The sequence below is a fragment of the Odocoileus virginianus genome, chromosome 20 (genome assembly GCF_023699985.2).
Source record: "Odocoileus virginianus isolate 20LAN1187 ecotype Illinois chromosome 20, Ovbor_1.2, whole genome shotgun sequence".
Lineage (NCBI taxonomy): Eukaryota > Metazoa > Chordata > Mammalia > Artiodactyla > Cervidae > Odocoileus > Odocoileus virginianus.
In genome coordinates, this window is record NC_069693.1 from 49,207,667 (window position 1) to 49,346,396 (window position 138,730).

General features: G+C 50.0%; 3 protein-coding genes and 1 pseudogene across 8 annotated transcripts; 2 read left to right on the forward strand and 2 right to left on the reverse strand.

Annotated features, from left to right (window-relative positions):
- Window positions 1–9,488: 9,488 nt before the first annotated feature.
- LOC139029943 (large ribosomal subunit protein uL11) lies at window positions 9,489–10,099 on the reverse strand. Its single transcript, XM_070451454.1, has one exon. The coding sequence runs from the start codon at window positions 10,011–10,013 to the stop codon at window positions 9,516–9,518; it is 498 nt and encodes a 165-aa protein (XP_070307555.1). The 5' UTR covers window positions 10,014–10,099; the 3' UTR covers window positions 9,489–9,515.
- Window positions 10,100–15,987: 5,888 nt separating this feature from the next.
- MEAK7 (MTOR associated protein, eak-7 homolog) lies at window positions 15,988–36,910 on the forward strand. 6 transcript variants are annotated; one of them, XM_070451455.1, is made up of 9 exons: window positions 17,492–21,451; window positions 21,550–21,584; window positions 24,535–24,710; window positions 26,166–26,396; window positions 26,751–26,895; window positions 30,230–30,658; window positions 33,155–33,273; window positions 34,754–34,933; window positions 35,418–36,910. In XM_070451455.1, the coding sequence occupies exons 1-9, from the start codon at window positions 21,339–21,341 to the stop codon at window positions 35,529–35,531; spliced, it is 1,542 nt and encodes a 513-aa protein (XP_070307556.1). In that variant the 5' UTR covers window positions 17,492–21,338; the 3' UTR covers window positions 35,532–36,910. The 6 variants fall into 6 exon arrangements, with proteins under 6 accessions (XP_020752430.2, XP_020752436.2, XP_070307556.1 ...); XM_020896782.2 differs by having other exon boundaries at window positions 17,504–17,518; XM_070451456.1 differs by having other exon boundaries at window positions 17,506–17,549.
- A 5,593-nt stretch (window positions 36,911–42,503) lies between these two features.
- On the reverse strand, window positions 42,504–118,053 carry ATP2C2 (ATPase secretory pathway Ca2+ transporting 2). Its single transcript, XM_070451457.1, has 27 exons — window positions 117,938–118,053; window positions 97,844–97,954; window positions 95,601–95,717; window positions 91,926–92,015; window positions 90,600–90,635; window positions 90,421–90,482; window positions 86,834–86,942; window positions 76,553–76,702; window positions 76,410–76,478; window positions 75,555–75,630; window positions 70,424–70,490; window positions 60,751–60,875; window positions 60,505–60,602; window positions 59,793–59,894; window positions 58,896–58,985; window positions 56,617–56,718; window positions 54,664–54,820; window positions 53,108–53,278; window positions 51,720–51,817; window positions 51,570–51,620; window positions 50,092–50,258; window positions 49,603–49,671; window positions 49,404–49,520; window positions 48,191–48,338; window positions 44,759–44,857; window positions 44,531–44,672; window positions 42,504–42,899 (listed from the first exon to the last, which is right to left on the reverse strand). Exons 1-27 carry the CDS (start codon window positions 118,034–118,036, stop codon window positions 42,781–42,783), a joined length of 2,841 nt encoding a protein of 946 aa, XP_070307558.1. The 5' UTR covers window positions 118,037–118,053; the 3' UTR covers window positions 42,504–42,780.
- Window positions 72,945–73,837, forward strand: LOC110139128 (ras-related protein R-Ras pseudogene; annotated as a pseudogene).
- Window positions 118,054–138,730: the final 20,677 nt, after the last annotated feature.

Sequence of the window (138,730 nt, forward strand, 5' to 3'; positions counted from 1 at the left end):
AGCCTCAGTTTTCCTCTCTGTAAAGTGGGACTAATGGTGGTCCTTATGCTGCTCAGCTGTGGTGAGCATTGAGAGCTGCGTGTCGGGCACCCGGTTCAGGCCTGGCCCATCGTTCAAGGGGAGCTGACATGTGCTCGAAGTGTCACCGTCAAGAGCTCAAGCTGCAGCTTCATGTGCTTGTTCTAATGTTCTAGCACCCTCCTTCCTGGCCGCCTGCTTCTCCTGGTGACGAATGCCCGAGCGTCTCTTCTGGTTTTAACTGCCAGGCAGGAGGAAGGCCTGTGTTTCCACGCGTCTTTGGCATTTAACTCCTGCTTGTTAGCAGATACCCTGACACCCTGTAGTGAGCTGGCTGTGGGCTTGTAGGCCAGACGTGCAGAAACCCCTGCAAAGTTTCTGCGAAACTGAGGACTTCCTCTTTGAACCCTGGGCTGAACCCGCAGCCGCCGTCGCCTGCTTTTCACCTTATAAGGCAACCCCTGGAGGCACAGGTGAGCGGGCTGAGGGGCCTGCCTGGCCCAGCCCCCACGGCACTCCCAGCGGAGCCTGTGCAGCGGGGGATGTGACACCTTTTATGGTTTTCGAGAAGAAAAAGACCGAACACCACAAAAGCAGAATCCCAGAGCGTTATGGTGATGAGAAGGGCTGGGTTGACCTCTCAGACATTTATTGCAAAACCTGGATGTAACTAACCCCGCAGAGAGCCTGGCTCACAAAATACCACGAAGGTGGCCACTGTGTGTGCCCGCGGGAGGCAAGAGGCGGCCACAGGAATCAGTGCAGAACTTAAGCCTTGGGGGACGGGTGTGTGTGTGTGTGTGTGTTTGTGTGTGCAGAACTTAAGCCTTGGGGGACGGTGTGTGCGTGTGTGTGTGTGTGTGTGTGTGTGTGTGTGGCAGTCATGGGGTGGGGCTAAACCCCTGAGCCCCAGGGCTCATCCTTGGGGTCTTCCCTGCAGGCTAGCTTAGGATTTCCCACACAGCCCTGGAACCCTCTTGAGTCTTCAAGGGACACCACCCTCTCAGCTTCCACTTCACCGTGGCATCTGGGGCGGGGGGCAGGAAGGCCTCTGGGAGGTGGACTGTGACCTGAGGCCTGAAGGTGAGGGGATGGAGGAAGTGGGACCCTCGTCCTGGCGATGGAAGGGCCCATGTGAGCTGGGGAGTCGGTGTGCTCCAGGCCTGAGGGCGCAGAGGTGGCTTGGCCCTGCTGTGGGGCCACAGGGTCTGCCTTGGTTGGTGGGAAGTTGCTGGAGTGTTTTTTAAGTGCTTTAAGAGAGGTGTGATCTGGCTTAACTGGTGGAACCTCACTGAGCTACAAGGAGGCCAGCCTGGATGGAGTGGGGTGGGGGGCAACCAGCCCCCATTCTGCGCGCCTCCTGTGGGGCCGGGTGTGGGGGCGCATGCTTGATGCCAGGCTCTCTGGACCCCACACGCCTGATGCTGCTCCCCCGGCAGGGTCGTACAGTCTGCTGTCTCACCGTTCTCCCTGGCTGCCCCCTCCTGGATTTTTCCTTCCTGTGACCCCTTCAAGGACACTGATGGTGTTTAACTTGGATCAATGGTGGGGCTGGAAGAAGCAAGAACCCCAGGTAACTGTCTTGGGGTCCAACCTTTGTCAACCTTGGGCTGTATGTCTCCACTTTGTTCTCACACCATGTGACAGGCAGCCCCGGCCCCCTACTTTTTACCCAACCCCCAGTCTCCTAACTGAACCAGGAGAGACAGGAAATGGTTTAAAAAAGTAAAACCTTTGAGAGTTCCCTGGTGGCCTACTGGTTAGGATTCCGGGCTTTCATTGCTGGGGCCTGGGTTCAATCGCTGGTTGGGGAACTGAGATCTTGCAAGCCACTCAGCGCAACCCTCCCCCCACCGCAAAAAAAAAGGAAACCTTAAAACACACACACATGATCCAAGGAGCTTATTATGGAAAAGGGGAGCAAGTGTACAGAGTATAGACTGGACAGGGCTGACCTTGGCTGGGTGATCAAGGTCAACCCCAGCAGTGAGGATTCTCGGGGATGGCGTGAACCCTTGACATGCTGTGTTGTGAAGGGCACTGTACCTCTGGGGTCTTCATCCCCCAAAGTCCAACCCCAGTCTAACCATGAGAAAAAGCTCCGACGAATCCCGTTAGGCACCTTACCAAACACCTCTCCCAGTTATCAGTAACCAGGAAAGTCTGAGAAACTGTTACAGCCCAGAGATGCCTAAAGAGATGTGATGATTAAGGAGAATGTAACGAGGGATCAGTATTGGTTCATCAGTGGTGATGGATGTTCTTTACTAATGTATGATGTTAGTCACAGGGGAAACTCAGTCTGGGACTGAGACATACACAGGAACTCTCAGTATCCTCTTCTCAACAAGCTTGTAAATCTAAAAACTGTCCAGCAATGTTCATTGTGAAAACTGACCAGAGCACATAGTTTTGTGGTGATTATGAGCGCCACCTTGTGGGCACCTGGCTACATTAGCTGTGCTGTGTCTGGGCTTGGGAAATGGAAAAGTCCTGCTTCTAGCCCCTCGGTGGTTCCATATTCTGTGGGAAGAGCAAGCACAGGGTTCCTTCCTTGTGGCAGCCAGCATCTGTTTGCACCTTGACCTTGGGTTGGAGACCGAGCTGATCCATCCTGTTATCACTGGTCCAAGCTAGCAGGAGCCATCACAAAGCCAGCTTTACTTCCTGCTGTCTCTCTTACCTTCTCAGTGTGATGGAGGCAGAGAGCCACCTTTCTGTCCTTAGATGAAAAGCCCAGATTTCCCTGGGTTGTTTTCCTCTCCATTCTTAGGAAATTAAGTCCCAGGGTCACTTTAGATGGAAAGTGGTCCCAGGTCATTCATTAAAACTGTGCCATACCTAGCTAACAGGTGTGGAGCTGGATTTAACATGAAATCTCTTGTTCCCTTGGAGTGCATGCCCTAGATCTTGGAGGGTGGTTTTCTTCTTCTCTGCTCCATTCTTCAGCTGCTGTTTCTGGCTAGGGTGGCCCGGTAAAACCAGGATGTCCAGTTAAATTTGTCTTTCAGATGAAGAATGAATCCTTTCTTTTTATTTAAGTATGTTCCAGGCAATATTTGCTTCCCTGATGGCTCAGATGGTAAAGAAATCTGCCTGCAATGCGAGAGACCCAGCTTCGATCCCTGGGTTGGGAAGATCCCCTGGAGAAGGGAGTGGCAACCCACTCCAGTATTCTTGCCTGGAGAATTTCATGGACAGAGGAGCCTGGTGGGCTATAATCTGTGGAATCACAAAGAGTTGGACACGACTGAGTGACTAACCCTTTCACTTTCAGGCAATATTTGGGATTATTCATACTAATAAGTATTCATTGTCTGAAATTAAAACTCTACAGGGTGTTTTGTATCTTTATTTGCTACATCTGGTGACTCTGTTCTGCCCTCTGCAGGCTTGTGGGGGAGGGAGGAGAGGTGGTGACAGGCAGAAAGTTTTTATTTGACCGATGAGAGTTTATTGGTTTCCCATTGCTGCTGGAGCGAAGGACCACGCATTTAGTGGCTTAAGATGTTCATTTATTCTGTTATAGTTCAGGAAGTCAGAAGTCTGAAACCAAGGTGTCTGCAGGGCTGTGTTCTCTCTGAAGGTTCTGGAGGAGAATTCGTTCCCTGCCTTTTCCAGATTCTAGAAATCCTTCATCTTCAAACTAGTAGGCTTAGCCTCTTCCAGTCCCTCCCTCCTACCAGTCCTCTCCCCCTCCCCACCTCTTCTATCATCACATCTCCTTGTCTGATTCTGACCAGCACACTCTCTCAGGAGGACCTGTGATGACATCAGGCCCACCTGCATAATCCAGGATGATCTCCCATCTCAAGATCCTTAACTTAATCAGGTCTGCAAAGTCCCCTTTGCCATGTCAGCTCACACACCTGCAGGTCCTGGGAATTAAGACATGAATGTCACTGGGGGCTGCTAATCGACCTCCTGGGGGGCAGGCTGGCTTCAGGCCATCTGGGTCTGGCCCGTGATTTGAGCTGACTTTGATCCCTTCTGTGCTTCCTTGGGGGGCCTCCCCTGCCCGGGCAGTGTCTGTCCCCACACTGGCAGCTCCCAGTCTGCCCTGGGCTGGCTGAGCCCCTGCAGCCTGTCACCGTGGGGCCCTGGGGAGAGTCACCATGATTCTAGGTGGCTGTGCCCAGTGTGTGTCCTGTGTCCTGTCCCAGATCCCGTACCTCTGACTGCTGGGTGGCAGGATGGTCACCGCCAAGAGCAGACCCCGCTCCACCACCGCCACACCTTGGCTGTGGCATGTGCGATGTGGCCACTGGCTGGAGCCCTTGGAGGGACACTGTGGCCCCCACCCCACAGCCCTGAGGTCAGAGGCCAGCTCCCCGCCTGCCTCCTGGGGACGGACTCAGCCCTCCAACACGTCTCTCCTCAGATCCCCCCTCAGATCCGTGACCTTGACCCTCTGACACCTTCTTCCTTGGAGGTGTTCACCCTCCCTTCCATGGAGATGTGAGCTCATGGAGAGATGATAGAAGGTGTCCAGGCAGTTGAAAGAACTGTGCCCAGTGGGGCTGGCAGATATGGGGACAGTGCAGAAGGTCCAGAAGCTATATATGACAAACCCACAGCAAGCATCACCCTCAATGGTGAAAAATTGAAAGCATTTCCCCTGAAATCAGGAACAAGACAAGGGTGCCCACTCTCACCACTACTGTTCAACATAGTTTTGGAAGTTTTGGCCACAGCAATCAGGGCAGAAAAAGAAGTAAAAGGAATCCAGATAGGAAAAGAAGAAGTGAAACTCTCGCTGTTTGCAGATGACATGATCCTCTACATAGAAAACCCTAAAGACTCTACCAGAAAATTACTAGAGCTAATCAACGAATACAGTCAAGTTGCAGGATATAAAATTAACACACAGAAATCTCTTGCATTCCTATACACTAACAATGAGAAAACAGAAAGAGAAATTAAGGAAACAATACCATTCACCATTGCAACAAAAAGAATAAAATACTTAGGAGTATATCTACCTAAAGAAACAAAAGACCTATACATAGAAAACTATAAAACACTGATGAAAGAAATCAAAGAGGACACAAATAGATGGAGAAATATACCATGTTCATGGATTGGAAGAATCAATATTGTCAAAATGGCTATACTACCCAAAGTAATCTATAGATTCAATGCAATCCCTATCAAACTACCAACAGTATTTTTCACAGAACTAGAACAAATAATTTCACAATTTGTATGGAAATACAAAAAACCTCGAATAGCCAAAGTAATCCTGAGAAAGAAGAATGGAACTGGAGGAATCAATCTGCCTGACTTCAGACTCTACTACAAAGCCACAGTCATCAAGACAGTATGGTACTGGCACAAAGACAGAAATATAGATCAATGGAACAGAATAGAAAGCCCAGAGATAAGTCCACGAACCTATGGTCACCTTATCTTCGACAAAGGAGGCAAGGATATACAATGGAAAAAAGATAACCTCTTTAACAAGTGGTGCTGGGAAAACTGGTCAACCACCTGTAAAAGAATGAAACTAGAACACTTTCTAACACCATACACAAAAATAAACTCAAAATGGATTAAAGATCTAAATGTAAGACCAGAAACTATCAAACTCCTAGAGGAGAACATAGGCAAAACACTCTCCGACATAATTCACAGCAGGATCCTCTATGACCCACATCCCAGAATTTCAGAAATAAAAGCAAAAATAAACAAATGGGACCTAATGAAACTTAAAAGCTTTTGCACAACAAAGGAAACTATAAGCAAGGTGAAAAGACAGCCCTCAGATTGGGAGAAAATAATAGCAAATGAAGCAACAGACAAAGGATTAATCTCAAAAATATACAAGCAACTCCTCCAGCTCAACTCCAGAAAAATAAATGACCCAATCAAAAAATGGGCCAAAGAACTAAACAGACATTTCTCCAAGGAAGACATACAGATGGCTAACAAACACATGAAAAGATGCTCAACATCACTCATTATCAGAGAAATGCAAATCAAAACCACAATGAGGTACCATTATACGCCAGTCAGGATGGCTGCTATCCAAAAGTCTACAAGCAATAAATGCTGGAGAGGGTGTGGAGAAAAGGGAACCCTCTTACACTGTTGGTGGGAATGCAAATTAGTACAGCCACTATGGAAAACAGTGTGGAGATTTCTTAAAAAGCTGGAAATAGAACTGCCATATGACCCAGCAATCCCACTTCTGGGCATACACACCAAGGAAACCAGATCTGAAAGAGACACGTGCACCCCAATGTTCATCGCAGCACTGTTTATAATAGCCAGGACATGGAAGCAACCCAGATGCCCATCAGCAGACGAATGGATGAGGAAGCTGTGGTACATATACACCATGGAATATTACTCAGCCATTAAAAAGAATTCATTTGAATCACTTCTAATGAGATGGATGAAACTGGAGCCCATTATACAGAGCGAAGTAAGCCAGAAAGATAAAGACCATTACAGTATACTAACACATATATATGGACTTTAGAAAGATGGTAACGATAACCCTATATGCAAAACAGAAAAAGAGACTCAGATGTATGGAACAGACTTGTGGACTCTGGGAGAAGGCGAGGGTGGGATGTTTCAGGAGAACAGCATTGAAACATGTGTATTATCTAGGGTGAAACGGATAACCAGCTCATGTTGGGTACATGAGACTAGTGCTCGGGCCTGGTGCACTGGGAAGACCCAGAGGGATCAGGTGGAGAGGGAGGTGGGAGGGGGGACTGGGATGGGGAATACATGTAAATCCATGGCTAATTCATATCAATGTATAACAAAAACTACTGTAATGATGTAAAGTAATTAGCCTCCAACTAATAAAAATTTAAAAAAAAAAAAAAAAAAAAAAAAAAAAAAAAAAAAAAAAAAAAAAAAAAAAAAAAAAAAAAAAAAAAGAACCACAGACGAGCCCAGGGGTCAAGGGTCCTGCGCCTGCAGGCCAGCTTGCAAAGTGCAGAAGCTGCCTTTGCTGGGTCCGTGATGGACTGAGGGTGCCCCAGACCAGGGTCACAGAGGGGCCCTCTGGTTAAAGGGGCCTCTTCTGTTCACACAGTTTATCACTGCCTTTTTTTTTTTTTTTTTAAACTAATTAATTTGGCTGCACTGGGTCTTAGTTGCAGCATTGCAGCATGCAGGATATATATATATATATGTCTATATATATATCTATATATATATTTTAAGTTGTGACATGTGACATCTTTAGTTATGGCTTGCAAACTCTTTAGTTGTGGCATGTGAGATCTAGTTCCCTGACCAGGGATTGATCCCAGGCCTCCTGCATTGGGAGCAAGGAGTCTTAGTCACTGGATCACTAGGGAAGTCCCAGCCTATCACTGTTGATGTCGGTCACTGCCTGCAGTGGCCTGGTCAATCTCGTCGTCCATACAGTTCATTCCTGTCCTGTCCTCTTTGGAAGGAGGCTACTGCGTGCAGCCCAGACCTAAGGAGGGGGAGCCGTGGTCCACCTCCTCCCCTTGGGAGCAGCTCTGCAAATTACTGGGTTTCTTTGAGAGGGAGATTTGTCTTCTCTTGCACATTTATTTTGTCCATCATGTGTATATGAACATGTTTTATGAGCTTTGCCTTCCAGAAGCAACAGCTATATGAATAGAGAAAGCCTCAGGCTACATTTGACAGAGATTCACACAAATTTCATTTCATGGTACAGCCCAGAAATGGAAAAACCATTTATACTTTAGTTGCTTTGGGATTTATTCTAAAAGCTTTTTAGATTGTTCTGCAGTTGAGACTTCTTAACACAAAAAGTCCAAATGGTCGTGTAGAATGATGGCACTGAAGTAGCCTATGGCCTGTTTCTTAGTCTTCCCCATCACTGTGTTTCTGAGGCTTATTTCAAATCTGTTCTTTCAACCTGGGAATACATACTACAGGAGGGGCTGGAAACCCAAACTGTGCTGTAAGTGAGCTTGGAAAGTTCTGGGTATTTCCAAACTTACTATTGAGATGTTGGAACAAGATCTGTAACTGGGCATTCTCCAAATAAACACAGTTTTCTTGTTTAAAAAAATTTCTTTTTACTGATGTATAGGTGATTTACAAATATCATGTTAGTTTTAAGTATACAGCCCAGGGATTCAGTTATTTGTATGTTTGTGTGTGTGTGTGCTCAGTCGTGTCCAACTCTGCCACCTCATGAACTGCAGCCCACCAGGCTCCTTCTGTCTATGGAATTCTCCAGGCAAGAATACTGGAGGGGGTTGCCATGCCCTCCTCCAGGGGATCTTCCCAACTCAGGAATCAAACCCGCATCTCTTGCTTTGGCATGTGGATTCTTTACCAGTAGCGCCACTTGGGAAGCTATATATATATGGCTGGGAAGCCGTATATATATACATATACCCACGCACATACACATATATGTATATATGGCTTCTCTGGTGGATCAGACAGTAAAGAATCTGCCTGCAATGCAAGGGATCTGGGTTTGATCCCTGGGTCAGGAAGAGCCCCTGGAAAAAGGAATGGCTACCCATGTCAGTACTCCTGGGGCTTCCTTGGTGGCTCAGATGGTAAAAGAATCTGCCTGCAATGCAGGAGACCTGGCTTTGATCCCTGGGTCAGAAAGATGCACTGGAGAAGGGAATGGCTAACCACTCCAGTATTTTTGCCTGGAGAAGTCCATGGACTGACAGGCTACAGTCCACGGTGTTGCAAAGAGTCAGACACGACTGAGCAACGAACACTTTCATTTTTTCAGTTTCATAATCTTTTATCATATTCCTTTTTAAAAAAAGATATTTATTTATTTGACTGTGCTGGGTCTTAGTCAGGGTGCATGGGATCTTTAGTTGTGGCCTGGGACGTCTTAGTTACAGCATGTGGGATCTAGTTCCCTGACCAGGGATTGAACCCAGGTCCCCTGCATTGGGAGCATGGAGTCTTAGTCACTAGACCATCAGGGAAGTCCCCAGATTCTTTTTCATGATAGGTTATTACAAGATATTGAATATAGTTCCCTGTATTATATAGTAGATCTTTGTTGTTTATCTGTTTTACTTATAGTTGTGCGTGTCTGTTAATCCCATGTTTTCCCATTTCCCTGCTGGTAACTGTAAAATTTGTTTTCTGTTTATGGTTTGTATTTATGAGTCTGTTTTTTAAATGTTTGTATTATTTTTTTAGATTCCACATGTAAGTGATAGCATATAGTATTTGTCTTTGGCTTACTTCACTTAGTATGATCACCTCTAGGTCCATCTATGTTGCTGCAAATGACATTATTTCATTCTTTTTTATGGCCGAGTAATATTCCATTGTAAGTATGTACTCATCTTTTTTTTTGCATTCTTGTATTATTTCTTAAAATTTTATTTATTTTTTAATTGAAGGATAATTGTTTTACAGAATTTTGTTGTTTTCTGTCAAGCCTCAACATGAATCAGCCATAGGTGTATATATATCCCCTCCCTTTATTTATTTATTTTTTTTTGGTTGTCAAATGATCCTTTATTTTTCTTTTTCCTTTGCAGTTCTTAACTAGCTGGGCACTCCACTGCACCACTGTTGATATCATCTATGATGTCATGAGGGTGGCGGCCATCAACATTGCAGCCCACAGACTGGGCAGTCCCCAGGATCTCTTTAATGGTTCCAGAAAGTTCTCTAGCTAGAGACCGATGCCGCATCTGCCGGGCAATGTTGACGATCTCATCAAAAGTAATGTTTCCACTGTGCTTAATGTTTTTCTGCTTCTTTCTGTCCCTTGGTGGTTCCTTGAGGGCTTTGATGATCAGGGCAGAAGCAGAAGGTACCACTTCAATCTGGGCTTGTCTGTTCTGAATGGTCAGTTTCACTGTAATCCTCAGACCCTTCCAATCACCAGTTGCCTTGGCTATGTCATCACCAACCTTTTTTGGAGACAGGCCCAAGGGGCCGATCTTGGGGGCCAGGGCAGACGTGGCACCAACTTCCCCACCGGTGCACCTCAGGTACACGACTTTGATCTCGTTGGGGTCGAACTTAGGCGGCATGGTGGAGGCGGCTGGTGTCGGATGAACCCGGATTCGGGACGACCGAAGAAAGTTGCACCTTCGCCTCCTCCTAGCCGAAAGCCGAAAGGTATCCCCTCCCTTTAAACCTCCCTCCCATCTCCCTCCCCATCCTCTAGTATCATAATGATATTATACATTAGCCATTCATCTGTTATGAACATTTAGGTTGCTTCCATGTCCTGACTGTTGTTAACAGTGCTTCAGTGAACATTGGGGTGCATGTATCTTTTTGAATTATGGTCTTCTCTGGATATATGCCCAAGAGTGGGACTGCTGGGTCATATGGTAACTCTGTTTTCAGTTTTTAAAGGAACCTCTGAACTGGTTTCCATAGTGGCTGCACCGATTTACATTCCCACCAACAGCGTAGGCACGTTCTCTTTTCGCCACACCCTTTGCAGCACTCATTGTAGACTTTTTGATGATGGCCATTCTGACTTGGGCTTCCCTTGTGGCTCAGCTGGTAAAGAATCCACCTGCAATGTGGGAGACCTGAGTTCGATTCCTGGGTTGGGAAGATCCTCTGGAAAAGGGAAAGGCTACCCACTTCAGTATTCTCACCTAGAGAATTACATGGACTGTATAGTCCATGGGGACACAAAGAGTCCGACTCGACTGAGCAACTTTCCCTTTTGCTTTCATTCTGACCAGTGTGAAGTGGTAGCTTGTAACATTGATGCATTTCTCTAGTAATTAGCGATGTTGAGTATCAACTGCCTTTTGTCTGTCTTTGGAAATGTGTCTATGTAGGTCTTCTGCCCTGTTTCTGATTGGGTTTTTCTTTTTTCAATTTTTATTTTGCATTGGATTATAGTTGATTAACAATGTTGGTTAGTTTCAAGTGTATAGCAAGGTGATTCAGTTTTATATATACATGTATCTATTCTTTTTCAAATTCTGTTTTGTTTTTTATTGAGTTGTATGAACTGTATGTATATTTTGGAAATTAAAACCTTGTTGGTGGCATCATTTGCAAATATTTTCTCCCAGACTGTAGGTTGTCTTTTCATTCTGTTTATGGTTTCCACTGCTGTGCAAAAGCTTATGAGTTTAATTAGGTCCCATTTGTTTACCTTTGCTTTTATTTCTTTTGCTTTAGGATTGAACTAAGAAAATATCGGTATGATTTATATCAGAGAATGTTTTGCCTGTGTTCTCTTGTAGGAGTTTCAGGGTGTCATGTTTTATATTTCAGTCTTTAAGCCATGTTGAGTTTATTTTTGTGTATGGTGTGAAGGAGTGTGCTAACTGTCCTGATTTCCATGCATCTATCTAGCTTTCTCAGCACTGCTTGCTGAAGAGACTGTCTTTCCCACTGTATATTCTTCCCTCTTTTGTCAAAGATTAATTGACCATAAGTGTGTGGGTTTATTTCTGGGCTCTTTATTCTGTTAATTGATCCAAGTGCCTGTTTGTGTGCCAATACCACGTTGTATTATTCAGTTATTTAGGCTGCCCTGGGTCTTCACTGTGCTGTGTGGGCACTTCGTTGCAGCATGCAGGCTTTCTCTAGTTGCAGAGTGTGTGGTCTCTGTAATTGTGGCGTGTGGGTTTAGTTGCCCTGCAGCATGTGGGATCTTAGTTCCCTGACCAGGGATTGAACCTGCAACCCCAGCACTGCAAGGTGGATTCCCTGGGCCACCAGGGATGTCCTGGTGCCGTGTCGTTTTGATTCCTATAGCTTTGTAGTGTTGTCTACAGTCCGGGAGGGTTATACCTCTTGCTGGATTCTTTCTCCTCAGGATTGCTTTGGCACTTGTGGTTCATGTCAATTTTAGGATTATTCTAATTCTGTGAAAAAATGTCATGGGTAATTTGATGGAGATCACGTTAAATCTGTAGAGTACTTTGGGTAGTATGCCATTTTAACAATATTAATTCTTTCAATTCAAGAACATGGTATATCTCTCCATTTCTTTGAATCATCTTCAACTTCCTTTATCAATGTTTTACACTTCTCAGCATATAGGTCTCTCAACTCACTGGTTAGATTTTTTCCTAGGTATTTTATTATTTTGTGGTGTAATTTTAAGCAGGATTGGTAAGCCCAGGTTTTCGTTTTATTTGTTAATTTTTGGCTGTGCTGGTGCTGGGGCTCTGTCGCTATGCAGCCTCTTTTCCAGTCACCCTGTGAGTGGGGGCTACTCTCTAGCTGTGGTGCAGGCGTCTCGTCGTGGTGGCTTCTCCTGTTGTGGAGTACTGGTTCTAGGGCATGTGGGCTTCAGTAGTGACAGCATGTGGGCTAAGTAGTTGCCGCTTCCGGGTCTAGAGCACAGGTTCAGTAGTTGTGACATAGGGGCTTAGTTGCTCTGTAGCATGCGGGATCCTCCCAGACCAAAGACTGAACCCGTGTCTCCTGCACTGGCGGGCAGATTCTTTACCATTGAGCCACCAGTTTTTAAAAGGAAATGGAACAAACCCAGGTTTTAAAGGAAATGGAGCAAAAGTGCACAATCTGGGGACTTCCCTGGTGGTCCTGTAGTTAAGATTCTGTACTCCCAATAGAGGGGGCAGAAGTTTAATCCTTGGTTGTTGAACTAAGATCCCACATGCTGCATGTTATGGCAAAAAAAAAAAAAGTACAATTTGAAACTTATATAAATATCAATTAAAAAATACATAGATTAAAAAATATAAATATTAAAACATGACAGTAAACTGCAGTTTGGCCACTGTCTGCTTTTATAAAGCCAGTGAGCTAAGAATGATTTTCTTACTTTAAACAGTTGGACACAAAATCAGAAGAATAATATTTTCTGATGTGTGAAAATTCTGTGAAATTCACATTTCAGTGTCCTTAAAGAAAGTCAGAGAGGAACACAGCTATGTCCAACTGTTTTTCTATTGCCTGTGGCTATTTTGGTGTCAACAGCAGCTTTGAGTAGCTGTGACAGAGATGGTATGGCTTGAAAAATCAACAATATTTACTATCTGGCCCTTTACAGAAAAAGTCTGCCAACTTCTGGTTTAGTGCATAGCCCAATAAAAGGCTTTTTCAGGGAAGCAAATGATATCACTTGATGATGCTTAGAATTGCTGGCGCTTGGTGATAAAAATCAGACTGATTTTTAGTTGTTTTTTTCTGTTGTGATCTCTACAACTGGGGTGCCCCCAGTGGCCCCCACCCCCAATGCCTGCCTCTGGGACCACCATGGCCCCCTGCCCTCAGTCGGCTACAGGAAATTGCCTTTTGGCATAGAATGCAGCCACCTTGGATATTCCTGAAGTCATGAGTTTTGTACTCATAAGTTCAGTGGATCTAATCCTCTCATTCCACTGGCTGCAGGTGGCAGAAACCTGAGTGAGCAGAGATGGAGAGCTGGGGTTACTGCCTCATGTCCCCTTCCGCAGGAGGCTGGGGGCTTCTGGGCTTCGGGACACTTTGCTCTTATGGGACAGCCTCTGTGCTCAGACTCATCTCTCCATGAGGGACCAGGCATCACCAGCTAACAGCAACCAGGCAGCCCCCAGGCAGCAGGCAGGAAGGGGCTCTGGCCAGGAAGCGTCTAATGGGCAGGAAGATGGGGATGAAGATGGACAGACAGAGCTTGGAAGACAGTAGACCCTTGATGCAGAAGAGGAAAATGTCCAGATGGCCTTGAGTTCTTTTTTTTTAAATTGAAGTACAGTTGATTTATATGCAATGTGTTAGTTTCAGGCATACAGCAAAGTGATTCATATTATATGTGTGTGTGTGTGTGTGTGTGTGTGTGTGTGTGTGTGTGTGTATTGTTTTTCAGGTTCTTTTCCCTTATAGGTTATTACAACATATTGAGTATAGTTCTCTGTGATATACAGGAAGTTCCTGTTGGCTATTTGTTTTATATATAGTAGTATGTATCTGTTCATTCCAAACTCCTAATTTATCCCTTTCCCCTTTCCCCTTTGATAACTGTTCATTTATTTTCTGTGTCTGTGGGTCTATTTATGTTTTGTAAATAAGTTCATTTGTATTATTATTTTTAAGATTCCACATATAAGTAATATCATATTTGCCTTTGACTTACTTAGTCTGATAATCTCTATGTCTGTTCTTGTGCTACAGATGGCTTCATCTCATTCTTTTTTATGGCTGAGTAATACCCGTTTGTGTACATGTACCACATCTTCTTTATCCCTTCCTCTGCCGATGGACACTTAGGTTGTTTCTGTGTCTTGGTAGTAGTGTTAGCTTCTTAGTCATGTCCGACTCTTTTCGACCCCATGGACTGTAGCCTGCCAGGCTCCTCTGTCCCTGGGATTTTCCAGGCAAGAATACTGGAGTGGGTTGCCATTCCCTTCTCCAGAGGATCTTCCCAATCCAGGGATTGAACCCTGGTCTCCTGCATTGCAGGAGAACTCTTTACCATTTGAGCTACAGAAAAGACCTTTTGAGCTACAGGGAAGACCTATGTCTTCCATGTCTTGGCTATTGTAAACAGTGCTTCTGGGAACATAGGGATGCGTGTGTCTTTTCAAATGATATTTTTCTCCAGATATATGCCCAGAAGTGGCATTGCTGGATTGTATGGCAACTCTATAGTTTTTTAAGGAACCTCCATACTGTTCTCTAGCTCTGAGCTCTTTGTAAGCCTGAAAGTCTCTGTGTACCTTATAATAGCCCATCTGTTTTCCCACCATAGCCCCTCATTGTCCTGGTCTTTCTCCCCCTTATCTTCCCAAGCCTCTCCTCCACAACCACACTCCCCCGTCACGACTATCCCCTCCCTTCAATTTAATCCTCCTCCTCCCCACTCATTCAGCAGGTGGAACTGAGCGATAACGGACCCACGGCTGAGGGTGTGGACTGTGATGCTCACTGTCGTGTCACCACGCCTGGCCTGCAGTAGGTGGTCAGTACTATCTGGGCACCTTTGACCAGCAGGGCTCAGCCCCACAGGTCCCTGAGCACCAAGGTCAGCGCTGCAGTCGGACAGATCAGGCCTGTGCACAGTGCATTGGGAAGCCCGGACAGCTGAAACTGACAAAGGCAAAGAGAGTTTTCATAGGATATTGTACAAAGGTGGAATTTGGATGAAACTTTAAAAAAGCAGTGTTTCAACAGGCTTAGGGCCAAACAGGGCCAGGTGGGAAGGGGCCAGCATCCCATCTGGGCTGTAATGTGGACCCGGCGCCTGTTCCCATGGGAACCACGGAGTTAGGAGGGCTGTGGACCATCATGGTCAGAAACCACTTACCTGGATCTGCACTTTGGTTGAAAATCCAGGCTGCTCCTGTGTCAAAGTTAAAATTCTCCCGGGTCGGAAAGTTTCATTCTGAATGGCAGAATTGCAAACAGCAAAGTTTCTGCTCATCTATAATTTTAGAGTTCAAAGTTTCTTTTTGAGTAAAACAGTCACAACACAAGAAAAGGGTTGTTAGGATGCTTTACAGTGGCAGCTGTGTTTCCTTGAGAAGTGCGGTTCCCTGTGAACTTGAGGACAGTGAAATCCAGCAGCTGGTTTCTCTGTGTCTGTTACCCTGCCTGATCCTGTGATGTCATCTCTTGGAGTCAGGATAAGGACTTCTGTGCTGACTGTTCTATTGGCTCTGGCTGGAGGAGGGAAGGATGCTGTTATTGGGCTCTGGCCCAGACCAGGGGGCTCTGGGGATGCAGAGTGAAGTGGGTGGATGCGGGCCAAACCTTGGAGGCAAAACAGATTCAGGAAGTAATGGAACATGGGGAGAGAAACAGCAGGAGGGGCCTGGGGTGGTTTCAGGTCTCTGACTTGGGCCTGGAAGGTGGTGGCCAGCCCTCAGGAGGGAGGAGCTTGGGTTTGGCTGGGCTGAGTTTGAGGTACAGCTTTGTGGATGTATGGGGTCAGGGTGCAGGCTAGACTATCAGTTGGACATGCAGGTTTGGGGGTCTGCAGCACAGAGAGGTGGGAAGTGAAGTCACCAGGAAGGCAGTCAGTGGAAGGAAGTGACCTCACAGAGGATGTGTGAAGTATAAATTATCGGGTGGGGGTGGGGGAGGAGAAAAGCCAGGGCTGGTGACCTAGATCTCTAGGAAGGAGAGTTTTTATAAGGCAGGAATGCTGACTGTGAACTCCTGCACGTAAGGACTGGAAGTGCCCTGTTCAGGTCAGTTCGGTCACTCAGTTGTGTCTGACTCTTTGTGACTCCATGAACCACAGCACGCCAGGCCTCCCTGTCCATCTCCAACTTCTGGAGTTTACCCAAACTCATGTCCATTGAGTTGGTGATGCCATCCAACCATCTCATTCTCTGTTGTCCCCTTCTCCTCCTGCCTTCAATCTTTCCCAACATCAGGGTCTTTTCAAATGAGTCAGCTCTTCGCATCAGGTGGCCAAAATATTGGAGCTTCAGCTTCAACATCAGTCCTTCCAATGAACACCCAGGACTGATCTCCTTTAGGATGGACTGATTGGATCTCCTTGCTGTCCAAGGGACTCTCAAGAGTCTTCTCCAACACCACAGTTCAAAATCATCAATTCTTCGGCGCTCAACTTTCTTTATAGTCCAACTCTCATATCCATACATGACTACTAGAAAAACCTTGACTAGACGGACCTTTGTTGACAAATAATGTCTCTGCTTTTTAATGTGCTGTCTAGGTTGGTCATAACTTCCCTTCCAAGGAGTAAGTGTCTTTTAATTTCATGGTTGCAATCACCATTTGCAGTGCCCTGTAGATTTAGTGAAAGGGCCCCGGAGACCGGGTTTCAGTGGTTTGGGGAATGAATGGAAGGTTAATAAATCTAGACAGCAGTCCTTAGACATTATGGAGTGAAGCTGGGGAGGAGGGCATGGGGGAGGGCTGGGGTGGCAGAAGCTGGAGAAAGACTGAGGGTCAAGGAGAATTAATTTATCAGGACTGGACAGACTTAATCACATCAAAATGCTCCTGGAAAGGACTGGTAGAGAACGTAGGCCGTAGGCCGAAGTGAGGGTTCCCAGGAAGGGGTAGGATCTGGGCTGTGGGGGAGCAGAAGTGGGGGGGGACGGGGAAGCGGGAACCCAGGCTCGGGGATGGGAGGCTACGCCCAGGTTAGTTGAGGGGAGCGGAGGGGTGCCAGAGTGAGTGGAGGGTCCCATTGCTGGGTGACCTGCCTCTCACTGGGTCTCCCTGGAGCCCGCTCTCGTCTCTCTCAGCTCCACCCTCATCCCAGCCACACCCCTGCTGCTCCCACAGCTGGTTTCTTCGCTCCAACCCGGAAAACCCCGCCCTCCCCACGTGCTCCTCCCTGGCTCCTCCCCTCAGCCCTCAGCCACTCTCTTCCCGAGTCCCGCCTCCAGCTCCCTTCCCAGCTCCTCCCCCGGCGCGGCACTTCGGGAGTCCCACCTCCTTTCTTCCTGCATCTGGCCCCGCCCACTGCCCCGCCCTCTCCAAGCCTGTGCATATCCATTGGCTGGATTTTTATCACGCCCCGCCCCCTAGACTTCCACTCCTGCGAATGGGGGAGAGAGCTGTCTGTCGGCGCCGTCGCAGTTGGGCCGCTCCAGAGGTAAATCTGTGGGCTGCAATCGGAAAGGCAGATCCGGTAGGCTCTGGGGAGGAGGGCTAGGACCTCGGTGAGCGGAGCGATAGACTTGAGGCTGGGAGTAAGGGAAGATCACCGGCCTGGGGCCGCAGAGGGAGCAGCCTGATCAGCGAAGCGATGGGGATGATGACCTTCGTCCCGGGAGCAGTTAATGCCGGGGTGGACCTGGGCCCTGACCTTCCTGGCATCCGGTGCTTCTGCCTTGGGGTGGAGTGGGGACTGATAGGGGGACAGCTGCGAGGGAGGGTCTCCTAGCTAGGTCAGCTGGAGCACAGAATCACTCCTCTCCTACTTTTCACGTCGTTGAGGTCAGAGGGTTCTAGGCCGGTGCTTGCCGGGAGGTCCCCAGGGTGGAGGCCAGCTGTCAGGAGGGAGAGCGAGAAAGAGGTGTGTAGATGCGGGAAGAACCTGCGGAGCATCTTCAGGAGGAGGCGAGGCAGGGGGTTGTGCTGGAGTGTGTGCTGGGTTGGACATAACCTGCTCACTTTGTCCCAGGAGGGTGGAGCTGACGGCTAAATTCAGAGCAGAGGAGAGGGGAGAAGTGCCCCCCTGCAGATCAGTCACCGTGGCTCCCTGGAGGGAGGGAGGCCAGCATGGGGGCAGGAGCAGGACAGGTCACCTTCTGGCTAGCAGGGACTCTGTGCAGCCGGTGGCTGGCCCAGGCTCAAGCTGACCCCTCCCAGAGGGCTGCTGGTTCTGGGATGTAAACAAAGCTTGATGCAGATGAGGTGGTTGGAGTCTTCCCAGAAAGGGCGTACTGAGGGACAGGGGGACCGTGCTTCCTTGGAGGAGGTGGGGAGTCCAGGGTGTCTCCTGAGGATGGGAACCTCCAGAAAGGCTCTGAAAAGAGTCGTCTGAGCCATCCTTGGATGCCAGCCAGTTTACTGTGGCCCATTCTGCAGGAAAAACAGCTCCTGGCTCCCTCCCCAGCACTGAGGGGTTTGTTTTTTCCAAGCTGGGCTGTTCCCCTTGTTGCAAGGCAGATGTATAGATCTGAGTTCAAGGTCTCAGATCTTGTTGCTTTGAGCTCATGTGTCTCCTCTGGCCTCCAGAAACCTGAGTTAAATGCCCTATGTTACCTCATTTAATCCCTCCCCCCAGCTCGTTACAGGACTGGAGGCACTTTCCCTGTTTTACGAGGGCTGGAAATGCCTTAATAACTTGCCCACAGTCACACCAGCCGATGTCAGAACTTGAACTCAGATCTATGCATCTTTGCGTCCCCTGTCCAGAGAGGCAAACACTGTGGAGATCAGCGCACTCCAGTGCCGACCGTCCTGCTCTGCCCCTCAGCTCCACCAGTTTCTCATCCCCAGCCCTCCTGACATTTGGGGCGGGGTCCTCTTTGTTGCGGGGGCTGTCCTGTGCATTGTAGGGTATTTCGTAGGACCGCTGGTTTCTAACCAGTAGGTGGCAGCAGTGGCTAGAACCACAACCTCCCTGGCTGTGACAAGCAGACATCACTGCCAGCTGTCCCCTGGCAGACAAAACCACCCCCAGTTGAGAACCACTGGGCTTAGCAACCTTAAAGAAACATTTAGGTGTGTCCCCTTGACAGAGAATGTGATATACTAAACCTGCAGGAGACCCAGGCCCCTCTGGGTGGTTTTATGCATGGCTTGCCAGGAAAAAATTCTGTTGCACGTATCAAGGTGCACCCAGGACCATCCTATGAGAAAACCATTTCAGGGAATGAAAGTTCAGAAATGTGCCTTTGGGGAAAAGTAAGGGCATGTCTAAGGCCTTCAGTTCCTCCCCAAAGTTAATTGAAAAGGTTTCAGGCCTGATTCAGGTGATGGCGTCCAGGCAGGATGAACTCAGGAACGTTGTACCACTGCCATCACTTCATCCTGCCTTTTGGGGGGCCTTTTTAGCAGGAGGTGGGGCATCCTTAGAGCTGTTTTTTCTTTTTAAATTGCATTCACTTATTCAATCATTCAGCCAGTTTTTCTGATTTTTTTTTTTTTTTAGCTGTGCTGGGTCCTCATCGCTGGGTGGGCTTTTCTGTAGTTTTGGTGAGCAGGGGCTGTTCTCTAGTTCTGGTGCTCGGGTTTCTCACATCAGTGGCTTCTCCTGTTGTGGAGCACGGGCTCTAGAGCATGCCGGCTTCAGTAGTTGCGGCATGTATGCTCAGTAGTTGAGGTGCACAGGCTTAGTTGCTCCGTGGCACGTGGGGTCTTCCAAGATCAGGGATCGAACTCATGTCTCCTGCATTGGCAGGCCGACTCCTTACCACGGAGCCACGAGAGAAGCCTCCTAGAGCTGTCCTGAGATGCGTCCTCTCACCGGTGCCCTGTGGACACCCAGACTGGTGGGTGGGGCCAGGGGGCGTGACCTCAGAGGCTGTCTGGCTCGAGGCTGCCACACCCCATTCTCCCTCCTCCTGGAAGGAAATCCAGTGTTGCCGGCTGCCCCGCTTCTGGGCCTTTCCTGGCATCTCTCCCAGGCGCCTCCCTGAGCTCCCCACATGCCATGGGCTGCACGTCTCCTTGCATTCTCCCCTCTGGTCCTCCCTGCAGGCGTCTCGCCCAGCCTTGGTCCTTTCCTGTGGGTGTTCGGGGCCCCTGGAGGCCAGGCTGCTGTCTCCCGACAGCAGTGGAGGAGCCTGTTTCTGGTGGGTCAGAGGAGGGGGCTGGGTGGGCTGAAGGTGAGGGGTTGGATAGAGGCAGAGGAGGGCCGGCCTTGCTCTGTAGCCGCGTCAGGCGCCCTCCTCACACCAGACCTCGCCTGGACCATCTTGGATTCACCCTGTGCCTTTGTGCACTGTGCTGGCTTCCTGGCTGAGCCACCTCTGAGTGCTGGAACACCCAGCCGGATGGTGTCCTTCGGGACACGTTCTCGCTGTCCCCTGTTCTGCTCACCCCCTCCCCGCCGATCTCCACACTGTTTGCTGGACGGGACGCTCCTGCAGGCCCTGTCTGAGGTTTCTGTCTGCCCGCCCCCTGACAGGGCCTGGCCCAGGAGACGCCGTCATCTGTGGAAGGACTTAGATGCCTGAGCCTGTGTCAGGAAAGCCAATGTCCTGGAGGCGGCGGGCCCGTGACCTGGTGGGACAGCCCCTGGCTGCACTGGGTCCTCAGCTGTGGAACACTTGGGGACGTCTGAGGAGAGGCGTTTACGGGCCGGCAGCCTTTCAGCCCCAGACGTCCCCCTTAAAGAGGCTGGTAGCCCCTGGGAGAGTGATTCCTCAGTCCTGAGAAGGAAGGCCGCTCTCCCAGGATGTGGGGAATCTGAGGTGCAGCATTTAGAGGCATCACTGTTAAAGGGGCTGGAGGTGGTGTTGGCTGGATCCTCTGCCTGCTTCCTGGGGACCCAGGTGCTGTGGGCCGTGGGGTGCAGAGGTGGGCAGCGACCGGTCACGAGTGGTAAAACTGAGGGCATTGATCCAAGGGGCCCCTGAGTGCCTGGGGCCTAGGAGTGTGTCCTGTGGGGGCCAAATGTGGGGGGCCTGGTTTTCTCAGGACCGGGGCCAGGCCGGCCTCCTGGAGTTTGCACCTAGGATCTCATGAGGTGGTGGGGAACAGGCTGTCCACGTGAGGGGCGGGCGAGGAACAACAGGCCTTGGACCAGCGTGTCCACATGTCCGCATGCACCAGGCTGGCTCAGGTGCCGGCCACCAGGTGGCCGTGGGGCAGAGTCTCCTTTATGATTTTCAGATTCTACGGGTGTGTGAGTCGGGCATGAACCTGGGGGTGGGTGGGAGGTGGAGGTGGGGTCCAAACAGAGTGAGCAAGGAGGGGTCTGTGTCCCTCAGGGCAGCAGTCAGTTCTCTGAAAGTCAGGAGCGCTGGGTAGTCTTGGAACCCGAGGCTGAGTAGCTGATGAGGTGTGCAGAGGTGGACAGGAGGGCCCTCCGAGCCAGATGGGGGGCCCAAGGGAACTGCTCACGGGGACTGGCATCTGACGTTCCAAGTGGACCACACGCATCTGCCAGGTCGGCCTTGGAAGCCTACCGGGGTGGGCACGGCTGTCAGCCGGCCCGGAGGGTCCAGCTCTGACACGAGCTGTGTTAACATCTCAAAAACCCCCCAGGTGTTCAGAAGGCAGTCATCTCTCCCAGCGTTTAGGTGAGTCATGGGCCTTCTAGTGTCACAAACTTTAAAGTTTTCTAGAGGATGTGAAAAGTTGTGATGACCTTTGGTATGAAGACCCTGAGAACAAACTGGAATTCCTAGGGTGTAATTTTATACACTTGCATTTTCAGGATTTCAGCAGGATAACAAGATAGGGATGCAGAAAAGGTTGAGGGATAAGTTTTCGGTGATTTGATAAATTAGCAGAGATCTTTAGAGAAATCTTGAATTGCCCTGCTTGGGGAGGGTATGAATCTGAAAATATTTTTGACTAAAGCTGTTGTGATTTACCAGTAATGTAAGCAAAGTGGGGGTAGCAACAAGCAGAAGCAAAACCACAGGCAGATCAGGTCACCATGCGGGGTCCCAAAATAACCCGCAGCCCCCTTCCCAGTCAGAACAGTGCAGATGGCTCATCTCCTCAGCATGTCCTACTGATCAGATGGTTTCTTGGGCTCTTAGAAGAGTTGACAAAGGGGACGGGTCTGCCTTGGCAAGGCCGCTTGGGTTGTGCCCCCTGAAGGGGACCAGGCACCAGCGGGTGCCGCCCCCTGTATCTCAGAGACAAGGAAGCCTCTCGCAGACTGGAATCCAAGCTGGGGGCTGGAAGCTTTCCTTCTCGTCTCTTAAGCTGCTGAGAAAGCTGAGAAATGGAAGCATTTAGATCAAATGGCCCGTGAGTGACAGTTCCAAACTGGGCTGCATAAGCCCCCGTTTCGAGCAGCCTTTGGGAGTGTGCTGGAGCCCCTCCTAGGAGCCCTGTGCTGGAGGCGTCCTCTTCAGGGCAGATGCCCCCCCCTTGCCCCACAACGGTGGGATTAAAAAGACGGAAAAAAAACAAGAATGTTGGAGAGCATTTGGAGAAATGGGAACCCTCATGCTTTGCTGCTGGGAATATAAAACGGAAAACAGTTTGGTAATTCCTCAAAAAACAGACATTAGATTACACGATCCCACAATTCCATTCCTAGGTATATCCATCCCCCTCCCAATTTGAAAATAGGAACTCGAACAAGTACATGTACACATATGTTCACAGCACCCTCAAGATATAAAATAGCTCAAATGTCCATCAACAGCTGAATGGATAAGCCAAACACAGTATCTTCACACCCTGGAATATTACTCACCCAAGAAGAATGGAGTCCTAATCATGCTACAATATGGATGAATGCTTAAAATGTTATACTGAGTGGAGAAAGCCAAACCCCAAAGACCACGTGTTGAATGATTTCATTTACACGAGGTGTCCAGAACAGGCAAATCCACAGGGACAGTGTGTTAGTGGTTGCCAGGGCCTGGGGAGCCCGGAATGGAGTGTGACCACTAATGGGTGTGGAGTTTCTTTTCGGGTCATGGAAATGTTCTGGGTCTAGATGGAGGTGGTGGTCTCACCACATTGTGCATGTACCAAATGCCACTGAATCACTCGCTTTGAAATGGGTCATTTTGTGGTGTTATGTGAATCTCACTTCAGTAAGAATAAAGGCCCCACATTACCCTGCTTCCTCTTGAGGTCTGTGATCCATGCTCCACCTGGATTGTGGACAGCCTGCCCCCTCCATGTGATCTGTGGGGAGCCTGTGGGCTGTTGCTTTGAGTTTGACCATGGTGGGACCCAGATGAAGTCTAAAGACAGGAGTTAGGAAGTTGTGGCACTCTGCCTCCTACGTGGTTGTTTCATCTCGGATGTGCTTTTCTGTATGAATCTGTGGATCGGATGGTGCTGGATCGGATGGTGCTGGACCCCTTTCTGTGATGAGGTCTGGGACCCAAATGCAGCCCCTGGGCCAGCTGCTTTTGGGTGCCAGCTTCTCTTAGTATCCCTCCCAGAGATGAGGCCTGGGCTGGGTTCTCACAGCTTTGGCCAGTGTGCGCCAAGATCCCATCCATCTGAGGTTGGGCTGTGATTATTCCCACTTTACAAACGAGAAACCTGGGGCACAGAGAGTTTTGGTCACTTGCCTGAGGCTGCCCAGCCGCCACGAGAAGCCTGGATCACAAAGGAAGAACGTGTCCCACGGCACTTCTGCTCTGTAGGTGATATGTGCAAGGTGTTGATTTTATTTAAATACGTGTTATCATCTACCCTTACAGATTATTTTTTCAACTCAGGTTTTTTTTAAAAAATGAATATTTAGATTAAAATCCTGATTTTTCTACCTTTTAGTTACATTAGCTTAGAAAGCATTTTGGAACAAAGAAATCCAGACAGTTGATTGGCAGTTATGAAGTCTGAGAAGTCAGAGGAATCTGATTGAGTTTTTGCATTTTATTTGTGTCAACTAATTTGTCCCCTGGAGAAGGAAGTGGCATCCCACTCCAGTATTCTTGCCTGGAGAATCCCCATGGACAGAGGAGCCTGTTGAGCTACAGTCCATGGGGTCACAAAGAGTCAGACATGACTGAACAACTAAAATAATAATAATAATAATTTCTACCACATTGAAACACTACATAGGTCTGCATTTTTGCTGCATTTTGCAAGTAGATCAGTGTTGCTTACCTTGACCATATAATTACTGACATTTATTTTCTATGCTTGACATATTTTGGGGCTTCCCTGGTGGCCCAGTGGTTAAGATGCCACACTTTCAATGCAGAGGGCATGGGTTCAATCCCTGGTGAGGGAACTAAGATCCCACATGGCATGCGGCAATAAAATAAGATAAAAGAGAAAATAGTTAAAATATATATGTGGTTTAGTCGCTAAGTCATGTCCGACTCTTGCAACCCCATGGACTGTAGCCCACCAGGCTCCTCCTGTCCGTAGGATTCGCCAGGTAAGGATACTGGAGTGGGTTGCCATTTCCTTTTCCAGGGACCTTTCTGATTCAGAGATCGAACCTGGGTCTCCTGCACTGCAGGCGGACTCTTTACCGACAGAGCCACCTATACATATTTGATTTCTCTCTCTAACTGGGTGTGAATTTCTCTCCTGCAGAGTCCCGCCAGCCACAGGGACAGATGGGGAACAGCAAGAGTCACCCCGGACAGGAGTTCTCCTCACGGTTTCTCCCCGGGGAGCAGGCTGAGGTCAACAGGCTGTTCGATGCTCTGTCGTCGGAGAATCTTGGCTCAAGTACCTCTCACAGATCCTTCTCTCTGCAGGCACTGAAGGCAAGGGTAACAGTCGGGAGTTCATGTTTAGTTTGGAGCAGGGGTCAGGCTGCTGCTGACCCTCGGTTCCTGTAAGGCACGTGTGGGAACACGGAGAGATGTGTTTTCTGTGAAGGAACAGATAGTACCTACTTTTAGCCTTGTGGGCTCTGTGGCCAGTGTGGCAGCTGCTCCGCTCTGCCTTCACACTGTTCGGGGACTTTTCCCACTTGAGGTTGACCAGAGGGGCTGACTGCTTCCCGTCTCTTGTACCACCATACCCTGATTTCTCCCCGCAAGGGGTGATGGGCTGCCCAACCTGTCCTTGTGGGTCTGATAACTGCCAAGTTTCAAGTCCACCTTGGCCTTCAGGATTCGTAAGTGTTTGATGTCCTAGGAATTTTGTTGTTTCCCCAACAAAATAACGAAGTTTCAGGGTCAGGGTGCTCCTGACAAGGAGTGAGGACTGCCCGCTTCCCCATCTTTTGGCTCCGTTCCTTGGGGCTCTTAACCGCGTACATTCAGGTGCTCAGAGTGCGGCGACATCACAGACATCTTTGGCCCCTCTGGGGACTTTACAATCTTGTGTTAGTTTTAGGTGAACAACAAAGTGAGTCAGTTATACAAATACATGCACCCACTCCTTTTTAGATCCTTTCCTCATAGAAGTCATTCAGAGGATTGAGTAGAGCTCCCTGTTCTATGCAGCGGCTCCTTGTTAGTTACCTGTTTTATATGCGTGTGTGTGTTAGTCGCTCAGTCGTGTCTGACTCACTGAGACCCCATGGGCTGTAACCCACCAGGCTCCTCTGTCCATGGAATTCTCCAGGCAAGAATACTGGAGTGGGTAGCCATTCCCTTCTCCAGGGAATCTTCCAACCCAGGGATCGAACACAGGTCTCCTGCATTGCAGATGGATTCTTTACTGTCTGAGCCGCCAGGGAAGGCTGATTTTATATATAGTAGGGGGTATATGTCAATCCCAATCTCCCAGTTTCCAATGCATATTGAGCACAAAGAAGTTGGATAGATAGTTAATATATCTGGGAATCCCTGATACAGAGGAGATCAGTGTAGCACTACACAGACCGTGTGTTCCATAAGGAGATACATTCAGACATGCACATGACAGCTGCTCAAACTAGAATGGAGAAGACACTAGCAGAGTGAAAAGCAGCCGATGGCCAGAGGCAGGAAGGACATGGCCAGTCTGGGGAGACTGGGAAGTCTGGAGGGCGGTATGGGAACCGATGACAGAAGAGTTTGATGGCCAAGATGAGCCAGGGGCCGGACACATCAGGTCTGTGGGTCCTGGGGTGGTGTGATGCCCTTAGTGGGCAGAGATGGTGCACTGGGGGCCTGGGAAGGTTCTTTGCTGGTAGCAGCGGTTGGTCTTGGTCCCTTACCTGTTTTCCCGTCATCCTACAGCGTCTGACTTGCACCCTGTCTGGGCTTTTCACCCGCTTGTCCCCTCAGGGCCATGTGGGGGACGCTCTTCCCCCAGAGATGGTCACCAGACTGTTCGAGGGCATGCAGAGGGTGGACGGCAGCAGGAAGGCGAAGGGGCCCAGCGAGCACATCTCCCAGAAGCAGTTCACAGTGTCCATGTCCCACCTGTTGAAAGGAACTGCCGAGGAGAAGAGTCTCATGATCCTGAACATGATTTCTGCCTCAGGAGGTCCTGTGAAAGCAAGAGATGTCTACAAGGTGAGAGGCCAGCAGGTGCTTTGCAGCCACTCCAGGCAGTGTTGGTGTGCCTTGCTGTGGGGCTCAGGATGATGCAGCAGCTGATGGAGGCCTTGTGCAGAGGTCCCCCCTGGGGGGATCCTGGACCACATAACCGATTGAGGTCAGAACTCCTGGACAAAGAGGCATCAGCCAACTAGACCAGCCAAGGGCATCGTTGGAAAACTGAATAACTACCCAAATCACGTGGTTCTTCCCACCCTGGGGTCCTCCACGTTGGCCTTAGTGAGACAAGACACCCTTCCCCATGTTGATCTGATGTGGGTCAGAGGTACAACGGCGGTGCGATTAACGGTGAAATTGTGATCTTCCAAGTTTACAGAGGACCTGATTGGCTCTGTGGTGCACGTGCTAAACTACAGACAGCAGCTGCGAGGCTGGAGTCAGAAGCCACCCCCAGGCTCCCCGTCCAGGGTGCAGGTGCTGGCCGCCCAGCTGTGCTCCGAGATGAAGCTTCAAGGCAAGTGCCCCGCCCTAGTCCCTAGACCTTGGTGTCGGAGAGTGGTTCCACGCCATTTTGTATTAAAGTTTGAAATCAGCAAGTGTGTATCTTTCAAATTCGGAGGACCGTTGAGATTATCTCTTCCTTGGCACACAGTTGTTTGTAATATTTCCTCATAATCTTTATTTCCGCCAGGTCCGTAGTGACGTCTCCACCTTCATTTCTGATGCTAGTCATTTGAGCCTTCTCTTTTTTTCTGGGTCAGTCTAGCAAAAGGTTTGTTCACTTCTTGTTATTTTCGAAGAGCCAGCTTTTGATTTTGTGGACTTTCTCTGTTGTCTAACCTCTATTTCATTTATCTTCAAGTCTTTTATTTCCTTTCTTCTGCTTCCTTTAGATTCCTTTAGATTTAGTTTGGTACCCCGCCTTTTTAAAAAAAAAAAATGGAAGTACTGTGGATTGTGTTGTGTTGATTTCTGCTGTAAAACGCAGTGACTCATTTAGACTTAAATATATTCTTTTCCATTATAATTTGTAATAGGATATTGAATATAGTTCTTTGCACTCTACAGTGGGACATTATTGCTTATCCCATTCCATATATAATAGTCTGCATCTGCTAACCCTGACCTCAGGCTTCCAGATGGCTCAGTAATAAAGAACCCACCTGCTAATGCAGGAGACACGAGATGCGGTTGGGAAGATCCCCTGGAATTGGAAATGGCAACCTGCTCCAGTATTCTTGCCTGGGAAATCCCATGGACAGAGGAGCCTTGTGGGTTATAGTCCACGGATTTGCAAAGTGTCGAACATGATCGAGTGCGCATGCATGCATGCACAACCCCAACCTCCCAATCTGTCCTTCCCCCATACTCCTCCCCATCGGCAACCACACATCTGTTCGCTGTGTGTGTGAGTCTGTTTTTGTTTCACAGATGTGTTGGTTTGTGTCGTATTTCAGATTGCACATATAAGTAATATCATACTTTCTCTTTCTGACTTCCTTCACTTAGTATGAGCATCTCTGGGTCCATCCATGTTACTGCAAATGGCATTACTTTGTTCTTTTTTATGGCTGAGTAATATTCTATCGTACATATGTACCATATCTTATTTATCCATTCCTCTGTCAGTGGACATTTAGGTTGGTTCCATGTCTTGGCTGTTGTGCTGCTATGAACCTTGGGGTTCATGGATCTTTTTGAATTACAGTTTTGTCTGGGTGTGTGCCCAGGTGTGGGATTACTGGATCATGTGGTAGCTCTGTTTTTAGTTTTCTGAGGAACCTCCATATTGTTCTCTGTCGTGTCTGTAAACCAGTTTACATTCTCACCAACAGGGTAGGAGGGTTCCCTTACCTCCACACCCTCTCATGCATTTATGTTTTGTAGGTTTTTTTGATGACGGCCAGCAGATGTATTCTTGTTTTAATTACTTAATTCTGGCTGCACTGGGTCTCTGTTGCAGTGCGCAGGCTTTCTCTAACTGTGAGTGGGGCTGCTCTCTAGTTGTGGCGTGTGGGCTTCTCATTGTGTTGGTTTCTCCTTGCAGAGTGTGGGCTGTAGGCATGCGGGCTTCAGTAGTTTGGCCCTCGAGCTCAGTAGTTGTGTCATGCGGGCCCTAGAGCACATGCGGGCTGTGGTGTGTGGGCTTCGTTGCTCTGGGTCATGTAGGATCTTCCCAGACCAGGAATCATACCCATGTCTCCTGCATTGGCAGGCGGATTCTTAACCACCCGACCACCAGGGAAGTCTTGTAGATGTACTGTTGATGTATTTGTGGGAAGAGGTGAGTTCCATGTCCTGTTACTCTGGCAGCTTGATTCTGATGTCTAGTTTGGTTTTCTTTGTCTAGTTTCTCAAGGTGGAAGGTTAGGCTGTTGATTTGAGGTCTCTCTTCTTTTTCATATAGGCATTTATGGCTATACATTTCCCTCTGAGCACTGCTTTAGCTGAATCGCATTTGGTATGTTGTGTTTCTGTTTTCATTCAGCTCAGTGTTTTCTGACTCCCCTCGTGATTTCTTCTTTGGCCTATTGGTTGTGCAGAGGTATACTCTTTAATTTCTATGTATTTGTGAATTTCCCAAATTGCCTTCTGATTTGTAATTTTATTACATTGTGATTGAAGAACATACATTACATGACTTCATTTCTTCTCAGTTTATCAAGGCATGCTTTATGGCCTAACATATGGTCTGCTCTGAGGAATATTCCGGACCTGCTTGAGAAAAATGTGTTCTGCTATTGTTGGCAGAGAAACAGTACTTATTTCAATCTACTTGGAATTTAAAAATACCTTGAGGTGAATCTTGTAGACTTGTCAACATATAAAACAAAGTTGACTTATTTTATAAAAGCGTTACTGATTTATTATAAAGCTGGATTTATAAACACAGGTCGTTGGAACTTGGAAAGAATAATAACATAATATACTGTTAATATATAACACAGTAATATATGTGTGAAGTCCCAATAGTTTGTCTTCTGGTGCCATTGCCACATCACCTCTGTTCCTGGTAGGTAAGAGACAGAAATCAGAACCATAGGTGTTGGTCGGAAACAATGAAGCATAATTTGTAGTTAATGAAACCTGTTCTCCCCAGATAAATTGAGGGGTGCCCAGGAAATTACCAACCACTACCCTGATGTAGGGCTTCCCAGGTAGCTCAGTCAGTAAAGAACCTATCTGCCAATGAAGGTGACCAGGGTTCTATCCCTGGGTTGGGAAGATCCCCTGGAGAAGGAAATGACAACCCACTGCAGTACTCTTGCCGGGAAATTTCCAGGGACCGAGGAGCCTGGTGGGCTACAGTCCATGGGGTTGCAAAGAGTCGGGCATGAATGAGCGACACAGCCAAAGTCAAAGTTGGTGTAGCCAGCCCTCTCAGGAAGGGGTGCTGGGGAGTTTCAGGGACCCAGGTGGGGGTATAACTGTCTTCTGGGCCTCTGAAATACAGCTGGGACTACAGAGAAAAGATAAGAGCATTGATGTCGAGTTGTTTAGATGAGCACATCCAACAGGGGTAGGATGTGAACTGCAAAGCAAACCACATGTGAAATTTTAAATATTCTAGTAACACGTGAAAATAGCAAAAAGAAACAAGTGAGATTAATTTTAAGAAAATTTCCAAAATATACTTTAACCTTGGCGATGTTAAAAAAAAATGAGTTATTTTACACTCTTTTTTCACACCAAGTCTTTGAAACGGGTGTGCATTTTACACTCACCACGCATCTCGATGCAGATGAACTGCACGTGTGGCTCCCCTGTTGGACAGAGCAGATTCAGGAAAGCAGAGATGATGTCATTGCCCCCCCTCCACCCCCCAGCGCTGTTTTCTCCTCCCCTAGGTGGCGGGAAGCTTCTGGGGCCTCAGTGGCTGGACTGTGACTGTGACGAGGCCGTGCTCGAGGACTGGGTGTTCCGGGCCCACCACGTGGCCACGTTTCTGAGCCTGGTCATCCACCAGGGCTTCCTCCTCCTGTGCTCGACCCTCGAGCTGGCCACCCTGGTCCCCGAGCGCCAGGTGGACCCGCAGCGGGAGTTTGCCAGCCTTCTGGACATCCTGTCCGTCATCTACATCAACTCACACCTGCCCCAGGAGCGGCGGCTACGCTGGCGCCTGCTCTTCGCAACTGAGCTCCACGGGAACAGCTTCGCCCAGCTCTGTGGGCACATCACACACAGGGGGCCCTGCCTGGTGTTGCTCAAGGACTGTGACGGCCACGTGTTTGGGGGCTTTGCCTCCTGTTCCTGGGAAGCCAAGCCTCAGTTTCAAGGTGAGACTTGGCCGCCCGAGCCCCACGTGGTAGCGCAGCGCCCCTGGCAAGTTCTGGTCCCTCGGCCGCCACATGGACACCTCTGAGCCCGCCAGAGCGTGTGCGCTGTTTGTTCCATCTCCTCCCCCAAGCATTTTTTTCTAGACGTGTTTGGGAGGATGGGGAAGCATGGTGTTTATGGAGGTATAACTTCACGGATTTCTGTACAGACTCTGGCTGCTGGGTCAGGTAAGCCGGACAGGTGTCCTCACCCCTGGATTTCAGGTGAGGAGACAGTGGCTCAGCATCATTAAATGGTGCAGTGCTGTCCAGCAGGGCTATGTTAGAGCATCAGTGCCCAGGGTTTGTTTTTTTTTTACTGGGGAGCCAGCCATACCAGCACCCTCTGCCAACAGCCACCCATGCCCCAAACGTGGAGGAGGACCGCAGGAGCCCAGCTCTGGCTCCTCTGTCTGTACACACGGTTTAGGACAGAGAGCTGCTTGCCCACCTTGTCACAGCATCACGGGGAGGGGGCCCTGGGGGTGATGAGCTGGGTCTCTGTGTGATTGGAGGCTCTGCTCAAGGACGTGGAAGAACAGCCCTGAGAGTCATTATTATCTCGATGAAACTTGCACTTCTCCCAGCTCCTCTCGTATTAACCCAAAGGTCAGCTCCGCTGCGTCTCCAGCTTACATTTACGAGAGCAGCATTCATTCAAGAACCATGGGAAAATGCAGTTACCAGGTTTTCAGAGGGGAGCTCTTTCTGTAGTGAAGTGTGAGGCCAGGATTCCAGCAGGGGGCAGCCCAGCCTCGCAGATGCCTTTCACGTCCTGGGCGTTTCTCATCTATTGGTCCCCCAGTCACCTTGTGCCTTTGTGCCTTGGAGAGACGTGACACCCACAGGGTCACTTCATTTCCGCTTCTGCCAGCCGAGGGGCAGCCAAAGGCCCACAGCACTGGGTGGAGTCTGGCTCTGTCCTGGGCGGGGTGCTTTACCCTCTCTGAGCCTGGGGTTCCCAGAACCATGGGGATGGTAGCCTATAAACCCTGGGGTGATGGGGGGTGGTATGGTGGCGAGAGTCGGGCGAGGAGCCCCCGCCCCCCGTGGGACTGATGCCTTTGCAGGTCATGTGACTCCTCGGTGCTTGCCCTGCTCCCTGGAGTGGAGGGTCGTCTTCCCCAGGTGGCCCGTCCCTCTGGGCACGGATCCCAGGATGGACTAGCGTGAGGTCCATGCTCTGTGGCCCAGACACCTCACTCAGCACCCAGGAGCCAGGAAACACTGGCCGACAGGCAGCCTTAGGACTGGCAGGTGAAGTGACGGTCCCGGGGCTGGGTGGGACCAGGACGTTACTGGAGGCGAGACCCGCCCTTCTGGGGCTCATGGACTCAAGCCTGAGTCTTTAGCCTGGAGGGCAGTCCTGTGTCCCAGTCCCTGTGGCCTCCCCAGGCTCACTTCCCTTCCTCCCCGACTCCCCTGGCTCTACGGCCGAGGGGTCCTGCTGTTCCCTCGTGCCCTCCTCGTCCCCTCGGGGGTCCCTCCTCCGCGGAGGGGCCCTCACCCGGCTGTCTCCATCTTCCTGGCTTCAGAGGAGCTGAGTCCCTGCGGAGGCCCCCGGGTCCATCTGGAGGGGAGGCCTGGGCATCGCGGGTCCTGACTCTGCCTGTCCAGGCCGGCCTGCCGCCCAGGGCCGTCCTCCACAAGGCCTCCTGGGGCTCAGAGCCCACTTTGTGTCATCCTCCGTACTGGGGCCGCCCGCCTGCTTCCTGGGGCTTCCTCCCCCAGTGCCTGAGATGGGTCCAGTGTCAGGTGCCCTCACACTGTCCCCGCGGAGGGCGGCGAAGATCCCATGGCTGTGGGGCACGGCCCTGGCTCCCACCTGGCTGGGAGGTCCCCGGGCGGGGTGCGTGTGCCCTCCGTCTCCACCCTGCAGTGAGTGCATGAGGGTGGGGAAGGAGTCTGAGGTGGAGGGCTCCTCATTTCTGGAGCTCTGATCGCACCTCCGCTGAGTGGAGCGTGCCCACGCCTGTGCCCAGGTGAAGGTGCAGGCTCACCTCTCCCAGGGTGCGCCCCCCCTTCCCAGCCAGCTGTGTCTGCAGGCGTCTTCCGTCCCCTGGGTGACGTGCCTGAGGCCGTGCGGGCGCTCAGCCGGGGCCTGCAGTGACCGCCTGCCCTTTGCTCCCACGCGGAGACGAGGCTGCCCTTTCTGACTCTGGGTGGCGGGGCAGCATCCCCAGCAGGCAGACGCCACGTTCCTTTCTGGCGGTCACCCTCGCCTCCCAGCCACAGCTCATCCTATGGGCCCTGGGAAGCCGTGGGCCTGGGATCTGCCCACTGGTCTGAGGGCTCCGCTCCCACACGTGGGAGCCCCCCCGCCCCTGCCCCACACACCGAGGACCCCAAGAAGCTCCTCCAGCTCAGCCTCTGAGTGGGCCTGTTTGCGTTTCCTGCTCCTCCGCGTGCTCGGCTGCGGTGGGTGATCCGTCTTCTTTGCACTCTGCTCACTTTCAGGGGACAGCAGGTGCTTCTTGTTCTCCGTCTCCCCCAGCATGGCCGTGTACACCTGCACCGGCTACAACGACCACTACATGTACCTGAATCAAGGGCGGCAGACTATCCCCAACGGCCTGGTAAGGACCAGGGTTGGGGGTGGCTGGGCACGGGGCCCGTGGTGCCGTCCATCCCTCGGTGACAGCCCCAGCCCCGACGTGTCCCGGGGCACTTGCCCCCTCGTCAGGCAGCGTGTGGTGTCCAGTACATCCTGCCTGGATCTCGGGGTGGTGATGCCAGGAGTAACAGCCATGACCAAACTTCTCCCTCGGAAAAAACAGGGCCTCTGTTGGAGCATTTTTGGGCTTTGTGTGCGAATGACGGGTTCCACCAGGCTCCCGGTCATCAGGTGGTCGGTCCGTGGCCTTTGTGACTGGAGACGCTGCCCTGGCACTTGTGCTGGGGGCAGGGCTGGGCTCTCTGGACCAGTCAGGCTGGACTCAGCCACAGGAAGAAGCGGGCAGGGGTGAAGGCCACAGGTAACGGTGAGGGACGTGGGGACAGGACTAGGCGAGGAGCTGGGATGGGCACCCGCACAGATGCTTAGCTTGGGTGCGAGAGGTGTCTCCTAGCTGCACCAGCCTACTTCTCTTCCCTGCTGCTTAACGAAAAGCATCCGGGAAATTCCCAGTCCCGAGTCTGCAGCACCGAGGGGCGGGGAAGGTGGGTCAACCTCATCAGTGTGGAGCAGGCCCCGAGCTCCTCCCTGGTTCTCTCTGGGGCTCCCTTGGGCCCCCCGATGGCCTGAGACGCCTTCTGAAAGGGCAGTTTGGTGTCAACAGGGGCAAGGGTCTCGGCCTCAGCGGGTCAGTAGCCGGCCGGCGGGGAGAGGCAGCCCTGGTCCGCGCTGGTCTCTTGCTCAGTGTTAACTCCGGCCCCCAGGGTGGAGGCGGCCCCCGGAGAAGGGGACCAGAGAGGTTGAACAGCAGTTCTGTTCCCGCCGGCCACTCACCTAGAGCCGGAAAGCTTCCTCCTTTGCCCCCCTGCCCCCTGCCGTCACCGCCCCAAGTGAGTGACACGTCTGCTCCAGCACAGGGGCCTGGGGCCTGGGGCCCGGACACAGGTTTCCCAGCCTCGAGCGCTGGGAGGACCTCTGCCCTCGTTTTACAGACTGCGGTCTCTGGGTCTGATCGTCTGGATTCTTCTGTTCTCAGTTGTCACTTGCGTTTCCTTTTAAGATATTTTATTTGTTTGGCTGCGCTGGGTCTTTACTTGTGGCAGGTGAACTGAGCGAGGCGTGTGGGATTTAGCTCCCTGACCAGGGATGGGGCCCGCCCCGCCCCCCACCCCGCACTGGGAGCGTGGAGCCTTAGCCTCTGGACCACCAGGGAGGTCCTGACTTGTGTTTCCTGCCAGTGCCGCCCCGTGAGAAAGAGCCACTGGGTGGGACTCAGAACACCTGGATGCAGTGTCCCACCTGCAGTGGGATCCTTCAGTTGTACCAATCTATATTATTTCACAGTTTTTTAAAAAAAGAAGAAAGTGGCATTCGCTTCCCGCACGCCCTTGTGGCCTGAGGGCTGGGGTGGGCTTTGGGGTGTGACGTGCCTCCCTCCGCAGGGCATGGGAGGACAGCACGGTTACTTTGGGCTGTGGATCGATGTCGATTTCGGGAAAGGACACAGCAAGGCCAAGCCCATGTGCACCACCTACGGCAGCCCTCAGCTGTCGGCCCAGGAGGACTTCCAGTTCCAGAAGTTGGAGGTGTGGGCGGTGGGAGATGCCCCGAAGGCAGAGCCGGTGAGCGTGGGGGTGCTTCTCCCCTCTCAGCTTGATCCGTTGCGCACCTTTCACACCTCCACCTGGAGATGGTTTTCCCCAGACTTGTTTCCAGCAGCTGTCGCTGGCCAGAGGAATGCCCATGGGTGCACAGCCGGGCAGGGAGTCCTGTCTGGGATCTGTGGGGGGTCTCCTAAAAGAACCACCCCAGGGAGGTGGGGTCCCAGATGGATGGGGGCTCCTTTGCAAGCTGAGGAGGGTCTGGGGTCCCTTCGGGATCCAGGGTTCAACGATGAGTTGTTGGCCTCCTTGCACCGCATCACCCCCCAGCAATGGCCTCCCAGGGTGTGGGGGACACAGTGGGGGCAGGGCCAGAGCCCCCACCCCCCACATTTCCCTTGTGGCATCAGTAGGGCCCCAAGTCCGCTCTGAGAAACGTGCCAGCGGCAGGACACCACCGGCTGGTTTTGGTCACTGAACACACCCCTCCTTCCTTCTTCCCAAGGCCAGGAAAACTAGGAGCATTCTGGACGTCGACCCCGAGGCCCGGGCCCTGCTGAAAGTCAGTGGGCGGGGCTGCCACAGCGAAGGGCTCCGGGAGGTCCCCGATGAGCACTGAGGACGGGCTGGTGTGCCGGCGCGGGCCACCCTGGAGCCGGAGCGCAGCCTGCCCACCTCCCCACATCCCGCGGAGGCCTGACTTTGGTCCAGAGCGTGCGGTTCATGTCCTGGCGGTGCCCAGTCCGCACAGGGTACAGTTCCTCTGTTGCCATATGTCCATCGGAGGGGGTGTCTCCCCCCGGAATCCCGAGCATACAGCTAGCAACCTGATCCTTAGACTTGGCTCATTCCCTAGGGATGAAATCCAAAGAGGACGCTGAGCTGTTGAGACTGGCCAGAACTGGCATCTTTGGGGACTGGAGTTCTTGTAGTGGTGGTGGGAGGGGCGTGTTTCCACTCACTGGGGGTCACTGGGCCTCTGCTCAGGCCCCCCAGTTAAGAGCCTTGAGGCACCGTTTCTTCTGGTCAAGGGAATCCCCGTGCTTTGGGGAGTAGCTTCCTCTGATATGGAATTTCTGTATTTCTTAAAAAAAAAAAGTGTTAGCAGTGTACTAACAGTGTATAGCTGGAGATTTTGAAGGTGACAGTGACCTGGGTCTTCAGTGAGGTTGGATGTCGGCCTTTGTCAGCTGTTCTAAGTGGGTCTGTGCTCTAGAGCACATGGGAAACCAGGAGGTGAGCAGAGAAGCAGAGTGGCGGTCCTGTTTCTGATGTAGACGCGGGGACACTCAGGGCTGAGAGTCCTGCTGATACAGGCCTGTCGCAGGAGCTGGGGGCGAGTGCCTTGACAGGACCAGCCTGGGCTCCTGGCCTCCCAGCATCACCTCGTGCTACCCCCCCGGGGATGGTGTGTATCTTGGCCTTGCTAGCGGAGATGTGGGTGGGCTGGGCCCTGTCCAGTCCAGCCCCGTCCCTCGGGGGTGGCCCAGAGAACCTCCTGACATGCTGAGCATTGAGCTCAGGGCTGTTGCAGGCCCGGCCCTAAGACTCCTGCCCCTGTTCTCCCTGCTCCACACTGTCCTGCTGCAGATCTGACAATAAATGCTGCCTTATTCTCGAGTCTGCCCCGATTTTAAGCCATAGTGACTGAGCTGTGTGCACTTGCGGGCTCTGCGTTTTCTACAGGAGGCTCATGAGACCTGCTGCTGAGCCCCGAGCAGGCCTTGCAAACGGGCCTTCACAAGGAAATGCACACTCACAACAGTGACACGCACACTCCATCTTGACTGACTTTCCTTATAAAAGGGCCAGTTTTAATAGCTTCTCAGGTGCTTCTGTGGCTGCCTAACTGATGGGAGGCAGACACAGGACGTTGCGATCCTCAGATATCTGTACCATAATCTGAAGAATTAGGCCCCGAGTCTTCAGTCTGTTACAGACTTTTTATAAAAATGCAGTGGAATAATACCTCGCTAATAAAAGGTCCCTTCAATACCATTTACTGTCTGTGGCTGTCAGAGAGGCTGGAGGTGTTTCTGCGGCCTGTTTTCTGCTTCGTGTCTCTTCTCACAAGAGTGCAGGTCATGCCCAGGGTCCTGATGGTTTCCCAGGACAGCTCAGCTACAGGATGGAAGCAGGTGCCTGGCCCAGGCGCTTGGTAACCCGGGGGATGTGTGCCCCTCGTGGAGGGCACGTGGGCGTGGGGCATCCATGGGACCCTCATGAGCTGAGGACCTGACCGGTGACTGGAGGAACCACGCTTCTCCTGGGCCTGGGAAACCTGCAGTGCTAGTTTTAACACATGAGGAATTTGCTCTTTGATAAAAAGGGGGATAAAAGCTCCGGTCTGTAAGGGAGGCAGTCTCCCTCCCTTATCAGGAGACAGATCAGGGTCCGTGAAGGTGCTGGAAGCAAGGGCTGAAAAGTGCTGTGTGTTAACTTTTTAACACATGGCTTTTAAACAGCATAACTTTAAAAACAACTTTTCAAAGCATGGCTGTTGTTAACTTTTTTCCCACCACAGTTATTTTTTGGAAATTTTTTTCTTTCTGTTGAAGGAAGCTTTCTTTAAATTCTCTACTGCTTTACAATTTTCAAAAGTCTCTCACACGTGATTTTGTAACCCATAATTTTCCCCCACCCCCCTCCATCGCCCCTCTCCACTGGTAACCCCTAGTTTTTTCTCTGTATTTGTGAGTCTGCTGCTTTTTTGTTTGATTCAGTAGTTTACTTCTTAAATTTCATGTATAAGTGATACCAGACCATGTTTATCTTTCTCTGACTTCACTCAGCACAATGCCCTGTAAGTCCATCCATGGTGCTGCAAATGGCAGAACTTCATGGTTTTTTTTTATGGCTGAGTAGTATTCCATTATACACACACACACACACACACACACACACACATCACATCACATCACATCACATTTCTTTATCCATTCATCTGTTGATGGACCCACTATATTTTTTAATTAAAAGATTAGCTTATGCATACATGGCAAAAAAGGTCAAAATACAAAAGGGTGTAACTTGAAAGCTAAGTCTAACTCCTGTGCCCCTCCAGCCTTTTCTTCTCTAGAGGTAAAGTGTTACACACCCTGGTCTGTCCCTTACCTTTTTTTGGGTAGAAATAGCTCTGTATCTACCCCTTTGTTCTCCCTGACTGTGTGACGTCCTGTGAGATGGATGCCCCATTCTTTCTGGGGTTCAACTATCCCCGGCTGGGGAACGGTCTGTCTGTAACTATTCACCGCTGGAGTCAACATCATTTATGCTCATCTTTCTCTGGTTCCGTCTAGAGGATGCACCTTTAGAAGCCAAGTTACTGGATCAAAAGGTACATGCTTTTTTATTTAGATATTAACAAACTAACACACCTCTTTCAAGCTCAGTTTATACTTTTGAGACCTGAAGTGCCCATTGGCCATGTTGTCACCAACAACTGTATTAAAATTTAGTTTTTGTGTACCTGCTACTCAAAAACCATTTTTTTTCTGCTGTGCTTTCTAGTCCTCCTAAATCTTTGCTCCATTTAAAAAGGTGTTTCCTTTTTTCAAATTTTGGATTCTCTTTAACATTTTTTAAATTTTATATTGAACTATAGTTGATTTAGTGTTACATTAGTTTTAGACATACAGCGAAGTGATTCAGTTTTATGATAGAAAGACATAAGAGCTATTTCTGTTACTACCTTTTTTTTTTTTCCCTTCAAATGCTTGATTCTGTCTGATCTTTGGTAGCACTTTGACTACTTCTAAAATGTTTGATAGGGGACTTTCCTGGACGTCTAGTGGTTAAGACTCCGTGGTTCCCCTGCAGGAACATAGGTTTGATCCCTGGTCGGGGAAGTGAGATCCCACATGCCAGGAGGCGCAGCCAGAATACTACCATTTTGATAGTATTTTCAGGATGGCACTAAATACTGATGCACATAGGCAGAACTGACACTGGCTGACGCTGCTGCTTCCTCGAAGAACAGGAACATCCAAGTTTGCTACATAAATTTGTTGTCATTGCTGGCTCTGTGAGTGGGCTCTCCCCCACCCCCACAAACCAATGACTGCATTCTGGGAGGCTCTCAACATAGTTTTGTACCCTGTTACCTTGCTGAGTTCTTTTATTCAGTGGTTCTCGACCTTGAGCCCACATCAGAATCACCTAGAGTCCCCCCTGCCTTTTTTTTTTTTTTTACAGAATAGTCCAAATTTTAGTTTTTTTAAAAAAGACATATTTACGTAGATAGTAAAATGTCTGGAAGGTATATAAATGTATACCCAGATCTTAATGTGTTACTTCTTCATGATGGAACGAAGTGACAGTTTTCTTCTCTATGTGTGTGCTTAGTCGCTCAGTTGTGTCCAACTCTTTTATGACCAATTGGACTGTAGCCTGCGAGGCTCTGTCCGTGGAATTCTCCCAGGCAAGAATACTGGAATGGGTTGCCATTTCCTTCTCCAGGGGATCTTCCCAACCCAGGGATGGAACCGGAGTTTCCTGTGTCTCCTGCATCGCAGGCGGATTCTTCACCCGCCGAGCCATCGGGGGTTTATCTTCTCTATAATAGTCAGCATCTCCAGAAACCATATTGCCTTTCCTTCTGCCCCCACACCCCAACCCTGATGCCTGGAGAACAGGTCGGATATATACAGTTCTTTGTTTCTTTGTACCACTTGATATAATTCTAGGCATACAATCAGACACAATAAATTTTATCATTATCATTTTATCAGTTTCTAAGTCACTAAGAGTTAAGGTACTGTAATGAAGTGACTTAGCCAGGATCACACAACTAATTAAGGGGTGTGTGTGTGTGTGTGTGTGTGTGTGTGTGTGTGTGTGTTGTGTGTTAGTTGCTCAGTTGTGTCCGACTCTGCGACCCCATGGACTCCTCTGTCCACAGGGTTAATCAGAATGAAATCTAGGGTTCATACTCCTAGTCTTCTTTCTTTTGAAAAAACTTTCATTTATATTTGAATACTTTTCTAATAAAAAGGGAGAAGGCAATAGCACCCCACTCCAGTGCTCTTGCCTGGAAAATCCCATGGACAGAAGAGCCTGGTAGGCTGCAGTCCATGGGGTCGCTAAGAGTCAGACATGACTGCGCGACTTCACTTTCACTTTTCACTTTCATGCATTGGAGAAGAAAATGGCAACCCACTCCAGTATTCTTTTTTTTTTTGATGTAATTGTTTAATGACACAGGAAAATAACATTATGAAACAAGACGGTTACAAATATTGGGTAGAGGATCACTTACTTCACTTTTGATAAAAAAAAAATTTAAAAGTATGTATACAAAACACTGGAAGATTAAGTATCAAAATATTAACAGTATTTACTTCTGTTCCAGTGATTAAATAGTCTTCTCTGCTTTTGTGTACTTTTTGAAACATGATTATTTCTGAAACAAAGAAGAGTCACTGTAAAGAGAAACAGTTATTAGATGCCAGGAGTCCAGCAATCAAGGTCTGCAGCCCAGCACATGTCCAGCGAGGGGGACAGTGGTCAAGCCCAGATGTGGGACAGCATCCTTCTTTTCCTACTGGAATGCTGTTTACCAGACTATTTCTTCAACATTTAATATTCTTGGCACATTTAATAGGAATCTATGAATATTAACTAGCAAAATGATGCTAGCAACTTTGGTTTTAAATTACTACAAAATGTAACAACCATTTTGTAGTTATAAAACACACTAGAAATAAAACATCAAACACATCAGAAATCAAAAATTACTACAACAAAAAACCCCATCTGACTAAACCACTGACTTTGCTATTCTGTTGTGTGCTCATTTTCAATTTTCACCATAAATCTATTTTTGTTTCATGGATCTGGAAGAGGCAGTTTTTCTCAAAAAGATGCTTTTGCCTTCTAAGTATTGTTGGAAGTATTTCGAGTTGGAAGGACTCACCGAAATTGAAACCACTTCAAAGAAACAAATTTGACTGAGGCCACTCCAGTATTCTTGCCTGGAGAATCCCAGGGACGGGGGAGCCTGGTGAGCTGCCGTCTATGGGGTCGTACAGAGTCGGACACGACTGAAGTGACTTTGCAGCAGCAGCTAATAAAAAGAGGGAATGTAATCCACCCCCAGAGTTTAGTTTAGTAGTTTTGGGTAGGGATCTGAGAGTTGACATCACTAATAAATTCCGAAGTGATGCTGCCATGGCTGGTGTAGGGAACCTCGCATCGAGAACCACTGCTGGTCGCTGTTTCTGATTATCCATGAATTCTCTGCAGGCCTGCAGCTATTAGGATCTTTTTTTTTGTTGTTGTTGTCTGAAAAAAATATTTTGCCTTAATTTTCAAAGGGTTGTTTTTGCTCTGTTTTTTTAAAAGATATGTTGACATTTTCCCCCAGCACTGTAAAGCATCTTTCTATTATGTTTTGGCTGTGTGACTTCTCTTTTTTCCCTCCAGCTTTACTGAGATATAATTGACACACAAGGTTGTCCAGTTTAAAGGGTATACTGTGTTGATTGCACCTAGTATGATGGGAAACCTGGAAATAAGGATAATTTCCCTACCTTTCTGATTTCTAGACCTTTCTTTTTGTCTCTTGTTGTCAGAAAATTCTTTCTGAATTTTATCAATAATGATGCATCCTTCTCATTCTTGACTTGAAATGACCTCAGGTGACCTCAGCCTGCAGCAGCTTGAAGCAGGATTTCGGTACCCAGCCAGCGATGGAGGGCAGGTTGTGGCAGTAAGAGAGTGGAATCCTAGCCCCCAGACTGGTGGTCAGGGATAGGGTAGTGCCAACTCCTGCCCAAGCCTCCGGCCTGTCCTGGAGACGTCAGTCTCGCCAGCCCCAACAATGAGGTGAGCTAATTACTTAACATAAGTGTCCTTCCCTCTTTCTCTGCTCTCCTTCTATGGTGTGATTTCTCTGGAAAGCCCTGAGGGAGTGGGAGGTTATAGCTGTGGCCGCATTGCATGGCAGGTGGAGCTCCGTTTCTGGTTCCCCGTGGTTGGTTCTGCCTGGCTGCAGACCTCTCTGCCATCTTTCAGCTGCAAGGGTGGACGTGTGTTGAGAGCAGTCTTAGGGACTTGCCTGGTAGTCCAGTGGTTGGGACTTCACTTCCACTGCAGTGGGTGTGGGTTCCATCCCTTTCAGGGAACTAAGATCCAGCGTGCCGCACAGTGTGGCCAAAAAAAAAAAAAAAAAGAAAAAAAACCCACCACCAACAAAACCAGTCTTGGGGCTCAGGCTGTGGGAAGTCCTGGTTCTGGAAGGGGAGAGGCCACACCCTGCTCAGCTTCAGAAGCCTAGGTCCTCTTTGCTGAGGCCACTCAGGCCATGACTGGATCTCGCCACGTGCTCCCGGGTCACGAACACGAGGCTGTGTGTTCCCCACTTGGCCACTTGTAGGCAAGCCCAGATTAAAGCCAACAGAATGATCGTTGGGCCCCCTGGCATCACCCTTAAAGATACCCAAAGCCCCCATTTTGTGGATGAGATGGGCAGAGTGACCAGAAGGCCAGATCCTGCCCCCTGCTCCTCCGTCCCCGCCCCCGACCCGGTGTCCCCCTCCTACCAGGGGCTGTGCGGCACCCAGCTATGGCACAAATACGCAGCCATACATGGTTAATAAAAATCACTGTGCTTTAATAAATAGTGCTGTGTTTCTTGGCAGGCTCCTCACGGTTCACCCCAGGGCCTGGCAGTACGGAACAGTGGATGCACACAGGGACCGAGGACTCAGGGCTGGGCCTGCGCTCCCCACTGGCCCCCCAGGAACAGCCAGGTGAGCGGACTCGATGCTGTCGTGTCCTTAGACACCTCTCGGACGGGACGGGGCAGGCAGAGGGCCACAGTCACATAAAAATAGAGATTTAGGGACCTTTCCATGGGTCAGGGTCCACTATACATCTTCCTGGGGGGTCTGGGCTTTCTGGGCTTTGCAGCAGAACTTTTCACATAGTTTGAAGAACTCTGACAAAATGAACACGGATGAGGCCAATCCGGTTAAAAGCAATAAATCTGCCAACAGACAAAAAAGAGAAAAAGGTCAGAGAGTGCACGGCATACCCTCTGGTCCCTAGCCCCTCGATGCCCAGCACTGGCACAGTGCTCGGCGTGGCCACAGAGCTCTGTCCTCCGCCCCTGTCGTTTGGGGCAGTTGCAGACAGAGGTGAGGGGCCAGGACCCAGAAGCTGAGGGCCAGACTGTCCACGCCCCCTGAGCGGGCAGAGATCTCCTCAGTCCGGGATGCAGAACACTGCAGAGCCAGCTCCACCAGGACCTACTGGTCTGTGCAGGCAATTCAGAGCCAGACTTGCCTGGTGGCTCAGCGGTAAAGAATCTGCCTGCAATGCAGGAGATGTGGGTTTGCTTCCTGGGCTGGGAAGATCCCCTGGAGAAGGAAATAGCAACCCACTGCCATATTCCTGCCTGGAAAAATCCCACAGACAGAGGAGCTTGGTGGGCTACAGTCCACAGGGTTGCAAAGAGTTGGACATGACTGAGCAACTGAACAACGGAGCTGGGGAGCAGGCCGGCCAACTTCGGCTGTAAAGAGAGCCTTCCTGGGGCAGACACCCCGACCGTGGCTCCCAGACCAGCCCCACCCTGACTCATCCGGGTGGCCTGGCCCCTAAACTACCCCCCGAGCCTCTCCTTGGCTCCCTGTTGTAGAGGATTCGTGACAGCTGTGGTGCCTGGCACGGACCTTGCACTTCTTTAGACGGGGTGAGCTGATGGAATTCCCAGTGGATGGAAACAGCTGTAAAAACATTGTTGTTTTTTTTTTTCTTTCTTTTGTCTGCACTGTCAGAAACCCTGCTTTTTAGATTTTGGGGAAGAAAAAGCTGAGAGTCTCTAGGTGTTTAGCATCCTTGTCTCCACCACTTCAGACACAACTGATGGTTTTGGGGTCCTCGGATCCTGGGAAGGGCCGGCAGTCTCACCAGCTCCCTTGCCCACTGGGATCTGAGGTCCCCAGTGGAAAGCTGGGCTGGTGGTCACCCCGGAGCCCTCCCTGCACAGGCTCTGCTCACTGCCTCTCTCCAGGCCACTTTCTCCCTCTCTGTTCCCTCCTGTCAGTGTTTCAGGCACAGCTTTCACAGAAAGATGGTGGGGCTGCCGGAAGCCTGGGGAGGACGCTGGGGAGCAAGCCTGGGGCTCCGCCCAGGGCGGGTGTGCTTGGGACCCGGAGGGCCGCAGTGGTCCCTACGTGTGGCCTTCTCAGCAGGAACTGCCGGCCCGCCCACTCTGGTCTCCAGGTAAGCAGGGTCCCTGTCACACAGGCCCCGTTACAGCCCCTGGCGGGCTTACACACTCCTAGACCCAGGCAGCATGTCAGAGGCTGAGCCAGCACGGACGTGGTCCATCCAGCTGCCCCGGGGCCTCACCGCACCCACCTGGGGCCTCCTGTCCCGGGATGGAAGGGGGGTGGCCAGGGTGTTGCGACCCCTCTGCCCTCCCCTGACTCCCAGCAGGGGCTCCAGCCCCTGAGTCTCGCGCCTTCTCCACACCGGCACTGCATCCCCCCTCCCGCCCAGTGCTCATATTCAGGCACAAGCCCAGTCCCCTGGGGACAGAATGGCCCCTCGAGGGGACTCCACGCCCCGGGCAGGCAGTGAGGACGGCCCCCGGTGAGCCCTCCCACTCACCGAGCGCCCCCAGGCTCTCCGTCTGGAAGACCCTCTGCAGTGGTGGCGTGTAGATGACGGCCAGCTGGCCCAGGATGGAGCCGAGCACGGAGTAAAGGAACGTGCGGTTCCGGAGGAAGCCGATCTCGAAGATCAGCTTGGTCTGCGGGAGAGAAGAGCAATCAGCGCACATGAGCCGCTGGAGCACTCGGGCCGGGAGGCCGCGATCCCGTCCTGCCGGGGGCTCACCTGGGAGCGGCAGGTCAAGGCGTTGAAGAGGTCGAAGAGCACGAAGCAGGTGAAGGCCATGGTCGTGGTGCGTGGGGTGCTTGCCCTGTCCTCAGGCATCTGGAACATGAGTGCGCGGGGTGAGGAGGTGCGGGGGAGACGGGGGACCCTGCTCTCGGGACTGTGTTAGAATCTGTGTCTGGCTGCGTGCCTGGACTGGACAAAGGTGGGGCCTCTCCACTTTCCGGAGGTCAGGATGCGGGAAGGAGCCAAGCCGCGCCTCTTAGGGTAGGATGAGGGCATGCTCAAGAAAAGCTGAGAAATGGGGGTGATCCATTGCCGCGGCCAGCCCCTCTCCTGTACACAGGCGATCGGGTGCTCACACGCCGGCCTCATTCTCTCCCTAGGTCACTGGCTCTCTCAGCACAGGGGTGCCTGAACCTGCAGGGCCACAGAAAGGTGACCCATGGAAAGACCCCCTGCCTACAGAGGAGAAAAGAGTCTCTTCAGATTGGACTGCTACAGGTAAAAGAGTGAAATCAGAACATTCTCTAACACCACACACAGAGATAAACTCAAAATGGATTAAAGACCTAAATGTAAGACTGGGTACTGTAAAACTCAGAGGAGAACAGGAAAAACACTGGCATAAACCACAGCAACACTTTCTTTGATCCTCCTCCTCAAGTAATGAAAGTAACAATGAAAAGAAACATGTGGGACCTTGTTAAACTTACTTCAGAGTGCGAAATGTAACATGGCAGGGGTTTCTGTGTGCTTGACATCATGTCCGGGAAGGAAGGGCCTGAACCTGGAAGCTTTGGGACCTGCTGGTCCAGGCCTCACAGGGCTGGCTGACCCTCCCTCAAAGGCCCAGTGGACCTTGGTCCAAAAGGTAAGTTTGTTGCTTTGTAAAGCCATTTTAGTGTCCTTGACCAAGAGGACGATGTAAGAGGCATCATTGCCTGGATGAACAGAGGGTATGCTTTCAAGCCCTGAGACCCTGGGTCTAAGAGCTTGAATTTTTTCCCCATGTATTTTTAATTGGAGGATAACTGTGTACAGTGTCATGTTGATTTCTGCTGCACACGCCGTGAATCGGCCGGAAGTATGCATATGCTGCCTCCCTCCTGAGCCAGCATCCTGCCCATCTTTGTCATCACAGAGCTCCGAGCTGAGCTCCCCACGCGGTGCCGCAGCGTCCCATTAGATGTCTCTCTTACACCCGGGAAAGTGGATGTTTCAGTGCTGCTTCCAGGAGCTGGATCCTCACGGAACATTTCTCTGAGGACTTTTCCGGTTGTCCTTGATATTTCTAAGTCAATGAGGAGTATCCAGTTTTCAAGCCTTTACAGCTACTTCTGGGGACTTGGCCCCCATCTCTGGGATCTGAATGGGAGGGAGTCACGGCCCACCTTCCTGTCTTAGAAGCTTACAGTGATCATGTTTCTCTGCTCCCCTCGGGACTCCTCTCTTTCTCGCCGCACACTTTGCCGCTTACAGTGGAGGCTCAGTGGGCAGGGTGACAGTGCTGCCAGTTCTTTCTGGACCTCTGGCAAAAGGGCGTCAGCAGGGAAGACCACCGCTCCCCCAAGGCTGGGTGTTCTTGGTACGTGCTGTCCACAGCCCTTCACTGTTCTCGGAACCCTTTGCCAGTGCAATAATCTCTTTGGAGATAGACGTGTTAATTTTCTTTTGCACAATACTTAGTACAATGTCTGAATTAATTATTAACATTTAAAATATGTTCTTTCTTAACTCCCCCATTTGCTTTGCTCACAGCCTATTCTGTTCCTTCGTTTGGCAGAATTCTGCAACCTCACCCACTACTGAGATTGCTCGGTTCCTGATGTATTGGTATTGACTTGTTTCTAGTGGCAGCTTGTCCTAAAATGTGGGTAACAAGCAGCTGTTTCATGATAAAGTTGTTGTGTAGTACATGCTCTGTGTGGAATGCAGAGAAAGATCCAGACTCCGCGTAACAGTGCCAAAAAATATAAGTAGCCATTGTTCAATTCACAGCAGTGCTATTTCTCTTTCGTGGCCTCTTAGACTTTTGTTGCCCTAAAATTTCATTTTGTTGGGAGCCCGCATTTTCTACCTGGTATTTCTTGACAGGATTTTTTTTTCTACTTTAGTTTCTAAATAAAATTCTGTATTTCAAGAAAGAAAACACTTTTGCACAGCAAAGGAAGTCATAAGCAAATGAAAAGACAACCCTCAGAATGGGAGAAAATATTTGCAACTAAAGCAACCAATGAGGGATCAATCTCCAAAATATACAAACAACCAAATAAAAAAATGGACATAAGAACAAAATAGACATTTTTCCAACGACGACGTACAGATAGATGGCCAAGAGGCACATGAAAATATGTTCAACATTGCTAATTATTAGAGAAATGTAAATCGAAACTACAATCAGATACCAGCTCCCACCAGTCAGAATGCCCATCATCAAGAAGTCCATAAATGCTGGAGGAGGTATGGAGGAGGGCAGCCCTCTTACACTGTTGATGGGAATGTAAATTAGCGCAGCCACTATGGAGAACAGTATGGAAGTTCCTTAAAAAACTAAAAATAGAATTACCTTCAGATCCAGCAGTCCATTCCTGGGCATATATCTAGAGAAAATCACAATTTGAAAAGATACACGCACCCTGATGTTTGTAGCAGCACTAGTCACAATAGCCAAGCCATGGAAGCAGCCTAAGTCTCCATCGGCAGAGGAATGGAGAAAGACGTGTGTGTGTGTGTGTGTATTATATATAATGGAATATTACTCAGCCATAAAGAATGAAACAATGCCATTTGCAGAAACGTGGATGGACCTGGAGATTATCACACTAAGTCAGACAGAGAAAGACAAATATGATATTGCTGGATGTGTAATCTAAAAAAAAATGATTCAAATGAACTTATTTACAGAACGGAAACAGCCTCACAGACTTCAAAAACAAACTTCATGGTTACCAAAGGGGAAACGTGGAGGGGAGGGATAAATTGGGACTCCGGGATGAATTTATATACAAGGACTTACTGTATATAGCACAGGGACCTCTACTCAATATCCTGTAATAAACTGTAAGTGATAATCTGAAAAAAGATGAATGTATGTATCACTGGATCACTTTGCTGTACAGCTGAAACTAACACAACATGGTAAATCAGCTATCCTCCAAGATAAAATAGAAGTTCTTAAAAAAGGTAAGGTCTCCCAAATAGCCACCTCCTGGGACTAAAACAGGACTTTCTCTCAGAGCTGAGGTGGTTTCCCGGGGGTAACAGCAAGCAGGAGAGGCACCGGGTCCCATCCTGTCTCTGGCGGTGCGACCTCGTGGCCTGTCCGCCTCCGCCCACCGCCTGCTGCCCCTCCATCACACCCCATGGGCCCTGAGCCCCGGGGGCCGGACCGCACCGCCCAGCTGGCCGAGCCCGCGAGGACGCCCTCACCTCCTTCCAGAAGATGAAGAGGGTCCCGCTGATGATGGTGGTGGCCGAGAGGAGGATCCGCAGGACAAGGGCTCGGCTCAGGATCTGGTCCTTGACGTTCCGCGGCGGCTGCCGGAGTGTGTCCTTGTCCACCGGCTCCACACCCAGGCTGCTCAGGACAAAACCGGATGCTTTGAGATAAACCACTGAAAAGACGTGTAGAGGTCGAACGCACAAGGTCACGCTGAAGTGACGTGCCAGGGTCCACGTGGAAGGCCTGGAACAGGCGTGCGCAGCACCTCCAGGTCATCTTGGCCCCCTCCCTCATCGCCCGGCTCCCCGTGTACCCCCCACGGCCTGGACCCCTCGGACGGCCCTGCAGGTCCTCCACCTGCGGGGCCACAGAAAAGCCTGCCCTCGGCTGACCTAAAGATCCTGAACAGTGCCTGGCCACCCATCACCTGGGGGACCCTTCCACCCCAGCTTGGGCCTGGAGAAATGGGGTCTGCCTTCAGCCAGCTCTGAAATAGGATCAGCCAGCAGGGCGGTGTGGGGACACCAAGGAGGTAGCATGCTGGGGGAGACCCCTCTTAGGCAGGTACAGCTGTGGTCCATCTGTGCACGCACCCCGTTCCCAGGAAGAGCATGGAGAAGAGGTCAGCCTCTGGCTGGCCGTGGGGGGAATGAAGCTGTCACTGGTGATATTAGATCAGTAATAGTAACACTTCAGTGGCCCCACCTCCCCTGTGCTCAGACACAGGCAAGCCCCTCTCGTGATCACATGGTCCTCCCCGCCCCCAGAGCCCATCCTGCCTCCTGTGTCCCTCTGCTGATGTGTCCCTCACATCCCCTCCTCACTCATCCAGCCACTAATTCCCTAAGCGCCTGCTGTGTGCCAAGCACACAAGGCAAGGGGAGGACAGAGCCGAGGACACTGCGGGGGACAAAGCCTTCCCCCACAAAGCTGACATCCTAGAGTGGAGATGGATTATGATCAGATAAACAGTGAAACAGTTTCCCCTCTAGGCAAAAATAAAGCAGGGTAAAGTGGCTGGGAGGGAGGAGGCTGCTGCTAGAGTAATCAGGGAGGACTTCTTGCAGGCAGTGACCAGAATGCAGGTAGCCCAGGGAGAGCCTTTGAGGCAGAGTTTGCCATCACCCGGCCAGCCCACCAGATGCCTCCTCCCGTGCTCACTGTGTCCCCCTGCATGTCCCCACCAGCCCGCTGCCTCACCTCTGCGCCGGCGGCCCATCCATGATGATGTTGATCCATAGGATCTGCATGGCGTTGAGGGGGTTGGGCAGGTTGCACACAGTGGACAGCGTGATGAGGCTCAAGGCTGAGATGCTCCTGCAGGGCACACACACACACACACGGCTGGTCACCAGCTGCTCCCAGACCCGGCCGGTAGGGGGTGCCGGCCTGGACTTACGTGCTCAGCTGAAAGCGGACAAAGTTCTTGATGTTATGAAAAATCCCCTTGCCTTCCTCCACCGCGTTCCTGCAAGAGAGGAGGAAGCGTTTACTGAGAAAGACGGCAGGGTGGGAAGAGTTAGCCAGCTCCATCAGTTGCTAAAGGAAGTGATGGTGTCATGAGTGATAACATTTCTCCTTGCTGGCATTCTCGGGAATAGTAGAGGAGGGGTATGTCCTAACAGGTGTCACCAGCCCTGGGGACAGGTCCCTGAGCCACTATCACCCTTCTGTCTGAAGACTGCACATAGATTATTCTCTTGTCTGAGCCCCGGGACCCCAGCCCTCACCCAGGACTCCCAAAGTGTTCACCAAGGAGAAGGGGCCCCTGACCCTGCTTTCCGTGGTGGGTGGGCCTGGGGACACCGTGTCCATCCGCCACAGCAGAGCAGGGGGCTGCCGCCCCAGGCATTTCTGTGACTAAGGAGCCACCTGAAGGGCGGCTTACATGATGGCCGAGAAGTCGTCGTCCACCAGGATCATGCTGGCGGCCTCCTTGCTGACGTCTGTCCCCGTCTGCCCCATGGCGATGCCGATGTCTGCTGACTTCAGGGCGACCGCGTCGTTCACCCCATCCCCAGTCATGGCCACGATCGCCCCCGTCTCCTGCAAAGCCTTCAGAAAGAGGAGCCCGGGGGGGCCTGCAGCCTGAGCACCTGCCTTCCAGACCCTTTTTCCCTGTGGCTCCTAGTCTCCCACTGCACCACAGCCGGGGCACCAGGTGAGCTGTGACCCTCTCAGCCTCAGCTTTTCCATCTGCAAAGTGGGATCACAGCCCCTCCTTTTCAGGGCTGTGGTGAGCCCTAAACTAAGACCACAGAGGGGACAGTGCCAACAACAAAAACTGTCTGGCCGCCTGCTTCTACAAGGATGAAGTCACTGGCCACTGTAGCTGCTGACCTTCCACACCTCCCGAAAGCAGCTCAGGGTGGAGATGGGGAATGAGGGAGAAACCCACAGAACAGGCTAGCTATTTTCAGGAGCGGATGTTAAGAGCCTCGATTCTTACATCATTTCATATCCAGAAAAGCGCTAAAAAGTCATCAACAGAGACATCTGCTCCTTGTGACTAGTAGCAAGCCTCTGCTAAAACGTGTGCTTGTCAGCACATCACCAGAGTTGCATCTCTGGTGTCACAGAGTCCCTCCATCTGTCCTCCCTGCTTTGGGGTGGTTCCTCAGCGCTACCTGGGATGCTGTCTCTGGGCTATCGTCCTCATTCTGCCTCAAGTAAAACTTAACTCGCGACTCTCAGAGGGTGCTTTATTGTTTTCTTTCAGTTGACAACCATCAACAAAGAATAATCAGCTTGTCCCCGTGAATCCATGTCGTGCTCAACAGGTATTAATATTTTCTTTGAAGAATGACTGGCACAGAGATTCACTCTGTAGAACTAAAAACACGCCAAGTGACACAAAAGAGAAAAACACAAGCATTAAACAGTAACTTTTCAAAGCATCTGTGTGCAGGAAAAGCACGCATCTGCAGGACTCTCTGACTCTAGCCCTCTTGTTTATGATGCACCGTTGCACCAGGTCTCTCCTGGGCACTGCTGCGAGCCAGGCAGCTGCCAAAGGCTTCATGGGCCTGGCTTCATTTCACCCTCTCCTCTCCTGCCTGTGAATTAGCTGGTATTGCTCACATTCTCCCCAGTTTACAGATGAGGAAACTAAGGCCTGGAGTTAAAACACCAATACAGGAATACACCAAGCAGCAGCAACTAACCAAGGCTGGCCTCGGCGTTCCTTCCTTCGCACCACCCCGTTCCCACTCCCTGCCCTTGGTGGACACAGCACGTACCCCACCCCCCAGTTCTCTCCCCAGAGGCCGGGGCAGCTGCCCTGGGGCCCCCGCTGGGCCACCCATGAGCAGAGCCGCCACCCTCACGAGCTGTGCCCCGAGGGACCAGAAGAGGCACATGACCGACCTTGATGATTTTGAGTTTGTGCTTTGGGCTGGTCCTGTAGAAGACAGACACCTAGAGCCGGATATGGGGGGGACAGAGCGTCAGCGCTGAGGACGTGGCAGCCCTGCACCCCGTGCCCCACGCCCCATGGCGAGCCCCAGGGGACCCCACCTTCCCGACGCGCTCGGCCAGCTCACTCTGCTCAGCGCTTTCCACCTCTTCCCCGGACATGGCGCTCATCTTCCCGTTGCACAGACTGATGTTCCTTCCTGGAGTGGGGAGGGGACAGTCCCCTCTGAGGGCCTGAGACTGTGGTCCCTGCCCTCGGCCTCACTGCACCTGCCTGACGTCGGGCCCTGCCTCGGCCACTGGGACAAACAAGGACAAAACCACCGCCGCTCCGGCTGGAGCGCACCTACTGTGGTGTGTGTGCTCAGTCGTGTCCGACCCTGCGGCCCCGTGGACTGCAGCCCGCCAGGCTCCTCTGTCCATGGGATTCTCCAGGCAGGAATACCGGAGTGGGGTGCCATTCCCTTCTCCAGGGGATCTTGCCGACCCAGGGATCGAACCTGTGTCTCTTGCATCCCTGCACTGCAGGCTGATTCTTTACCCCTGGTGCCACCTGGGGAGCCGGCCCGCTATGGCATGTGACCTTAATTCCATCCTCAGAACAAACTGGCAACAAAGGCCTTATGATCCCCACTTTAGAGATGAGGAAACTGAGAGGGAGGTGGTCTTCCCAAGGTCACAGGGCAGGGACGTGCTAAGACTGGACCTGCCATGGCTCTTTCTGTCTGATTCCGGAGTCTGTGATCTTCCCCCAGTGTGAGGCTGCCTCAAGACAAGAGGGGGAAGAGAACCAAGGTGCGACACCCCACGCAACAGTAACAGACACAGGAGGAGGAGGGGGCTGGTCCTCGGCCGAGGCAGAGCCTCAGGGTCGGAGTGGCTCACTGGTTTGCTCAGGGCACAGGGCAGACTGGGTGTGTGCTGGCAGCGATGCTGCCCGTGCAGATGCGTCACCGTGGGCGGATGGACAGCCCGAGCACACACAAGCTTCTCAGGACGCATGAGGTCTTTCCTTCTTTGGGAGAACCTGCCAATGTTTGAGGGACAAACACCCACTCGGGCGGTGGGACGCGGGTCCTTGAACCTCAGAAATCTCTCCTTAGCACGTGGAAGGCGGGCATGAACTCTGCTGAGCAGGTCCCTCGAGGAATAAGCACTGGCAGTGACCCGTACCGGAGAAGGCAATGGCACCCCACTCCAGTACTCTTGCCTCGAAAATCCCATGGATGGAGGAGCCTCGTGGGCTGCAGTCCATGGGGCCGTGGAGAGTCGGACACGACTAAGCAACTTCACTTTCAGTTTTCACTTTCATGCATTGGAGAAGGAAATGGCAACCCACTCCAGTGTTCTTGCCTGGAGAATCCCAGGGACGACGGAGCCTGGTGGGCTGCCATCTATGGGGTCGCACAGAGTTGGGCACCACTGAAGTGACTTAGCAGCAGCAGCAGCACTACGGGTCACCCATACCCTCCCCCTCTCCCCCCGGGTACCTATCGCCAAGGCTGTCTCCAGAGCATCTCCTGTTATCATTTTCACGGACAAGCCTGACTCTGAGAGAACCTGGACCGCTTCCTTCACGCCAGCCCTGGGAGGGTCGATGATTCCGATGAGACCCAGAAACGTCAGCTTCCCCAGCTCGGGCCCGGAGGCCAGGGCCAGCACTGTGGACAGAGCAGGAAGGTTCAGGAGATTTTGATCCCCAGTTGGCCCCGGCTCCACCCCATCCACGAGGGGCTGGGGCGCTAAGTTCCTGGGCCACCGCAAGAAGGGAAGATATTCCCAGTGGTCCTCAGGCCCGTGCAGGGCAGTGGCTCTTGACGGCTCAGCCACGATGGAGAGCAGGGCCAGCGACAATGTGCCCCATGAGAAAGCGGACCCTGTCCACCGGCAGTGTTGTCCTAGCCCCAGCCCAAGGGGAGCGGCCAGGAGAACATCTGGGGGCTGACACATGGGACGTTTCCGAGAGCCTGCTGTCTCTCATTGCTCTGCCCTTCTTGGTCACTGCCGGCAGACTTGTGGTGGCAGCTACCAAGGTCACAACAAGTGTGCGGGAGGAAGACAGGTGAGAAGACCATGGTTCAGTGGCACAGAAGCCCGGCCCAGCTCGGGAGCGATGCTCTGAGGAGGGTGCGGTGAGAACTGACCTTACTGAGTCACCTTACTGATACTGGAGGGGGGCTGTGGCCAAGAAGTTTCAACTGTGACCCCTCGGTCATCAAACTGTGGGGGAGATGCAGGTGGGTGTGTACTAGTGATGCAGGGGGCGTGTGCAGGGGATGCAGGGGGCGTGTGCCGGGGATGCAGGGGGCGTGTGCCAGAGATGCCGGGGCATGTGCAGGGGATGCAGGGGGCGTGTGATTCGGGTGCCATGCCTCCCTTCCTACCTGCCCTGCTAAGCTCTGTCCCAGCGATCTGCCATATCCTCACCTTCAACACTTGTCAGCGAGCTACTAGCAATTTATAATTCCTGCCCCCTGCAAGGAAAAACTAAGGCAGTTGAAACCAATATAGCAAGCCAACGCGGCTCAGGTTCCCTGAGGGAGTACACATGTTCCAGAGTGTTTTAGACACTTTCTCTGATAGCAGACAGGCTGGCACATGACAGCAGGAAGTGGAAGGTTTAATGCTCAGCCCATCAGGGAAGGCGTTGGCTCCGGTGCAGCAAGCTGGAAATGGCCAAGAAATGAAATGTCTGTTCACTTACAAGAACCTTGGCTTTTCCTGACAGCAAGCCATGAACAAGATGACCAATCAGGAAAATCAATGTTTCTGGGGCGGCCCATTCACGTGTCTTAGAAAACTCAGGACCTCTTCCTCGCACAGATGAGGTATATCTGGGTTAACGGGTGTCATCTGGCGGCTAGGATGTGGGGGGCAGCCTACGTTTCATCTGCCCAGGAGGGTTCACCCTGGCTCTGCCCCCATCAGCGCCCCGCCTGATGCCCCTCTGATCATTACTGTGTTGACCAGGGACCCTGCATTACCACACTTGAGGAGTCAGTGTCATGTGCAGACTCAGCGTGGGGCTGGGAACACAGCCACTGACCTCGCAGGCCCAGGGATCCCATCTTCTTCTCCTCCTGCTGGCAGAAGGCTCGCTGCTGGGGCGTCAGCGGCAGGGGGATGCCCCCGTGGTTGTACGTGGCGCAGTAACGAATCACCTCCTCAAAGGCCCCCTTCATGAAGTACGTATCTTCCCGTTCCTTGGAAAATACAGAGGGAAAAACATCAGCGGTCACTGCCTGCTTCAGCTCCTGGTGACCATCACCTCATCCACACAGAGGTCTTCACAGTGGGGTCATTGATCTGCTTCAGTTAACGATGATGGTCCGGGATAAATGACCCCACTAGAAAGAGAAGTTACAGGAAATCCACGTGATGGAACCACACGCAGCCCAGAGAGGACTGACCTGTGACCCGGACACCCGCCCCCTGCATCAGGGCTCCTGGTCAGTGTCGCTCAGAGCATCCACATGTTTCATGAACTGGTCACATCCCAGCTTTTACATGTGTGACTGACTCCTAGGTGTCCAATTCAGGGAGACTTCCGAGCGAGGGAGGCTCCATGAACTTGGCTTGTGAGGATGAACCCAAACGAGCAGCTGACCCTTTTCTGGTGTGTCTCTTAAGCTCCGTCTCCCCTAGACTGTAAGCTCCAGGCGGCAGGTGCCTTGTCAGTATGACCCCCAGCCCTAGCACAGCGCCCACTTGCTCATGGTAGACAGTGAAAGAACTTGTATGCACTGACACGGAAAGCTGTCCAAGACATCATTTAAGGGAAAAGAACAAATTATACACACTATACACAGCATGACCTTCTTTAGAAACTACCACCCCACGTGTTGCTACCTCCACCTGTAGACTCTGGAAGGCTCTATCTCTGACTGCTGCTGAGGGGCATAGTGGGAATGGGGGGTGGGCAGAGAGAGAAAAGGGGCAGGATTATCAGAAGGTTCCACGTTTTAAGTCACATTTCTATCATTTTTTTTTCAATGAAAATATATTATCATTGCCTTTGGGGGAAAATAAGATTTGAAGGTATTACAACATTGAAAAAAGCCCAGAATGCCTCTTAAACACCAGGAATCTGTATTATACCTGTCCACTCATGGCAAAGACCTGGGAAAAACTGGCTGAGCTGCCCGCCACTGTGAATGAGACAGAAAATCTCAGCATAGACAAGACGTGACAGGTTCCAGCAAGAGCAGAAAGTTTGGAGGAAAAGGTGGAAAGCAATAAAAATCTTTTTAAAGAGAAAGAAAAGTTTTTTTCTTCCAGTAGAAGATCTGAAAAGCTACAGAAAATTTTTTTTAAAAAGGGGAGGGGGACGATAGGGTGGGCTATCCCACCCAGGGATAGCTGGTAAGAGGTTGGTACATATTCCCCTTGGTGGCTTAGAATATACATGTGCACACACGTGTGAGGTCATCCGTCTATGGTGGACACTAGGGGGTGCGTCCCAGATCCCCCTTAGGAACCAAGGATCATTCCCCCATTGCAACAGTTACATGAGCTCTTATGTGTAAAGAACCCAGCACGACAGGAATGTGACTAAAGGACCCCAAGTTAGCAACGGGGTCAGCATCATCAGTAGGAACCTGTAGTCACTGGGGCAGTAATTACTCACTCACTGTACTGCAGGCCACTGAGTCTCATATGAGAACTTGCATCAGAATCCCCAGCAGACACAGACGACTGGATTCCATCCCTGGAATACCTCATTCAGTGAGTCTGGGGCACAGCCTGAGAATCTGCATTCGAACAAACTCCAAGGAGATGCTGCTGCTGGCCCGGGACTCCACGTTGAGGACCACAGATTCAGATGACAATCTCAAAAGCGGCCCCAAGATAATCAGAGCTTTCATCACCACCAACTGTATTTTCACATCTTTGGATGTCATAGAAGCAGTTGGGAACTTGAAACTCATCTCCTGACCTCTGCATTTTGCTTTGCTGGGGTGGGGGGAGGGGCTGTAAGGGGGCAGAGAAGCAACCTCACCTCATTCTTGGAGCTGCATTGAACTGCCATCCACTTCTGCTCCGAACTGAATGGGATCTCTTTCTTTCGTACGTATGAATCTTTAATATCTCCTAAGTCCATCTGGGGTAATAAATGGGATGTTTTTGGTGAGTCATCCTAAACCAATCTCTATGCAAAGCTCGGTCCATTTAAATTATTCATTATTCAAACCACCTCGGGCAGATGAGAAATCCAAGCATTTAGCTCACAGAGAAAGGCCATTTGCTGAAAGGTCATTTGCTTTCAGACGTCCCACCAGGAAAAAAAATCTCTCTTTCATCCCAGGGGCAGAGCTAGATGGTCTGCTCATAGCTGGAACCTGTGGGGTTTCTGCCAGGAGGAATGTTTCAGACTTGAAGAGGTGGCAGAAGGAGCCTCTGGGAGTGGGTGCTGGTGTCACCCCGGGGGTCCCTGCCAGGCCTGACATTCAATCGATCTGCGATGCCTTTCAGGCCAGTTCCTGGACAGATCTGAGCCTCCACTTCCCCAGATGTAAACCAACCGTAATGCATCCCACTGCCCACTCAAGGGGTGAAAATGGGTCCTTAGGGGGTGAAAAAACCTAGTCCTTTTATGCATAAAGCACAGAAGAAAACACACACAGTAGAGGAACAGACGTATAGTGCATCCGTGACATTAAATACCTCTACACCTGCCTGTGCTAGTCATTCAATCGTGTCCGACTCTTTGCAACCCCATGACTGCAGTCCGCCAGGCTCCTCTGTCCATGGGGTTCTCCAGCCAAGAATACTGGAGTGGGCTGCCCTGCCCTCCTCCAGGGGATCTTCCTGACCCAGGGATCGAACCCGGGTCTCCCACGCTGCAGGCAGATTCTTTACTGTCTGAGCCGCCGGGGAAGGGTGGTGGGAACCTCCGTGGTTGCTCAGTGGTTAGGACTTGACCTTTCAAAGAAGGGGGTGTGGGTTCCACCTCTGACTGGGGAGCTAAGAACTCACATACCTTGAGGCCAAAAAACCAAAACATAAAACTGAAGCAATATTGTAATAAATTCAATGAAGACTTAAAAAATGGTCCATGTTAAAAAAAAAAAAATCTCATGGAGGGAGTGATTAGGGAAAAAACACCTAAAAAGGCTCCTAAGAGGGTGCTTATTTAACTTATATGCAGAGCACATCATGAGAAATGCTGGGCTGGATGAAACATAAGCTGGGATCAAGATTTCTGGGAGAAATATCAATAACCTCAGATATGCAGATGATACCACCCTTAAGGCAGAAAGGGAAGAAGAGCTAAAGAGCCTCTTAATGAAAGTGAAAGAAGAACGTGAAAAAGTTGGCTTAAAGTTCAACATTCAAAAAATTGCGATCATGGCATCTGGTCCTATCACTTCATGGCAAATAGATGGGGAAACAATGGAAACAGTGAGAGACTTTATTTTTGGGGGCTCCAAAATCACTGCAGATGATGACTGCAGCCATGAAATTAAAAGACGCTCCTTGGAAGAAAAGTTATGACCAACCTAGACAGCATATTAAAAAGAAGACATGTTACTTTGCTGACAAAGGTCCATCTAGTCAAAGCTATGGTTTTTCCAGTAGTCATGTATGGATGTGAGAGTTGGACCATAAAGAAAGTTAAACGCCGAAGATTTGATGCTTTTGAACTATGGTATTGGAGAAGACTCTTGAGAGTCTCTTGGACTGCAAGGAGATCCAACCAGTCCATCCTAAAGGAAATCAGTCCTGAATATTCATTGGAAGGACTGATGCTGCAGCTGAAACTCCAATACTTTGGCCACCTGATGCAAAGAACTGACATTTGAAAAGACCCTGATGCTGGGAAAGATTGAAAGCAGGAGAAGAAGGGGACGAAAGAGGATGAGATGCTTGGATGGCATCACTGACTCAATGGATATGAGTTTGAATAAACTCCGGGAGTTGGTGATGGACAGGGAAGCCTGGCATGCTGCAGTCCATGAGGTCGCAAAGGGTCAGACACGACTGAGTGAACTGAACTGAACTGAAGAGGGTGTCACGGGTTACATGTGTCCCTAAAGACCCATTGAAGGTCTAACTCCCCAGGACCTATGATGGGTTCTTGATGTGGAAATAAGGTCTTTGCAGGTGTGACAATGTTAAGATGAGGTCACTGGGGGAGCCGATTCCAGTATTATTTGTGTCCTTTAAGGAAGAGGATACGGCCATGTGAGAACCTGCCTCACTCAGACAGGACCTTGAATCCCGCTACTAATCCAGCTCCCAGTGAAAGGACTGCCCACGCAGACAGAGACCTCCTACCTTCATTGCCAGGGCCACCAAGGCCCCCTCCGTCGGCTGCCCCATCACGGCATTTTTTCTGATGATGGCGTTGTTGGCGATGCAGCCGGCCTGCAAGGCGGGGAGGGGTTTCTGAAGGTCGTTTGTTAGTATTTGGAGCTGCACCCGTTGGGGTCCCGGGTGCACTCAGGCATATGGAAAGGTCCAGCCCTGAAGGCTTGACCCGTTTTCAGGGCTGGGCTGGGCTGGAAGGGAGGGACGAATTTACTCTTCAAAATGTGCCAGAGTCTCCACTCTGCAAAAGTCATACAGTAAACACTGGGTTGACCAGAATGTTTGTTCAAGTTTTTCCATTACATTTGAACGTACTTTTCGGCCAACCCAATAATTTACTGACTCAGCTGAATGCTGGCTGTCACAAAGCCATCCTGAGGACTGAGAATGGGAAGGCAGGCAGACTGTGGGTCATGCGTGAGGGGGGATGCGAGTCCCCGCTGACGGGGCATGGGCCTTCTGATCGGGGTGACGAAGGGTCCTGGGATCAGACTGCGATGACCACCTCGCGGACACACTGCCACCACTGCACTGTACTCTCTGCAGCAGTGAATTCTGTGGCAGGTGATCCATAGCTCAATTTAAAAACAACAACGGAAAAAGCAGTAGAAACAGCTAAGGAAAGAACACGGGGGTGAATACAGGGGGTATGAGGGGAGGGAACTAGCAGGGGCTCCCAGTTCTTCCCTGACCTCCCACCTCTCCATCTCTATCTGGGCCGTTTCAATAACCTGACCCCTGGGGAGTGGCCCAGTTGTCCCCAAGAACCAGCTGGTCTAACTGCTCTCTGTCTCTGCAGACAGAACCCTCATCACTCTGTTTAAGACGCGTGCTCATGCGCACGGTGGCACCGCTGACGCTCACCTCCACTAATTTCCCCACCGAGATGTTGGAGAACCGCTTGATGACGTCCTTGGAGGGTAAAAGCCAGACCGTCCCATTGCCGTTGTAGCCAACTCCGCTGACCTGCAGGGCAAAACCGCAGAGAGGGGTGTCCCCGGGAGGCACAGGGACGCTCCCCTGGCTGACCCGTATCTCTTTTCTGGGGCGGAGGGTCCACCCTTGAGGACATGGTCCCACCACGAGCAAGGCTTCAAGCATGACTGTGTCCCCTGCAGAACTAAGTATTCATCAGACTCCCAGTGCACTTCAGTATCGCAACAGGGCGTCTTGCAGTCAGTAAAAAGTATGGCTGTGAAAACCAAGTAGTAGCATATAAGACTGCTTATGTTCTAGAATAGGGGTGGACAAGCTTGTTTTTATAGAGCCAGACAGCAAATGTTTTAGCCTTTGCAGCCCATGCAATCTGAGCTGCAATTACTCAGTGGCTGGCATGCGAAAGGAACCATGGACAACGTGCAAACCACTAGGGTGTAGCATCATGCCAGCCATGATGTAGCTGCCTTCCATCAGTCATGTTCTTGCTATTTGTATTAATGGCAAGGAAACTGTCCAATAACCCACATTTATGTCTTCCTTATTGTTTTCTGGAAGACTTTGTGTGCTTTCTCTGAGACGATAAAGGTCTGGCAGGGCACTCCTTGGTCTCGAACCTAATGAATTCACATGGACTCACCTCGGCGTGGAGCCCATCGGATGTTACGAGTTGGGTGACAGTCATTTCGTTGGCAGTCAGAGTCCCTGTCTTATCAGAACAGATGACGTTGCAGCAACCTGGCCCAGGAAGATGTCAGAGTTGATGGGAGAGAGAAGTCGTTACTATCAACTTTCAGCCTTACGAAACACGCAGGTTAAATTATCGTTGCACCAAGAAGCCCGTTCAGTCCAGTTTGTAAGAATTCAACCAGCAGAAGCCCCTTACCTAAGGTCTCCACGATTGGCAGCTTCTTCACAATGACTCGCTTCCGGGCCATGCGCAGCACTCCCAGGACCAGCGTAACTGTGACGACGATGGGCAGACCCTCAGGGATGGCGGCCACAGCCAGGCTGGATGCAAAAGGCCAGACGGGTCACCTTTAACACTCAATGTGATGTGAATCCCAACTGGCGTTGACCACGTGTTTACCCGGTGAAGCTCACCTGTGGTTTCTCCACCTCTTGGTTCTATTCTCTGCTACCAATCCCATGATCCACCTGCCTCCTTCTTCAGTGTCCACTGCTCTGAGCTTTCCCTCTGCAAAACCCTATACTTCTATCATCCATCCACACTTTAGTGTGAATTAGTCTGTCTAACATTTTGCCTGATTAAGTACTTTCACATTTAAATTGTTGCTATTATAAAAGTCTTGGACCCTTGAAAGAAATTTCCAGAATCACATAATAAGTGGACTTTTGGGGTTCAGAAAGTCCCTGGGTTAATGGTTTAGACAGTTTCTGTGAGAAAACCAGACAAGGAAATGAAAACTGGGGGAGATGACGTAACACAGGGATGCCTTTGCCTAGCTGAGCAGGTTGTTTGGTGTCTGCTCACTTCCTTAGGACCCCCTCCTCACTCTTTCTGTACCACGTGGCCCCGCCCTCCACAGCTGATTGGATTAGAGGAGAGCATGTGACTCAAGTTGAACCAATGAGCTCCTCCTTGGGAATCGTCACTGGAACAGCACAGAACCCCCTTCCTATGGGCAGTGTTGTCTTGCCAGTGACCTCAGACCGATGGGGGAGCCTGGAGGGGAGGCAGACTGCAGAGCTGTGCAGTGAGCGTCACCACACCACACCCCAACGGAGCTCACTCTTTGCACAGCAGAGGCCTGCAGGTAGTCAGTAAATATTTGCTGAACACACAGGCATGAGTGAATACATGGCAAGTGCAAGAGCCCAAACACACCCTGGCCTCACACATACTGAGCGCTCTACACAGGTGTTTCATAACCAGAAAGCCTGGCTGGTGATGTCCATCCAACCAAAGCCACACACGGCTACAATATTTCATCAATCTGAGGTGCTGTTGATTAGAAAGGGCACCATTATCTTGTGCATCACTAAAGAAAGGAAAAATACTGCCCCTTAACCAACGACACGGTGCTTTCTTATCACCTCACTTGTGAGAAGCAGTCTGCCTGCGGAGAAGGTAAAAAGTGAACAAGAGTGTGCATCTTAGAAGCGAAGAAATATGGTATATGAATGGTGACCTTTTACCCGGAGACAAAGACGCATTCAGGGGTAAGTTATATAAACCAAGGTGACAGTTGGGTCAAGAGACTGTGCCTGGTTTCTATGGTGACAGCAAGAAGGCTTCCTTGGCTTTATGGCAGGGGCTGACAAGACCAGCTAAGCAAACATTTGCGAAGGGTTATTGCAGGCCCTTCCCTCCTACATGGCATGGGAAAGACATTGTGTGTGTCTGGGTACTTTCGTCATAATAAAAAAATTAATTGGCAAACTAATAAAGATTAGGCTAGATCAGGAAAAGCAAGTGGACCTTGGCTCACACTGAAGGTCCCTTGCAGCAGAGGGAAGTTTTTAAAAGGACGATTCTCGGGTTATTTATTTTGGAGACTCTCTTGCACGCTGGCTATCTTGCCATTTCTACCTTATGATTGAGAGATCCTGCTAGATTTCACTTCTGCTAGAAACTGAAGAGTCTTGGGACTTCCCTCGCCCCCTCCTCCATACCTCTGCCCTGCCAGTCCTCATTCCATGGGTCCAGTGGCTGAGACTCCGGGCTCCCAATGCAGGGGCCCCGGGTTTGGTCCCTGATCGGAGAACTAAATCTCACAAGCTGCAACTAAGAGTTCACATGCTGCAGCTAGGAGACCCGGCACAGCCTAATAAAGAAATAAGTATTCAAAACAAAACAAAACTGAAGAGCCTCATTTTTCCCAAGTCACAAGTGAAACAAAAAGAGTTGATTTTCTTTAGTTTACCGGAGATAGAATGTGATGAATGGAGTGAAAGGAGCTGTTAAGACCAGAAATCAGAAATAACCTGGGGGAGGGACTTCCCTAGTGGTCCAGTGGCTAAGACTCCACACTCCCAATGCTAGAGTCCTGGGTTCGATCCCTGGTCAGGGAACTAAGACTTGGTACAGCTAAATAAATAAATAAATATTAAAAAACAAATCACCCTGGGGAGGTGGGGTTGGGGTGGACACAGGAGCCTATTCTCTTACAGACCTGGAACTATTTAACAGTCTTTTTAGCTCATGGAACTTTCCATGGTTGATGACATGAGTCGAGACGCATCCTCACATGGAGGAGGTTCTCATTCATCATGGTCTGAAGGCTCTGCTTATTCTGGGAGCCCCTCATGGCTGAGGCTCACCCTCTGCCCCCACCCTAGCCTCTGAAAGACCTAGTCACCTGAGCCCCCTTTCCAGCACCTAGCCTCCTCCCCAGCCCCACTTCTTGCTGGAGTCCCAGCTAGGGTGATTGTAGCCACAGCCTCATTTCTCAGACTGATGCTTCCTGAACCAACAGCATCCGTATCCACAGGCAATAGGATGTTAGGAATTCAGGGTCTCCCATCCTCCCCACCCCCTAGCCTGAGTCACAGTCCCTGCAATCTGTTTGGGACAAGCTCTCCCAGGGACCCTCTCGTGGTGACGTTAGTTACGTCAAGGCCCCCCAAGTCCAAGGCCCCCAGCTCTACAGCGTCCTCCTCTTCAGGGAAGCCCTGCCCTCACCTCCAACTCCACCGTCCACAGCGAGGCCAGCAGCCCACTCCCCTGCTCCCTCCTCCCGCACCTCGGAACACGCTGGGGTTCACGCCTCCCACCACCTCCCTGCTCCAAAGAAGAGCAGAGATGGCCTGGAGAAGGGTTCTGAGGATGTGATCAGGCTCTGGAGGAAACGGCACCCATGAAGTTCCATGTGATCAGCGCCCAAGTGACCCGCCACCCTGACCCCATCTGGTCTCATCCCCCAGCCAGGTGTACCTCCTTCTGGGTTCCACGGATGAGCCAGGCTTGCTCCCTCCTCACTTCTGCCCTGCCAGTCCCCTGCTGCCATTCCCCTGTCTGAACGCCCACCCTTCCCACCCCCAGCAGGTCCGCATCGTTCCAGCTTCAACTCCTCGGAGAAACCTTCTTCAGCTGCCTTTTCTGGGGACACCCCTTCCGATCTCCCCATTTAATCCCTCTCTCAGCTGTCTTCTTCGCAGTACTGATCAGAAGTTGTGACTATTTTGCTAACATTTATTTAAATTGTTCACGTTTACTTTCCCTGCCAGCCTGCAGACTCCAAGGTCCAGCTCCAGCAGCACCGGACAAGGCAAGTACACAGTCAACAGCTGTTCAACAAACTTGCACAGGGCAAGTCAACAAGCCAGCTGCCAGGACCGCAGGAAGCAGGGGCAGGAGGAGAGTCCCTGTCCTGCCCGGGTGGTGGCCAGGGCCACTGACCGGGACCCTGGCTCTGGAGCAGAATGCACGGGGTTGGCAGTCTGTCTCCTCCACTCCCAGAATCCTGTAACTGTGGGCAAGTGTGCTGGCCTAAGCTTCAGCTTCTCCATCTGTGAAATGGAGACCTGCCCCGTGGAGTGGTCCATGATGGACAAGGCCACGTGTTCCTCCAGAGCCCCACCCCTCCCCGACCCTGGCTGTGCCCCCTTCACTTTCCTAAAGATTCTAGAACCGACTCACCGAGTGGACTCAACATTCAGACACTGACACCAGGAAAAACGGCCACCGAAAGCTCTGGGTTGTGTTTGCCTTTATACCATTCAGGGCACACGTAGCTCAGGAGACAGTCAGGCCACCCTAGTCAACTTGAGATCGTGACTTTGTCTATTCAAAAGAACACCTTGGGGGACTTCCCTGCTGGTCCAGTGGCTAAGACTCCATGCTCCCAGTGCAAAGGAACCGGGTTCTATCCCTGGTCAGGGACCTAGATCCCACGTGGTACAACTAAAGATCCCACATGCTGCAACTCAGCCCCAGCGCAGCCAAATAAATTAAAAATAAGTACTTAAAGAAAAAAACCCTAAAAAAAAACCCTCAAAAAATAAGAAAATCATCATTGAATACTTCTGTAATAGGACACACGCCTACCCACAGGTAGACTTTGCCCGCCTGCCTCTCAATGCACACAGTGCTCCATGATTTAAAAAGAGGCATTTGGAATGTTAAAAGACCCATACCTGAATCTCTTCCTGCTGCTAACTGCCAGGTAATGGTGTCCATTCATTTATACACAGATGGACTTGACCAAGTACCAGAGACGTGTGCATTCCGCCCCAATGCAAGGTTCTCTTGCCTACACTGGCCGGCGCCCCACGGCCTCCACACCTCACACTGGACGCCCTGTCCACTGGGAGGGGCGTCCCTGTCATTTACTCTAATGGCAGTTCCAACTCAGCTGTTGGCAAACAGTTTCCTTTTTTTGTATAAATTAGAAAGGCTCCAAGGATCCTTGTAATAACAACTTTCTTAATTACCTGCTGTTTTCTTTGTTAAGATGTAATTCACATATCATAAAACTCGCCCTTCTAAAGTATACAATCCAATGGTTTTTAGTGTATTCAGAGTTGTATAACCATCACCATAATCACTTTTAGAACCTCTTAATCACCCTCTAAAGAACCCCCATAACTGTTGTGGTCCCTCTTTATTTCCTGACCTCATCTCCTGGCAGGCACTTTTTCTGTCTGTATGGATTTGCCTGTTTGGGGCATTTCACAAAAACAAAGGGCTTCCCTGATAGTTCAGTTGGTAAAGAATCCACTTGCAATGCAGGAGACCCCAGTTCAATTCTTGGGTTGGGAAGATCTGCTGAAGAAGGGATCGACTATTCACTCCATTATTCTTGGGCTTCCCTGATAGCTCAGTGGGTAAAGAATCTGCCTGCAATGCAGGAGACCCCAGTTCGATTCCTGGGTCAGGAAGATCCCCTGGAGAAGGGATAGGCTACCCATTCCAGTATTCTTGGGCTTCCCTTGTGGCTCAGCTGGTAAAGAATCCGCCTGCAGTGTGGGAGACCTGGGTTGGATCCCCTGGAGAAGGGAAAGGCTACCCACTACCCACTCCCGTATTTGACTTTCACTTCACTTCATAAAAACAGAGTCATAGCATTTGGCCATTTGGTATCCTGCTCTTAAGGGCTTCCCAGGTAGATCAGTACTAACGAATCTGCCTGCCAATGAGGAGATGGGGGTTCGATCCCTGGGTCGGGAAGATCCCTTGGAGGAGGAAATGGCAACCGACTCCAGTATTCTAGCATGAGAAATCCCATGGACAGAAGAGCCTGGTGGGCTACAGTCCCTGGGGTCACAAAGAGTCAGACACAACAGCAAGCGCCATACATTCGCCCTCCTCTTAGCCTCATGTTTCTGTGGCAACCACCCTGTATCAAATGCAGTGCTTCACTCTGTTTTGTGGCTGAATAATAATCCACTGCATGTTGCTTATCTGTCCATTAATTGATGAGCATCTAAGCTTGTTTCCATCATGGGTTTGATGTACTAAGTATAAATTTTTGCTCACCAACATTAAATATTTAATAAATACTAAAATAATTTCCCACATATCACCTTTGGAAGTGGTCAAACAGGAGATGGCAAGAATGAACATCAACATTTTAAGAATCAGTGACTGAATGGACAAGAATGGGCAAATTAATTCAGATAACCATTTTATCTACTACCGTGGGCAAGAATCCCTTGGTAGACATGGAGTAGTCCTCATAGTCAACCACAGAGTCCAAAATGCAGTACATGGGTGGCAATCTCAAAAATGACAGAAAGACCTTGGTTCACTTCCAAGGCAAACCATTCAATATCACAGTGATCCAAGTCTATGCCCCAAAAACTAATGCTAAAGAAGTGGAAGTTGCATGGTTCTGTGAAGACCTACAAGACCTTCTAGAACTAACACCAAAAAAACAAACAAAAAAAAGATGTCCTTTTCATCACAGGGGACTGGAATGCATAAGCAGAAACTCAAGAGATACCTGGAGTAACAAGCAAGCTTGGCCTTGGAGTACAAAATGAAGCAGAGCAAAGGCTAACAGTTTTGCCAAGAAAATGCACTGATCATAGCAAACACCCTCTTCCAACAACACAAAAGACAACTCTACACATGGACATCACCAGATGGTCAGTACTGGAATCAGATTGATTATATTCTTTGCTGAAGATGGAGAAGCTCTATACAATCAGCAAAAACAAGACCAGGAGCTGACTGTGCCTCAGATCATGAACTCCTCATTGCTAAATTCACTCAATTTGAAGAAAGCAGGGAAAACCACTAGGCCATTCAGGTTTGACCTAAATCAGAACCCTTATGATTATACAGTGGAAGAGAACTCCATAACTGTTGGGGTCAAATAGATTCAAGGGATTAGACCTGGTAGACGTAATACTTGAAGAACTATGGACACAGGGTTGCAACATTGTATAAGAGGTGGATCAAAACCATCCCCAAGGATAAGAAATGCAAGAAGGCAAAATGGTTGTCTGAGAAGGCCCTACAAATAGTTGAGAAAAGAAGAGAAGTGAAAGGCAAAGGAGAAAAGGAAAGATATATCCATCTGAATGCAGAGTTCCAAAGAATAGCAAAGAAAGATAAGAAGGCCTTCTTAAGTGAACAATGCAAAGAAATAGAGGAAAACAACAGAATGGCAAAGACTAGAGATCTCTTCAAGGAAATTAGAGATACCAAAGGAACATTTCATGCAAAGATAGGCACAATAAAGGACAGGAATGGTACAGACCTAACAGAAGCAGAAGATATTAAGAAAAGGTGGCAAGAAGAACTGTACAAAAAAGGTCTTAATGACTCAGATAACCATGATGGTGTGATCACTCACCTAGAGCCAGACATCCTGGAGTGTGAAGTCAAGTGGGCCTTAGGAAGCATCACTCTGAACAAAGTTAGTGAAGGTGATGGAATTTCAGCTGAGCTATTTCAAACCCTAAAAGATGATGCTGTTAAACTGATGCACTCAATATGCCAGCAAATTTGGAAAACTCAGCAGTGGCCACAGGACTGGAAAAGGTATATATATTGGATTTCATTCTAATCCCAAAGGGCAATGCCAAAGAATGTTCAGACTACCGCACAATTGCACTCATTTCACACGCTAGCAAGGTAATTCTCAAAATCCTTCAAGCTAGGCTTTAGCAGTACATGAACCAAAACTTCCAGATGTATAAGCTGGATTTAGATAAGGCAGAGGAACCAAAGATCAAATTGCCAATATCTGCTGGATCATTGAAAAAGCAAAGGAATTCCAGGAAAACATCTACTTCTGCTTCATTGACTATGCTAAAGCCTTTGATTGTGTGGATCACAACAAACAGTGGAAAATTCTTAAGGAGATGGGAATACCAGACCTGCCTTACCTGCCTCCTGAGAAACCTGTATGCAGATCAAGAAGCAACAGGTACAATCAGATATGGGATGAGTTGGTACAAAATTGGAAAAGGAGTATGTCAAGACCATATATTGTCACTCTGCTTATTTAACCTATGTGCAGAGTACATCTTGCAAAATGCCAAGCTGGATGAAACACAAGCTGGAATCAAGACTGCCAAGAGAAATATCAATAACCTCAGATATGCAGATGACACCACCCTAATGGCAGAAAGCTAAAAGGAGCTAAACAGCCTCTTAATGAAGGTGAAAGAGGAGAGTAAAAAAGTTGACTTAAAACTCAATATTCAAAAAATGAAGATCAGGCCATCTGGTCCCATTACTTCATGGCAAATAGATGGGTGAAAAAATGGAAACAGTGACAAATTTTACTTTTCTTGGGCTCCAAAATCACTGAAGACAGTGACTGCAGCCACGAAATTAAAAGACACTTGCTTCTTGGAAGAAAAGCTATGATAAGCCTAGATAGCATATTAAGAAGTAGAGACATCACTTTGCCGACAAAGGTCTGTATAATCAAAGCTATGTTTTTTTCCAGTAGTCATGTATGGATGTGACAGGTGGACCATAAAGAAGTTTGAGTGCCGAAGACTTGATACTTTTGAACTGTGGTGTTGGAGAAGACTCTTGAGAGTCCCTTGGACTGCAAGGAGATCCAACCAGTCCATCCTAGGGGAGATCAATCCTGAATATTCATTGGAAGGACTGATGCTGAAGCTCTAATACTTAGGCTACCTGATGCGAAGAGCTGACTCACTGGAAAAGACCCTGATGCTGGGAGAGACTGAGGGCAGGAGGAGAAGGGGAGACAGAGGATGAGATGGTTGGATGGCATCACCGACTCTGTGGACATGAGTTTGAACAAACTATGGGAAATAGTGATGGACAGGGGAGCCTGGCGTGCTGCTGTCCATGGGGTTGCAAAGACTTAGACACAACTGAGAGACTGAAAAACAACCTATCACCTGAACCATCTTATAGACAACACAAGGTGGGGGTTCCACCCTGTGGAAACCAAGAAGGGCCTGAAGTGGCTCCTTCACATCCCAGATCACCAGTTGCCCCTCTTCTGGGACAAGCCTGTGTCCCCAAGCAACCATGGAAAAGCTGTGGCAACTTCACGGAACCTACCTCCCCCTGCCTGCCTCTGCTCCTCCAGTGGAACCTGGGGTGGGATGGTTGCTTATGAGCATTGCCAGGTCGGGGAAGGCAGGTTCCCCGGGCTTAAAGCGCAGACCCCAATTCCGCTCCCTGCCGTCAGCCGTGTGGCCTGGGCTACATGTCCTCTGTCCTCTCCTGCAGCCGCCTCCATAAACCAAGGGCCGAGTTCCAAACGCTAACTAGAACACGCGCCCACCTTGTGCTCAGTCTGGCTGCAGGCACCTGCAAGGGGCACCAGGGCATCCTCACCACACCCCTAGGAGGGTTAGATGTCACCCCCATTTACAGAGGAGGACACGGAGAACCAGAAGGTGAAGACGCTTGCCTGGGGTGACCCAGCTAGCAAGTGGCAAAGTGTTGGTCACTCAGTCGTGTCCAATTCTATGTGACCCCATGGACTGTAGCCCACCAGGCTCCTCTGTCCATGGGATTTCCCAGGCAAGAATACTGGAGTGGGTAGCCATTCCCTTCTTCAGGGGATCTTCCCAACTAGGGATCAAACCTGGGTCTACTGCTTTGTAGGCAGATTCTTCACTGTCTGATCTACCAAGGAAGCCAGCAAGTGGCAAAGGCAGAAACTACACTGGGCAGGCTGGCTCTCAGTTCAGTTCAGTTCAGTCGCTCGGTCGTGTCTGACTCTTTGTGACCCCATGGACTGCAGCACGCCAGGCCTCCCTGTCCACCAACTCCTGGAGTTCACTCAAACTCATGTCCATTGAGTTGGTGATGCCATCCAACCATCTCATCCTCTGTCGTCCCCTCCTCCTCCCGCCTTCAATCCTTTCACTCATTTGAAAAGATCCTGATGCTGGAAAGGATTGAAGGCTGGCTCTGGAGTCCGCATTTAGCCAGGAAGACATAAACTCATGGCTCAGGGGGACAAGGACGAGGAGCTGTCATTCCTTTTTCTGACGTTCGTTGGACACCCCCACCCACCAGACAATGCATTGCAGGGAGACTGAGGCCTGGAGGGGAGGGGCTGCATCTGCCCCACACCGTTCTTGCCCTCCTAACTCCCCACCTTCTCCTGTTGCACGGATGAGGGGCGATGGCCCAGCACCCTTACCTGACCCCGATGGTGAACATGCTGAGCAGGTGTTTCCCTTGCAGCCAGCCAGTGAACATGATCAGGCCTGGGAGAAGATGGAAACACACACATAAGTACATATACACACACACGTATGTATATATACAGGCTTAAGGAGAAGAGGATGGCAGAGGATGGGATGGTTAGACAGCATCACCGACTCAATGGACATGAATTTGAGCAAACTCTGGAAGATAATGGACAGGGAAGCCTGGTGTGCTGCAGCCCATGGTGTCACAAAGAGTCAGATGTGACTTAGCGACTGAACAACAGCAACAAAATGTTTACACACGCACGCACACACCCATCCACACACACACAAGTACGTTCTTCAACATCCGAAGGCATTCCAAACTTTCTTAGTGTTTACGGGAATACAGACACAGGATAATTATGAATAATTTCAAACGCTTTTCACCTCTCCCATTTTTAAGGAAGAAACTCTCCTGCTTACGAAAGAGGATGGTTTTCCTTTTTCAGGAAAGGATCAAGTCAGTTCAAGTAAAAGAAAGAAACAGTCACCCAGTTTATCTGGGGCTGTTTGCAACATTTCTGTGCTATTTCAGAAGTTTCCCACAGGCTGTATGTTCCTAGGACTTGCCCCTAGGTGTCCGATGTGACCAACGACAGCTGCTCCCCTGATGGACTCATGAGCTGCTCTCTCTTAACAGACTTTATTCTGCATTTTTGTGATTAAAGACATTCCTTATCCCATTTTTCTCTTTCATCAATTGTTGACCCAGTATTTAAACACCAGACACTGTGTTAGACACGGGGTATGTGGACAGTCAGAGATGGAGCCTCCAGGTAAAGAAGTGGATGGCTCATGCTGGGGCCTATGAAAGCCCTGAGACGTTCTGGCAATAGGGAAAAGTTCAGGGTCCGCCAGGCATGGCCTCAGTTTGCTCATCTGTAAAGTGGGGGAAATGATCACATCTTCCTCAAGGGCTTGTTTTAGGATTTAAGATGTAACAATGCACTTGGAGATCTCAGCATGGCTCCTGGCCCACAGTAACACCAAGTCATGAACTGCTGCGGCCACAGTTACAAGACAGGCGAGGGGGAAGTAGGAGGTGAGAGGAGCTGCCTGTGACACGTCCTGGGGGACTTGCCGAAGAGCATCAGCTGTGTTTTGCAGGGAAAGCAGAGCCAGGGTGAGCTTTCTGCTGGGCATTAGTGGTGTGTGTGTGTCTGCATGTGTGTGGGTATGTGTGTGTTGGGGGTAGAGAGGTCATAAGATCTGATTTATTGGGGTTTCATTTTTTTTTTCATACTTTGATTAGCAACAGAACTCAGTAGTCAAAATCTTAGCAGGAACCCAAATGAACCTAGAAAGATTAGGGGGGAAGTTTTTATTAAAAATAGAGGCAGAGCCCAACCCACAGGACCTGCCCCCATCCTGGGCCCTGCCACAGTAGGAGGGTGGGGGCCTTACAAAAGCCAAATGTGCTTATTTCTTCCCAAATTCAGGTTCAGTAATTTTCCCCCGGTGTCTAGAAATAGGATACTGTGAGTACTCAGACCACAGAGGTGACAAACACCACTTTCCCCTGGAGCTGGCTGTTAAGCCCTTATCAGCACACCACTCTTTCCCAGCATCCCTAGGCCTTTCTAAGGGTTCGCAACTCCCACTCTGCCAGAGCAATTCTTGAAATATTTATTAAAAAGAAAAAACACCTGAGCGATTATCACAGGCCTGGCCATGGACATGCCAATTTAAGTTCTAAGTTAATGTGAGGAATAATGGCTTATACAAGGCAGTAACCCTGCAGGGCCTCTGACTTGGAACATTTTTTGAAACAGATTTAATCTTGTGGAAAGGCCTGCTAAGAGCATCTATTTGACAATCTGTCTTGAAGCACACCTACTTGGTATTTTCTCTGGGGGCTATTATTACAGCCCATTCTCCTTCTGGCAACCCCAGGGTCTAGAGCAGGTGGCAGACAGCTTTTCCTCTAACAGGTTGGGTAGAAACAGTACTCGCTTTATGAGCCATATGGTCTGTTGAAACTCAACTTGGCCATTGCAGTGTGCAAGTGGCTATAGATACTATATGAATGGGTTTGGCTGTGTGCCAATAAAACAGTTATTTGTGAACATTGAAATTTGATTTTCATATAACGTTAATGTCAGAAGATGTTCTTCTTCTTCTGATTTTTTTTCAGTCATTTAAAATGTAAAAAAAAGCCTTGGCTTGTGAGCCACACAAAAACAGGTGGTGAACCCAATTTGGCCTGGGAGTCAGAGTTTCCACTCCCTGCTCTAGAGAGTAAAAGGGCCCTCTGGGCAGCCAGAGGCATGTAGGCATCCATCCACCCTGTCTCAGACGTCTGATCAGTGTAACCCCGAGGAGGGCAGGTGAATGGTGACATAGAGCCACTCTCCCTCCACGACAGACATCACTAATCTATCACAGTCCTCCTCCACCGTGCCTGAGCACAGCCTCCAAATCCTCTCACAAGCACAGAGCCCCTCTGGCTATGATAAGACTTGGCAGGCGATGAGCAGCGGGGCAGCATCTGGGACAGGGCGGGGGCGGCCCCGGGGCGGGGTGCCGGGACCCGGGGACCCCCCACCCAGCGAGACACACAAGCTGGTGGTTGTGGGCGGCGGCGGCGTGGGCAAGAGCGCGCTGACCATCCAGTTCATCCAGTCCTACTTCGTGTCTGACTACGACCGCACTATTGAAGACTCCTACACGAAGATCTGCACTGTGGATGGAGTGCCAGCCCGGCTAGACATCCTGGACACTGCTGGCCAGGAGGAGTTTGGTGCCATGCGGGAACAGTACATGCGTGCAGGCCACGGCTTCCTGCTGGTGTTCGCCATTAATGACAGGCAGAGTTTCAACGAAGTGGGCAAGCTTTTCATACAGATCCTTCGAGTCAAGGACCGAGATGACTTCCCCATCGTGTTGGTTGGCAACAAGGCAGATCTGGAAACACAGCGCCAGTTCCCCCAATCTGAAGCCTCCACCTTCAGTGCCTCCCACCACGTGGCCTATTTCGAAGCTTCCGCCAAACTGCGCCTCAATGTGGATGAGGCCTTCGAGCAGCTGGTGCGGGCCGTCCGGAAGTACCAGGAACAAGAGCTCCCACCCTCCCCGCCCAGCGCCCCCAGGAAGAAGGCCAGAGGCTGCCCCTGTGTCCTCCTGTAGGGACCAGCTGCTCTCGCCGAGCACCCTTCCCCATCTGGGGCTCCCAGGACACACTACACCCCCACCCGTGATTCCTGGCCTCCCCCCCGGGGGCCATCACATGCTGTGCCTTCTGTCACCGCTGCCTTCCCCCACCCAAGCCCCAGGGTGAGGGCTCCCGGGCACCCGGGTCACTGCTGTATATAACTCCCCTCCCCAGAGAGATAAACGTCACTGCCAAAAAAAAAAAAAAAAAAGACTTGGCAGGCTAAGATAAAACCCACTTCCCATGAAACTGCTCCAGGGCAAACCAGGGCAGAAAGGAGGGAAGAGGACATAGAGCTACTCAAAAACTGGAAACTTACTGACTGAACAAACTCTGAGTACAACACCCAAAATTGACATTTGGAAAGGAGACTAGAAACGAGAGAGTGGGGAAGGGGTGGCCAGGGAGGAAAGGGCAGGCAGGTCTATCTCTAGCACAACAGAATTGAGAAATCCAACTTCAGATTGTATCTTCTTAACACTTTGCTAAATGGCAACCCACTCCAGTACTCTTGCTTGGAAAATCCCGTGGACGGAGGAGCCTGGTAGGCTACGGTCCATGGGGTCGCAGAGAGTCGGACACAACTGAGTGACCTCACTTTCACAAGTTGTAAAGGAATGGGAGATATCTCCCATGCCTTTGGATATATGTTTTGCTTGGTCTGAAATTCCCAATCTTCTCTTTTTTTAATTTGGCAAACTCCTACCCATCCTATAAGACCCAACTTAATGTCACCTCCTCTTTGGAGCCTTCTCAACTCTCCCGTGTAAAATTAACAGCTACCTTCTCATTTTTGTTCTCATATTTGTTCAGGTATCTCTCTCCTACTTCTCTGGAGTCCTCCAAAGGGCAGAAACTGTGTCTGACTCATCTTAGTGGCCCCAGAACCTATCGCAGGATCAACTGTGTCGTAAGATATTCATTAAATGAACCAATGTATCTGGATGACCAGAAGCACAACAAAACTGCTGCTAGGAGGGCCAGCTGTCTCTTCTCCTAAGAACTTCCTCCACTCTGCAGTTTTAGCCAGACTCACTAGAACTTCCTCTCATCACTGCTTGTGCTATGGGCAGTGGTTGGCTGGTTTGTTCCTTTATTCACTAAACCAACATTTATTGAGAATCTATAATGGCCCAGGCACTGGTTGACCCTGAAAGCTGAGAACAAAGGATACAGACTCCAAGCCAGAACTGAAGACAGCAGGAAGGGGCAGGTGCAGGGACCAGGGTATAATTCAGGAATAAGACCTGAATTTGGGGCTGCAGCACCATGGGGATACTGTTTGGTATGCTGCCAAAGGTCAGGAGGAACAAGCCTACGCACAGCATAGAAACGTGGCTGGGTGCACCACCAGACTACATTTCCCAGTCTCCTTTGCAGTTAGGTAGGCCATGTGACTTCATTCTGGCCAATCAAGAATGGGCAAAAGTGATGACTTCACTTCCTGGTCCCTGCCTTAAAAAATACTCCCCCCTCACCCCCACTCCCCACAAGTCTCTATGTTCTTTCTTTCCTCATCTGCTGGTTTAACAGAATTATGGCCCACCCCTCCCAGGAACTGGAGGAAGGCAGAGCAACAAAAAGCAGGAGCCTGGGACCACATGTCAGTGTTTGGAGGTGAGCTACCTGGGAAAGCCATTTCACCAGGAATGTGCCTATAGACTATAGTGTGAGCAAGAAATAAGTTATGATCATGTTAAGTCATTAAAATGTAGGAGCTGCTTGTTACAGCTGCTAGCTTGTTCAGACTGATACAGAAACCTCTCGCTGCTGACCAAGAACCTCTGATCCCAAACCCCAGTCCTCACCCAGGTGAGTAGTAAGGTATTTGAGAAACAGCTATGGGTGCCCAGGATGGCTGCCTTCCACACACCCCCACCCCCTCTTCCACCCTCACCAGGACCGCATGCAGAACCTCCTTCACCCACCAATTATGCCAAATGAAAAGAGTGTCAGTTGCTTCCCCAGCTTGTCCATGCTTTTCTGTAGAGGAGTTTTGGGCGTCTGAAAGGATGAGAACAGTGTTAGATGAGATCCGGGAGTGTCCCTCCTGCTACAGTTCTCTCTCTCTCTCCCCCTTTTTTATATTTAGCTGCACTGTGTAGCTTGTGGGATCTTAGTTTCCTGACCAGGGATGGAACTCGTGCCCTCTGCAGTGGAAGCACAGAATCCCAACCACTGGACCGCCAGGGAAGACCCTGCTTGGATTGTTTTTTTATATCTTAAGCTGAGTGGTGATTACACAGGGCACATATATAGAAATCCACGGACTGCTACATTTCAGATCTGTGCATATCACCGTAAGTCTTATCTTGACAAAAATCCTAATGAGTATTTCAAAGTAAAAAGTTTCTACTTTTTATGGTTTTTCACATTAACCATATCATCCTTGTTCCTAAGGAGTAGGCGGGGCCGGTGTCACCAGCTGACAATCATCTCAAACCCCACCTTACAAGAAACCCAGGGCTTCCCTGCTGGTCCAGTGGTTGAGAATCCACCTGCCAATATGGGGGACACGGGTTTGATCCCTGATCCAGGAGGATCCCACATGCAGTGAGGCCACAGGGCCCATGTGCCACAACTGCTGAACCCCCGGGGCCCTAAAGCCCGTGCTCCACGAGAGCAGCCTCCGCAGTGAGAAGCCTGAGCACCACAACAGGAGAGGAGCCGCTGCTCGCCGCAACTAGAGAAAGCCTACACGCAGCAATGAACACCCAGTGCAGCCATGAGTAAACAAATAATCTAAAAAAGAAGAAAGAAACCCAACGCCCCCAGCCCCTCACCTCTTCAGCCTGCATCATCTTAAACACTTCTCCGAACTGGGACTTTTCTCCTGTTCCGATCACGACACCCTGCGTCCAGGAGAGAGAGTGTGAGGTCTGAGCTGAAGGCCCACAGGTGAGGGATGCCAAGGCCCCGGGCTCACCTGGCCCTTCCCGCACTGCACCAGGGTCCCCATGAAGACGATGTTGCTCAGGGTCGCGAGGTCGCCCTCGCCCGTCAGTGGGGTGTCTGTCTTACTGCTTGGCTCAGCTTCTCCTGTGAAACTGGACTCGTCCACCAGGAGGTCTGTGACCTGGGGGGTGCAACGAGAGAAGGTATGGTACCAGCCCCCCAACCTGTGAGCTGGTTTTCAAAGCCCAGGATAGTGTCTAACACCTTAATGTCACTGGTCAACAGACAGCAAACAAGAAATTAGGAAACAAGAATCAGAACATGGTCTCGGGTGCCTCGAGGAATCAGAAAAGCTTTGAATGTGGGACCCTTTCAGAAAACATAGCAATCTCAAATCCTGTTTTAACACTCTTTTAAATTTTAATAAAAACTTAAAAAAAAAAACTTAGGCAATGGTTAAATTAGAATATCCCTTTCAGAGCATCCTATTTTTCCCCTAACTCCCACATCCGGCCCACCCTGGAGTTCCCACACAACCCGTGTGATTTGAGTAGCGCTGAGCCGGGTTACTTGATGACAGCTTAAGGTCATGTCAACACCCAAAACACACATGCAGTCACAGATACACACACTTCCTGATGTTTCCAGGGTGACATTTCCAGAACACCTACTATGCACCAGGTCCAGCACAGAGCACTTCACAAGGCTTATTGCTTAATCCTCACACCTGCCATGAAAGACACTATTATTTTATCCACTTTATAATGTTTTTTAAAATATTAATTAATTAATTAGGCTGCACCCGTCTTAATTGCCGCACTGGGGGGGTTTCGATCTTCTTTGCGGTGGGCAGGACCTGTTGGTCACAGCACGTGAACTCTTGGTTGCGGCATGTGGCATCTAGTTCCCTGACTAGGGATCGAACCCTGCATTGGGAGCACAGAGTCTTAGCCATTGGGCCACCAGGGAAGTCCCTTATCCACTTTACATTTGGGGAAACAGGCATGGGCTGATTAAGAAATCTGCTCAAGGTTACACAGCTCATTAGCAGCAGAGCAGAGGTTTGAACCAACATAGTGGCTCCAGAGACCGCCTTCTTAGCCATTCAAAGTCTTGCAGAAGTGACCACAGGCCCAGTAGGCACCACTCAGGAGGTAGGTCTCCCATGGCCAGAACCATGCCAGGCATCGCCAAGGATGTGCAAGGTGTCTAGGGTGTGCTCTGCTCCTAAGGGACTTATCACTGAAGCAAAAAAAAAGAGCAACTAAAAGAAGTTACCTTCCTTCAAACTCCCAAAAGAACAGTTAGATCGGCCTTTCTCAAACAGAAGTCTGTGAGTTTCTATACTCTCAAGTTTTATAATTCAATAACAATCTATAAAAATGTGCACACTTCCAGGGGACCCCAGTCCCCGAGGATGACAGGAGCCACCACTTGCCAAGTAATATCCATCGAACCCTCTAAGTTCCTAACAGAAACCCGTGGCGTTGGGCGTGATGATGGCCCCCATCCCACCCCATTAGCCCTGTTTCCCAGCTTCCCTGGCAGCTCACGGTGTCTCCACCCTCTGGACAATGGGATGAATGGTCTCTGTGGAGATCTTTGAAGGGGGCTGAGCTGACAGGTCCTCTTTGCCCCCTTCACCTTTTTCTCTCTCTGCTTGGGTCACTGTTTTCATGGCTGGAGCTCCAAGAGCCATTTTACAGGCACTAACAGGATGCCACAGCCCAAGAGGGCAGAGAGGAGGGCTGGGAGAAACCCAGGGTCTTTCTTCCGTGGTGAAGCCACCCTGTCGGCTCCCCCCTTCAGGCTTTCATCACGTGAAATAGGAATAAACCCCTGCCTGTTCAAGCCCATGTATCTATCTCAACCTACCACCACAAACACAGCTACTAACTAATCTTCATGTTTTATCTCCAGGACATCGGAGTAAAGTCATATGAGCTCACAGGCACCTCCTAACCCACAACGAAAGAAGAAATGCAGAAAGTGAGTCATCCAGAACGACCAGATGTTGACGCCCACAGGTCCCAGGCAGCAGAAACTACCACACCTCTGTGGTTCAAAATTGGGAAAGGAGTATGTCAAGGCTGTATATTGTCACCCTACCTGGCATGCTGCAGTCCATGGGATTGCAAAGAGTCAGACACGACTTAGCAACTGAACAACAGTCACCATGGCAAACAGAGATTCCATTTCTAGTAAATGTGGTCTAATAGGACATGATAATAATTAGAATAAGTTGTAACTTACTTAATTTGAAGCACATAGATTTTGTACCTAAATTTATGTTTGTTCCATTGAAGTTACATTGTAATAAAAATGGTAAATCAGCAGTGAAAGAGAATTCTGCCATTGCCTGAGTTTGAGAGATGTAGTTAGAACAACCTGATGCCCTAATCGGATCTATTCTGTCTCAGAAGGTTCAGGGAACAGGAGTGTGGAGTGGTGGTGGTGGTGGTGGGGGGGATGAGCTGCAGAGTTTCTTGGAGGGTCTAGGACATGAAACAAGCCTTGAGGGATCAGCAGACACTGGTAAGAGAATCAGGCAGGTCTTTCAGGAGGGAAAAGAAAGCACGTTGGAGAATTGCTGGTGAGTGGACTTGGTAATAATGAGTTTGATCAAAGCAATGGAAGAGATCGGGGGAGGTAAATAAAGACCTCTCTTCCCCCAGCACTCTAGCCACAGACTAAAAGGACAGAAGCCCTGCATGCCGAGCAGTGGAACCGGGTCATCCTCTCTGGGGACAGGTTCCCGGGAGTGGACAGAGGTGGGCACTGTCCCAGGTGCTGAAACCAGCATGGGTTTGCTGGAGGGGGAAGAGTTGGCCCTGCTCTCACGGGGCTCAACTCCATCAACGCGAGAGGGCGTGAGCAAAGAGACAGAAGGTTTGGTCTACATGGGGACCCATGTGGGAATCAGCATGACGAGCAGAGGATGTGTGGGAGGTGTAGTTGGAACCCAGTTGTGTTTGGCATTGGTTAAGAGATTGGGATATAACCCTGGGATATAGCCATGAAAAGCCTGGAGCAGAGAAGGATAAACATGGGGAAAATGTGCAAAACTATATTAGACATTAGAAGACAGGCCAGTTCCATCAGGAGGGGAAGCCTACAGTCCAAGAAATACAGGCCACGTGAAGCACAGTAAGGCTCTCAGTGAGGGAGTACGCATGGATGGGAGTGCTGGACAGAAAGAACATGGAGCAACTGGCAGCAAGTGGAACGAAGTAGACAGGTTAATTTGTCTTGGGTGTTTTGTTTTGTTTTTTAATCTTTGGCCATACCCGGACGCATGTGGGATCTTAGTTCTCTGTCCAGCAATTGAACCTGCACTCCCTACATTGGAAGGCAGAGTCTTAACCACTGGATCGCCAGGGAAGTCACTCTTCTGTTTTTAATTCTAGTCTTCACACTTGTACCAGACTATGTGAAGGCTGACTGCAGGTCCAAAAGCCCCCTGGGCCTCCATTCTGCTTTCCTAGTGGACCCACGAGGGTTAGAGAATTCTTAACAAAAATCACATTCACATTGTGATTTGGGGAGCTTCAGTTTTTCCAGGTATAAAATGGATGAGTCACAAGTTAGAACATTATTTTCCCACTTGTGTCTTGGGGGACCCTCCTTCACAGGATGTTAATTGCTGCTCTGTGGAAAGAGGGTTCCATGGTGGAAAACGGTTTGAGAAACATGGGAGTAAACCCAGTGAACTGGTTCTCTTTACTGCAGGACTTCTTGGGGTCTTTACTATGCAATGGATGCTGACACTCTCCAAGTGGGGGCTGCAGTGTATGGAACACCCTGCGGGGCAAGTGTTGGGAGACCCTGGGTTACAAGGTCACTACATCTCCTCTTGTTCCAACAATAACCCCTTCAGACACACTGAGGCTCACATGATTTGCTTATTTTGATTTTTGCTGTTTAAAGGAAGACCAATTCGAATATAACCTGCTCACCCAGTTTTTCAATTGACCGAGTCAACAGGACTTTAAAGTGGATGCCGATTATATGCCCAAAGAATTTTAAGTCAGGTTCTTTTTTCCAGAACTTTGGAAATCAAATTCTTGAAACAAATGGAGGGTGATTCAGTACTAAATGGGATGATGCTAAACTAGAGTGCAAGAGAAACTAAGGGAAGAATTACTATTGTTGATGGTATGCTAATGCTAACACACATTTGCTGAGTGTATTTTTCTCAGGAAACATTCACGACTATGCCATGGAAAAGATGCCTCTGATCCCCACTCTACAGATGAGAAAACTGAGGCTCTGAGAGCTTCAGAAACTTGCCCGAGGCCCCACAGCCTAGGTCATGTCAGAGATGGATTCTGCTGCATTTTCTTAGCTCAGGCATCTGTTCTCTCATAGGGTCTGGGGCGGGGCGATGGGGCAGGCCAGACTGTGAACAGTCAGAGGGCAGAGTTTAGTCTTGATCCACATGGTGTGGGGTCACTGCAGCTTCCTCCTATGGCAGGATGAGCCCCATGAACAGAGCCTCAGAGAAGGACCCTCTGAGGGCCTGTTGGATTGATAAGATGGGGGCACTTTCCAGCTGGAGTGACAGCTGTGGTTGCCCAAACATGAGGATCTTTCACAGAAAGAACCCCTATTAATTAATTCAGTTCAGTCGCTCAGTCATGCCCGACTCTTTGCAACCCCATGGGCAGCAGCATGCCAGGCTTCCCTGCCCATCACCAATTCCTGAAGTTTACCCAAACTCATGTCTATTGAGTCAGTGATGTCATCCAACCAACTCATCCTCTGTTGTCCCCTTCTCCTCCCGCCTTCAAACTTTCCCAGCATCAGGGTCCTTTCAAATGAGTCAGTTCTTTGCATCAGGTGGCCAAAGTATTGAAATTTCAGCTTCAGCATCAGTCCCTCCAATGAATATTCAGGACTGATTTCCTTCAGGATGGACTGGTTGGATCTCCTTGCAGTCCAAGGGACTCTCAAGAGTCTTCTCCAATACCACAGTGCAAAAGCATCAATTCTTTGGTGCTCAGCTTTCTTTATAGTCCAACTCTCACATCCATACATGACAAATGGAAAAACCATAGCTTTGACTAGATGGACCTTTGTTGGCAAAGTATGTCTCTGCTTTTTAATACGCTGTCTAGGTTGGTCATAACTTTCCTTCCAAGGAGTAAGCGTCTTTTAATTTCATGGCTGCACTCACCATCTGCAGTGATTTTGGAGCCCCAAAGAATAGTCTGACACTGTTTCCACAGTTTCCGCATCTATGTCCCATGAAGTGATGGGACCAGATGCCATGATCTTAGTTTTCTGAATGTTGAGTTGTAAGCCAACTTTTTCCACTCTCCTCTTTCACTTTCATCAAGAGGCTCTTCAGTTCTTCTTTGCTTCCTGCCATAAGGGTGGTGTCATCTGCACCCTATTAATTGGTGACACATTAAAATGTGAGAAAACAGACCTCAGCCAGCTGATCAAGGTCAGCATCAGCAGGGATGGGTCATGGTGACTGATGGTCGGGTAACTAAGATACCATAAGCTGCTTGGCATGGTCAAAAAAAGAAAAAGACTTTAAGAAATAGAGTCTATTTTTTTTTTTTTTAAAAAGAGGAAAGAAGAGAGAGATGAGACAAAGATGCCTCCCTTGAAGACAGCTGGCCAGAGAACCAGGAACAATGGGGGTTAGGGGACTGGGAAGGGGTGAGGATGCAGGCGGGGAGGTGGGTTTTGGTTTGGATATGCTGGAATGGAGGTGGGCTATCTATCCATCTGTATCCTGCCAAGGGCCAGGCCTTCTTCTGGGCCCTGGAAATCCAGTAGTGACCAAGACAGACAAACTCCCTGCCTTTGTGGAGGTACCTTTGTCAACAAAGGTCTGTCTAGTTAAGGCTATGGTTTTTCCAGTAGTCATGTATGGATGTGAGATGTGGACTATAAAGAAAGCTGAGTGCCAAAGAATTGATGCTTTTGAACTGTGGTGTTGGAGAAGACTCTTGAGAGTCCCTTGGACTGCAAGGAGACCCAACCAGTCCATCCTGAAGGAAATCACTCCTGAATGTTCATTGGAAGGACTGATGTTGAAGTTGAAACTCCAATATTTTGGCCACCTGATGTGAAGAGCTGACTCATTTGAAAAGACCCTGATGCTAGGAATGATTGAATGCAGGAGGAGAAGGGAATGACAGGGGATGAGATGGTTGGAGGGCATCACCAACTCAATGGACATGAGTTTGGGTGAATTCTGGGAGTTGGTGATGGACAGGGAGGCCTGGCTTGCTGCAGTCCATGAGGTCACAAAGAGTCAGACACAACTGAGTGACTGAACTGAACTGAGCAATAGACAGGAAAGCAAACTGACACTGGAATGAACAGCAGGAATCCAGGGTGGGGAGAGGGAGGGGAGGTGACGCCTCAGGAGAGGGATCAGGGAGGCGGGTGGGGAGGGGACGGGTGGGGGCCGAGACCTCAGGAATGAGAGTAGCTAAGTCCTGCTGGTGGGAAGTAGGTTCCGAATGGCAGGAACAGCTCTCCTGTGTGAAGATGCATTGCAGGCAGCTGATAGCAGCAATGCATCTATCTGGCTTTCTAGTCAGGGCTGAGCACACAGCTTGAGTCTCCTCTGCCTAGAACCGCTGGTTAATGTCCATTCCAGAATGGCTCAAAAGGCACTGCTTCCAGGAAGCCCTCTGTGACTGCAGTAGGCCAGTCAAGTCTGTCCTGTTTGGGAAGTCCAGAATCCCCTCGGCTTTGCCCACAAGGTCCCCTGTGGTAGATGTGGTCTGTCACTCCAGGCTGTAAAAACAGAGGTCTTATCTGTTCTCACTGCCTCCTCAGCAGGCATCACAGGTCCTGGCACATAGTAGTTCTCAGGAAATATTTGTTGACGGACTGATTAATGGGGATTTGGGAGGGTGCCCTCAGGCAGGGAGGGAAGGAGGAGAGGCTTAGAGGAGGGCTTTGAGGGTGGTGGGTGAATAGTAGCCCCCTACCATCCAATCCCTGAAGACACCCAAGTCCTAATCCTTGGAATTTGTGAAAGTGTTGTCTTAGCAGCAAAAGAAACTTTGCAGGTATGATTAAACGGATGGGTTTGCCACGGGGAGATTAGCTTGGATGATCCTAGGGGGCCCTAAATGTCATTACAGGGACTTCCCAGCTGGTCCAGGGGTCAGGACTCCACGCTCCTAATGCAGTGGCCCCAGGGTCGAGCCCTGGTTAGGGAACTAGATCCCACATGGCACAGCCAAAATATTCCTCATGCCGCAACTAAGACCCAAGGCATCCAAATAAATTAATTAAAAAAAGAAAAAATAGATCAACTGATTTTAAAAAGGGTCCTTACGAGAGGGGAATCAGAGCAGTGTCTGAGAGAAGGAAATACAAAGACAGAAGCAGTGGTTGGAGCGATTCGGGGGCATGGAGAAAGAAATGTGGGTGACCCTGAAGCTGAAAAATGCAAGGGAACCAATTTTCCCCTGAAGCTTGGGAATGGGAAACACAGTCATGCCAACGCCTTGATTTCCACCTAGTGAAACTGAGTTTGAGTCTGACCTCCAGCTTGTAAGATAACACACTGTTGGTGTTTACGCCCCTAAGTGTGTAACAATTTGCTCAGCAGCTCTAGAACTGGACATACTGAGGGAACCTGGGGGGAAGTCAGAGAGCCAGGAAGGAAGTCCGGAGAGCTGGCTGTCGGGAAAGAGGTGATGGCGTGGGGAAGCCGGTCTGGCATTTATGACTTGGCTTGGACTTTATGATCACCAGCACAGCCTGTGAGCACCGTACATGGTACACCTGCTTTCACCATCAAAGAAGGACGTGTTACCCAGAAGCAAAGAGCGCTCACTTTGAAGATAGGGGTGAACGCCTCTAAGCCAGGACTCTCTTCCCAGATGCCAGGGTCCTGCCTCTCACTGCATACGTGCTAATCTGTCCTTTTGGCAACCTTGAAGGAATGAACCCCTGCCATGTTTGATGGAATTTCTTTTTCTTTGTTGTGACAGGATACAAAACAGCACTGAAAACCATGCTTCTCTGGAGCAGTCTGTCTGGGCTATGGTGAGCCTGTCTCCTGGGCTACAGTCCTCAGTTTGGCTCACGTGCTCTGTTCTTATTAGCGATTGTTTGCATCGACACAGGGCCTGGAGTCCGTGGTGAAGGACCTGGGCTCCGGAGCCAGGTGGCCCGGTTCAAGTCCCCTCTGTCCCACTGACTGTGTGTGCTCAGCCCTCCAGACTTCTGTGTCCTCACTGTAAAAGAAGGACTGTCCCACTGTCCTCTTAAGGTCACTGGGAGATGAAGCAAGGCGGCTTTTACACAGGAGCTAGCGCCGATCTGATTGTTACATACGGTTGACCCTTGGACAGTGCAGGCGGTTGCTTCAATGCCTCGGAGCAATGAAGCCCCACTGAGCCTGTGCTCTCGAGCCCAGGAGCTGCAACTCCTGAGCCCATGTGCGGCAACTCCTGAAGTCCGGATGCTCTAGAGCTCAAGAGAGCTTCCGCATCAAGAGAAGCTGCTGCAATGAGAAGCTCTTGCACCGCAACTGGAGAGCAGTCCTGCTCACCACAACTAGAGAAAGCCCACACGCAGCAAGGAAGACCCAGCACACCCAAATAAATAAAATCATTTTTTAAACAAATTCTTCTATGAGTAAACAAAGTAAAAAAAAATTGACTGCAGAAGGACCAGAGAGGAAATCTGCAGAGTGTTGGTGGCCGGTAGCCTTGAAAAAGTTCTCATGCTGGCAATGACCAGGTACCATCTAATCTGATAGAAGCAGGGCAGGAAGAAAACCAGTTGAAGTAGGAGAGGAGTTATTTGGGGTTTAAAAAATTCTTTCAAGGAACTGTTGTCAAGCCTGGTAATAATGATAGTTTAATCAACGGCTGATATTCGGGACTCTGTCCCCACCTTGGGGGCCTGCACAAGCAGGCTGATGGTCTTAGCTCAGTTCAGCATCATGAGAGACCCTTGTTGGGAGTGAACAATAACCCCTCTGACAGATGAGGAAACTGAGGCACAGAGAGGTTAAGCTACTTGCTCAAGGTCACACAGCTTCTGAAGGATAGGACTTGGCTAATGCCCAGCCCCAGGGCACTAACCGCTTCACCACTCTGCCTCCCTGTAGCGTCCACAGTATACGTGCGTCCTGCTTATCAGCTGCCCATTATGTGGACACCCCGCCCCTGTACCTGGGGACTCCTCCACGTCGCAGGGCAGAGCCCATCCCTAGGGAGGCGTGGACAGTGTCAGACTGGTTTCCCCAGCTTTCCCTGCACATGGGGCTTGGGCACTGGACAGCAGCTCCTCTACTGGGCACCAGATGCCCTGAACTTGGAGGCCAGATGCTCGTGTGGGGAGAAGCAGACAGAGAGGAATTCACCTTGATGTGGGGTACACTCGCTGTTCACCCTCATCCTGCCCTGCCTGGGGATCTGAAAACAGGGGCAGCGGGGCTGGAAAGCTCGGGTGCCCTCTGGCCCCTGCCTCACCTCCAAAGACAGGCTCAGGGTGCCATGAGAGCAGGTCCCAGAGGTTGGCTTCCAGTCTCTTTTGTCTCCCTCCACTCCCCACCTCTCTTCAGGCCACCCTTCCAACAGCCTGCTATTGACCCAGAGAACACGTCCTCCTTAAATAAATAAATCGGGCCGGTAACCTGGGCTTAATCCTTTATCACTAAAAGCTTTGAACAACCCTTAAATCTTCTTGGCAGGGATCATAAAATAGGTTACTCCCATCAACGGATCTCTCTGAACCTGATTTCACCTTTTCTTTTTCTTCCTTTTCTTGAGGATTCAGGATTATCTTCGAGAGCCTCAGAGAACGTTCTGTGAGGTCGTGACACCCTGAGATCCGCAAAGGTTGGGAACGGAGCTCCACACCCAATGTCCCAAACTGCGCCCTTAACAAAAGCTTGTGCTCCTTTTTACGTCTGGACTGGCTGTGCTCATCCTTGAGATTAAGCAGCCTAACAGTGCTTCTGTCTGCCATCAGTGTGGTTGTTTCTAGAAGCAACTTCTCCCTCATTCCTCAGCCCCACTGTGGTTCAGTTCACTACTTTAATAGGCTACAAGCTAGAAAATCACATAGCCAAAATGTATTAGCCTTATACTTACATGAGAATACATAATTAATGAAATGCCATTGGAGGAGCTTTGTGCTTAAAATTAGCTTGCTTGCTAACTTTCTGCTGTGTGCACATATGCCTATATCTGTGTACATGTGTGTGCAAGAAAGAGAGAATGCCTGCCTGCATTCTGAGGAAATGAGAGAATGCCTGCCTGGAAAGAGAGAATCCAAGTGTCTGCATGGCCCCTGGACCCGGGTCTGGACCCCTCACCTCTGTGAGACGGATGTCGGCAGGGATGCGGTCTCCGATGGAGAGAGACACGATGTCTCCGGGTACCAGGTCTCGGGCTAGCAGGTGCTGGAGCTTTCCTTCTCTTATGCTGCGTTTTAAACGGGAAAAAACAAACGCATCCACGTTGACATCTCAATTTTAGGCACTTTGATAAACTTGAGCAAAAGCTATAGAAATACATTTTCTCTTTCCGATGTGGACAAATGCTTGTGCCTTAATGGTTTTATTATTTTTTAAATTCACATGTCCTAAAAGACTCTTGGGAAAGAGCTTGGTTCCTGGGAGAACTTGGGCTTCATTTGAAAAGTGGGGTGACTACTGTTCACCCTGCTTGGAAACAAGGTGGGACCACATGGCCTCCAGAAGCTTCTGCAGGTCTAGAGAAGCAGCTCCTCGACAAGGCTGGCAGTTGGCGGTGCTTCTGTTCTCGGAGAACACAGCGCTCTGGTGTGCAGAGCTCAGCTCCGACCTCAGGGACAGCAGAACTTTGTTAAAGCCAGGAGGAGCATCTTAGGTGCCCAAGAAGCCAGGAAGCACCACACCCACTCCCCAGGCCTGGAACTGCTTTTCACAGCTGTTTGCTGTTAGACATAGACATGCTTCTGTGTACGGGCTCCCACTGAACCCGCAACATGCTGCTCCTTACCCAACGTGGCAGGACCTCCCAGCTGGACCCGTGCCCCTCCCTGGGCCTCCTTCATGTAGCAGCCAGAGAGTTCTTAAAGCACAAAATCAGATCACAACTTCCTCCTGCTCCACACCCTCTCCAAGAGCCTGGGAGTTAGACCCAGACATCTTACCTCCTGCCATTCACCCCCTTGAGTACACCCAGATCTTTCTAGTCTCAAGGTCTTTGTGGACCTTGATTGGTGGAGCAGACACTCCCCTCTTCCCTGTTAACAGAATGCAGTTGTTCAGATACCTGCCTTTCTCCCCACAGCAGAGTGCTCCAGGGGGGGTCCTGACAGGCTGAGATGATCAGGGTGATCCCATCCCCTGCCCATGACTGACATAGACACAGGCATGATCTACAACACTGGACTAAGAGACAGGAGTGGTATTTGGCAGGGGCTCAAGAGAAAGGTTTTCTCATTCTTTACACACACACATGACCTCTTCTGTTGGGCTTTTTCATCTTTATCATGTCTGGTTGTGACACCTGGAGCTGTGGCAGCCATCTTGGGGTCATGAGGGAATCCAGTATAAGAACAAAGCCAGCAAGCTGAGAATGGCATAGTAAAGAGATAAAAGGGCCAGGTCCTTGATGCCATCTTGAATTAACTAACCCCACTGGCCCCTCACTTCAGATCCCTTGCCATAAGACAACACAGTTTCCTTGTGGTTTGTGCAGCTGAATTTTCTGGGTTTTATAGCCAAGAGCACCTATCAGATATACGTCTGCTCTCCTCTCGACTCTTCCCACAGCTGGCCCCTGCCATTTATCAGGCCTCAACTTAAAGGTCAGCTCCACCTTAAATGTCAGAGCAGGGGAACCTGCCAGCCAGCTATTCGGGGTTGTTCCCATACCTCCACCAGTCACTGCATCTCCACGAGGTTCTCTTTAATTTTTGTGTGGCTTTGGCTTTCAGTCTTTTTGGCTTTAATGCACCTGCCTCATTCCAAAATCATTTCATTCCTTCACTTCATTATCTGCCTCCCTGTTAGGAGTGTGAGAGGTCCAAAGGCCAGGGCTTCCCTATCTCTTCACCTGGGACAACATCGCCCTGCACACAGTGGGTGCTTTGTAAATATTTAATGAATGCACAAAGGATGGAGGTAACACAGGAAGGGTCTGCAGGGCAGATGCTTCTCCTGTTCTGTGACATGGGTCTCAGGGGCTCGGGGAGGGAGGCTGTGTCCCTTCACTGCTCTTTCAACTCTCCCAGGCTGCCTGCCTCTGCTGTTCTTGAAAATAAAATTGTCTTTCAGAAGCAACTCCCAGGGACATCAATAATGCATACTATTCGCCTGAAAGGCCAAGACTTGATATTTAAACTTAAGATCAGCTCATCAAACCCCATAAATCATGGATGCTTCTGTCTGCTTATAGGATTACGTCACACATCACACGTCTGGATTTCTGACACCTTGTTCATCCCATCATTAAGCCCAGACATTTTTACTGCCCCCCAAAGAAACTTCTAGAATTGACTCATGCCTCTCATGCTTTCACAGCATGCTCTTTTGGTCTCTACTTCGTTGCTCATTATTCTCTGCCTTGTATCTCTCTCTCTCTCTCTCTCTCTCATACACACACACACACACACACACACACACACACACACACACTCTTCACTTGCTGATTCCTTGAGAGGAAGGACTTTTCACTAGACCTTTCTATCCTCCAGCTCTATGCTCAATTACGCCATCTGTATCCAAATATATGTTAAGGTTCTTTCTCCCAGCTTATCCTTTGGATAAAAGAGAGTTACTGTCTGTTGAAATCCTTCCAAAGTACCTTGGATCACGAGATACCTGCAGTGACTTTCTTATGAGTGGCAGTGTGTATTTGGGAAAGACACATGACTTAAGACAACCTTAGCTGATGCCGGGGGAGGTGAGGGAGAAGACCTGGGCCTTTTCCAAAGTGGTTTCATGTTTACAAGGAGAATAACTGGTTGGAGATTGGGGGTACACTAAAAAATTCAATAGAAACACACACACACCTCAGCAGGCCTGCAACATTCTCACTTCAGCCTCTGCTGTTTCCTTGACCAAGGGCAGCAGCCCCTACAAACCCTCTAAGCTAAGCTATCTGTGATGGCAGCCACTAGCCTGTGAGGCTGCTTGAGTTCAACTTAAATAAAATGACAGCCACATGTGACTAGTGATGCCATCCCAGGCAGTGCATGTGATAGAATCTTCTAGGGAGTCCCCTCACACAGCACTGAGCTAAGCAGACAGGCCCAGGAGGTAAGGGGAGACATTCTTGTCTTTCCCTTTTAAATGTCTTTGGGAGGGTGATGTGATAACAAAAGGCAAAGCAGGAATGTTCGGGTGGGAAAGAGGCTGGCGGGCAGCTGAGCAAATGGCCAGGGTTCATCACCGACCTGTCCACCCGCTTCAGTCAGAGTTCTGAGGCTCAGCTTATTATTAAAGCCCTGCCCCTCAGCTTCTTCTGAGCCTCAGGAAACATGTCAAATGCCTTCTAGGAAAAATGCACACAACTCTGCACACTTCATCACAGGTTTCGCGGGCCACCCTCTTCCCAAAGCCCTGCCATCCATGGCCCCCAGGCTGGGCACCCTGATTAGACACCAGTGACAGTGTGGAGGCCCAGAGAGGCTGAATGACACACCCAAGGACACACAGCAATCTGCTGTCGGGGCAGCGATCAGGTTTGCTAACCCCTAGTAAGACAGGCCTGGTGGGCTGCCGTCTATGGGGTTGTACAGAGTCGGACACAGCTGGAGCGACTTAGCAGCAGCAGCAGCAGTAAGACATGGTTCTCCCATATCACACGGCAGAGGATATAAAGGTGGCCAACGTTTAGCCAAACTCGCCAGCCCACTGACTCCTCTGATGAACCACAAAGTCCCGGGGTGGGCTGGAGGTCTCCGACTTACCAGTTGCATTCGGGAGGAACCAGCTTTGTCAGCTCTTCCAGAGATTTCTCTGACCTGTACTCCTGGCCGGAAGCACACGAAACACTGTGTTTAAGCGGGGTCAGGGGTTGGGGGGGCCCCCACAAAGCTCCCATCAGCCCAGGTGACCCCGCCTGGGAACTCAGGGCACATATACACACCTGGATGAAGGCGACGGTGACCACGATCAGCACAGCCTAGGGGGCAAACGGGAGGACATGTTAACACCCATTGCCAATGAACAGGTAAGTGATCCAGGGGAGGACACTGTCTTCCAAAATGTATTTCCTTTTTCCTTGCAAAATAGAGCACTGTGTGCAGAGATTTAGAAAACAGAGGAGCCAAAAAAGCACCCCCAATTCTGCCTCCAGAGGTTTGCATTTGGGAGTTATCTTTCTAGATTTTTTGGCATAGATATGGTAACACAGGATGATACAGTATAGATACGATCATTTGTATCTCACCAGCATTTAATAACTGGCCACCTGATGCGAAGAGCCGACTCACTGGAAAAGACCCTGATGCTGGGAAAGACTGAGGGCAGGAGAAGGGGCTGACAGGGGATGAGATGGCCTGACTCAATGGGCACGTATTTGAGCAAATTCCAGGAGACAGTGAAGGACAGAGGAGCCTGGCATGCTGCCATTCACAGATCACAAAGAGTCAGACACAAATTAGTGACTGAACAAACAAATACAAAGCTTCTAATAAACATGATTTCACATCAGAAGATGTGGATCTAGCCTCAGGCTTTCGAACAGAAGCGCTGAATTCCACTGCATGGAAGGAATCTGTTTTTGTATTTCAAAAGACAGCATTTGACAGATAGAAGGAAGCAGGAATGAAAGTCATTAAACAAAAGGTCACATATAAGAGCCACGTAGAAAAGGTCACATGGCACAGGATTCTGTTCATAAGAATTGCCCAGGATAGGTAAATCCGAACATACAGAAAGCAGATGGTGGTTTCCAGGGGCTGGTGGCAGGGGAGGGGAATGACTATTTAATGAGTACGGGGGTTCCTTTCAGGGCAACGAAAACATTTTGGAACCAGATGCAGCTACGGTGTTTCCAGTAGTCATGTACAGATGTGAGAGTTGGGGAGCATAAAGAAGGCTGAGCGCTGACAAATTGATGCTTTCAATTGTGGTGCTGACTTCACCCGAGAAATCGAATCCTTCACTTTATTTAACTTGAACTCAAACAGCCTCACAGGCTAGCAGCTGCCCCTTCTCCTTCTGCCCTCAGTCTTTCCCAGAATCAGGGTCTTTTCCAATGAGTCAGCTCTTCGTGAGGTAGGGGAGCATGGACACTTCTTGTCCTTTCTTTATGCTGTGTTTTCTACTTTGTTTCTTCTTTTTACAGCCTAGTTTTTTCTCCTTGCATAACAAAAACAAGCAGAGACTCAACAGGACCTCGGCAGCCAGGTCTGGGATGGGAAGGGGGCACTGTCCCCCAACTCCCGTGACTCCCATGGGGTGCACTCACCACGGCGATGCTGATGGCATCCTCGTACTTCTTTGTGAGGATGCTCACCAAGGCAGAGGCCAGGAGCAGCAGGATCAGGGGGTTCTTGAACTGAAAAATGAAAAGCAGGGTGGTGGGATCTTGTCTAGGTTCATGGACATCAGAGACCAGGCCTGCTCTAGTGGAGCGGTGTCAGCTCTGCACCCAGAGCCTGGCTACCAGGCTGGCCCTACAGTGATCTGAGGGCCAGGAGGGGAGGACTGTCACCACCCAATGGTTCTCCTCCGCCTGAAGACCCACCAGTGCGGTCCACCCGACATCAGCTTCCTGGAGTCATCTCGACAGTGTCCCTGTCACCAAGACACCAGCCCTGGCCCTGCCTTCCGTTCTTGGTCTTGTCTTGCCATGTCTCCTTGCTGCTCCAGGTCAGAACCTGCCCCTCTGGTGGGACGCTGGCCCTGGGCCAGCATCCTGTGTGCTCCATTCACAACAGGCCCATCTCAGAAACTTTGATGCAGCTTTCAGGATTTTGTGGGAAGCTCTCCAGTAGGTCTCTGGGGGTTGACTCCCACTAAAGTGTCTCAGACTGGAGTGCCGGGGCCTCCAGGCAAGCCAGCTTTCTGAAAGTGTGATGACCCCCGTGTCCCAGCCCAGCCCTGGCAAAGATTGATGGGAAACTTCCCCAAGAGTAGCAGGCCGGTGTCTGCACAAGGGACCCCTCCAGCCACGGGCTCAGGGTTAGCTCCAAGGTCCTCAGTCCTGGCTGGGGCCACTCTGAACAGCTGGGACCAGGCACTGGCCTCATCTTGAACTCTAATCCCAAGCCCAGAATCTCGCCTGGGGCTGGACCGGAGCAGCCCTCCAGACCAGCAGGGACACCACCAGACTCCCTCTGCCCCTCCTGGAGACCATGCCAAACACCCGCCTTGCTCCATCTGACACAGGTGAGTCACCATGAGACATGGCTCACAGGTGTCAGGCCCAATGCGGAGACCCCACCATGGGCCAATAGTGCCGCCCTGGCTATAAATAATGAGACACTTCTGGCTCTGATGGGGCCCCTTTTAAGCCCACATGTAAAGGGGGACAGGCAGAAAGCAGTCTGCTGAAACCTTACTATGTGCGGAAGGGATGGTCACCAGAGATTTATTACAATAAACAGTAAGAGCCCAAATAACCAGCATTTCCCGAGCTTCTCTTCCAAGCCACGCCCTGTGCTCAGCACTTTACTGCATCATTTTATAGGCTCCTTCCAACCCCATGACACTTGTGGCTCAGCTGGTAAAGAATCTGCCTGCAATGCGGGAAGCCTGGGTTCGATCCCTGGGTTGGGAAGATCCTCTGGAGAAGGGAAAGGCTACCCACTCCGGTATTCTGGCCTGGAGAATTCCACAGACTGCATAGACCATGGGGTCACAAAGAGTCGGAACCGACTGAGTGACTTTCACAACCCCATGACACTGGAACTGTTAAGTAGTCCTGCTTGATGGTAAATGACCAACCCAAGTTTCTAAAAGAAACTGAATTGCCGTGGATTCATTTAGATCAGGCAACTCCAAAACCTGTGCTCTTAACAGTTACGCTCGAACCAAGGCTAGCTGGCAGACACTGGGGCTGGAGGCAACCTTTATTAAGCATGTAATACAGGTTCGGCTTCCTCTTATGTAAAATTCAGAACAGGAGGGACTTACTAGCCCCATTTCCTAAATGGGGACAACTGAGGCTCAAGGCAGATCAGTTGCAGACTCAAAATCACAAGGCTGGAAAGTAGGATCAAACCCGGCAGCCTGACTCTAATCTACCTCTGCTTCGTGACTCTGGGGCAGGGATTTGGGGCCACGCTAAGGTAGAATTCCTAGTGGTGAGTCTTCTGAGATGGAGAAGCAGGATCGCCTTGTGAAGTGGTGAGCTCCCTGTCACTTGAAGAGACAGACAGGAGAACCACAGCATCCGGCATGGAGCAAGTGCTCAATGAACACAAAGAATTAATAAGTGAGGGCACATGGACTTCCTGTGTTCGTTGAGGGTGAGGAAACACAGCCATTGGGAGCTGCCTTCCAATCCCACAGGGATACCCTGAGATGGATCCTTGAACCGATGAGGTTAGGATGAATAAGCACGTTTCCTGCTCCTAGAAACTGAAGAGATTTCATTCGTGGAAAGGTCCTGGCTGGAGTCTGGCTGACAGCCCTGGGTGTGAGGTCTTGGCAGGGCAGAGGCCAGGTGAGCAGGGCCTAGTGGAAGAGGCAGCCAGGGCAGAAGTGAGCAAGGCCCTACTCCAGAAGGGAGAAGGTCCCCCACAGCCCACGTGTCAGCCTCCTTCCCTGAACTTCAACTTCCAGGAGCCTCTGCTGCCTCTTCCCAACACTGGCATTCCAGGAAATTTCTGGGTTGGCCAGAGTCACCTGCATACCTAGAAGCCTCTTCTGGTGCCAAAATGCGTCAATGAATGACATCCGTAGGGCTCTGAGAACTAACCAATGAGCAGGGTGGGGACCGGAGGAGACAGGAGAGTGAGGGTGTTACAAGGAGGGCTGCGACTGGTCCCTGAACCGACCAACCAAGGAAGCCTTAAACATGAGCCATGGGAAGGCAGCAGAAGCCTGGGGTATCCCTGAGCTTGACTGAGAGGCAGGTGTCAGGGATGGGAGAGGGTGCAAAAGCCAGGGAGGGGAAACTGAGGCAACTGTGGCTTCAGGTATCTGGGAAATTCTGCCTGTTAACTGGAGCTTTCTGAGCTGGTCCTGGGTGGGAGGTAGGATGTTGATTTCTACACTGGAACTTGCAGCAGGATCTATTTCTATTTTTTCCCCCTTCTTTCCCGTGGTTTCCAGGCATTTGACTGATACAACGTGTATTCAGCACCAGTGGTAAAGGCTAAGAGGGCCAGGGGCTCTGGAGCCAGCTGCCTGGCTTCACTTCCCAGCAGCGACACTTAACACTGAAGGACTCTGGACCCTGGCTGCCAGGTAAACTACAGGGCAACTCAGTTAAATGTGAATTTCAGATGAACAAGGAGTTTTTTTAAAATTTAAGTACAAGCAGGTCCCATGCAACATTTGGAACATACACTAAAAAAACTGTCTTTTGCTTATCTATCTGAATCTCAAATGTAACAGACATCTGTAAATTTCTTGGCTGAATCTGGCAGCCCTACACAATCTGGGAATGTTTCAGCTTCTCTGTATTTCACTGCCCTCAATTGGTAAAGAATCTACCTGCAATGCAGGAGACCCGGGTTTGGTCCCTGGGTTGGGAAGATGCCCTGGAGAAGGAAATGGCAGCCTGCTTCCAGTATTCTTGCCTGGAGAATCCCATGGACAGAGGAGCCTGGTCGGCTACAGTCCATGGGGTTGCAAGAGTCGGATACGCCTTAGTGACTAAACCACCACATCTCAAAGTAGTGATCTGGAGGAAGAGTAAGTTGAGGTTTACTTATTTACTTAGCGTGGTGCCTGGCACATGGTTACCTCTATGAATGGAACGACTAATATTCGTGACTGTGGCCGCCAGGGTAGTAAGCGAGCCCAGCTCTCAGCTAGGAGCGGCCTGAAAGGGGCAAGCCTCCTTTGACCTTGTAGTATAGCGTCCCATGTGCTGAGATTCGTCCACAGACACCCTCAGTCCACAGTTACAAAATGAACGGCGGCTCCCTTCCTCACCCCCAGGGCTACACTGGCTAATGCACGGTCCCACCTGATCGAGATATTTCTTCCACACAGGTTCCGTGTTATCAGCAACAAACTCATTCCAGCCATGGACCAGCCTGCGCTGCGTCACCGAGAACTCTGACAGCCCGTTCTGTAAATCTACCTGGAGGGAGAAGGACAGGTAGGTAAAGATCAAGGAGCCCAAGTCACAGGATTCCCACTCTGGAAGCCAGCCGCTTCCACGATGATCAAGGAAAATGGCCTGTCCACAGAGGAGAGGGGACCAGCTCAGAGACTCCGAGCAAATGGGCAGAGACAGAAGGAGACCTACAATCTCATTCTTTTTCAATGAGCCTGCACTTCTGCCCTACAGATACTACAGAGAAGACAGCGTTGGGTCTACATTTCAGGGTCTGCAATTATAGCATGGACACCTGGAGATGCAGGAACACTTACATTTTCATCTTTAGGAAGATGAGTCTGGGAAGGTAAAATGGTGCAGCTGCCGTGTGGAAGTACCTCCAAAAATTAAAAATATAACCACCTTATGATCTGGCAATTCCACTACTGGGTGTATGTATCAAGAGAATTGGAAACCAATCTCAGTGAGATATCTGTCTATCCATGTTCGTAGCAGCATTATTTACAACAGCCAAAGGTGTACATGACCCAAGTGTCCATCAATGGATGAATGGATAAGCAAAATGTGGTACACACACACAGATACACAGACATACAAACACACACACAGGAATATTATTCACAATTAACATGGAAGTTTCAGCTTTGCAAGAGGGAAAGAGCTGTGGAAATGGGTTGTACAACAACGTGAATGTACTTAACACTTTGGAACTGTACACTTAAAAAGTAGTTAGATGGCTATTTTTAGGTTGTGTATTTTGCCTCGAAACAAACAAACAAAAAAGGCCTGCCTTTAGAAACAAAAAAAGCTACATGATTCCATCATGCATACCTTGCGCCAGATACAATTTCAAGCTGTTTATACAAACTGACATTAAATATAGATGATTTAAGAGTCAATAACTATGTAAGGAAACTTTGTTGTCCTAGTGGCAACCAAAGCTTCACTGTCTTTAAAAAGTTGATAACAAAGCTCTACCAGGAGCTTCCCTGGTGGTCCAGTGGTTAAGAATCTGCCTACCAATGCGGAGGACACTAGTTTGATCCTTGGTTGGGAAGCTAAGATTCCACCTGCCTCAGGGCAACTAAGCCTGTGTGCTGCAATGAAGACCCAATGCAGACAAAAATAAATAAACAGAGCAAAAGCAAAACAAAAAAGTTCTACCAGATGGTTGAGGTGATGGGAAGGCTGGGCTTGTTTCTAGATTCTTTTGAATAGAGCAAAAAAACCATGCTTTTTCCTAGGTAGGGGAAAATGTCTCGGCAAGGAAAACACATTTCCTTCCCCTCTCCAAGTGCTAACAAGTGGGACTTGAATTTAGATGGGCTTTTGAGTATTCTCAAGGAAAGGCTGGCCTGAAACACTGACCTCCAACTTCTTTGAAATTGTGGCATGTGACCTTCTATTAGTGGATTTTTATTGGCTTTCCCAAAGTGTGGTCGGTTATGAGTCAACACACACACACACACACATACCATGTTTGCTTGGCTAAGTAAAGATAACTGAAACTATAAAGCAAGCCAACTCCTTCAGCTTCACAGGGGAGCCTCGTGGAATGGAAGTGGTCTTTGGTTTGGCTTTTGTCTTGTCCTGGTCAGGAATCCAAATTCACCAGAAGAAACGCGAGAAGCTGGTTTTGGTCACCGGCAACACCATGAATTATAAAACACGAAGGGTGGGAATGGCGGGTGGTGAAGAGTTTGAGCTTGAATGTCGAAACACCCAGATTCAACGCTGACTGGGCTGCTGCGGAAACTTGGGGGTCCCCTGCGGCACTCTCTGTCTCTCACAAAGAGGGAGGGGACATATTTATACTTATAGCTGATTCAGGGTGTTGTGTGGCAGAAACCGACACAGCATTGTAAACTATCTTCTAACCAAAACTAAAGAAAGAGAGAGAGAGACATGCAGAGAAAGCTGGGAGGATCCTGGCCACCAGGAAGCACTTCCAGGGCTCACGGCTGTCCACGTGGGTGCCCTTCCTGGCGGGGACTCAGAATGTTCAACAGCAGGAGTATTTTCTAACAGTGATGATAACAGTGTATCATAGCTCAGGATTGTGAAGCCATTTTCAGGACCTCCAGCTGCTTTCCTCTTAATCTGAAAACCCCACCGCCCCAGGCCTCAGAGACAAACTCAGTTCTTACGTAAAATGCTTTGGCTAGGTCCTCTCTGTGGCATTTGCTTGCTTCCTTGGGTGCCAGAGCCACCACCGTCTTCTCTTTCTCGATGGCTTTCAACTCATTTTGTCCATCAATCTGTGAGAAAAAAAAAAAAAGGATTGCTCTTAGGTACACTGGTCTTATATGGATATGTCTTTCTAATGTATAACACACGGAGAAAGCGTGCAGATCTGAAGTGTATAGCTCGAATTTTTACACACTGACCCATATAACCAGCCTCCAAATCGAGAAATACATATTAACATAAACAGCCCCCAGGTTTATTTTGCTTGGGTTTGAACTCTGTGTAAATGGTAACATGCAATATATATATGATTTTGTGTTTAGTTTCTTTGATTCAAGGTTATTAGTGAGATTCATGCATGATGGTGTGTGTGGTGGTGGTTTGCTAATTTTCATGGCTGCATAGTATTCCACCAAATGAGTATAGCACAATTTATTTTTCTGTTTTACTGCTGATGGATTGTTTCCAACTGTTGGCTGTTACCGATGCATCTGTTTTCAAAGAAATTTATTTTACTGAACACAGAGCAGGCAACAATTTACAGATTTAGAACCCTGGACCTTGAACTTCTGGGAGTCTCAGTTAAGAATGCACCAAACCACAGAGAGTGGTTCCTGATGGTGACTGGTGGTATTACGGCCTGTTTTGGGAGACATTTACAATAACCTAAGGAAAGGGGGAAAGCCAGTTGAGGTCTGGGTGCCTAGCAGGTCTGGGAAGAAGTCACATGAAACACCTAAAGGGCATGGGAGGACATGGTAACCTCAGAAATAGGGGAATGGTGAGTATTTTTACAAAATTATTCCTAGTATTCTGATACCCAGGACAAGATAATCATCTTTTCCTTTTCCACCAGGTAGTTGGCACAGGGAAGGAGGAAGGGGAGAGGCTCTGCCTAACAGCCTCTTCCTTCAGCTGGAATAGAGACGGCAGGTTCCCTTTTTACTTCATTCCAAACTCCTCCCTGCCCCTCATCTCCCAAAGGCCCCATTTGCTCAGAAATGGGCTGCTAACCACACCTACTTCCTGGGGTTGCTTCTCACTATGCCAACGACCAGGAAGCAACGAAGGATTATTACACAGATCACTCTGCCGACTCTCTCCTTAAGTCGACCCCACCATCTTCACTGTGTGAGATCCACCTCCTGGAGAAATGTACATCACAGCCTGAGACAGGATGTTTTTTTTTCTGCTCTCAAGACCTGGTTCAAGTGTACCAAATCGAGGGCTTAATTCTTGCTCACACCACAGATGGAGGCAGTCCTGGGGTTACAGGATCTTCCTGCCTGGCTGTTCCCTAGCTTACCATTTCTGTCTGGCCACGACCACACCCAATTCACTTTTTAGGCAGCAGCTCAATCAACCCTGAATGTATAAATCCAGCCCTCTCCTCCATCTTCTCCTCTCTGTCTCTGTTTGTCTGTCTGTCTCTCTCTCTCACAAACACACACACATCACCCATGTTTGAAACATTTGGATAGATTCCAGTTGCTCTCAGGATAGAACCCTACTGTCTCCAAAATGAATGCAGCAGACCCCACCTCACACCCACCTTCCCTGTGTTCCTGGTCTGGGCGGGGCGGCAGCATACCTAGCTAAAAATGCCCTACCCACTGGAGGAGTCCTGTATTCCCCAGGAGTGTGCTGCTCCAGTGCCCCTGCCGAAGCTGGCACATTTTCCCAGCTGCCAAACCAAACATAAAATTGGGGGTTCTTGGCCAAGGGCAGTTTCCCCCCTGGGGGGCTTTGCTAGTGCCTGGAGATGTGTTCAGTCCTCATAGCTGAAGCAGGGATGGTACTGACATCTAGTGGGTAGAGGCCAGGCATGTGGTCAAGTACCTTCCAAGGAATGACCTGGAACAGAATTGTCTATACTGCTGAGGGCAAGAAGTCTCGCTTCAGAGGTCAAAGACTGTCTTGTCCTGCCATCTTCCCAGACCAGACATCCACCTGCTCTACCCTCTCAGCACCCTGGATGTCCCCTTGATGGCGCCTACACCACGGTCACTTGTGTAATGACCAGCAAGTGACTATTACTTAAATGCCTCCCTCTGCTCACAGCGCAGCCCCTCCAGAAGGCGGGGCCCGCACCTGGTACCCAGGGGCTGCTCCGCGGGCACTCATCAGCTGGATCCCAGGACATCAGTGCAAGTGCACGAGCACTTAGCTCCACAGGATGGATGACTAGACACATGCTCTCAGCCACAGGCCTCAGTTTACCCTTATCATCAGTGCTGCTCCTGAGATGGTCCAGCTCCACTTGCCAGCATGTCACCTTGGGCAAGTGACAACCTCCCTGACTGATCACAATTTCCTCATCTGCAAAATGGGGGTGATGCTGGCTAGCTACCCTCATCCTGCCTTTTTTGGGAATCAAACAAATGTGCGCCTGGACAGGGTGTGACATGGTCCAGGCCTCCCATGAACCCCTAGGAAATGCAGGTCCATATCTGTCCCAGGGACCAGGCCTCTGGCACATGGTTGGAATAACAATGATGGTGATGTCACTTGGGTTGTTTAGCCACGTTTAGGAGCGACAGAAGGGGTATGGAGCTTGGAATTGCACAGACCTGGGTTCAAATACTCCTCTGTCATTGACCAGCCCTTTAACCAGGGACAATAATCTGTCTCAGGTTGTTTTGAAGATTTAAAAACAGCCAACGCTGGGGACTTCCCTGGTGGTCCAGTGGTTAAACATCCACTTGCCAACGCAGCAGACAGGAGTTCGATCTCTACTCTGGGAAGACCCCACGTGCTGTGGGGCTACTGAGCCTGTGTGTCCCAACTACTGAGCCTGCGCTCCATGCCAAAAGAAGCCACCGTGATGAGAAACTCGCGCACCGCCACGAAGAGGATTCCCCATCGCCACAAGCAGAGAAAGCCTGAGAGCAACAACGAAGACCCAGCACAGCCAAAGCAAACAGAAAGCAAAATAAAAACAAAACCCAGCTCTGCAGGTGTGCTCTGCATGGGGCAGGTGAATATTCCATGGAAGATCAGTAGCCTAAAGACCCGGAGGGATTTAGGAGGTGTGGTGACCCCAACACTTCACAGCCTCTCTCTCTAACTTTGTCTTGCCGGGGAGATGTTTTCTGACATTCTCAATGGGGTTTCTACAAGTGGCTCTAGAAGATACATAAATGCTTGAATTTTTCTGGTTTTACTTTTAAATTTTCAGTTATTCATATTTTTGATTCTGAAGGTACAGATAGGAAACCTGTGAATTCTATTTTTTTTAAATCTTTGATTTCCTTTTGGTGCTAGGCTTAAATAATTTCTCTATGTATTTCAATTTTTTTTTTTTAAAGTCAATCAGATCAGTGGGTAAGCATAATGTAATCAAGCCCAAACAATGGAATATCATTCAACCTTAAAAAGGGAGGAATTCTGACACCTGCCACAACAGGAATGAAGCTTGAGGATGTTTATGCTCAGTGAAATGCACCAGTTACAAAAGGACAAATACTGTAACGACACCACTTATGTACGGTACCTAGAACAAACAAACTCATAGAGACAGGAAGTAGAATGGCGCTTCCCAGAAACCGGGTAATTGTTGGTTTGTTTTTGCTGTGCCGCTTGGCTTGCGGGATCTTTGTTTCCCAATCAGGGACTGAACCCAGGCCACGTCAGTGAAAGCTGAGTCCTAACCGCTGGGCCGCCAGGGAACTCCCAGGAGTTAGTGGCTACCAGGGACACACTCAGTTGCAGAAGGTGAAAAAGTTCTGGAGACGGTGGTTGTGATGACTGGACAACCACGTGAATGTACTCAATGCCACTGAACTGTGTGCTTAAAAACAGTTAAGATGGTAAATGTTTTCTACATCTTACCACATACACAAAAAATTCAGAACAAGAAAAAAACAAAACAAAACAGGATCAAAGGAATCCAGCCCCTCTGCCTTTGCGGGTCAAGATGAGCAAGAATTCCCACCCTTTCTTGGGAACTCTGTCCCTGGGAGCCAGCCAGATGGCTAAAACAGGCTTGTGTGGACAAGGGGAGGGGCTGGGAATGCAGCCTGGAGGAGGAGGGTCCAGCGGGAGACTCCTAAGCCCCAGCTGTGTTCCGTGACCGTGACCGTGACTGTGGGGACAGGGTCTGAGCCCATGAAAGTGGGAAAGTGTCTGGCCTCCAACTGTGCTCTTTAATTGAAAGCCACGGACACACTTCTGGGTCTGTGAACAAGAGAACTGAAAAAAAGAGATGCGAGTAAGTACAAGCTCTTGGCCGTTCATAGCAGCACTATTCGGAACAGCTCAGAGTGCACCAGCAGATGATGGAGTAACAAGATGTGCTCTTGCACATAATGGAATATCATTCAGCCTCAAAGAGGAATGAAGTGCTGGGACCTCCCTCATGGTCTAGTGGCTAACACTGCGCTCCCAATGCAAGGCGCCCAGGTTCGATCCCTGGTCAGGGAACTAGATCCCACATGCCACAAGCAACTAAAAATCCCACATGCTGCAACTAAAGAGCCCACATGTCGCAACTAAGACCTGGCACAGCCAAATACATAAATAAAAATACAGCTTTTTAAAAAGGAATGAAATGCTGATGCATGCTACACTATAAGTGGAATTGTGTCTTCAAAAAAAGGTATCTTGATATGGAAGCAACCTAAGTGCCTATTAATAGATGAATGGGTAAGGAAGATGTGGTGTCTACATATGTACACACACAGACACACACACATACACACACACAATATTCCTACTACTCAACCACAAGAAAAGAATGAAACCTCACCATTTGCAACAACATGGATGGACATAGAGGGCATTATGCTCAGTGAAGTCAGACAGACAAACGCTGCATGATGTCACTTATATGCAGGCTCTAAAGAGCAAAACAGATGAACAGACCTAACAAAACAGAAAGAGTCACAGACACTGAGAAAAAACACGGGGTTGTGAGAGGGGAGCAGGTGGGGGAGGAGAGCAACAGATGAAGAAGATGAAGACGTGCAAACTTCCATTTGCAAAAGAAACGTGTCACGGGTATAAACACACAGTGTGAGGAATATAATAGACTAATTAAGTGATGTCTTTGTATGGTGACAGATATAAGTCTATGGTAACTAGACTTATCCTGGTGATCATTCTGACATGATCATCATATTGAAATGATGTATACCAGGAACTAACATATTGTTGTAGGTCAATTAAACTTCAAAAACAAACAAAATCTGATCTCATAGAAAAAGAGATCAGATTTATGGTTACCAGAGGTGGGAACGGCGAGTTGGAGGAAGGCGGTCAAAAGATAGAAATTTCTAGTTATAAGATAAATTAGTACCAGGTGTGTGATGTACAAAATGATAAATATAATGAACCCTGCTGTATGTCATATACAAAAGTTAAGAGGGTGAGTCCTAAGAGTTCTCATCACAAGGAAAAAATATGAGATGTTGGATGTTCGCTGAACTTACTGTGATAATCATGTCACGATGTAAGTCAAATCATGATGATGCACACCTTAAACTTACACAATGCTGTACATCCATTTATATCTTGATAAAAATGGAAGAAAAAAGAAGTTATCTTGAAGTCCTAACCCCCTGAAGCTCAAATGTGACTGAATTTAGAAACAGGGTCTTTACAGAGGTAACCCAGTGACAATGAGGTCATCAGAGTGAGAGCCAGTTGAATACGACTGATGACCTCGTAAGCAGAGACCTGGACACGGGGACAGGTCCGCACAGAGTGATCCCACTGGACACTACTTGGCCAGCAGCACCGGAAGCTAAGAGAAAGGCACGGACAGGCTCCCCACTACGGCCCTTAGAGCCAGGCCCTGCCCACACTGCTGTCTTTGACGTCTGGCCCCAGAACTGTGGGAGAGTAAATTTCTGTTGTTTGAAGCCATCATAATCTGGGGTGCTCTGCTCATTAACCTTAGGAAACAACATTCTCCAACACGGACGGACCTTGAAAACCTCGTGCAGATGAAGACAGACACAAAAGGCCACGTTACCACTTGATTTGGTTTTTAGGAAAGGTCCAGATTGGATGATTTCATAAAGACAGCTTCCTTGGTGATTCAGTGGCAAAGAACTCACCTGCCAATGCGGGAGACCTGGGTTCGATACCTGATCCGGGGAGATCCCACATGCCGCGGAGCAACCAAGCCCGTGTGCAACGACTACAGAGCCTGTGCTCTGGAGCCCGGGAGCCGCAGCTTCTGAGCCCACATGCTGCAAATACTGAAGCCCCAGAGCCTGTGCTCCACAGCCTGAGAAGCCACTGCAATGAAAGATCTGCACGTCGCAGCTAGAGAATAGCCCCCATTCGTCACAACGGGCAAAGCGCCCACGCAGCAACAAAGACCGACCACAGCCCAAAATAAATAAATAATTTTTAAAAGCCGAAAATGGACCTGTTCTAGTCATTTCTTTTGCAGATTCATTTACTGCAGAATGGTTTCTGTTCAAAGTCAGCCACAGCAGCAGTGCCTGTAACAGCTAAGTACTGGAAACAACCCACATGCCGCTAATAAAGGATGGTGCCGGGGAGGAGAGCGAGGAGTCCCTGGCTGCCCTCGATACTGATGATGACAATGAGGAGCGGGAAGAGGAGGCTTGGAAAGTTCAGGTGCTAAAGAGGAACAAGAGGGACAGTGACGATAGAGAAGCACTTGAGAAGGCAAAAATGGAACGCACGTGAAGCCTGACTGAGGAAGAGAGGTGAGCTGAGTTTTGGGCAAACGTCGAAGTCGTCACCAACAAAGCTGTGAAGGGAAAATACGCATTCTTACAAAGCATTATCACTGGGGTGCCTTCCTCGCGCATGAGGATGAAGACGTATACAAGAGAGATTTTGGCACACTTCCTAGGTGGTGCTAGTGGCGCTCTTGCAACGCAAGAGACACAAGAGACACTGGTTCAATCCTGCGGTCAGGAAGGATCCGCGAGTAGCAAACGGCAATAACGGCAACCCACTCCGGTCTTCTTGCCTGGAGAATTCCATGGACAAAGGAGCCTGGTGGGCTACAGTCCATGGGGTCACAAATTCACACACGACCGAGGGACTGAGCAATAGACACTGCCCCGCAGTGGTGGTACCCAAGTGGTGGGAGCTTTAGCAATAGACTGAGAAGGAAAAAAAAGGGCAAGGCATATTGTGAGCAACAGGTTATCCTGGCTATAACCGAGAAGAGGATGGGTTTGCTAGCATAATCAGGGCACAGAGACCAGGGACTGGTTGCCTTCGGGGCTTGAAACTGGGTGGTGGGAAACAGGCAGTGAGAGACTTCTACTGGACCCCCTTTGGCATCCTGTCAGATCCCGAACCCTGAGTAAGATTTGCTGATTCCAAGGAGGAGAAACCAGTCTTGACTAAGCCTGGGGCAGAGCCGGAGCAGGAGGGGAGGGCCTTCCTAGGCCAGGATGCTCAAGATCAATGACTGGGCCAATGTCAACTTGGGAAGGGAGGGCAGAGGCTACGACGGGAGAGACCCACGAGGAGGGCAGCAGGGCTGGGCGCACAGAGCAATGGGAGGCAAGAGGGATGCGAATGAACTCAAAGAGCCGGTCCACTGCTTTTTAAACTGGGTGGGGGGAGCATCACCAGGCCCAGGTTTCACTGATCTGGGCCCTGAGTCCAGGTTCCCCAGCTACCAGCCGAGCAACCCTCAACAAGCCCTTTGACTTCTCTGAGCCTCCGCGTTCTCTTTTGAAAATGGGAATAACGATACCACACATGGAGCACTGCTGAGGCAGAGGTTCTCAAGGTCCAGCCTCAGGTCAAGATGGGTTTCAGAGAGGTGTTTTCCAGCTCCTGGAATCACAGCTAGTTAGTGTTGGTGTGCTCTGCATGTGTGAATGATGGTGGTGTGAACCCAGACAGCAAAGAACTGCCAACACGATGTGAGGTGCTCAGAGTAAGGGTCTTCTGGGGGAAGCAGGTGGTGCAGCGCGGTCAGCACGAGAGAGGACGGCTGGGTTAGGAGCAGGCCGCTGCGACTGGGGGCCAACAGGTGGGTGGTAAGGTGAGGAGCCTGGTTATGCACAGGGAGGTTAGATAATAAGCAAACACACACCAAACATAATGTGAGCTGGCACTCTTGCTGTTGAGGAAGGGAGTTACAAATATACACAGAACTGACACCAGCCCTGGATTGAAAGCTATGATCAAATATATAAAACATACATGTATACACACACACACACAAGTATAAAATTGAATATGGCTCTAACAGTGTACACGTACACACACCTGCCCTGAGGGCCCAGAGGCCATAACACCCCAGGAGCATGGTCACACAGCACATCGGATCTTGATTTCTAAATACCCTTCTTCTGGGACTTCCCTGGTGGTCCTGGGGCTAACACTCATCACTCCCAATGCAGGGTGCCCGTGTTTGATCCCTAGTCAGGGAACTAGATCCCACATGCCACAACTAAGAGTTTGCATGCCACAGCTAAAGAGCCCATGTGCCACAACCAAGACCTGGTGCAGCAAAAGAAATGTTAAAAAATAAATACATATCCTTCCAGCGAAAAGAGCCAAGACTCCTAGAAGAAATGGCTGGCTCTAGGGCTGGATCAGGGAAGGTACACAATGAGCTTGGAATTTCTTGTTATGCCAGAGAGTAAGCACATGCTCAGAGAATGACGGAAAGATGTCCAGAGGACAGAAAAGTCGCCATGAGAAAAGGCTTCTAATGGCCAAATCTGGGCATAAGGATAAAAAAAAAAAAAAGAGGGTAACAAATTTTAACCCACCTAACAGAACAGGAATTTGTGATTGCATGAATGAATGTATGAATGATGTGTGAATGAATACACAAACAACTAGATAAAGAGGAGAAAGGGGCAGCTCTTTTTTCCTTTTAAACTTTTATTTCTGTATTGGGGTATAGCTGATTAACAAACAATGTTGTGGTAGTTTCAGGTGAAGAGCGGAGGGACTCAGCCATCCATACACATGTATCCATTCTCCCCACAAATTCCCCTCCCATCCAGGCTGCCACATAATGCTGAGCAGAGTTCCATGTGCTATTCAGCAGGTCCTTGTTAGTTATCCATTAAAAAAAAAAAAAACATTTATTTATTTGGCTGCATTGGGTCTTAGTTGTGGCATGTGGGAGCGAGTTCCCAGACCAGGGATGGAACATGGGCCTCCTGCATTAGGAGCATGGAGTCTTGGCCACTGGACCACCAGGGAAGTCCCTATCCATTTTAAATATAGCAGTGTGTACACATCCATCCCAAATTCCATAACTATCCCTTTCCCCTGTCCTTGTGCCCCAGTAACCATAGGTTTGTTCCCTAGGTCTGTGAGGTAGGGCAGCTCTTTCTGATACCAAGCACCAGGTAATAAATGAGGCAGGAATGATAAAATTGGAAAACTGCTGTTCAGCAAACATTCTAAAAGTAATGGGTTCACCAATCAAAAAATGGGCAGAAGACCTAAACAGACATTTCTCCAAAGAAGACACACAGATGGCTAATAAACACATGAAAAGATGCTCAACGTCACTCATTACTAGAGAAATGCAAATCAAAACTTCACATCACTTCACACTGGTCAGAATGGCCATCATCAAAAATCTATGAACAATAAATTCTGGAGATGGTGTAGAGAAAAGGGAACACTCTTGCACTGTTGGTGGGAATGTAAATTGATATAGCCACTATGGAAGACAGTATGGAGATTTCTTAAAAACCTGGGAATAAAAATACCATATAACCCAGCAATCCCACTACTAGGCATATACCCTGAGGAAACCAAAATTGAAAAAGACACATGTACCTCTATGTTCATTGCAGCACTATTTGCAATAGCTAGGACACGGAAGTAACTTAGATGTCCATCAAAAAGATGAATGGATGAAGAAGCTGTGGTACATATATACAATGGAATATTACTCAGTCATAAAAAGGAATGCATTTTAAGTCATTTCTGATGAGGTGGATGAACCTAGAGCCTATTATTTAGAGTGAAGTAAGTCAGAAAAATAAATATCGTATATTAACACATATACATGGAATCTAGAAAGATGGCACTGATGAACCTATTTGCAGGATGGCAGTGGAGATGTGATGGGAGGGGGAGGAGTGGGTGGAACAAATGGAGATGCAGAGAGTAGCATGGAAACATACAACTACCATATGTAAAACAGCCAGTGGGAATTTGCTGTATCACTTAGGGAACTCAATCTGGGGCTCTATGACAATCTAGAGGGGTGGGATGGAGTGGGAGGTGGGAGGCAGGTTCAAGAGGCAGGGGACATATGCATCCCTATGGCTGATTCATGCTGATGTATGGCAGAAACCAACATAATAGTGTAAAGCAATTATCCCTCAATTAAAAATAAGTATTTTTTAAAAAGTAACAGGCTCAGGCAAGAATCACCAACAGATGCCAAAAATGAGAAACAGGCTATTGACATAGCCTCAACACAACTTATCATAAAATACTGGGTTGGCCAAAAGTTCATTTGGGTTTTCCAGATGCTCTTCCTGAAAAATCCAAAGGCACCGTTTGTCCAGCCCCAATTGATTACAACAGGGAAAACAGTAACTTCACAGAAGAGAAACCTGGCCAGTGGGAGTGGAGAATTCATGCACAGAATTTAGGCTGACCTGGGTCCAAACTCTTTGGGGAGTTGTGTGGGCCTGGGCAAGTTACTTCACTTTCCAAGGCTCAGATTCCTACAGGGATTTCTGTAAGGATTCAAAATAACATGCTGCATCTATAGGCATTCAGCAGAACATTGTTCTGAAAATGAAAGGAGGGAAGCTACCTAAGAGCCCATCAGTTGGGGATGTGGGTTAAATAAAAAGGCCTCCACAGCCGTGAGGAAAGAACGTGCTTCTGTTTACAAGAGCCAAGACGAGGAGACGACCTAGATGTCCATCAGCAGAGCAATGGATAAAGAGGATGTGGTGCATATAAACACACTGGAATACTACTCAGCCGTAAAAAAGAAGAAATGCCATTTGCAGCAACATGGATGAGCCTAGAGATTATCATACTAAGTGAAGTAAGTTAGAGAAAGACCAACACCATATGATATCACTTACATGTGGAAACTAAAATATGGCACAAACGAACTTATCGACAAAATAGAAATAGACTCATAGACATAGACAGCAGGCTTATGGTTGCCAAGGGGAAGAGGCTGGGGGAGGGATGGACTGGGAGTTTGGGACTAGCAGAGGCAATCTATTATACTGACATATAAAATGGATTAGGAACAAGGTCCTACTGCAGAGCACAGGGAACTATATTCAATATTCTGTAATAAACCATACTGGAATGACAAAGAATATATATATATATGTATAACTGAGTTGCTTTGCAACTGTTCTTTGTACAGAAGAAATTCACACAACACTGTAAATCAACTGCACTTCAATACAATTTAAGATACAAGAAAAGAGGACTTCCCTGCTGGTTCAGTGGCTGAGAATCTGCCTGTTAATGTAGGGGACACAGGTTCGATCCCTGGTCCAGGAAGATTCCACATACCATGGAACAATTAAGCCCATGAGCTGCAACTACTGAGCCCATGTGCTTTAGAGCCTGTGCTCTGCAACAAGAGAAGACACCGCAATGAGAAGTCTGTGCACCGCAATGAAGAGTAGCCCCCACTTGCCACAACCAGAGAAAGCCTGTGTGCACCAACGAAGATGCAGTGCAGTCAAAAATTAAAAAAAAAAAAAGAAATAAGAAAAGAACATGTTTGATCAGGATGCACTGTGGGGAAGTGTGAAGGGCAGCGGAGTTTCCCATTGTGTGTGCAGTAGGACCCTATGTATGTACCAAAAAATAAATAAAAAGACACTTATGTTGTATATAAATAGTAATTACTGCATGATCAGAAGCTGCCTTGATACTTCACACACAGTGAATCATTCCACTCCACAACAGAGCTCTGAGGCAGGTACACTTGACCCCGCTGGACGGAAGAAAACTCAGAGGCGACGGAGAATTAAGAAATTGGCTTAGAGTCTTCCGCTGGCAGGTGGCAAAACTGGACTTTGCCTCCAGGTGGCTGGTGCTGTGGACACCAGTGTTCCTAATCACAGCCTCTCTAGAACTGCAAAGAAAGGAGGCCGGGACCGCCCAAATCAACGGCGATCTGATTACTGCAAACTGATTAGTTGCAAAGGGCAACTAATCCCTCCACCTCCCCATCAAGGAGCAAAGAAAAGAAATGAGGGAGTGAAGGAGGAATTTCAGACTCTGCAAACTTATTCTGGTTTATGAGGAAAATAAAAAAAACCAAACCATAAAACTAAGACAAGTTTCGAAAGGGAAAAGGGAAAAGGACAAAGAAGTGGGGTGGGGGGAAGATAAAGAAAAAATAATGTAGTGTTCTTGGTTCATAAAAGACAGTAGAACACTAACATTAGCCTAATTCAATGGTCAGTGAAGGCAAAACTCACTCAAATTTCAATATGCTGGCACTTGGGGAAGGGAGGAATGGGCAGCCCAGTGGGGGGATTTCTGACACTGGAGATGCAGTGCCTCTGAATGAGACTAGCAACCTACAGAATCCCCCAGGTCAGAGGAGGGAGGCCATCCTCCAGGGCGTGCGTGAAATGTGGCCTATGTAAAAAATTAAAATGAGAATGGGTAGCTTGCCTTCAAATCTCAGTTCTCCAAGTCCCTGCCACCTCCTCCAGGAAGTCTCCCCAGATTGCACCCTGATGGCAGTGGCGGCAGCAGCATCCCCACAGCCTACAGGCACACACAGGCTGTGTCTAACTCCATTCTTACACATGCTGCTTTCCTTCATGGGGCTTATCTCAGCTTGTAATTATATACTCACTAGTATAATTTCTGTCTTACCCACCAGACTATAAGCTCCCCTGGGTAGGACAAGTGTTTAACTCACTAAAGGATCTGGCCTCAGGAGGACGGATGTCACAGGGATGGAGAAAGAGTGGTTCTCACACTCAGGGAACATCAGAACCACCAGAGAACTGGTTGCGACTCAGACCTCAGATTCCTGGGCCCCAGACCGCATTTGGGGAAGAGCTATTCTAAAGCAGCCACAGAAGTATGTGAAGGGCAGAAGAAGGCTGTGCGGAGCCTGAAAAGGAGAAAAACTAACGGCAAGAACGTCTGGCATCTCCGACTACGGACCTCACACAAGGATGCCCCAGCAGGCTGGCCGTGCTGCCTGCAATGTCCTGCTGGCACTGACCTGAAAGTCTTAAACTGTTTTTCAAGAAGGGGCCCCACATTTTCATGTTGCAATTTATGTAGCCAGTCTGGCTCCTGAGCATCTCGCTGTACACTCCACCCAAGCTCAGAGAGCAACGGGACAGGGATGATTCCTAAAACAAACCGTTGCCGCTGTTTGAGCTAGGCACTGTGCCGAGTCTTCCTTACATGCCCTCGTTTATTCTTGTCTTACGACTGTGTTCACCCAAGGAAAGCACACTTGCATCAGCACCTACATGGGGAACCTCCAAACCCCTAAGGGCACATATCCGCTTTCAGAGACAGACATTCGGATGTGCAGAGACAGAGAAGTTGCCCAGACTCACACAGCCAGGGCGATGGAACCCAGGGTGGGTTCCAGCCCTGGGCTCCTGGCCCCAATCCCTTCCTAAACCAAGATCTCCTGGTTAGGTGCGGTCTTTCAGGCCAATACTCTTTCCCCCGACCCACAAGTTCCACCAGACTCAGTCTCACTGGAGAGGCACAGACAGAAGGATTCCGAGATGTACCTGGGGTGATCCTGGGTGTTATCTGTAAACCTACCGGACCCAGTTAGCACAGTAGTCTGGGTTCAGTGGTTTGAATTATAAAGCATAATTATGGGTAGGGCCTGACTTTATTCTAGAGGTTTCAAGTTGCTTTCACCCTGGGGACTCCAGAATCATGAATTTGGAGCACATCTTCCTTGGTAAGTACTGGAGTTTCAAGTTGCATCAGACACATGCTCTGCTGGGCTCCACTCCCCACCCACGAGAAGGTCACAGGGAAGACGGCTCAGCCAGAAGGCCACAGGTCCTCTCCAGGGGTTTGGGGCACACAGGTAGGGCTGACAAACACGGCTTTAAGAGGGTCCGTACTTTGAGGGTGAACTTATGGTTGCCAGGGGAGATGTATGGGGGGAGGGACAGTGAGGGAGTTTGGGATGGACATGTACACACTGCTATATTCAAAATGGGTAACCAAGGACCTACCGTACAGCACACGGGACTCTGCTCAATGCTGAGTGGCAGCCTGGGAGAGAGGGGAGTTGGGGGGAGAATGGATACATGTGTATGTATGGCTGAGTTCCTTTGCTGTCCACCTGTAACATCACAACACTGTTAACCGGCTATGCCCCAATACAAAATAAAAAGCTTAATTAAAAAAAAAAAGAGTGATTGAGACCTCCACAAAGGTTACCTATCCACCCCTCCTCGTGGCCCACAGAAGCCCACCCCGCCCCCACAACAAATACCCTCCCAGATATTTTCTACAAGGAACTCATATTACAGGCAGAATTGTCTTCCCCCCAAACCCACATGCTGATGTCCTAACCCCAGCACCTCAGGCTGTGACTGTTTGGAGACAGGGCTTTCCAAGAGGTGATTAAGTTAAAATGAGGCTATTAGAATGGGTCTGAATCCAACACGACTGGTGTCCTTGTAGGAAGTAAAGATTAGGACACGGAGGGACGACCATGTGAGGACATGGTGGAAGATGGCCGGCTGCAAGCCTGCTAGCCACCCCATCCTTAGGAGCTCGAGGAATCCAGGGTCCTTTACCCTTAACAATAAGGCCCATGACACTAGGTCTGGGGCAGGGTTTCCAACAGCATCTTCAGACATGTTCTCAAAAGCCTGCAAGTTTTCGAAGATCTTACAGACTCTGAATATGTTTTAATAACTAGCCTAATATGATAGTGGCTGGTTTATAACAAAGAGCTGTCATATGACCCTGGTGTCACACCCGCATCCAGGACAATAATCACACGGCATGCTGAAGGGATGCAGGCTTCTCGGAAGCCCAGAGAGAACTTGGCGGGAGCGCAGAGCCATTGCATGGCATGCGGTGACGTTGGCGTATCAACTTCAGGAAGTCTGACCTGCAAAGGGGGTAACCAGGCCGCCAGGGAGGCCGTCTGCAAGCCCAGTCTCTGCCCGGGGCTACCTGCCACGGGTGATGAGCAGTGAGCATGCTCGTCAACACACGGTGAAGAAACACCACTTCCATAAGGCCTGGCACTCATCTTATCTTCAAGTGACCCGGCCAGTTCTACGATGATTACGTGACGGGCAGGTTGTCCTGATCTAGCAGACACAGTCTCGGTCTGCGTAAATGCCATCTTATACACATATGGGTAATTAAACATTTCCAGCATAAGCTTTATCAAAATCAAAATTCAAAAGAGTCTGAGGATTGGACCTCAAGGCCTTCCCTGGGTTAAGAATCCACCGTGCAGCTCCGGGGACACCGCTTTGATCCCGGTCCAGGAGATCCCACATGCCGTGGACAACCAAGCACGTGTGCTACAGCTTCCGGGTCCACGCGCCTAGAGCCTGTGCTCCATGACGGGAGGAGCCCCGCGACAGGAAGCCTGCACGCCGCAACTAGAGAGGAGCCCCCGCTTGCCGCAACTAGAGAAAAGCCTGTATGGAGCAACCAAGACCAAACACAGCCAGAAAAAAAAAAAAGACCGGACTCAAGACTAATAAAAACACTAACAAAAACAGACAGCTGTGGAGCAGACTTCGTACCAGGCGTGGTTCTGTTTAGCAAGTGATCTCATTTAAGGGACGATTTCTTTCTACCAGTGTGGCAGGCAGCCTCTAGGTACCTCCATCACCCAGTCTCCCTTTATTCACACCCTGGTGTCATCCCCTCCCTTTTGAGAACCAGCTCAACCTAGACTCCTTCCAGTCAACAGAACATGCCAGAAGTAAGGAGACGCCTGAGTAATCAGGGCCAGAGGCCCACCAGCAGCCTCAGGCGGGATCCCTCCCCCTTCTTCCCTGAGAGCCTTCAGACGAGACCACAGCCCTGGGGAGAGATGGACAGCAACCTCACGAGAGACCTGGAGCCGAAAGAACCCAGGAAAACCACCCCTAGACCTGTGACTCAAAGAAACTGGGAGAGAAAGTCATTTTCAGCTGCCACATTTGGGAGTAACCTGTTATGCAGCAATCGACAACAATGAATACAACCACTCTACATCACTGGTTGACTTTTGATACAACGTCACCAGTCATGTCAAAACACAGTTGCTACATGCGTACTTCATAATCTTATTATAAATGTAGTTTTCATAATAAGCATGTGACTATGTTTATTGCCAATTTTAGTTTTATACTTATTTAAGTCACATTTTGGTATGAAGGGCTTCCCAGGACTCAGAAGTGAAGAATCTGCCTGCTAGTGCAGGAGACATGGGTTCAATCTCTGGGTTGGTAAGATCCCCCGGAGGAGGAAAATGGCAACCCACTCTAGTATTCTTGCCTGGGAAATCTGATGGACAGAGCAGCCTGGTGGGCTACAGTCCATGGGGGCTGCAAATAGTTGGGCATGACTAACGTAAGACAACGCTGGGGGGAGCTTCCCTGGTGGTCCAGTGGCTAAGACTCCATGCTCCCCAAGCAAGGGGCCTGGGTTCGATCCCTGGTCAGGGGACTAGATTCCACATGCCACAACTAAAGATCCCATATGCCATAAGCGAGACCAGCCAGATAAATAATAAATACTTAAAAGACAACCCTGGGTGCTTCCAATACGTTTCTTTAAGATGACATATATTGCTAAATTTTGAGAAACACCAAAGAGCTCTGTGGGTGCCTCTGTGAACGCGTGTGTGTGTGTAAGCCTCAGAACTCCTCTTCCTGCAAACCAAGTGTGATCTCTTAAAAACTCAAATGTGACTGTGTCTGTTCTGTTCACTGCATGCCTCATGTTTGGCACATCTGCGAATAAATGAATGACTGTCCTGCCCCAGCGCAAAACCTTTCCATGATTCCCTGTCGCTCTATGGAGGAAGCCCAAATTCTTCATAAGGCCCAGAGCCTCTGGGTCCACTTCTGCAGCCTCATCCTCTCCCACTAAGCCTTGCACCTCACTCCCTTCTGCCTAGAACTCTCCATCAACTCTGCCCTTCCCACATCTCCTGGTCTTTGCTGTGCCAATGAATCTCTTAAACATCCCTTCTCATTAAACAGTCAGCTGTGATCTGTAGTTTGGGACCCATCTCAGGACAGGGTACCACGAGGACAGGGAGTGTATGCATCCTTTCCTCCACTCCATCCCTGGCGTGCAGCACCAGCCTGACACAGGGCAGGTGCTTGGTGAATCTGGGCTGAATGAATGACCAAGACACCGGTCGGCTGGGACCTAGTCTTCACCCTGCAGAGCCCCAGGGAGATGAATCAGTTCACCAACCAGCAAGGCACTGCGGGACGGAGCCATGCCAGTCTCAGTTGAGAGATGGGAGCCCTGAGGGTCAAAGATAACTTTCTGAGTTGGCACCGAGTCATCCAGGAAGCAGGAATTTCTGGTCCAACATTTTCCTTAGCCAAGGTTCTGATGGGCAGAGAAAGCTTCTTCCCAGTAATGAAAGCAGGTCTCCCAAATGCTTTCCTTTTCCTGACACTGGAAATGCAGTAAGAATAAACCATCTCCAGAGCCATAAGGACTGTGCTGACTCAGCCTCGGATGCTCCTGACTCTGGGTCCTCCTCCCTTGACCCCTGTCTCAACCACCTGTCCCCTGCTTAGTCACTCCACTTTTTTTATTCTTCTTCCTACTGGAAACTGGTGGATTTCTCTGTCTACGGTCAGTCTCCGCCATGAACTTTGTTTTGGACACAACTGTATCCTTACCACCTGGCCAATCTGAGAGCCTCCAAAGCCTCATCTATCACGTGCATGCAATTAACACAACTCAGAGGTGAAGAGACACAACAAGGTCTCAATAATAATTAGTATTATAACTGGGGTGACTCGGCAAAGTGGAGGGGAGGTTCAGAGCCTGCCCAGGACACCACCTACAACAAGTGCTCATGAAGGAGAGTTAGCACTATTGCGGAAATGATCACAGTAAGCAAACTTTGCTTCTTTTTCAAAGTGGTGGACATAAGTGTGAGAGCAAAGACTGTGAGCTGAGCTGGCAGGAAACAGGTGACCTGGCTGGCTGGCCGCCTCCCTCATCACCCTCCTCATTTACTTTTTTATAATTTCCTGGGTTTGATGAGCTGCCTTTAGAGACAGGACACCTGGTTTCTCAGCCAGACTTCGCGGCTGGCTGCCTGGGTTTCCCGTCTCACCACCCCTCCACTGCCAAGTTGTCATATATGCTTCGGGGTGCTGTTGAGAACATGTCAGGGAGGTGAGTGCCCCTCCACCCCCGAACACCTACAGACAGGTTGAAGACCCGTCCCACTTTTAAGGGCCCCTCTGCAAAGCTCTGGGGGCATGAAGCCCATCTTGGTTCAGAGATCAAATTCTCCCTAGCGTCTCTATTCAGGATACGTCATCCCCATACCTGGCACACGTAAGTGTTAGTGTTAGTCGCTCAGTCATGTCTGACTCTTTGCGACCTCATGGACTGTAGCCCACCAGGCTCCTCTGCCCATGGAATTTTCCAGGCAAGAATACCGGAGTGGGTAGCCATTCCCTTCTCCAAGGGATCTTACTGACCCAGGGGTCTAACGCAGGTCTCCTGCATTGCAGGCATATTGTTTATCACTGGAGCCACCAGGAAGCCCCAGGTACTTGGCAAACCGAGACATCCCATAGAATCTGGCTGTAACCAATGACATCAGGAGTGCTTGAAAAATAAATACCCAGCTAGACGCAAAAGTCAAAGATGAAAAAGAAAAACAGAAAAAGTAACATAGAACAGGCAACCAGGCTGGCAAATTAACTTCAAATTCCTTCAACAGAATGAGTTACACGGCATAGAGGGAGAGAAATGGATTTCAGTGAAATGACTGGACTTTGTGTCCAATCCATGGTTAACATACAAAACCTCACATACAAAGCCAGAGATTATTTGAGAACTGCCAGTTACACAGCCCTGTGGTCTCCCATCCTAGCACCAGAATTCCCATGCTGGTATCCATCTGTAAAACACTGTTGCAAGAAAATACACACAACTATTTAAGACCCATACAACCAAAATGTTTTGACCATTGTCAAGATTTTCCAACAGCTCTCATTCATTAAAAAGTCAATTTAACTTTGAGGTTTCCCTTCAGCCATCAAAAGGCCATGAGCACCTGCAGAGGACCACTTCAGGAATTTTATTTTTGAACGACTGACTTACATTTTAAAAAGTGAAGAGATCCAGAGATGCTTCTGCAGAAATACCACATTCTCTGCTCTTGGTATCATGCGGTGAGTTCCGCTTACAAGCTAAGGAGAAAGTTGGTGACCCCTTGACCCCGCTGCCTCTCTGGGTCCTCCACGTGGATGGGCTTTTGGGGACAGGAGTGTCAGTCTGTCCACTGGAAAAACTCTCCTGGCCCTAGAATCCTGTTGCTTTATCCTAGAGGGTCCTCTGGAGGCTGCAAAGCTAGCACACAAATCTGAGTGGTTTTTGCGAAAGTGGCCCTGGAGATGCGGGAAGCAGAACTGAAAGGCATGGCCACTCTTACTCTGATTTCCACCATTACTGCTACTATTTATGCTCAAACATTTGCACAACACTTTTTGTCATCAATGCCCCCAACCCCACACCATCCCGCCCCATTCAAGTAACTTAAAAAATTCCAATAGCAGTCTAGATTGGGGGACCTGGGAATTTAAATTCTCTGGAGTCAGATAAACCTAGGTTAGGTCCCCTCCTCGGTCATTGCTAGCTGTGTGCCCCTTATCGGACATATTTACCCTGTTTCGGCCTCAGTCTCGCATCTGCATAATGGGCTGGCATGGGAGAGTTAAAAAGCTTAAAAGGCGAACGCTGGGCCCAGAGCAAAAATGCGAGCTGGCGTTGTTAAGAAAACGCCTTCTTTCTAGAACCAGGAGGAGGCGGGCGAGCTGGGGGAGCGCAGCCCGCGATGCGCGGACGGGGTCGTGGGGTGGGACGGGGTGGGGGTCAGGTCGCATGCCCCGCGCCCGGGCGCCCAGACTCACCAAGGTTTCCAACTCGCCCTTCGCCAATAGCTCGTACTTGGGGCTCGAGCCCCAGAAGGCGAGCTTCTGCAGCAACTTGGAGAAGCGTCCTTCGAACATAGTGAGCGGGTGCAGGCCCCTCGCCCAGCTTCCCGTCCCGCCGGCGGCCGCCTGTGCTCGCGTCCCTCGGTCCCTGGCGTGGCCGGGGCTGGCTGCGCGCGCCCAAGCCTCCCGGGCCAGGCCCAGGTTACCAGGTAGCCGCCTACCTGCCTGCCGCAGGTGAGGCCCCGCCCCCGGGGCGGAGCTGCGCACAGGGAGGCCGTCGGCGCACCTGGCCCCGCCCCTCCCGGACTTTCCCGCCCTTGAGGGGCCGCGGTGGCCCGGAAGGCCCGGGGGCTGGCAGAGGTACCTCAAATCTTGGGCTGTTTCTCAAACTTGCCCAACCGTGAGATGCAGCTGGAGCCGGGGGGTTGAGGTGGAGATGGGCGATAAACCAGACCCCTCCTACCCTGAGTCACTGAGCGGGCCGGGAAGCTGAACTTTACCGAGCACCCAGGTGATTCTCCTGGGGAGCCACGTGAGGTGAGCTAAGATGCTGGGAGCACATTTAATGTGAACTGAGGCTCCTATAGCTGCTGGGAGGCTCGGGAGCGGCCACGTGGCCTCTCTGAACGCGATTGCCAGTTTGTTATTGCAGGGGAAGACAGCTTAAGACCTCCCCTCCAGGAAGGGCCCTGGGAGGGAACCCCATGAGCTGGACAGTTTGAGGAGCCACTGCCTTAGGGCTACACCTGGTGCTGCATGGTCTATGAACTCTTTGTTCTCATTTGCAGAGCGGGCTCCTGTGCTTGCTAATCGTGGGACCTGGAGCAGGTTTCTTAAACGTTTACAGTGTCAGTTTACTCATCTGTAAAACGGCCACCATGATGGCACCTCCTTCATAGTGAAATTGAGAGGAAATTTGTTGGACCATCTTATATGGGAAGAGCTCAGGGCAGGGCTTGGCATAGTGTATTGGGTACGGGGATGACATATTCACTCTCATCACTGGGCTCACATGGCTCCCAAAGCTTGTGGGTGAATGTGCAGTATAGACGGTTTTCAGCCTCCAAGAAGATATACTGAAATGTGTAAGGGTTTCAGCTTCACACAGCATGGGAATCCAGAACAAGACCCACTGCTTAGTAGGGAGGAGGCTGTGCCGCTATTCTGTGCCTCAGTTTTCTTATCTGTCGAGTGGGGTTACCTAAGGACTGTAGGGCAGCGCACGTGTATTTGTCCATTAAATTGTGCTGCCACTTGCCCCAGCTGCTCCCCAAGGGGTGGCCACGTCAGCCCCACTCAACCCAGTGGGTTCTAGAAGCCCTTCTTGTTTCTCCCGCCTCTTCCACTCTTTGCAGAAACGACGCTGCCCACTTCCATCAATTTCAGCAAAGGCCCAGAAGTGATGGGAAAAGCAAGACTCTGGTGTGAGTCAGATTTTAATCCCAGGCCTGTTCCTAGCCGAAGGGTGACCTTGCGATTCTTATCAACTTTTTGCACCTCAGTTTACTCATCCACAAAATGGGGGTGAAACCACCTATCTGAGTCAGGGTCTGGTGCCTCCAACTGAGTGCTTTGGGGAAAGTTTGATAAACAGATTATTTGTGAGCAGGGGGTGATGTGTTGCGCAAATACCTTTGCCTTGAAAGCTCCACCTCAGCTCCAGCTCAGATTGTCAAGAATTTGTGGGTCAGGCGTGAAAATGTCCAGGGCATTCAGGAAGCAGATTCTGGGCAGTGGATATTGTGCAACATTCAGACCTGTTGGGATTAAGGAAAAGAAAAAGATGGAATGGATTACAGAGAAAGTAGTTTAAGAGACCAGCTTTGTGCCTGGAATGGCTGAATGGACACTGTTAGGCTTAAGCTTGCTTAACTTTTCTTTTTGTTGCCTTGTGATCAGAAAATGTATCCATACACAGGTCTATGAACCTTTCTTAATTTACTGAGACTTTGTGCCTCGTGTGTATGCAATTTTTATAAATATTTCAATCTCACTAGAAAAGTTGATATATTCCTTGGAAGGATCTTGGTAAGCTGTACTCTTCTTTGTAAATTTGTTCTGTATTTATTCACTCTGACTTTCTGGCTCCATTGCTCATGTCTTTATTTTTGACCACTTGACCTGACAAAGGAAGATAAGAAAGAGTTTCAAATTTCCCAGTTGAATTGCTTTCCTGTCCATTTTTCCCTTTTGCCTGCAGCCTATTGGATTCTAGAGTCCACTCTCAGGGAATTAATTCAGGCAAGACAGGGAATTCCCTGGCGGTCCAGTGGTTAGGACTTGGCACTTTCACTGCCAAGGGCCTGGGTTTGATTCCTGTTTGGGAACTAAGATCCCACAGGCTGAGTGGCACGGCCAATAATAATAATAATAATAGTAAAACAATCTGTGATAGGAGAAGCAGAGATGAAAATTAAAGGAAAAAGAATTCAGATAAGACAGTTGCTGTGAGACTTTCTGAGGTTGGCAGCTCTGAGTGATAGGTCCTGATGCTCTGGCCAGCCCAGAGAGACAAGGGTACCACTCAGCCCAAAGCATCTGACCTTTCTTGAAATATCAGCTCTGGGCACCTTGAACGGTGAGGTCACACTCTTCAAGTCCCATTCACTCTCAGTATGAAAGTGGTGTCATTTCATGACCCATAAATTACCTCCCAACAACACACCCTGTTGGGATACGTCAATGCAATCCCAAGGCACCTGAGTACAGAATACAAGGGCTACATGAGTACTGGAGTGGGTTGCCATTTCCTTCTCCAGGGGATCTTCTCAACCCAGGGATTGAACCCAGGTTTCCTGTGTTGCAGGCAGACACTTTACCATCTGGCCACCAGGGAAGCCTATATATATATATATTATATATATATATTATATATATGTATGTTTACATATATTAGTTTTAGAACTTCGTTTGAAGTTGATGCTCTTTGCATAGACCCTCAGTTCTGTTTGTTTTTTTAATGACTGAGCATATAAGCAGTAATATAATCATGTCACGGATGAAGAAATTAGAATTTAGAGAAGGAAAGCCACTTTCATTCATTAAGCAAATATTTTTAAGCACCTGCCACATGGCCATGGAGACCAACCACTGATACACAGGACCTCTGTCCCTGCTGTCTTGCGTCTTATCTCCCAGTGGGTGTGACAGGCTATAAACAAACCAGACTGTCATGCAGTTGCAGGCAGTGGATGTAGTGGGTTGAGTAAAGGGCCCCCTAAAAGTATTCATCCATGTCCCAATCCCCAGAAGCTGGGCGATGTAACCTGATTTAGGAAAATGATCTTTGAAGATATAATTAAGATAAGGATCTCAAGATGAGATCATGCCGGGTTAACTGGGTGAGCCCTAAATCCAAGGACTGGTGTGTCCTTATAAAAGACAGAAGAGGAGAGACACAACACAGAGGAGAGACCTCATGAGAATGGAGGCAGAGATGGGAGGGATGCGGCCACAAGCCAAGGACCACCTGGAGCCACAAGAGGTAAGGCTGGGTGCCCACCCTCCGCCAGAGTCTTCAGAGGGAGCATGGTCCTGCCAACACCTTGATTTCAGACACCTGGCTTCCAGACTGTGGGAGAATTTCTGTTGGTTTGTGGTCATTGGTTGTGGCTACCCCAGAAAACGAGCAGAGCGAGCAAGGCGATAAAGACAAGGAAACGGAGTGAGGACTGGAGAGAGAGTGGGGCTCCTGTCACTTGAGCAGTCAGGAGAGGTGACGTTCAAGCAGAGACCTGAACGAGGTGAGCAGTGACACCTGTGGATATCTGGAGGGGTGGGGGGACAGCATTCCAAGCAGAGAGAAGAGACGGGATCGTGTGAGACCTGCTTCTGTGAAATGACTCTCCCATTTGCACCCAAACCCTGGCCACCCTCCCCACCCCACGCCCACGCTCACGCTGAGCCATATTACCAGGCACTCTTCACGCTGTGTTCTGTCCCCTCCCACTGTCCTTGTTTGCTGAGTGATGGGGAAACGCTGGCTGAGAACTTCCCACAGCTGTGGGCATTTCTGGGTTTCCAAGGGGCTTAACTGCGCCGGGGAGACCAGCCCTGCGGAACCTGATGCCAGGTGCCAGGTGAATATGCCTTGGGTCTTGCTAAACACCGAGAGGTAAATACTGCATACGGATGTCACCCCTCCCTCCTCCTACACCCCTGGTAGGTATCGCCGGCCCATCTCGGGGTGACATTTCCCCACTGGCTGGGACAGGCCTGGGAATCCTTCTACTTATTACACTTTAAATAGCTACCAACAAGTTGTTTAGGCCTGGCACCTGAATAAACTTGTTTACTGAAAGATCTTCAGAAGAGGAAGGGATGACCTTGGGTGGGAGCAGATATAGAACCTTCTAGAAGGTGGTGGTATGGCTGAAGACCCCCACTTAAGTCCATCATTTACATGAAGATTTACTTTTTTTAAACTTTGTATTTCGTATTGGGGTACAGCCAACTAACAGTGCTGTGATAGCTTCAGGTGGGCAGTGAAGGGGCTCAGCTGTACATATACATGTATCCATTCACATGAGGGTTTACTCTTGGTGTTCTGTATTCTGTGGGTTTTGACCAATGTAGACTGTCACAGAGCCATCATTATAGAATCAACCAAAAGATCTCGCTGCCTAAAAATGCCCTATTCATTCCTCCCTCACCCCAACCCCTTGGCAACCACTGATCCTTTCACTGTCTCTATAGTTTTGCTCTTCTAGAATATCATAGAGTCAGAAATTTGAAAATATACAGTTTCTTTTGGCTTTTGGATGCAATCAGTTCAGTCGCTCAGTTGTGTCCGACTCTTTGTGATCCCATGGACTGCAGCATGCCAGGCCTCCCTGTCCATCACCAGCTCCCGGAGTTTACTCAAACTCATGTCCATTGAGTGTAATAGAGAATTCAAAATTCTCAGTGACTCCCTTTGAAAGTTCAGAGAGCCCCAGGGCACCCTGCTTAGGTGGTGCTGAAGGGGTGTGGTTAGTTCTCAGCCAAGTGGCTGTTAGAATGGCCCCTCTATCAATTGGAGCCTCCTCCCCTGCCGCCCCTCAGTCTCCTGGCTGTTTGTCAAACAAGCTGAGCTCAGTCCAGCTTCCCCCGTCTTTGAACTTCAAAGGTGCCTCTGCCAGCTGCGTTCTCCCCAGCTACTCACAGGACCCAAAACTCCCTCCCTTTCAGGCCTAGACTTCAGTGTCTACTTTGTAATAACTCATGGAACGGAACTCCCATTTTGTGTACTTTTCTGCAGGTAAATTTTGCTGCAATAAAAGATTCTGTTAAATAGAGAGCAGATTTGTGTTTGCCGAGGAGGAGGAGGTGGGAGAGGGATGGACTGGGAGTTTGAGGTTGGTAGATGCAAACTATTGGGCTTCCCTGGCGCTCAGACGGAAAGGAATCCGCCTGCAGTGCAGGAGACCGGGGTACAATCCCTGGGCTGGGAAGATCCCCTGGAGAAGGGAATGGCTACCCACTCCAGTATTCTCGCCAGGAGAACTCCGTGGACAGAGGAGCTTGGCGGGCTACAGTCCATGGGGTCACAAAGAGTCGGACACAACTGAGTGACTTTGAGAGACAGACAGAAGCAAAGTATTAAACAGGATGGATAAACAACAAGGCTCTAATGTATAGCACAGGGAACTATATACAATATGCTAATGGGAAATAATACAAAAACAGAGGCTGTGGACCTGAGTCACTTTTCTGTAGAGATTGGCACAACATTGTAAATCAACTATACTTCAGTTAAAGCATTCTGTTAACTTTAAAAAAAGGAAGCAGATGAAAGTTGAATGTGAAACAAGATATTTACACCATCTTAAGTGCGTTTCCACAAGACAGTTATGAATTACAAAGGGAAACAGTCACTCTAGATTGGAGAAATCTGGCTGACTCCACATTGACGAAGGGATCAGGGTCACCAGGACCACCATTGGGATGAATGACACTGTGCACCTCAGATACGATGCACCGAGGGAGCATGGCTTCACTTTGGGGGACCCCTGGCAAAGTGCTGAACCCAAGTCCCATCATGAGGAAGCGGTTTCCCATTGGAGGGCATCCCAGGGAGTAACTGGCTCCTCTCTTCAGAAATGTCTGGAAAAGCCGTGGAAAGTTCCAGAGGGACTAAAGACTCATAACAATCAAATGCAAGTGTAATCCTGGATCAGATCTCAGAGTTGGGGAAATGTCTTTATCATTGGCTATAAAAGATATTAGGGTTTCCCTGGCAGCTCATCAGTAAAGAATCCAACTACCAATGCTGGAGACGTGGGTCTGATTCCTGGGTCTGGAAGATCCCCTGGAGAAGGAAATGGCTACCCGCTTCAGTATTCTTGCCTAGAGAATTCCATGGACAGAGGAGCCTGGTGGGCTACAAACCATGGGGGTCACAAAGAGTCGGACACCACTGAGCGACTAAAACAACAAACACCACACAGGACATTACTGCGACAGCTGGTGAATCTGGGGACGCTCTGGAGACAATAGTATTGCAGCGACGTGAACTTCTGATGCTGACCACTGTTCTCTAGTTAGGGAAGAGAATGTCCCCTTTGGAAGGGCACCCTGACGTTCTTAGTGGCCAAGGAGGGAGGGGGAACAAGAAAGTGGGGAGGGGAGCTCGCCCACAGACTTGGATAATCTAGGAAGAATATACGCAAATCTGAAAAGGTCCGGTAGTGTATGGCTCCACCTATAGAACATTCTCGACAAGATGAAATCAGAGAGATGGAGAGCGGATTAGTGGCTGGCGGGGGTTAGGGGTTAGGGTGTGACGAAGAGAAGGAGACCGATGTGGTGATGGAGCCCACCTATAGAACATTCTCGACAAGATGAAATCAGAGAGATGGAGAGCGGATTAGTGGCTGGCGGGGGTTAGGGGTTAGGGTGTGACGAAGAGAAGGAGACCGATGTGGTGATGGAGCCCACCTATAGAACATTCTCGACAAGATGAAATCAGAGAGATGGAGAGCGGATTAGTGGCTGGCGGGGGTTAGGGGTTAGGGTGTGACGAAGAGAAGGAGACCGATGTGGTGATGGAGCACCTGTGGAGCTGGTACCTTCACGAATCTGTACCCGAGATCCAGCACCGCAGAGACCAGGCCCCAACACAGCGGCATGTCAATTTCCTGGCTTTGTGGTTATGCAAGAGGTGACACTAGGAGAATCTGAGTGAAGGGGACCCAGGGCCTTTATAATTTTTATAGCTTCCTATTGAGCTGCAATTATCTCAAAATAAACAGTTTAAAAAGTACGAGAAATAGCATCCCACTTCTGTCACCCTGTCCCCCTCCACCCTTTGCTTTGGGTCATCTGTAGCAGCCAGCCGGGACACAGAGAGACTTACGATAACCAGCCTGGGCAGCCACGGGGGACCCGGTTTAACCAGTAGGCAAGGTGGTTCACTCATTCCACAAACATCTGAGAGGCTGCTCGTGCTGGGTGACGGCGCTGCTCCTGCGGCGCCAGGCTCTGCCCTCACTTCATCCTCAAGACACCTGCCTGGTTTGCCGTCAGCACCCCTCTCCCAGAAGAGGGGCTGTTATGAATGATGGGGTCCTCCACCCATATGCCCTGGGACCCCCTTTCCTGTTTGTGGGCTCCCCCCCTCTGACCTCCAGCACCTGCCAGCGTGAGATCACGGCGCCTGGAAATGTGCTTCCCCAGGTTCCCCTTGACCAGCACGGGCAGAAAGCCCACTCCTTCCCCAGGGGAGGGACAACCCTAGAGCCTCCCCCCAACACCCCGGGGGCCAAGCCTCTGCAATTCCCTGCCTGCTTCTGCTGGAAAGACATCCTTAAGAAACCAAGTCTCATCTCAGGCTCTGCCTCTGGGGAACCCGACCTGGCACAGAGTGCCAGAGTGCTTGAGTGACTTGGCCGCAGCCACACAGCCAAGAGCGTGAGCCGGAAGTTCTACCCCCTGAGTCTGATGCAGGGACCTGAACGTCTGACTGTCAGGCTGCCAGCCTCTGAAAAGGGGCTCATTCTCCCTTCAGGAGCCCACTCAGACCGTCTCCCTCTGCCAGGCTCTGAGCTGAGAGAGGGCTAATGGGATCCTCAAGTCCCTCGTCAGACACTCTCAGCCAACTTATGAAGGCAGACCCAACCTCACCCATGTGATTAGTCACCAGTTCAACCGTCCAGCATGGAGGACCCAGTGTGTGCCTGAACCGGGCTGTATGCTGGGAGGGAGATGAGCTAGACATGGTCCTGCCCTCCATGAGCCCCGGGTCCCAAGGAGAGGCCCACACGGCATGTGTCACAATGTCATGCAGGACCCAGTGAGGACATGAGGGGGCATGCGTCAGTCTACCCGGTGACTCAGGGGAGACTCCCAGGAAGGTGACGTGGAGCCGGGGCTGGGGAAAGAGAGGAGTGGGGCGGGGGAGGAGGGTGGAGACGGACAGTCTGGACAGGGGCAGCTGCACAGTGCCCACGACTCCTGGTTCGGGCTGAAAGGAGGACACGTCATAGCAGGCAGCGTGCCACTAGCAGCGTGGGGGTCATGCCCACAGAGGTGGCCCCATCACACCCTCCGTGGGACGCCCTTAGTGTGGGGTGCGGGCTTCACTACATTGGGACCTTGGGCCACATTTGTCACCCTGTCTCATCACTAAGAGGGAAACTACACACCTGGTGGGTGGTCCTGGAGGTCAGAATTACCCGGCGCTGAGTGAGCCCAGCTGGGATCCATGGGGCTGCCAGGTGGGCTCAGTTCAGGCGGGTTGAGCAGAGGTCCGGGGAGATGGGTACCAATCGCATCACTGTAGATTCAGAGAGGCTCGAGGCAGAGAACAGGCGCCCTCTCTGAACCCCTACAAAGCAGGGACTGTACGGACTAGCAGCGGTGCTGTCCACGGGGGCTGTTATCATTGTAGGGCCCACGCTAAGACCTGCCAGAGGGGTCCTACGTTTCCTGTATTTGTTTTAACTTAGAAAAAATCCTGTCGACTCTTCAGAGTCTGATGAGTGTCATGGGATATGATAACTTAGAGAAAAAAAAAAAGTTTTCTTTCTTGATGAACTGTCCACTTCTTTCCCAGCATGGAACTTTTGGTCTTAGCTGTCAGGAACCTCAGTGCTCTGGTTAGCACTCAGTTAATGCTAAGCTTCACCCAGCCGTATCAGTTACCAACCTCCTGGCTACAAGCGGCAGAAATTGACTTGGGTATTTTAAGCAAAAAAGGGAATTTGGTGGAAGGATATCAGATCTGCCAAGACCATGCAAGGGGATGGAGAGAGACCATCCTTCTCAACATCCCCAGTGGGAGTGGGGTGCTGCCCGCAGTCCACCCACCTATCCAACCAGCAGAGAGTTGCTGAGTGGGAGGAGCCGGGGGTGGAGCAGTGGTGATGGGAGACATTGATGGGCAAAGACCACAGGTGTTCTCTATATGCGGGTATTTTAGGGTAACCACCTCCTCCCACTTTGCTGGAGTTTTTCTCAGTGTCTTGCTTTGGGTTCTCCCAAACCCAAAGATTTGAACGCAGACATGGGGCAGGTGGTTTATTTGGGAGGTGACTCCCAGGAAACACTGGCAGAGGGAGATGAGGCAGGAATGGGAAGGAACCGACAGAGTGGGGCATCTGGTCTACCCTGATGGGGGCTGAGTGAGCCCTCAAGGGGGAGTCAGCTGTTTGCTGGAAGCAACTTTCTACAGAGGTCAGGGATTGGGGACAGTGCCACGTCTGCTACACCAGGCTTGAGGTGTACACAGGCAATCGTTTTCACCCCTCCCCATATTCCATGTATTGATAAGTCTGCTCTGTCTCGCTCTGTTGCATAATACAAGTTATGAGCTCTGCAAACCTTTCTTTCCCCTTTGTGCCAATTGCTGTGCTGCTGGTGGAAAGAACATCAGCAAGATCAGGAGGAGGAAATGCTTTTGTCCTTGACAGCTTCAGAGAATGAGATTCTATTCCACCCCAGGAAACCATCCTTGCAGTTGTTAGGATTTTTACCTGGTTGAATGGAAATCAAAGTCTTAGAGAACCACATAAAACAAAGGCACCACTTAATGAATGATTTGCCAGATGCATCCCTTGGAACCACCAGCAGGACAAGGAGTAGAACTTGCCAGCCTCCCTGGGCTCTGCCTTGTGTCTGCTCCAGTGACAACCCCGCTCCCCACAGAGGGACCGATTCTCCCGACTCGGGATTCACCTCCAGTGAGATGCACTGGTTCTCATATGTTCATCATCACTTCCTATGTCCTGTATATTTCTTTAACCAACACATTTCCCATTGCATATCTGTTTCCTGGGGCTGCTGTAATAGATAGTCACAAACTTAAGTGGCTTGGTTCTCTTACAGGTCAAATGTCTAAAACAGCCCCACTGGACTAAAATCTGCAGGGTGGCATTCTTTCTGGAGGCACTAGGGGAGAATACATTCCTTTATCTTTTCCAGCTTCTAGAAGCCATGGCATTCCTTGGCTCATGACCCCTTCCTCCATCCTCACAAACTGCGATGCTATCTGGATCTATCTCATGCCACTTCACCCTGTTGTCAACCCCCTGCCTCCTATAAGGACTTTGTCGTAACACTGGACTCACCTGGCCCATCCGGGATCATCTCCCATCCCCAGGTCTTTAACCCGGTCACACCTGCAGAGGTCCTTTTGCCAGGTCAGGTCACATATTTACAGGCTCTGAGGACTAGCATGTGAATACCTGTAGTCAAAGCTATTGGTTTTCCAGTGGTCATGTATGGATGTTGACAGCTGGACCATAAAGAAGGCTGAGTGCCTAAGAACTGATGCTTTCTAACTGTGGTGCTGGAGAAGACTCTGAAGAGTCCCTTGGATAGCAAGATCAAACCAGTCTATCCTACAGGAAATCAACTCTGAATATCCATTGGAAGGACTGATGCTGAAGCTGAAGCTCCAATACTTTGGCCACCTGATGTGAAGAACCGACTCATTGGAAAAGACCCTGATGCTGTGAAAGATTGAAGGCAGGAGGAGAAGGGGATGACAGAGGACAAGATGGTTGGATGGCATCATTGACTCAACAGATATGAGTTTGAGCAAACTCCAGGAGATAGCAAAGGACAGGGAAGCCTGGCATGCTGCAGTCTGTGGGATAGTAAAGAGCCAGATACGATTAGGTGACTGAACAACCACTGCTATTCAGGGGCCGCTATTCAGTCCACTGTTCCACCCATCTTTTTCTCTCCACCCCTTACATTATATCTGTTGAGACACCCAGGCCATCTGACCTGTAGCGGTCCCTACAGGCTGGACTTTGCTGGCTGTGTACTGCAGGCCCAGTGCTGCTGCATGGCCTCTGTCCTGGGAATTTCCTGCAAACTGGCAGTGGGACCCAGGGGCTGGATTGGGCTCAGGCCCCATCCCCTTGGTCTTGTGGTCTTGCATCAGGACCACAGACCCCATCATGGCTGGTGGTCTCTTTTTGTGATATCAGTATCATTGGTGTTCAATGCCCAGATCCACTCACTCACCACTTCATTGCAGCACTGTGATGTTCCAGTCCTGTCTCCTGCAGTTTACTGTGTTAGTTGGAATACTTTCCTCAAGAGATGCTCTCTGTTACATATAGTATGTCACCAGTGGAACAGGGAGGCAGAATGACTGCCCGACTCTTTCTCTTTACTACTTTTCCGACTAACAACCCAGTTCATATCATCCTCTGAAGGAGATCCACTAGTTTTTTAAAAACATGTCCTATCTCTCTATTAGATTTTTTCATTTTAAACAAAGGGTTTGAGAGCCCGTATCCTATTTAAATTAACTATTTTAAAAATGAATACTTATGTTTACTTGGCTGCACCTGGCCTTAGTTGCACCATGTGGGATCTTCAGTCTTTGCTGTGGCATGCAGGATCTCTAGTTGCAGTGTGTGGGATCTAGTTTCCTGACGAGGGACTGAGCCCAGGCCCTCTCCATTGGGAGCACAGAGTCAGCCACAGGACCACCAATGTGCGTGCATGTTAAGTCGCTTCAGTCATGTCCGACTCTTTGTGACCCCGTGGGCTGTAGCCTTCCAAGCTCCTCTGTCCACGGGGATTCTCCAGGCAAGAATACTGGAGTGGGTTGCTGTGCACTTCTCTAGTGGATCTTCCCGAAACAGAGATCGAACCCACCTCTCTTATGTCTCCTGCACTGGCCGGCAGGTTCTTTACCACTAGTGCCTCCTGGAAGGCCCTGAGCCACCAGGAAAGCTCCTAAATTAACACTTCTTAACTGAAGTTTCAGAACCTGGGGGGACAACCACACCTGGTCAGTAAGCCCCGACCTCCTGCTCCCTCTACAGCTGCCCCCACCCCCCAGGCTTCAGGAACCCCCAAGCTCCTTGACTGTTCCTGCCTACTGTCTCCCCGCAGTCCCCGGGGGAGAGGAAACTTCATGAGGCTCCCAAAGGCATCTCTGCTCTTGCAGCTCAGAGGCCCCCTCCCGTCTTCTCCCTGGGACTCCAGGGAGCCTGTTGCTCTGAGCAACCATGAGCTCCTTCTTACCATCTCTGGCCACGTCAGTGCCTGTAGCCTCCCCGCCTCAGGGGGACTCCCTTCTCTTTCTAGAAGCCCCCATCTCCCTTCCACTCTCTCCTAGGATGCTCTGCCCCTGCCCCTGCCCCAGCTCTGCTCAGGGGAAGCAGGCTCCTGGTGACCTGTTTTGGGTGGCTTCCCAAGCATCCTATGAGTGATGGTGTGTAGGTCTGGCCACCTGTGTTGGCCCTGACACATCTGTTGGATAAGAACAGCTAGTCCTTCCAGAACACCTGCACCAGGTACCATCCTAGGCACTTAACTAGTCTCACCTCACAGCTAGACTAAGAGGCTGGCGCTGTCATCACACATTTTCTAGAAGATGAGACTTTGGCTCAGGGCCACCTTGGGAGTGGGAGGAGGAGCCAGGGCCCACCCACTGACCGCTGGGCTCCTGAGTAGGCTGGAAAACAACGCCGCTAAGACCAATCCCTCAGCATCCTTTGGGGAAGGAGTCGGAACCTGCATAAGGAGTCAACAATGTCAGAGGGGACTCACTGCCTTGACGACCTCCTGTCCCTCACACTGCCCACCTCCCTTCAGAACCCAAGCTCCTGATGTCCTGCTACTGTCTCCGCAGTCCCGGGAGGACCTTCATGAGCTCCCAAAGGCACTTGCTCTTGCAGCTCAAGCCCCTGTTCTCCTGGACTCAGGGAGCTGTTGCTCAGCACCATGAGCTCTTCATTACGTCTTGGCAGCAGTGCTGAGCTCCCCGCCTAGGGATCCTCTCTTTTGAAGCCCATCTCCCTTCCACTCTCTCCGGATGCTCTGCCCGTGCCCTGCCACAGCTCTGCTTCTAGGAACAGCTCTGGTGCCTTTTTTGTGTTCAGCATCATGATGATGGTGTGTAGGTCTGCCACTTGTCGGCCCTGACAATACTGTTGGATAAGAACACTATCTTCAAACCTGCACCAGGTACCATCCTAGGCACTTAACTAGTCTCACCTCACAGCTAGACTAAGAGGCTGGCGCTGTCATCACACATTTTCTAGAAGATAAAGAATTTTTTAATGGCCTAGTAGTTCTGGAGCTCTGGCCAGCATCAGAGTCACAGGAAGGTGTGATGAAGCACAGACCACCGGGCCGACCCCAGAGTCCCTCACTCAGTAGGGCTGGGGAGGGCTGAGAACCTGCATTTCTAACGAGTTCTCCTCCAGGGATGCTGATGCTGCCGGACCCCCTTTGGAAATGGCTTGCCTCCTGTGGGAGAACAGGGGCCAGGCTCCTTCCCGGGGCACATGGTGTGGTGGTTCCAACACAAACTCTCCCATCCAGGTGGTCCTGTGAAAACGTGTGTGTGTGTGCGTTCTCAGTCGCCCAGCTGTGTCTGACCCTTTGTGACCCCATGGACTGTAGCCCACCAGGCTCCTCTGTCCATGGGATTTCTCAGGCAAGCATACTAGAGTGGGTTGCCATTTCCTTCTCCAGGGGATCTTCCCAATCCAGGATCAGACTCACCATCTCCTGCATTAGCAGGCAGATTCTTTACCACTAAGCCATCTGGGAAGTCCCAATGATAACTTTATGATCATGTTAAAAAAAAAACACAACCCTTCATCTGTTAGAGATGCATTCTGAAGCATTCACAGGTATTGTATATGTTTGGGATTCACTTTGAAATACTCCAGACTCTACCTCTGCAAAAGGTTGAAGGTCTAGATGAAGCAAGGGTAGCTGGCTGATGAGTCCAGAGAGGTTCATTCTACCAGTTTCTACACCTTGTTTATATGTGAAAGTGTTATTCATTCAAGTGTTATCAACCTTGCTGATTTCAGGTAGGGGAAAAGCTCTGGCTCCCCACTTACAACTGACTTTGAGCTAGAAACTTGCAATATCTGAGCCTCAATTCTTTTTGCTGTCAGTGCAGCTGATGGCATCTTTCCAACTGGGTTGTCGAGGACACCATGGATAAGAGCTGTTAGTACTCACCTTGGCACGTGACCTATGAGACTTTAATTCCCCCGACGTACTCTCACACATTCTCCAGCCTGACTTGGCCAGGGCAGCACCTAATGGGCAGGGGACTCACCCATCTCAAGACACCTGTTCAACAAGTTCCTGGGATGAGTGTGGAACTTTCCAGAAGCCTGCCCATCTGCGAGCAGGCAGTGTGGGTGTGGAATGTGGGGTGGGGAGGCTGTGGGTGTGTTCTCGGGATGTGAGGCTTCTGGCAGTCACGGGCAGGTTGGCCGCTTGGACGCCTCACTATTGCGCCCACAATACAGCTTGGACTTACCGGGGGGGGGGTGCAGGGGGGTTCTTTATGGAGCCACCGGGTCAGAGGCAGGAGATCCCTGGTTTCTAGTTCAGAGGTGGTTCCCGTGGATTCCATGGGGCCTTCAGCTTGCCAAACCATCTCCAGTCAAGCAGTGCTGTGGCTGGTGTTCTCTATTGTTTTGGTTTTGATTACAAAGAAACAAAACCCCGTTTGTGCTAGCCCAGGGCAAAGTTGGGGCAGCCAGTGACTGGGAAACCTGGAGCTGTTTCCTTGAACCTCAATGCAGGGAGGGCGGCCAAGTCTCATATCGGTTGGCACCAACTGAAAACCTGTCAAGAACGTGCTGGCTTCGCTCTCTTTTTCCCTCTCCTCTTCCTGGTCCTCCTGTTTCTCCGAGTCTCCCTCCCGTCCCTCTTCCTCATGGACAGGACAGGAAGTGGCCTCCACAAGCACCAAGTCCTACCCCTCTGTCTGCACCACCAGGGCTGGCTGGTTTGCCCAGCATTTTCTGTGTGCCAGGTGTTGGGCAAAAGACTTCGCCACCTGGATTTCATGTAATCCCACAGCAGCCATAGAAGAAGGTACTGCTTTCATCCTTCCAACTTCCAGAGATGAAACTGAAGCACTGAGAAGCTCAAGAAGCCACCTGAGACCATGTTGTACATTCAAGAGCATCTTCTTGGGGGGAGGAATCTGATTGGCTCAGCTTGAGTCAGGTGACCTGTTTCTCCACCAACCAGCTGTGGTGAAGGAGGCGGGTCTCAGAGCATCAAGGTGGCAACCTCCAGGCCCAGCATTAGAGAACTATTCTCAGATGGGGCGGTGAGCCTGGCACCTGATCCCACTCTGTTCCTTTCCTCCTTCCTGAGTAGCCTCCCATGGACACAAATCCCTGCAGCATTTGTCTTCCCACTGGTGAAAGTCAGTGGACTGGAGTCAGATGGGGCTGGAGTTCAAATCCTGCCTCCGCCATTTTCCTGATGGTCTCCGCTTGGGCAAATGACTTCACCTCCCTGAGCCTCAGTGTTGTCCTCTGTAAATGGGGATCATAAGACTGGCTTCTCAGAGACATGTGTGTGCTCAGTCACTTCAGGTGTGTCCAACTCTTTGCGACCCCAAAGGACTATAGCTCGCCAGGCGCCTCTGTCCATGGGGATTTTCAGGCAAGAATACTGGAGTGGGTTGCGATTTACTCCTCAAGGGCATCTTCCTGACCCAGGAGTTGAACCTGTGTCTCCTCTGTGTCCTGCATTGACAGGCTTATTCTCTTACACTGAGCTACCTGGGAAGCCCTTCTCAGAGACATGGGGAGAAGCAAATGAGACCATAACCCAGGTAAACCCTCCAGTGGCTTCCCATTGTTTTCACGGTCAAGTTGAAACTGAAGGTGTAAACTGGCTGGCACCTGCTTAACATCCTTAAGATACCCTGTATCTTCCCAGTGCCAGAGTACCCCTACTCCAGCTGTACCTCTGCCTGAATGCCTTCCCTCTTCTTCCCAATAGATGTTAGCAGACCTGTCCCCAAGTGGGCTGAACTGTGTCCCCCTAAAAGTTGTGTCCTCATTCTGACTCCATGACCTGTGTATGAGGCCTTATTAGGAAACAGAGTCTTTGCTCATGTACTTCAGTTAAGGATCTTGAGATGAGATGACCCTGGGTTTAGCACAGGTCCTAAATTCAACCATGTGTCCTTACAAACCAAAGGAGACTGAAATTTAGGACACACAGACACAGTGGGAAGGCCATGGGATGATGGAGGCAGAGAATGCAAGGATCCATCTAGAAGCTGAGGAATGGCACGGGCTACTGGCCACCCCTGGAAGCTGGAGAGGGACATGGAACCGCCTCTGGAAGGGACCAAGGCTGCTGGCACCTTGACATGGACCTCTGGTCTCCAGAGCTGGGAGATGCTACATCTCTGTTGTTTACAGGAATCTGTATGGTAGTTACAGAAGACTCCTACTCAGGAACTCAGCTCAGAATCACCTCCTCTGGGAAGCCCTCCCTGGCTTCTCATCCTGCACAAATGCTCAGAGCCTACAGAAGCTTTATCCTAGCCTTTCCACTGTGCCTGTGATCATCCACACACCTGTGTCTCCTCCTCCAAACTTTGCAGGGGAATCTACACTCCACAGAGCACCAAGCTGTTAACAACAGGTGACACCCTGATGGTGGAATTTCAGGCAACAGACTCTAGGCGCCCAGAGGGAGAAATCTGTCTGAAGCTGGGTGCCACCACCATCTCACCCAAGGGCCTGCTCAGCTATTCCCAGGTGGAGGCATGCAGAGGCCTTGCCTGGGGTCATGAGATAAAGTCTGTCCTGCACTGTGTCCCCAAGAATCCCACCCCCACTCCACCCCCACCGCCTTCCCTTTCCGTTACCTGGCTGATCTCTGCGAGATGTTCCAGAGAAAAGGTCTGGGGTTGGGAAGATCCTGGCAGCTCTGATGGAAACTGGCCCCAGGGAGGACTGTGACCAACTCAGCCAGCCTGACAAACAGAAGCACTATTTCACTGTTTATTCCTACAGAAAAGCTAACCCCGAGGGTGAGGCTCATAGTCCCTGTTCTCAGTCACATGCCCCTGGGGTCCAGCAGCTTTTCAGGTGCCTTGGAGGAGGCCAGGCTGACTTGCCCGCAGCTTGCTGGCTTCCTGGGGCCCTGCAGCTCTCTCAGAGGCTGGGCACCCCTCACCCTGGGGCCTCCGCAGCTGTGGGGGGGGGTTCCCCAGACCTTCTGTGTATGGCAAGAGAGAAAACCCCAGACTGGGGGTTCAGGGGAGTGGGGCTGGCCTCTCGTACTTCCTGGAGACTGGGAACATGGCCAGTTCCAGCGGGGTGACCCTGGGTGAAGAACTCTACCCCCTCAGCTTCCTCTGTGGAGCCAGAGAAAACCCCCAGGCTCTGTGGAGGGTGCCAGCTTCCGGGTGGCGGGACTGCGCTGTGGTTACACAAGGTGTGACTACATGGGAGGCAGCCTCTTTGGATTCATCTTTGCATGTCCTGTGAATTTACTATTATCTCAAATTAAAATTTAAAAAATTATTTTAAAAGATAAAAACAGGTAGGGGACCTTAGTATGAAATCTAATGACTTCAACAATTAATGTCAAAAAAAAAAAAAGAGAGAGCAGCTGTGTTCTTTCTTTTCTACACTCTTTCTCAGAAAGTCCTATAATGTGTACTTCCTGGGAGACCAAAGATAACTATGTAATATCTGCTCCTCTGGCCTCTGAATGGCTGCAGATATGAGAATGTCATAATCAAGTCAACTATTTCACCCAAAACTCAACAGCTAGATGTGTTCATAAACCACAAAAATTAAAGACTTTCTCCCTGATTAAAAAGAAGAGAGAGAGACAAAGTTTGTACCTTCCAGAGGAGTCAGAACTGGAATTGGTTTACTGGCTCTGTGATCCTTGCTAAATGATTACTTCTCATGCCTTAGTTTCTGCCATCTGTAAAATGGGTGTCCAGAGTCTCTTCCTCAAGGGTTGGGAAAGCACAGACAAGTGGGTAGTTTCTGGAGGGCTTCCAGAGGGCCCTGGCATGCGGCCAGTGCCCAGAAGGTGCTGACCACATTACAGCCGCCCTGAGAGCAAGGACGTGACACAGGGCAAGTGCCGAGCAGGGGCAGTTCCCGAGAGGATGGGCCGGCCCCTGTGGCTGCCTGGCTGTGTGACCCTGGGCGTGCCATGAGACTGGGGGGCGTTTGCTGCCCTCCCTGTGGGACGAGATGTAGAATCTAGGAGCCTGTCTGCCCAGCCCCACGTGAGGTTTCCCTGGGATCCCCCACACCCTTGCCCCCACTGCCATTGCTGATTGGGGAGCTGCCGATTCTCCCTTCCTGCTTCCCACAGCCTCAGCTGATGGGCCCAGAAGTGGGGTGCCTTCCCCTGGTGTCATCGGGGAGGTGTCCCATACGCAGGGAGCTCCGGCAGAATGGAGCTCTAGGGCGGCCGGGGGCCAGGATCTCATCCCGAGGAGACAGTGGCTCTGCCCAGAGCACTCAGACATCCGTGGGGGGGACTCCATCTCTGGCTGCCACTGGTCCCTGAAGCCCAGGTGCGATCCTGTCCTCCCAAGCTGTGACTGCTCACTTCTGCCTTAGAGACAGTACCAACAATAACAATAGTAGCAGCGACCGCTTATAGAACCCGTGCTATGAGCCAGGCACCGTTCTGACACCCGCACACATTTCAGCACCTTTACTCCTCCTCATCATAGCCTGGAATATCATCATCCCCTTTCGCAGATGGGGATACTGAGGCACAGTGACTAACTTGCGCAAGATCACACGCTAGCGAGTGGTGGGACTGGGACTTGAGCCCCACTGGCTCAGCACCAAAGAGGCCACCCCCTCCTCCCGTCCCTCCCGGCAGCCCTCTGTCCCAGCTGCTCAGAGCCAGGGTCCTGTCACTGCCAGCAGCACCTTGGACCTCTAGTCCCTGAGGTTCCTTCAACTCTGCTCCAGTGCTGGGCCTCCTCCCTCCCTCTCTTAGCCCCAAGGACTGGGGACAGGCCTTTCCAGGTTTCCCAGTAGTTTTCACAATTCTTATCTCTTTCATCCCATGAAAGGTATGGCAGGCATCATCCTGCTCCATCATGGTAAAAACTGAGGTTCAGAGAGGCTAAGCTCTGTGTCCAGGGACACACAGCTCCGACCAGCAGGGCCACCACTGGAACCCAGCTCCTAGGCCGGAGCTCTCTTGTGCCCTGCATGTCAGGACCTCTGTTCACACTTTAGCTCAGGTGAGCAGCCCTGTCACCTGTCCAAATCAATCAGGTCCACAGAAGGGCGATGCCAGCTCCCAAAGGGGACCGCGCTCTGGGTTCAAAGCCAAGAAATATAGCTGGGCTCCAGGTATGTCCCCTACAGACTGCAATCACCCACACATCTGTGTGTCTCCCTCCAGACTGAGGACCCAGGGCAGGGATGCAAGGGAAAGCTGGGAAGGGCAGGGGGCTCGCAAGCCCATTCCTGGGGCTGTGTGATGGAAGGGCAGAACCTTGGAGTCAGGAGGTAGGGGCTCTTTCTGGGCTGCTCCCCTCCATATCTCAGACTGAAACCAAGACAGGCAGCACATATAATAATCCAGGCATAACTGTATGTGTAATTAAAAGAAAAAAAGTACCACCAACTAAGCTGCTATGACGCTTTCACCTCTCTGTTGCAAACTTGGCAGAAGCTTCTTTCAGATTTATGTGGACGTAGATTTTGATCATGTCTCAGTCTTACGCATACATAAAAGAAGACATACATGAAATAAATGGGACGAGATTTTTCCTAGAAGGTCATCTTGCTAGGCTCCAACCCTTTTCAACCACTTTTCCACTCAGCGTTGCAAGTATCTGAGTTTTCCTGCCAACGTGGCTTCTCAACCCCCGAGGTTCTGATGACGCAGAAATTCCCAGAAGACAGTTCCTCAGTTTTTCCTGAAAGTTTCCACTGAGCTGCTGACACCCAGCCCGCATGTTTCACTGTGCTTACGTGCAGGCTATGACGCCTGGTGGTCACGACTAGGACACTTCCCAGCTTCAGGGGACGTGGAAAGGTGGCGGGGGGGTGGGGAGGTGCATCTTGGATTTGCCAAGAAAAGGTGGTTCACGCTTGGTAAATATTTCTTGATAGAAGGAATGTATGAATGAGTGAATGAATACCTGATGAGTGAATGGGAAGTTAATTACCCAGAACCTAAGGGCAATGTACCAGTGAAACTTACTGATGGATGAAGTGAGACAAACTGGAGTCTCAGTATTTGGGCTTCACCAGAGGGGCTCAACTGGAGGCCGTTGTGCCTACATGGGAGTCTAGGGCCAAGGTAATAATACCAAAGAATGATCACCATAGCTGCTGACCACTCTCTGTACACCCTCTCTCATAATCCTCCCTGGCGACTCTGAAAGGCAGCCATCTCATCGCACCCATTTCACAGAGGGATAAACTGAGGCTCCAAGAGAGAAAAAGTGCCTTGCCCAGGATCAAGACAGGTTGACCAGCCCCCACTCTCCCCACCCCATCTCGTGGGCAGCCCTCTAGGGGAGATGAGCTC

Bases quoted from the DNA above. Each gene is read 5' to 3' on its own strand.
- LOC139029943 (XM_070451454.1), bottom strand. From the start codon at position 10,013: ATGCCGCCTAAGTTCGACCCCAACGAGATCAAAGTCGTGTACCTGAGG.
- MEAK7 (XM_070451455.1), top strand. From the start codon at position 21,339: ATGAGGTGTGCAGAGGTGGACAGGAGGGCCCTCCGAGCCAGATGGGGG. The intron at 24,711-26,165 runs GCAAGGGTAACA...TTGTCCCCTCAG, and splicing joins TCTCTCTGCAGGCACTGAAG to GGCCATGTGGGGGACGCTCT. The intron at 30,659-33,154 runs GTGAGACTTGGC...GCTCACTTTCAG, and splicing joins AGCCAAGCCTCAGTTTCAAG to GGGACAGCAGGTGCTTCTTG.
- ATP2C2 (XM_070451457.1), bottom strand. From the start codon at position 118,036: ATGTTCGAAGGACGCTTCTCCAAGTTGCTGCAGAAGCTCGCCTTCTGG. The intron at 90,636-91,925 runs GTGAGTGCACCC...TTTGCCCCCTAG, and splicing joins ATGCCATCAGCATCGCCGTG to GCTGTGCTGATCGTGGTCAC. The intron at 86,943-90,420 runs GTAAGTCGGAGA...TTTAAAACGCAG, and splicing joins GTTCCTCCCGAATGCAACTG to CATAAGAGAAGGAAAGCTCC.